At 39.0% G+C, this 144,179-nt stretch overlaps 2 protein-coding genes across 8 annotated transcripts in view; one reads left to right on the top strand and one right to left on the bottom strand.

The window, feature by feature from the left end:
• The first annotated feature begins 38,449 nt into the window (after window positions 1-38,449).
• Window positions 38,450-110,887, top strand: Glcci1 (glucocorticoid induced 1). Of its 2 annotated transcripts, none has more exons than XM_027389906.2 (8): window positions 38,450-38,815; window positions 61,416-61,567; window positions 73,180-73,266; window positions 82,479-82,595; window positions 87,517-87,669; window positions 93,916-94,126; window positions 106,592-106,712; window positions 108,042-110,887. In XM_027389906.2, exons 2-8 carry the CDS (start codon window positions 61,547-61,549, stop codon window positions 108,400-108,402), a joined length of 1,071 nt encoding a protein of 356 aa, XP_027245707.1. In that variant the 5' UTR covers window positions 38,450-38,815; window positions 61,416-61,546; the 3' UTR covers window positions 108,403-110,887. The 2 variants fall into 2 exon arrangements, with proteins under 2 accessions (XP_027245707.1, XP_027245708.1); XM_027389907.2 differs by having other exon boundaries at window positions 38,683-38,813; window positions 82,482-82,595.
• A 24,666-nt stretch (window positions 110,888-135,553) lies between these two features.
• The window catches only part of Ica1 (islet cell autoantigen 1), a 142,699-nt gene continuing 134,073 nt past the window's right edge, over window positions 135,554-144,179 (bottom strand). For all 6 annotated transcript variants that reach the window (XM_027389908.2, XM_027389912.2, XM_027389911.2 and 3 more), the window contains one exon: window positions 135,554-135,816. In XM_027389908.2, coding sequence (XP_027245709.1) covers window positions 135,695-135,816 — 122 coding nt within the window. In that variant the 3' untranslated portion in view covers window positions 135,554-135,694. The remainder of the gene's footprint in view (window positions 135,817-144,179) is intronic.

Below are 144,179 nucleotides of genomic sequence, written 5' to 3'. Positions count from 1 at the left end.
GTTCAGGAATGGGAGTCGGGTTAAAAGTGGTTGTCATCAAGGGTGGTGCAAGCCTCTCACAGACCCCAGCTGTGCCCTTGAATAACTGACAAAGCTGGCAGGAGGTCTGGTTCCCCTGAATATTGACTTAGAGCAGCTGTCCCATGTCATCCCATTCTAGGGATCTTGGAGGATTATGTTGGGAACCATGCAGTAAACACTTACTTTAGCTTCCTTTAGAATGTGGTGCATGGAGCAATCGATCATTCCTATGAATAGTGTGACTTTCAGAGAGATGTAACTTTGGAAAACTGGCTGGGCTTCTTATACAGCAGATTTAGGTTTATAAGATGCTCACAAAATTCTCAAACTGCTGGATTTGGAGGCAGATGCAATAGTACCTCAGAGAGCATATTTGGCATCATATCACCTGGTAACTAAAGAAGTATGCCTCAGATAGGCAGAGATCCCTGGGAAATATAAAAGTCAGTAACTAGGGATGTCGTTCAGTTGTAGAGTGCTTGCTTCACGTGACAAGGTGGTGGGCTCTATTCTCAGCCCTGTATAAGCCAGGAATGGTGGCATAGAACTATAATCTTTGGACTCAGAAGGTGAGGGTAGGAGGATTATAAAAATTCAAGGTCATCTTCTGTCACACAGAAAGTTCAAGGCCAGTGTGGCTTATGAGAGACTCTGTCCAAAGAAAGTCAGGAATCTAAATGATGGTCTTTTAGACACTGTGGATCCCTGGCTGACTTTTATACTTATTTATGCCACAACTGGGCTTCTAGAAATGACCTTATCCTATAATGTCAACATTTTGAACAATAATAATTCACAAAGTTTGGGTAGCAGGTAATATGATTACCCTCCTGGAGTCAGTTATAAATCTAAATATCATTAATAAAATACATGTTTTTAGAAAGGTATTTCTGATAGGAAGACTTATACATACTATATTGAGACATTAATGGTAGAAATTGAAGGGACCTAAAGGTCCAAATATCTTCTTTGAGAGACATAGATAAGACCCAGAAAGGTTACATGATGTGCCCAAGGACCAAAGAGAGTTATGAGTTAATGAAGCCTACAATCTATGTGCAGTGTCTCTCTCATTATAACACCCTCATTATACACGAATTTTCTGTTGAATTCGGCGGATACTCCATTTATAATGATCTGATTATTATAGCTGAGTAATAAATTGGCCTACTACTCAAAGATATATTACATTCCCTGAGTTTGTGCCTCACAATAGCACAGGGCACTTAGGAGATGGTTTGGATCTGATCTTCACTCTGAGCCTTCTGTGAGATCAACAGAAGGCTCACTTAAATGTCTGCTGATTGATGTTACCCTAAGGCTCAACTGGGTCTGGGTCCCAAACACACACAATATGGTGATTGGCTTCTACGAATGACCACCACAAGACAGAGAAGCAAATAGAGACATTTACAACCTGTCATGGAAGTCACCTGTGTCTTACACTCATTTGCTTATTGTAGTCATAAAGGCCCTCCCAGGTTCTAGGGAAAAGGAATAGACTCCTCTGTTTTGGTAAGTAGGGTCTCACTATCTAGCTCAAGCTTCCCTCAAATTTATAATTTGCTTCAGCTTCCTGGGTACTGGGATTCAGGGATGGAGTTCTGGAATTTGCCCCTTGATAGAAGTAGTAAGGTTTTAGAAGAATATTTGGGACAACAGTTACTATGTATCCCCGTTCTGAAATTATAGGCAGTTAAAGTTAGAATTAAAGGAAACATTTGTGAGAACTCTGAAAGTAGAAGAGAAGGAATGGAACTAGCAAGCCATCCCTGAAGGCTGCAATGTCTGCCCCATGCCATTCCTGGTCATCAACCCCACAGACTATGCTTAACTACAGATTGAACAAGAATAAAGCATTCAATGCAACATGATTGAACCCCTATTTCATTTAACTTCCTAGTTTGGTGTTAGAAATCATGTTAACATAATACATGCCAAGCACAATGGACTTCGCAATAGGAAAAAAAAAAGGGAGAAATTATTTTAAAGGAAGAAACTGAAAAAGAAATAGTTCATGTATTAGACTAGAAAGGACAGGTCAGTAAATCTTTTACAGCACAAAGAAATGGACATATTCTCTGACCACAGAATAAAGCCACTAATTAACAAACATTTAACCATAAATTTTCCATCCATTTAGAAACTTAAAAAATACTGTTGGGTATAGAAAGGGAAATATGATTACGGAAAATGAGAATAATAAAACTACTACATACCAAAAGTCATGAGATATGCCTAAAGCCACATGTAAGGTGCATATCATATCAAGAAGTGAGATATGACAGCAGTAGCCAAGGTTGACACTTATGTGTCTGGCTCTGGCCTAAGGCTTTATATATCAACACATTTAGTGCTCAACAATCTATAGGTGGATACTGTTCTGCTCATTGTCATTTAACCAAAGAAGAAACGGAAGCAGAGAAGGGATGAATGAGTGGAAGGAGGACATGGGGCTAGACCTCCAAGCGGTGCTCTAGCTTTGGCATCAGAGCAGAGATGCAGACAGAAGGTCCTCTTTGCTAGCAACTTGTTTTTGCTGCAGAGTCAGAGGAATGGAAGTACCTCATCCACCCCACACATGGCCTGCCCACACAGAGAAAGCAGAAGCTCCATGGGGCTGCCTCTGATGGTACCCCAACAGGGAGGCAGGAGAAACTTTGTTACTACCAGGTTCTATGTGAAGGTCAGACTCCTCAGGTGGTCTCCACTTACATTGAATTGGTCTTCAGTGCCGACAGGAAATCTACAGAACATTCTCTCATACCTTCTTTGCAGGCATATTTGAGTGGCTGCCTGCCTAGGAGAAGGTTCAAATCTAGTCTCTCCAACAGGATTTTGCTGGTGTGAACAGGACAGGGGTCACACTCCCCCCACACACACACTCCCCGTGGCTTTGGCTGAAGTAGAATCTTGATTGTCTAAGTGGTTTCTGTTTGGCTAGGCTGATCTTTTTCTGTTCTTTGGTAAGACAAAATAGGATTTTGATATGACCATTTGCCTTTGCCTTTTTTTTTTTTCAAGACAGGGTTTCTCTGTGGCTTTGGAGGCTGTCCTGGAACTAGCTCTTGTAGACCAGGCTGGTCTCGAACTCACAGAGATCCACCTGCCTCTGCCTCCCTAGTGCTGGGATTAAAGGCGTGTGCCACCAATACCCAGCTTGCCTTTGTCTTTTTAAAGTTTGCAATTTGCTATCTTATTTTGATCAACTTCTAGGATATATAAGCAAATGAAAAAGAACCAAAGGAATTAGCTGCTGGGTTTCCCCCAGTATTCCGGACTTCTGGTCTACCTTCTCTCCACCTCTCTATTTTCTTTTATGTGATTTTCAGGATTTCTCCATTTCTCTAGGTGAAGCAGCAAGGGAAAGCATTTCTATTTCCTTTTCTAGATAGAGAATCATCTGCTGTGTCTTAAGGAATCTGACAGCAAGTGCACTCATTCAGAGCAGAAACAGGAACATGATGGTTGAGCGTAATTTATGATGAGGAAGGTGGGAAAACAGCATGGGATCCACACCAAGTTCACAAGTCATAAAAGAGAGATCTGAGATTAGATTACAAATCTCCTGGGTCCATGGGTGTGGTGATAGTGCACGAAGGTCTTGAATATTAGGTTCTGTTTTCTTAATGAAATAGGAAGGGGATCAATCAATCAATCAATCAGGAAAGAAAAGGGTCACAGGAGGCTGTTGATGTACAGAAAAGTGTGAATGTCTTTCTTTGAAGGACACTAAAGTGATTGGGGAAACAAAAAGTAGGACTGTGGCAATACTGAAAGTCACAAGAATTTGGGTAGAAACCAGTCAGGATAGTTGAGTATTTCCTTCCAGAACTGGGTACAGATTATGGAGGTAGATTCTGGTTAAATGTATAATTGTTATCAGGTTAGCTAGCAGAAGAGGAAAGGCACAAGCGACGAGAAGGTGTGGACTACAGAATCAGCCCTACTGCATGGAACAGCTCATGAAGACATGTTTTACTTTGTGTTTTGTGTTTTACTTTGTGTTTGTGACCCTATATAGATTTTAAAAAGTAGACGGTAAGCACTTGGAGTAACTGGATCAGAGATCTCAACAGGGACAGATGATTTGCTAAATGGGAACTGTTCAATTAGAAGCACTCAGGACAGGAAATGATGGCTATGGAGTAGACATTTGGAATTGAGATTAGGAGGTAAAGCAGGTATTAGAAATGAAAACTTTTAGGCTATGGTGGGAGTATATAGCTCAAGTAGAATGGATGAAATTTCAGTGAAAACCTTGATTCTTTCATCAATCTTCACATTGAAAATAACTTTAAATTATGAATAATGCATACATGTATGTATTTATTTGAATATTTTTATAGTGTTAGTGGAAATTAGGGTCTAATATGTGCTAGGAAAAAGCTTTACCTCTGAACATTGTCACCAGCACCCATCAAAACACATTTTTAAATGCATCCATGACTTACAACAAAGTGGAGACAAAATGAATTCAGTGTTCTAGGAGATGCCCAACTCACTGATGTTCTTTTGCACTGAGGACTTTCAACAGACATAGGTGTTCTTGAGTTCTACTTTTCATAGCCTTGAGAGAGGCATAAATCAATGAGCTCAGAACCAGCCAAAGAAGGCAGTCTGAAATGACATCCTAGGGCAGGGGTCTGCTCAGATCATAAAGGACCTGAGTTCCAGAATTGGTGCTTAAGAAAATAAATCTTGGTGTGGTGACTCAGTTTGAACACAGGGGAGGTCAAGATGTGTAGGTCACTGGGGCTCCCTGGCTAGCAGTCTAGTCTATAGACCAGCTCCAGGGTAGTTAAGACACTGTCTAAAATGGTGGATGTTGTCTGAGGAGTGAGACTGAGGCTGCTGTCTTTCCTTCACAGGCATGTGCACACATGTGCTCATTTGTACACAGGTGTGCACGTGTGCACACACATACACACCTATATACATACAGAGCAAACTCTATGAAGCTCAAAAGAATATACTAAATATAAAATTGTCCCCCACAGTAGACAACAAGGAAAACTCAAAATTTGGCGCTGGGAAAAACCGAAGAAAACTTCCCTAGAAGTTTCTAAGTTCAAGCCAGATCTCATGTGTGTTTTGCTCTCAGAATCTCACTTCCTGGGTCGTCTGGAAGGGACAATGTCCAGGTGAGAATTCAGTTTAGAGTGGCCTTCCCTCAGTAGTACCCATGAGCATCTGGCAGGAAAAATGCAAATCCTCTTTAAATTAACCATCCAGCATCGGTTTCAAAGAGCTCCTGTGGTAATATGAACCCACAGTTAAATAGCAGAAGCACTGTGAGTGACACCCAACACAAATAATGAGCAGCTGATTGTCACTCCCAAATATCGGTCAGATATGGGACAACTAGACAGCACAAAATTAGACATCCTTTATAAGGATTGCAGCAACCACAGGATCATCATTTGTGGATGATGAGATATATTATAAAGACAGTGTAAGAAAATGTATACCAATTAGAATTAAGATTCCTAAAAAAGTTGGACGTCAAAGTCAATACTTTGGAATGCATTTCTCTACATAAGCACATGCTTTGCCATGGGGCTACACTCCAGCCCTTGTAAGGCTACTTTTACAATCTTTCTCCCTGCTCTTCCACAATGTTTCCTGAGCCTTAGGTATGAAACTTGTTTTGTAGATGTATCCAATGGGACTAGGTTCCACAACTCTGTATTTTGATTGGCTGTGGATTTCTATGATAGTTTCTGCCTGATGCAAAGAAGTTTCTTTGATGAAGTGTGAGAACTACACTCATCTGTGGGTATAAAGATAAAAGTTTAGAATGTAGTAAAGAAATTATGCTAGTTTAGTAAAATGGAAGTTATTTGTTCATCTCAAAGACCTTGGGTAGGTCTGTGTAGTTGGCCATTTTCCTAGTACCAGGCATGATTTCCCTCTTTGGAGCGGTCTTAAGTCCAATTAGTGAGCTATTGGTTACTTCCAAGATAACTGGGTTGCTACTACACCCTTGAGATTATCATGCCATGCTGTTGTGGTTCATAGGTGTCATAACTGGTAGCTGTCTTTTTACCTTAAGTTATATTCCAAAATAAATTCTAAATAAGTTAAAGGACTATAAAAGAAGAAAGCATTATAAATAGGAAGGAACGCACAAACCATGTTTTAGATTTAGAATGGTGTGACTTACTTGTCTACTAACGCTTTGCTTTTTTTCTGCTTTCATAACACATTGATTTCCCCCAACATTTGAATTACTCCTTTTCTAGGGCCTTTGAGTTCCTCAGGGCTCAGCCTTTCCTTAGACTGTCTGGTTATTTTCATACTTAGGCAGAGATGCAATTACTACCTCTATTCAGGTGACTCACAGATTTAACCCCAGCTCAGCAATTTCTTAAATATCAGTATTAGTAGGGCTCCATGCAGGAAAACAGTGGTATATTCAAAATGGCAATTTTAGTTAAGATCATTTACAAAACATCAAATGATGACAGTATACAGTATTTCAGGAAACAGCCATTACCTGAACCCTGGAGGAGCTTGGAGGTAGAAGTTATTGAGGGGGAGAGGACTGTGTCGATGAGGAAGAGGAGATTGGAAAAGGGACACGTGGAAAGAAAGAGTGTGAGGAAGAGGAAGTAGGGCAGGCAGACAAGAGAGGATGGGGAGGAAAGAATGCAGTCCGGTACTAACAGGGGGCCAAAATCCTGCTTCACTCTTTCCTCCTTTCTTCTCTCTCTACCTCCTACTAGCTGAACCTCAATAGAAGTCAAAGGACAAGGGAACTTATTCTGGGTCATGAGAGCAATGGTGATTTGTTCTCTACGGGGTGGTCTCTCTGGACATAGCAGCAGAGGGAAAAATGGCTCCAGGTCAGCTAGCAGAAGACACCAACCTAGCTTTTACTTACCTCCTTTCTTCCTCCTCTTGGACATACTAAACTCAACAGGCTCAAATTTGAACTCAGAGAATTCTCACTCTATAGGCTTTCCTCTTAAAACAAACAAAACACTAACAAAAATCTCAGCTTAGTAATCTCTTTTTCTTAGAAACAGAAGTTATTTTTGTTGGCTCTTCGGTTTGGTTTTTGTTGTTGTTTTTCACTCTTTGTACTCTTGGGGGCCCACCGCCCAGCTAATACACCGCCCAGATAATACACAGAGGCTTATTCTTTCTTATGAATACATGGCCTTAGCTTGGTTTGTTTCTAGCAAGCTTTTCTTAAATTATCCTGCCTGTCTTTTGCCTCTGAGCCTTTCTCTATTCCATATACCTTTCTTCACTTCTTACTGTATGCTTTGCTATGTAGCTGGGTGATTGTCCCCTGATGTCCTCTCTCCTTCTCCTCTCAATTCTTGACATCTTCCCCAGATTTCTCCTCCTATTCATTCTCTTTGCGTGGCAGCCCTGCCTATCTTTTCTTCTGCCTAGCTATTGGCCATTTAGCTCTTTACTAGACCATTTGGGTGTTTTAATCAGGCAAAGTAACACAGTTTCACAAGGTAAACAAATGCAACATATCGTTGCATCATTAAACAAATATTCTACAGCATAAATGAATGTATCACATCTTCAACTAACATCCTATAACAAATTATCTTCGTGAGTTAAAAATAGTATATGTATTTAAGTTGTACAGTGTTTCAATATACATATTAGAGGTGAGATTACTACAGTTAAGTAGCTCAGTCTGGTGTATGTGTGTGTGTGTCAAAAGTAGATAGAATCTACTCTTGTATCAAGAGTATCTCATGTGCAGTCCAATATCATTTAGGATATACCTCATTCTAGGTCATTGGATGCTATCAATGTTGGATTGCATCCTCATAATTATGTAGGAATGACTCAGAATAGCACAAGAGTAGGTGTGCATAAATCATCATAAAGACTACACAGGCAAGAGGAGATAATATTAACAAAACCAACTAGAGAGCAATGGTAAAAATGGAGGGTTGTGGATGAGTGGAACTAAAGAGAAAAAGAAAATCCCTAATACTTGGGATTGGCGGTCAGTGCCCCATGTTGAAACGTTTCCTGTAGTTGTTAGGAATGTGTGGACTTACCCATCCTGTGTGGTCAGAGTTCTTACCAGACCTTTCCAGATTCATGTCAGATCTAATCCCCTCCCCTCAGGATCTGATCTTAATTTACACTCTCTAAAGTCCTTCATGCTTCCTGTGTTTGCCACTGAGAAGGATGTTTCGCTTAGCAGCCCCACATTCTGCAGTGGTCTTTCTGAACTACTCAACTCCCTTTTATTATTCAGTCTTAACACTGCTTCCTAGGGCAGCTTCCCCTGCATCTCCTAGCTGAGTCTAATCATCCTATTAAAAATCTTATACAGCATACCTGCCTATGTATGAGCCATGCACCGGCAGTTCAGATCCATTTATGTGGCTTTGTAGCTAGTGACTGACTTACAGTCACATCTCTGTAGGGTGTCAACTCATGAAGGCAGAGAAGAGACTGCTCTTTTCAACTTACTTAGTATTCTTAGCACCTGGTCTGTAGTCATCACACACACACACACACACACACACACACACACACACACACACACACACACACAGGCACGCACGCATGCACACGAGCACAGAGAGAGAGAAGAGAGAGAGAGAGGAGGAGAGGAGGAGGGAGGGAGGGAGGGAGGGAGGGAGGGAGGGAGGGAAGGAGTGTCTGAATAATGGCAAAAGCAGGAACACACATCACAAAGAAAGAACACTGATAGATTTCATTAGAATAGAATTATTTTCTCTATACTGATATGAATAAAGAGAAAAACACAAACAACCACCTCGGAGATACAAAGGCAAACATTGTCAGAGTTCTTAGGTTGGGTGTGGTCACTTCGCCCTGTACCTATAGCCCCATTCAGCACTTGGAAGTCTGCAGCAGCAGGATTACTACATCAGCTTCAAGCTAGTCTTTGCTACATAGTTTCAGTTTGGGGCTACCCAGGCTTTAGAAAGAGGCCCTGTTACAAAACAAAGAGAAAAACAAAACACCCACCTCAATAGCAGAAATACAGAAACATTGACAATTGTTGCTAGTAACTGGCAAAAACAAAACAAGAATCCCTACAACTGAAGGAAGTTTGACGGCTTCTTATAAAATTTAGAACCAGGAGTCAGGCTGTTTTAGTAACTAGGGCAATTAATTGACTAAGGAGGGATGGAGGACATGGAGAGGGTAGAGGTATTGAACAGTGTTTTCCTCTATTGCTTTCGACAGTTTTCCTTTTCTTTCCTTTCCTTTCCTTTCCTTTCCTTTCCTTCCCTTTCCTCTTTCCTTTCCTTCCCTTTCTTTTCTTTCTTTTTTTTTTTTTTTTTTTAGATTGGGTCCCTGTCTTAGGGTTTCTATTGCTGTGATGAAGCACCATGACCAAAGAGCAGTTTGGAGAAGGGTTTATTTGGCTGACACTTCAGCATTGCTGTTAGTCACTGAAGGAAGTCAGGACAGGAACTCAAGCAGGGCTGGACCCTGGACACAGGAGCTGATACAGAGGCACTGGAAGGGTGCTGCTTCCCCTGGCTTGTTCAGCCTGATTTCTTTTTCTTTTCTTTCTTTCTTTTTTTGTTTTTGTTTTTCGAGACAGGGTTCCTCTGTATTGCTTTGGTTGGTTGTCCTGAACTCACTCTGTAGACCAGGCTGGCCTCGAACTCACAGAGATCCACCTGCCTCTGTCTCCCAAATGCTGGGATTAAAGGCATGCTCCACTAACACCCAACTTCAGCCTGATTTCTTATAGAACCCAGGACCTGCAGCCCAGGGATGGCATCACCCACTATGAGCTGGGCCCTCCTCTATTGATCACTAATTGAGAAAATGCCTTACAGCTGGTTCTCACAGAGGCATTTATTCAACTGAGGCTCCTTCCTCTGATGATTCTAACTTGTGTCAAATTGATTCACAAAACCAGCCAGTATAGTCCTTTGCCAAACCTAGAACTCATTAATTGCCTAGGGTGGCTGGCCAGCAAGACCCCAGCTTCTGACTATTTGCCTGCCACACTCTGTGTAGCCTTTGCATAAATGCTGGGGACTTGAACCTGGGATCTCATTCTTGTGTGATGACAAGCGCTTCACCCACTGGGCCATTTCCCTAGCTCTGGGAATTTATTACCTTATGCAACTGAACCATCCAGAAGGACTTTTCTCAGGATTCTAAATGGCAGCTAGTGGCCACTGGAGCCAAAATGCTTCCTTACTACACCCCTCAGAGAAGTGTTTTCCTGGCAGTGATAGGAAAGTATTTCTTCTCAGCCATGTCTAATCACTTTAATACTAACTTGGGCCAAATCTCATGCTAGAGGAGTGCCAGATTAGTAATGAGGTATCCTGTAGGAGCACGTACTGCTGAGCTGGGGTCTCCAGCAGCTAACTAGCCTAGTGTGGTCCATTCATTGATGTTTGTCTTCAGATTTGGTCTCATAATTTCCAGATTCCTGGCCCATTCCTCCAGTTCTCTTTCTGTCTTAACCATGGACCTTCTGAGTAATCTTGAATCAGCCACCTAGTAATTCCTACTGTTTCCTTTCTGGAAACAGGTGTCTGTGTAGATTCCCTTTTCTTTCAACCATATTTTGAAGTAAGCAATAGGTAATCTCCCTGGTTCTACGAATTTACAATAGCACGTGGGGTGGGGGGTGGGGCGGGGCAGTGTTGCCTCTTAAGCCTCCTTTAAATGACAGAAACAGATCTTTCAGGTAGATGAGAGAGGAATAGGCAGGCCAGCAGCAGAGTCCATTCATTCATCAATGTTCCAGGAACTCCAGCAAGCCAGCAGCTCGGCGTGGACCAAAACTGGTCCTGACCAGACTACCAAAGACAGCAAAGAGGCAGGAAATGGCTTCTGTTGATTTCATCAACAGCTTATCTCAATGTGCCAGGCAGCTGTCTCTCTCATTGGCCACAGCTGCTGGGAGCAGCAGGATGAGGGTTGACCTACATCTGTCCTCTGTAGGTCAACCCCTGAATTTGTTTGTAGAAGCTTCAGCTTTCTAGAACACCAAGTTTAGCTTAGTCCCTACCACAGCACCATGACTTTATCAGGAAGTGAGATATCCCACACCTGTGAAGAGCTGACATCTGCGGGCTTCCCCGGCCCTAGCTCCTTTTGCTTTGCTTCTCACTGCCTCTCCCTCCTCATACCCTCTTGCTATTTTTGTTCCTCACCCCTGCTTCCATCATTCTCTGGGTGAGAGGGGCTGTGGGGTCACAGTTGTGTGCCTTCTAGCAATCACAAGGACACTAGCACTTGGCTTCCCAGTCCAGATTTCATCGTACCCATTCTTTTCAGTTGCAGCCATCAGCCCAGGTGCACGAAAGCCTGTGCCCAAGTATGCCCCTCTGGGCCACCAAATGTTTTAGGATGTCAGTTACTAGTTACAGTTGCAACTGTGGACAGAACTGTAATATGCATACATTCAACACATGAGTCTCTCAGTTTCCACTTTCTACACAGTAATGGCTTCTTCATTGTTTTTAATGGCCAAGTAATTTTCAAAAAAATTGAGTGTAAGCCTTTTCTCTAGATTACAGAGCCTTATAGAAATTTTATTTTTGTAGCCACCACCCAAATGTGATAAAAGCCCTTTGCCCTTTGTCTTGGGTCTCAGTCAATAGGAACATGTTGCCTCAGGTCTCAGTTGCTAGACAAGTTTTCTTACGCTGACCTCACAATGTGAAACTAATTCTAGCCGGTTGCATCCTTGCATGAAAGCATCAGGACTCAGCTGGCTTCTATTTGTAGCACAGGCTCTGTTTCCATTACCTGTGATGACTTCTGCACCAGCTCTTTATAATAACAATGAAGAAGCTCAGATGATGGGAAAATGATTCCAGCAACTCAGGTCCCTGTGTACACCAGGGTACATCACAGTAATTTGAGATAGGAAAGACCTAGTAAGCCATCTCAATGATTCTCTGAGGGCATGTGGTGGTTTTGCCCTCCCCAGTATGCCTGACTACTTTTCAGTGCCTTTTCCAATTGCAAATAGTGCAGGAGAATGGGTTTCTGGCTCTTCGCAAGGGACAGTGCCGCACAGTCGATAATAGACCTCTCCATTAAGGCATGTGGCCTGCTCTGCCACCTTAATCATCTGTATTTTGACTTTCATTTCTATCACTCCTCCTCCTGTCCCCTTGGACCACACTAAATAACTTCTCTCCATCCATGTCGTTTACAACCTTCAAGTAGTCTTGGTTGTGGCCAATGAGCCAGTGCCTGATGGTTAGCCCCTGGTGGTCATGCTGACAGAGATTTTCCTCTTTCATCTTTCTCTGGAAGGCAGTCCCTTCAGGCTTATAAATCATGTTCGTTGCTTTTCGGATATTCAGAAACTGAATGTCCATCAGTTTCTCAATTCTGGTCTCATTTCTTTTTCACTCAAACTACTCAGGAAAATCCCTTTGCTATCTCTGCTGCCACAAAAGAAAATGATGGTGGTAGAATCTCTGCTCCCAGAAAACAGGGCAGAGCTTTTCAGGCCGGAAGAGAGTCACAGCTAAGACACTTGCCTTCCACTCCCTTCCTTGCTGCGCTCATGGGAACTCCATGTGTATTTGGATATGGGAGTGCTTGGTATGAATTTCATCAGGCAAGTCTTTGTTTTAGTGGAATATTGTTAACTCTCATAAGTTGTTTAAATCATAGTTTGCTGCCCATATAAATGTCTGGTTGAAAATCCCTCCTTGAAGATTGCCAACATCTTTTCTGTTAACAATCCTGTTTACTAAGACCAAATAAACAGTGTCTGGCACCTTTGCTAAAGGGGAGTTCCTTTGCTGTGAGGCAGAACAAGCCATTTACCTTGAAGGAACAGGAATGGTACCACCATAAGGCAAGGAAACACAAGGTGGTTTTGGAGCACCAGTGAATGGTATCCAGTCTGTTTCCTCTGCAACCTTCTCCTTCACATCTAAAGCACCAGATTTAATGAGGTCTGGCTTAATAAGCTCAGTTCATGTTTGAACAGTAACAGTAACACCAGCATGGGCTTACAAACTGGTCTGTAACTTCATCATCCCAGTTAATTCTTGAAACCATGATGGAAGGAAGGAATTATCTTTGCTTACCAGGAAGGCTTAGAGAGCTTTTTTATCAGTTTCACAAATAGCCAATAAATTCTCCCTTGAGTCCTTTTCATTCTCCCACTGAGATGTTTTCTGAACCATTTGTAAAAAACCACATATGGGTTGCTAACATCCCTGAAATGCTGGCATGTTTTTCTGGGCTCTTCATTGGGAAAAACAGAGCAGCCTAGACATAAGTGGAGATTGATATGAGCCCTGGTGTTTATCAATAGAATAATTTAGCTGTTATTTACAGAGAGAATATATTAAATTTCTAAGACATAGCTACCTCATTGTAAATAATAACATAATATTATTGACCCAGACTAAGAGTGAGCATATCTCTTTAAATACCAGTTCAGACGCTAAGGATGTCTGTCTTCTCTGTCAAGCTTGTGAGATGATCACACCTGAGATAAGAAATCGCAGAGGTATATTTCAGTAAATGCTAATAGCATTGACATGATTTGAGGAAACAAGGAACCCAAAGAATCTATTTTTATGTTTGAATAATATACAAAGCAGCAATATAATTGACTGCTTTGGTAAGGGAAGCTCAGCATCCTAAAATTATAGTGCTGGCCAAACAAAGCAGTGAGTTTTAACTATCGTGTCACTTATGTTCACAAAGTGCTTATCAATATTTTAACTTTGGAACAAATGCACTTACAGCAAAGGAGAGGGAAGCCTGTACTAAAGCAGTCTTACACTTTAAGGCATAAAAACATTTAAATAAAAAATTCTTTAGCACCAGCGATTTGAACAAAATCCAGATTTTAAAATATATGCTTTTAAGTTGATCGCTCCCTTTTGTGGCCTGGCTGGAGAAGGCAAACTGCATATGTACACAACTACTGTCAATACAGAAACTGTCAATATGGAGGAAGAATTACTCATTCTGCGCCAGCTTGTGGTCTCACAGAGGGCTAAACATAGGTAGGTTGGAATTTGTGGCCTCATTGGATGGTATCTGTGACTTCTCAGGAAGAGATTATGAAACAACCTCATCCTTGAAGGCGTATCCTTAGATGTCAGCTGCAGTTTATAATACTCATTATTTAATTGCTTAAAAAGAAAAACCCTATTACTCTTTTATAATTCTATAATACAATTATTTGATACAGTACAGGTATATTGTGGCTAAATTTAGAAAGAGAGATAGTGAAAAACAAACTCCAATAATTTTCTTGCAGAAGTCATGAGTTTGATGGGCTTTTAAGCTTTATCTATGCGGCTAAATAATTTTGTGCATATATATATGCGTGTATATATATATATATACACACATACATATTATATTTTTTCATCTTTTGGGGCTGTGGATATAACACAGTAGGAGAATACTTGCCTAGTGTGTAAGAGGTTCTGAATTCATCTCCCATTACTTCAAATAAATGGATAAAAATTAAAAATATAAAACACTGTCCTGCTGATATTCCATATGACTAAGTATCTGCCTTGCTCCCTTAAGATCTCTAAGGTACTTAATGAAGAACTTACAGTGTCTGGATGTTAACTAATTATTTATAAAAATACATCTTTATATATGTCTGAAAGGTTCTAGTTCTTTTAAAAGTATAAGACACCTTTTCCCAACCAAACTTTGGATGAATTTGGACTATTCAGAGTATCTGAAGATTATTGGGGAAAAGGAATCTCATCTGTGGGTTGCAGCATAGTGACAATCTCCAGTCCAGTGTGAAGGGACTAGGACTGACTGGACCAAGCTTTCTGAAGTTTAGTGGGTGAAGCAGAGAGACCACACTCAAGTCAGTTGGAAGATTATCTCCTGACAGAACTTGCCCCCAGTGTCCCCAGCAGGGCATCTTTATGGAAGCATTGTTTAGCATTCCAGGTAGCTCTTTAGTTAACTCTCAAGTGTTAAAATGTCTAGAAGGCCCTAGGGACTCTATACAGAGGTTTGGGTTTTAGACCTCATCGAGAAAGCTCATCAATTTACTTCCTTGTTTGAAGGAATGCTTTGTCAGATCTAAGACACTATTGCAGATTGTCCCATCATTGAAAGTACAGTGAAGAAAACAATGCTGTTAATTGAACATACTGTTCATTTTAACTTGATCCATCTTTCAGAGATATTATAACGAACGTAAGCCAGTATCCTAAAGTAAACGAACTGTGGCAATTTGCTTAACACCTACACTTTGCATAGAAAATACTCAGTCATATTCTATGAACAGATTTTCAGAACTCAGTACATATTCATCTATGTACAGAGAAGTTCAACTTAAAACAGGACTCTTTGACATTTTATTTATTTATCGTTAGATGGAAATAAAGGCAAAATGCTCATATTTTGACATTTATGTTTCTGTAAAGGTTTTTCTTTTTCATGTCTTCCCTTGCTTTCTTATAGTGGCATAAAATGCCATCATGTGATTTGGACTCTTTACTCTTCTTTCCTTGGAGACGACAATTTCTGTCAGATACCCTTTTCCCTCAAGAAGCATGGCTAGTTCTTTTCTTTGATCTTCAAGTTTCCTGTTAGTCACTTAATGTAGTTCTAAAAAATTCATCAGGCATAGGAATTGCAGACTCATTCTAATTGTGAATATTACATCTTTTGCTGGAGCAGTTTAATTACTAGATTTTACAGATGAACAAAGAAAGGCAGGCCAGGCAGACTTTGTGATGTGTCTATCATCCTTCAGGTGGGCTTTTGTGCTGCCTGGGAAAGTCTATCCACAGAAGTCGGATTCTCTTGAAGCCTTCTTTAATCTTACTGGTCCAAAAGTGTTCTTTCTGTTTCCTGAGAAATCTGTCTCTGGCAGGTCTTCTGAAATGGAAATCCATGCTCTTTTTAAGTATTCTGCCTCATGTTGGCAGTTACTGTTTGCTTTCCAAATCTAGAGTCACACAGCTTCCCTGGGGAAGAGAGAAAGGAAGGGAGGGGGAGAAAGGGAGGGAGGAAGAGCCCATTATCCACAAGAGCCCCATAGTACTTGGAATACAGACACAGAACCACCAGGCAATCATATAAATTACTTCTAATAAGTGGGAACAATCCTTCATACACTCTTATCCTTTTCCCTTTGAGTCTTATCTAGAATGTCTTGCTTTAAAATTATCTTAACATGTTAGAAACAGAAAGGAACATAAACGTGGGTATTTAAAATCTGGAGTTTTGATGTAGTTTTTGAAAATCGTACTGAGTACATAACAAGGAACACAAACCCTGTTGGCCCCAGTTTACCTGACTTGGTACTGAATGGTGCTGAGATGTTGAACCAACTCTAGTCTTCTCCTTCCTCAATATCTTGCCTCTGGGGCACAAAGATGAACCTGTTAGCTAATAAACAAGGTAGGTGAGGGTGGGCAAGGTTTGGCATACATCTCCTGGGACTTCCTCCTGGAAAAAGGAGAAGCCTGTATGATCACAGTACGGTAGATCTGACATCCAAAAACATTCATTAGCAGTGGTCTTAGGAGTAGACAGACACACAGTGTTTCTGAGGGTCAGAAGACAACATGGGAAAGGATAGGGATGCCCTTAATTGTATTCTTTCTTGAGATGGAGCCAACTCTGTTGCCCAGGCTGACCTTAACCTCATGATCCTCTAGTCTCCTGTGTGCTGGGGTTGTAGTGTGCACTGCCATGCCTGACTCCTAATTGCATTTTTGAAATGGTTCCATTGGGCAGGAGACAATCTTAGTTTTCAGACTACAAAAATATTTGCCATCATGTGATTTGGCTGTTGTTGTTTTTTTCCCCTCTCCCCTAAATAAATCTTCAGCTCACTAACAGAGGAAATCCATAAATAAGACTAAACTTAAATGTTTAAATACTCTGAGGAACTATTTTATCAACTATAATTGTATCATCATCATAAGGTAACTGGAGTTTTTATTTTTTGTTCAAAAGTTTCATTTTTTGTGAATTCCCTTCATGAATACTGTATTTATATCCATTCTCCCCACCCTTGTTCCCTTCCAACTGGTTCTCAAATTCATGACCTTTTCTTTAATTATTGTTACATGTCTTTACATATATATATATGACTTACATTTATACATATAGGAAAACTTACACGTAGGGCAGGGCTGATTGCTTGGGATTGGAGAACTCATCAGGTGACTAGGTCCTGAGGAAAACTGGTTGACCCTCTCTGAGAAACCACTGATTACCTTTATCTCTTCATCTAGGAGTGGGGCCTTGTCAAATTTCCCCTGTCCACACTGGCATGTCAACTGGTAATGTCATTATGCAGGCCTTGTTTAGGCAACCATAGAGTTGAGATTTCATGGGTGCAGCTTCCCTGCCACACCCAGAAGATACTATTTTGTAGCAGGTTATCTTTGGTCCTCTGGCTCTCAAAATCTTTCTTTTCCCTCTTCCTGGTTTCCCCAGAAACTTAGGTACAGGGGTTAAGTTGTAGACGTACCAATCGGGTTGGGTACCCCTTGATTATTTATTCTCTGCATTCTGGCCAGTTGTGGATCTCTGTAATGGTCTCCATCAGCTGCCAAAAGAAATTCCTTTCACGAGTGGTGAGAGCTATGCTTATCTGTGGGTATAAAGATTTAGGTTACAGTTAGAAATTATACTAGTTTAGGGAAGTGTCCATGAGGCCTTTATTTCTAATCTTTAAACGTGATGCCAATCATATGAGTTATTTTTCTTGTTGCAACAAAACACCTGAAAAAGAAACTAAAGGGCCAGATATGGTGGCGCACACCTTTAATGTCAGCACTCAGAGAGAGCCGCAGACACGTGACTCTCGATCAATTCAAGCCCAACCTGGTTTACATACTTACAGGCCAGCCAGGGCTACATAGTGAGACTGTGTCAAGAGAAAAGAGGAAAAAGGCAACTAAAGAAGGAAGCATTCATTTATTTTGGTTCGAATTTTGAGGATACAGGCCATCATGGCAAAGAAGAAATGGGGGCAGGAGAATGAGGCAGCTGGTCCCATTTCGTCCCCAGTCAGGAAGTACAAAGGATGAATGCTAGTTAGTGCTTCGCTTGTTGTCTCCCTTTTATTCAGCCACTGGAATGTAGACACCCACACTTAGAATGGATTCTTACCTCAATTAACCCGGTCTAGACACTCCCTCACAGACACACCAGAGGTTTGTCTCCTAGCTGATTCTAGACCCTGTCAAGTCGACAGTTGATACTAACCATACTTATCTTAATCCATATTCTTGAGTTAAACTCTTTACAAAATGTGGAGAGTAAAAGAACATTTCTTCTTTTACTAAACGTAGATGATTAAAACATATTCAACAGGTATGTGTCTTCAAATGGGCAATGGTATTTTTTAATCAAAGAATTTTAGATATGCTTTTAAAAATACTTTTAAAGGGTGTATCTAAATCCAAAACTGTTTAGAAAGTCTTAACATTTTCCTTTTATCTCAGGTTTTTCTTTTCTTTTCTTTTTTTTTTTTTTTTTTTTTGTTGCACAAACCCAAGTCAAACAATTAAGGAAAAACTGAATTATGTCATGACTTAATTTCCTGCTTTTGTTATTCATTAAGTAAGGAGAATGAAATGAGCTATATAATTATGATGTGTCAAAGATTCCTTTGGACTCCGCCTTTATTAATTGAAGGCTATTTTAAAAGAAGTCTGTGTGCTAGGTGGCTGACAGGAGTTTCTGGGATCAACAACCATGCTCTTCTGTAGAATCCTTCAACAGTAAGAGCATAATTCCCAGAACAGGTAACACTTGCTGAATGTTGACCATATTCCAGGCACTGGGCTAGGAGCTTTAGAAGTCTTGTTTGACTTTTGATTTTTAAAAACTTCATGAGCTAGATATGATTATTTCATCTTTCATACAAAGTACTGTTCATTCTGCTATGGTTTCTGTGTGCATTCTGAATAAAGGGATTTAGGCAAGAGTTGAAGGAACTCAGGCAGTTTCTACATGATCATTTTAGCATAAGAAAGTATGTGGAGAGCCAATTTTATTTGCAATGTGGGCAAAGTTCGAGTTTGCTGCCAACTATGGGCTCTATGCCACTTAATAAACTTTCCTATATAATTGTATTCATAATACATTATTATCCTATTTATAAATTTCAAGACATTTGCAGGAAACACTGTGTGTGCCTGTGCAGTGTGTAAAGCATTCTTTCTAGCAATGTAGGTAAGGACATGTTCAGTTTACAAATATGTAGCACAAAAGTCCTCAGATATTCTAGTACCCATAAGTAGCCACTGTAATGTTCTGGTCTATATCTGCCCAGTTGTTTTCATACATGCATATGTAAATAGACATTTTAATTAAATTTAAAATGTACTTAATAGTTTGGGTTTTTTTTCTGGGCTGTTATTTATTTGGCAATACATCATAAACATTTCCATAAGTTGTTAAAATTTCTACCACATAAATCTGACCATAATATAAATGCCCATTGTTTGGTTATGCTCTAATTGATTGGACTTGTTCCTTATTTTGGATATTATTGGATATAATTATATAAATCTTACTCGTGCTATAGGTCTCAAATATTTTTTTGTTTGTTTGTTTTTTGTTTTTGCTTTTTAAGACAGGAATTCTCTGTGTAGCTCTGGATGTCCTGGAACACTATTGACCAGCCTGGCCTCAAACTCACAGAGATCCATCTGTCTTTGCCTCCCAAGTGATGGGATTAAAGGTGTGCACTACCACTGACTGGCTCAAATCTTTCTTGATTAAAATAAGTAAAGTGTGTGCCCAATAAAAACATTGGACTACACCTGTGTTGGTTTGAATTTTAATCTAAAATTACAAGGCAGAAGGCAGTTAGTCTCACAGCAATTTTATGTTGCTAGACTGGCGTTAGATCACTATTTAAGGTATATGTCTCTAGAAAATGTTTTTGCATATAATAAGGAAAAAAGGCTTGCTTGATGTGGTATTGAAGTGACTAGGTGTGGTAGCACTGGCTTTGAAGGTAAACAGTCCTCATTGCCAATACCAGGTAGAGGACTTTGGCCTTGACTTTACTCTTGACTTTTCTCTTCTCTAGTCTCTCAGCTTCTGTGTTGCAAGTTTTTGTATTTTTGTTTTATTTTATTTTTTTGTAATAATGTATATCATGTCCCAGGGACAGGGTAGGTGCTAAACACTTGCTATTTCCTTTCATTACCCTGTTACTCTTAAACCTATAACGTTTCTATGCATTCATTCCATAATGAACTATCCCCAAACACCGACATCTATGGTACTACATACACCCAGAGGTCATGAATTAAGCCCTCTTTGAGCTGCTTCTCCATTTGACTCTTCCTAGAGTCTGATTTTATAATTTTATAAACATTTAGATCCTTCCAAGTTGTGGAATACCAAATTAGATGAATATATTACAATTGATATGGCTGGTGCAAGAGATGGTGGGAGATTCTACTGACCCTTATGAATAGTTGTGCGTGGCCATTGGACTCTAGCAAGTTCTTAGGTTCTTTAACAGAAGTCATGGTGCTGTTAACTCATATAAACCACCATGACAGTGATGACTTCTGTTCTGTGCTCTGCTTTATTTCTTTTTAAATGTTTTTTTTTTTCAGTGTGTATGTGTGCACCACATGGAGGTCAGAGAGCAACTTATTGGAACTGGTTCTCTCCTTCTATCATATAGTTCCATCCTGGGGATTGAACTTAGGTTGTTAAGTTTGACAATAAGGCTTTACTCTGTTGAGCTGGCTCCCTGGTACTGCATTTATTTCTTGACCCTGATTCATCTTTTGGTGAACCAGTTCTTTCATTGTTTTAAGTTGGTTTCATGAATTAAGATCACTCTTCCAAGATTTCAATTTAGGCCTAAGGGACCCATGAACTTTAGCCGATTTTTTAAGTTCCTGATTAAACTTAGAGGCAAATGTATTTATATACACTTCCTCAGATCAAGAGGAAACCATTCCACAGCCATGTAGTAGGATATACCACGGATCCAATGACATGAGGATGAAAACTGCGATGTGAGGAAATAACAGTCACCATTTCTTCAGGCTAGCAAGTTCGCATATATCTCAGAGTGGCATCTATGTGGCTCTGAATTTGCAGGCTTTGGCTCTCCAGTCTGCAATTGCCAATGCTTGACAGACATCTGTGAGGGGAGGATATGGAGAACATAAGCCAAAAGCAAGCTATGTGACTAATAGGTTTTCTGTCCTCCATAGCAAGATCAAGCTAAATTGAAAAAATATAGCATAGATCCATATCTATCACCGTGTACAAAACTCAAGTCCAAATGGATCAAGGACCTCAATATGAATGCATCCACACTGAGCCTCATAGAAGAGAAAGTGGGATATACATTTGAATGCATAGGCACAGGGGACCACTTCCTAAATAAAACACCAGTAGCACAGACACCGAGAGCAACAATTAATAAATGGGACCTCCTGAAACTGAGAAGCTTCTGTAAAGCAAAGAATATGGTCAACAAGATAAAACAATCCCCTACAGAATGGGAAAAGATCTTCTTCAACCCTACATCTGATAGAGGGCTGATCTTCAAATATACAAAGAACTCAAGAAATTAGAAATCAAACTACAAAATAATTCAATTAAAAATGGGGTACAAATCTAAACAGTGAATTCTCAACAGAAAAAAACTCAAATGGCCAAAAGGCACTTAAGAAATTGCTCAACATCCTTAGTCATCAGGGAAATGCAAATCAAAACCACTCTGAGATTCCATCTTTCACCGATCAGAATGGCTAAGATAAAAAACACCAATGAGAGCTTATGCTGAAGAGGATGTGGAGAAAGGGGAACACTCCTCCATTGCTGGTGGGAGTGAAAACTTGTACAGCCACTGTGGGAATCAGTATGGTAATTTCTCAGAATATTAAGGATCAACTTACTTCAAGATTCTGTAATACTACTGTGGGGCATAACCCAAAGGAGGCACAGTCACACCACAAGGACATTTGCTCAACTATGTTCATAGCAACATTATTTGTAATAGCCTGATCTTGGAAACAACTTAGATGCCCCTCAACTGAAGAATGGAAAAAGAAAATGTGGTATATTTACACAATAGAGTACTACTCAACAGTAAGAAACAGTGACTTCCTAAAATTCACAGGCAAATGGACAGAACTAGAAAAAACCATCCTGAGTAAGGTAACCCAAAACCAGAAAGACAAATATAGTATGTACTCACTCATAAGTGTATACCAGACATAAAGCAAATGATCCCCAGCCTACAATCTACAACCCCAGAGAACCTAGAACCCTCTTCTAGAAACAGATGGAAGCAGATGCAGAAATCCACTGCTAACCAATGGGCAAAGCTCCTGGAGTACAATCGAAGTGAGAGAGGAGAAATAATATAAACAAAGGAGTCAATTCCATGATGGAGAAACCCACAGAACAGCTGACCCGAGCTAGTGAGAGATCACTGAATCAGGTCTGACAGATGGGGAACCTGCATAAGACTGAAGTAGACTCCCTTAATATAGGTGACAATGGTGTGACTGGGACAATATATGAGGCCACTGGAAGTGGGTCCAAGATCTAACACTAAGCACAGTCTGACTTAGTGGAGCCCATTCTATATGGAGAGATACCCTGCTCTGCCTAGACACAGGGGTGTGGGGGGTAGAGAGGTGCCTTGGTCCAGCCTCAATGAGATGATGGGACAGACTTAGTAGACTTCCTAGGGGAGGCCTTACCCTCCGGAGGAGCAGATGGGAGGTGGAGGGGAATTGGGGAAGTGGGAGGGAAGGAGGGAGGGGGACTGGGATTGGAATGTAAAACATAAATTAATATAAAAGCTAAAAAGAAGAGAAATGCTGTCTCAAAAAACCAAAACAAAACAAACAAATAAATATGAAAAAGAAAAGAAAAAAGATAACAGCAGGTTTATTGAAAAAAGTGACTCCCTGGTAAATTCTCCAGTCCCAGAGATTAAGGTCAGGGAAGTCATGCACCTAGGATAGGGCAGGAAAGTTTTATAGATTGTAGTCAAGGGGAGATGATCTGTCTGCAAGAAGCTGGCTTTGTGCCCAAGTATTGCCAAAAGCTGAGTGCTTTAGGCAGAGACTTGGGGAGCTGGAAGCTTCAGGGAAGATAGAAGCTGAAGTAGCCACCAAAAATACAGAACTGGGATTTTGGTACCTTTGCTTTGTTTGGAGAATCTCTGAGCTGCCTGTTTGGGGAGAGAAAGAGACAGATAGGAGTGGGGCTTTCCTGACCTTTCAGGGGGGAGCTGCAGGCTCCAATGGAACAGTGATTATCACACTCAGCTTTCCTATTGGATTCTGGGGAGGTCTAAAACAAATTAGGACTACCTTTTATCAGGGTACATTGTCAGGTTGCTTTGAGGGTAGGTAATCAATCTTCCGGCTACTAAGTGTCCTCTTATCCATGTGTTATTAACTCAGAGGTCACCAGAGTCCAAGGGGGAAAGCCATGTGCCCCTGTATTCCATAAAGATCATTGCCTTGAGTCTTGGTACAAAGACAGTTTAAGAGAAGGAAAACCACTGAGTCAGGTCAGAGAGACCTGGTTTCTATGTCTCAGTCATTCTCTCATGTGTTGGAACCTCAGCCAAGGCTGTAGGTCTGTTTCCCCATCTGAAAAAGGAAGAGAGTATTCATGGCCTAACTGCTCCATACTGCAATCCAACTGTTTGTTACAAAAACATCACACATTTGAAAGTGCTTAAAGAATGTCATGAGGTTCCTAGAAGATCCAGAGGTCGGAGCTGGAAGTTACTTAGAGCTGTGCCATTTCTTTGAATGTTTTAATAGTTTCAGTTTCCATCTATGTCTAAGTACTGAACATACATGGGTGTGATATTTATGGAAACATTAAATGCATAGCTATACTATGAAAATCGGTAACTGAGGAGTGTTGAAAGAAGTCACGAGTTCCTTTGAAAATTAAAAAAGGGATTAATCCTTTCATAGGGATAGGCAGCCTTAGTCCTGGCTCAGTGTACCTGTACACCCAGATTTTCCTCCAAGTTCCCCCATAAGAGTTTTCTAAGAACAAGTTTAGGAAGGCTGGTCCTCGAGGAAGGGAGGTAGGTAGCTCAAACCTCTTTTCTCAATAACTTTGAGGGCCTTGTTTATTTTTGTGTTATTAAGTGACACTTGTGCAAATACTTTGTTGAGTAATGTCACTGTGGCAAAACTAAAGTTTATGTAGGACACCGCTCCACCCAAGGTGAGCAATTAGACATGGTGTGTTAAGTCAGTTACCTCTGTCCATAAGGAAGCAGTGACGGAAAGGAAAGGGGGTTGGGACATGTGTCATTGCTGGGGGTGGGGACAAAGAGGAGGGGCAGGAGATGAGAATGTTGTTGGGGAATCTATGCTGAGGAGAAATTCTTTCTGACTACTGATTTCAGTATATCTAGTTAATACAAGCTAAAGTAGCCTAAGATTTATTAAGAAAAAAAAAAGATTATTCCCCCAAATAGTATAATACCAACCATCTTATTTCAAATGCAGCCAGGAAGGGCTGGGTTTACTCATGGGATCCGGTTTTTCACTCCCCACATCTGGGAAAATAACAGCTAATATTGATTTAGCACTGATTTATCCCTGCTGCTCAAAGCAAGCTACAAAGGAATAAAACTGGGAAAAATTGGTGGTTCTGTTGTCCCAGAAAGTGACTAGGCTACAGTGGTTACACACTGAGGCAAGTCACTCCTTCTGCAGGGAGAAAAGATTTTTTCCACAGACTTGATCTACTCATCACCACAACTGCTAGAGTGCTAAACATTTGTTTAAGGCTTTTAGGAATGGTTGAGACCAAGTGATAGCCTTAGATTTTATTATAGTTAGTTTACTAATCTGGGATGTAAGAAAACTAGAAGCAGAATGCCCTTTACAATATTGGAGTCATTATCATATTACAAATAATAACCGTTAGCAAGTCCAGCCCATTTGTCTGTTTTTCAGTGAAATTCTCTGTAATGAAGATGTATCTGTCCTGCTGGGGCTGGAGCGATGACTCAGCAGTTAAGAGCACTAGCTGCTCATGCAGAGGACCCTTGTTCGATTCTCAGCACCTACATGGTGGTTAATAATTGTTTCTAACTCCAGTCCCAGGAAATCCAATACCCTCTTCTGACTTCACAGGGCACCATGCAGGCATGTGTTACAGACATACATGCAAGCAAAAATTCGAAAAGTCATACAAATAAAAAATTAAAGATATAGTTATACTGCTGATTTATATTTTGAATATCATTGTGGCTTATTTGGAACCATGTGATTAGATGCCAATTGTGGAAAATGCCAGACCCCTCAGATTATTTTGTAGTAAGCCAGGTAGAACTTTGGCAGCTTTCTATTGGCAACTTTCATGACTTGATGGCACATATCAGTGTTTATCTGCAATTGGCTGAGAAAGGGAAAATATTTGGGGCCTGCAATAATGCTTGGAAAACTTAAATTTATTTCCAAAGTATTTCCCAGGTTTGCCTGATCATAACAATCTCCAAGAGAACTTGTTAAAACTTGTGCCACTGCCTCCTTGAAATCAGGGCAGCTGTGAACACCCACATGAGAACCTTAGAAGACTAAGCCCATTGCCATTCCCTTGTGCAGAGGTGAGAAGGAGGCACCCACGGCAGTAAACACAGCAACAGCTCCTGGTGTGGCGTAGGTCAGTGGTCTTTGGTGAGTTGCTGTTTATCCGATGCCCACCCTTCTGGACATGATCTTTCACCCATGCTGCTATAAGCAACCTCAATTAAATTTATTGGTTCACCAATCTAAACTTGTGTGGAATCATTTCTCTGGTTTGTGGTCAGCACATTATCAGGGGAGAATTGCTGTTTGCTTGTATTTCCCCAGCAAAGGTTAACTCAGTACCTGTTCAACCACATACGACATTGTTAACCACCTCACTTTTTGTTAAAACCTTCATCAAACAGTGACCATTTGATGTAAAAGAAGAAACCTACTGTTTGAATCTGAGGTGTCCCCAAGGGTTCATGTGTTGAGGGCTTGGTCACCAGCTGATAGCTTTGGGGAAGTGACTGGATCCTGAGGACTCGAAGCTAACCAATGCACTAACTCCTTGAGGGAATCATAAATGGTGGCATTTTTAGGAGGCAGTAGAGAGGAGCATTTGGTGCTTAACTAAGGAGTTGGTCTCTGGGGGTTTACTCGTGCAGACAATGTACCTTGTCCCCTGACCTTTCATGTTTTTCTCTGCTTCCTGGTTGCCACTGGGCTGAGCAGCTCTGCTCTGTCATGTCTCAGCTACCACGATGAGCTGCTGGCTTCTGGCCAAAAGAATAGACAGACCCCACTGGCTTTAAACTGAAATGTCTGAAACAATGAGCTAAAATAAATGTCTCCTCCTTCGAGTGGACTTTTCACAAGTCCTTGTCATTGAGAGACACAATTTAATACACTGACCCAAAAGACTGAATCAAGGGCTAACTCTGCAGAAGACCGTAAGATTTTTCTCCCGAAGAAAGTGCAGTATGAAGACATGTTAAGAAGGGCACTATCAACAACCAGCAACATTACAGTCAGTAATTACTGGGCACCTGCTGCATTTTAGTCTCTGTGTAAGTGTTAAGTGATCAGTTAATGAATGGGAAAGGCAAGATCCCTGCACCTGGGGGACTTTACAATCTCATGGGGAAGCAGAGAAGTGCATGTTTATAACTTGTAATGAGTGCTAGGGAGGAAACAAAGTGACTTGGTGATGAATTATTTAGTGACAAAGTGAGGACTCAGAGAAGAGATTTTAAATATCTGACTTTTGAAACCTGAAAAATGTGCGGGAAGCTCTCGGGATTTGAGTAGGCCGAGGACACACCTGTGTAAGGGCTCTGCCCAGGCGTTTCAGAGGAAGTGAAAGGAAGCCACGTGGCTGGAACCCACAGCAGGGGGAGAGGCAAAGCGAGATCAGGTGGAGAGGGCCACAGAAGGCACAACAGGCCAGGCTTTTTGAACTGATGGGGAACTTGAATTTCATTGAGAATTATTGGAAGAGATCGCCCCACATACTTTCAAGGTTACTTTGACTGGTAACTAGAGAAAAATAAGGAAGTGCAGTTGGACAGCTGTTAACAATCACTTAAGTACGACATGGCAATATTTCAGGTTAATGTGTAGCCGAGAGATGAGATGGGTGGACTGGATACCTATGTACAAGGAACAAAGAAGCTTAGCTGAGGGGCCAGAGAGAGGGAGTGAGGGAGTGTGGCAAGTCAATACTATTGCCCAGGTTTGTGGTTTTAATAAGTGGAAGGATAGTAACACTATTTTTAGAAATCAGGGGGAAAGTGAAGACAGAAGTCTTTAAGGATTTTGAGAGAAAGTAGATACATAGGAGTTAAGAACTTACTCCCATTGTGAACGTATTTATTTGAGGCATTTATGAAAACTTCCCATTCATGGAGGTAATTAGATGTATGAATTTTGAACCTGGAAGAAATGTCTGGCCTGGAGAAACGGATTTAAGAGTTGCCAACATTTTACAGTATTTAAAACTGGAATCAACAGGAAGATGGGCGATGGAGAAGAAAGCAGAGAATACAGCCCAATTTCTGGAGATACACAGGGGAGAAAGAGCCTGCGGAGGCGCTGAGCAGTGGCTGTTAGAGAAGAGGATAGATGGGGCAAGTGCAGTGTCTTTGATCTCAACAACTGAGGATACTTCCAATAAGTTGAGCTTGACAAGCTGTGTGGAAAATGGCTAAAAGTTGGTGTTGGCTCAGAACTGATAGGTATCCACTGGGTACTGGAATATGGGCATTCTTGATGCTGGCTCCTGGTTGTCAATGACATGGAGAGGGTAGAAGAAGCCAGACTGGAGAAGACTGGATACAAAATATCAGAAGCAAAGAGTAGACATCTTTCTGCAGATGTGTTGATCTTATAGGATCAGAGAATTCTGAATAGTGATGAAAAGAAATAGCATGCAAACTTTTTTAATGTTGTAATGTTAGCATATATTATTGGGAATAATCCAGCAGTTGATGGTAGAGGGAGGAAGAATAACAAGAAGTGAACTTCCACAAAAGGTAGGAGAGGGCATAAGGTGTCCAAAGAAGATAAGGTACAAGTAGAGGAGATGGCTTTGGGGGGAGGGAAGAGATGTAAATGCTGATTTGATGGTAGAGCATACAGGAGTTGTGCCCACGTGGAAGAGGCAGGATGGTGACGGTTTGCGGGTTGGACATAAGCAGTCATCATGAGCTCGCTGAGAGCCTCCATTTCTCCTTCTTTTACAAACTCACATCATTATTTTCTTTTAGAATTCTGGTTGTCTTTGTTCCCCTGGGCCTGAAACAGAAACTGATCACCATATGCACAAGTCTCTGTGTTTACCCATGGTTTATTCTACCATGTCCTTAGTAGAATAACCTTTTGTTTCTTTTTTGTTGGCATATATTAATTACATAGAGCAATTTCACTGTAACACTTCAATAATATGTGTGTATAATGGACTTTATAATATTTATACTATTACTCTTTAAATTCTTCCTTAGATTTATTCATTTTACTCTTATGTGTATTAGTGCCTCATGTTGGCAGTTACTGTTTGCTTTCCAAATCTAGAGTCACACAGCTTCCCTGGGGAAGAGAGAAAGGAAGGGAGGGGGAGAAAGGGAGGGAAGAAGAGCCCATTATCCACAAGAGCCCCATAGTACTTGGAATACAGACACAGAACCACCAGGCAATCATATAAATTACTTCTAATAAGTGGGAACAATCCTTCATACACTCTTATTCTTTTCCCTTTGAGTCTTATCTAGAATGTCTTGCTTTAAAATTATCTTAACATGTTAGAAACAGAAAGGAACATAAACGTGGGTATTTAAAATCTGGAATTTTGATGAAGTTTTTGAAAATCGTACTGAGTACATAACAAGGAACATAAACCCTGTTGGCCCCAGTTTACCTGACTTTTAGGGGACTCAGATCCCCTAAAAATGGAGTTATGTTTGGCTATAACTTACCATTTGAGTGCTAGAAACTAAATCTAGATTTTCTTCAAGAACAACAGATGTTTGCTCTCCCTGCCTCTCTCTCTCTCTCTCTCTCTCTCTCTCTCTCTCTCTCTCTCTCTCTCTCTCTCTCTCTCTCTCGTGTAATCTTCTGAGACATGATCATAGGATTTTCTTTTTATCAGTTTTACAGCTGTTCTCATGCTTCCAGTGCAGTCTTTCATATATAGGACAACCCTCTTTCCTAAAAGCTGTCAACTCACTGTGGCAGGCTTTCTTTTCCACCACCAATCAGCTCTCAAATAATGACACACAGACTTCTTATTAGTTAGGAATGCTCAGCCTTATCTTTCTTCTGCTTGTCCCACTAGCTCTTATAACTTAACCTGTTTCTCTTTATCCACATTTTGCCTTGGGACTTTGTACCTTTCTTTCCTTCCGTGTATTTTTTTCTTTTTTTTTTAATCATTTTTTATTTGAATTAGAAACAAGATTTATTTACATGACAATCCCAGTTCCCTTCTCCCTCCTTCCTCCCCTACCACCCCCCAACTAAAACCCTACCTATCACATACCCTTTCTTCTATTCTTCACCTGACTCAACCTTTCTGTTCCCTCATGACCTCTGCCTTCTGTGTGTCTTACTTTTCATTGCTTCTTATGTCTGGCTACCTGATGGTTGCCCGGCTTCTGGCCCCGGGCATGTCCCTTTCTTTCTCCTTTATTCTCTTCGTTCCTTTTCTTCTGAACATGGATTTCTTCTCCTACTTACTGTCTCTGCCTGCCAGTCCCACCTATCCCTCTCTTGTCTAGCTATTGGCCATTCAGCTTTTTATTTGATGAATCAGTTGTCTTAAGCAGGCAAGATGAAACACATGCAACCCATCTTTACATTAATTAAACAAATACAACACAAACAAATGTAACACATCTTTACATCGATAACAAAGGCAGCAGAAACAAATGTAACGCAGCATCTTTTCGTAGTAAAAATAATATTCCACAACAGTCACCACTGGACTGCAGCAGCGAATAATACTGGTCTGGTTCAGTGGGGGGAGGGGGGGCGGGTAGCTAGCAACAGGTTCTCTTAGTAGCTAAGCCATCTCCCCATTACTCCTTTATCCCTCTTCCCTCCCATCCGCCCTTTCCTTCCCCCTTTCCTCTGCCACAGCCCTACTAGTCTTCCTTTTACTGTCATGTTCTTCCCCTCCCCCGTGCACAGATTCCACGTGAGAGAAAACATGCTGTCCTTGTCTTTGTGAGTCTGGCTTATTTCACTTAACATGATTATCTCCAGTGCCATTGATTTTCTGGGCGATGACATAATTTCTTTCTTCTATAGGGCTGGATAAAATCCCATTGGGTATATTCATCATATTTTCTTTATCCATTCATCTATTGATAGGCACTTAGGAGTGATTCAATAACTTGGATGTTGTGAATAATGCAGTAAAAATATGGGCATGCAGGTATCTCTGAAGTAAAGTAACTGATTGTTTTGGGTGTATTCTTTAAAGTGGTATAGCTTAATCTTTCAATTCTTAGTTCTAAATTCTCAGGAGAGAAAATATGATTGCATCAGCTTTACTCGCTCCTTGAACATAAGTCAAATCAACTGTAGTCAGAGGGGCAAGGTTATTGGGTACAAACTTAGCAGCCAGGCCCATGCTTTCTGGGTGCTGGGAGAGGATTCCTAGAGAAGGACAGTAACTTGCTAGCTATCTCACCAAGCATCTACTAAAAGCATCTTACTTTTTGAGACACCAACTCTCAGTTTTGTGAAGAATACTTCTCTCTGACTTCTCTGGGTTTCTTTCTGGTTCCCTCTTTTCTTCCCATTCATGGCTACTTTTTCAATTTTCCCTGACCCGCTTTTCCTTTATTGTTATGCTTTTCTCTTTTGCCAACTTTATTTGTCCCAAGGACTTCAAATACTGCGTGTTCAGGTATAATCCCCAAATCCATACATCTGCCATTTTCAAGTTCAATACTAAGGAGAAGAGAAAGTAGTGGTGACAGTGGTGCAGGAGGAGGAAAATGAGGAGAATGAGGAGTGGGGGGTGATAAGGAGGAATACCTCTAGCTTAATATCCTTTGGGTCTTACATGTATAGCTGGGCTCGTTCTCTTCCCCCCAAGCCCCTTCCCTGTCTTGGTTGCATGCTCCTTTTGAAGCCATTACTATGTTCCCAAGGCATCCAAACATGAAGCCTCAGAATTGTCTGATCCTCTCCTTTCAAGGTTTGCAGAGTCACTGGCCAAGAAACACTGTCTTCATCTTTGCACCTTACTCCATGCTCTCAGCCAGTCTCCCCATTTAGCCTGCTGACCCACAACAGGGCGTCCTGAAAGCCTCCTGCATCCTCTTCTAGCTGCCAGTCTCCAATTCACATTGTAAACTGTTCTCACGTTCATCTTCTTAAAGTGGAGCTCCACTCAAGTGTTTACACCTGTTCAAGAATTTCCAACAGTTCCTCACTGCATACTCGGGAAAGTGCACGTCTTCCTTGGCAGCTAGAACTTTTCCTGATGCAACATTATCTTTCATTGACAATCAGCCAAGGCACACTGCAGTCTTCTTGAAGGTCCCATGCATTCCTCACTATATGTTTTTTTTTTTTATGCCCTTAACGTTTTTCCATAAAAGGGAATTTTCCTCTCCCATGGTTTCCATGATACTTTATTTGTATCTCTTTTATCTTGGAGGCATATCCTTTTACTCCTAAATAGATCAAAACTTACCAAAGTGTGAGAATGGGAATAATCTGAAGTCTGAAGAAGAGAATTCAGACGCTTCAAGGATATTTAATGAGTAACTTCATGAAGAGTTACTATGTCTTGGTGTAGTGTTATTGCTAAGCCTTCATATGTGCTTACTAGATACATCAATATGAACCTTTTAAATGGAATGCTAAGTAGACACTGTGAAAACTGCAGGCTACCAAAGATAAAAAAATAATGAAATAATAAAGAGACTTTATTAGCCAGATACTGCTGATGAACTGAGCGCATTTTGTTTTTATTATTTCATGTATATGATGTGTTTGCCTGACTATGTCAATGTGCATGATGTGTGTGCCTGGTGCACATGGAGTTGACAAGATGGCATTGGATCCCCTGAAACTGGAGTTCTAGATGGTTGTGAGCCTGCCATGTGGGTTATCAAACCTGCATCTGTCTGAAAAGCAAGTGCTCTTACCTGAGGAGCTAATTCTCCAGTGTTAGACTGCATTTTAAGAACAATCCTTCAACACACTCACTTGGGTTATAAAAAAAAAGTCATTGATAGATGAAGAAATTAGATTAGAGGCATATGTTAATCTAAAATATAATAAAAACAGATTTCTTTCATATGACTACCATTGCTTTAATATGTTACAGATCCTGCATTTGGGAATTAAACGGAAGCAATGTCACAGTGCAGAAAGAGAATATTGACTTCCTTGTCCCACCTTGGGTTATTTTACTGTGTAGCTTTCTATAATACCATCTTTTAGTTTAATGGTAAAACTCTAGTTATGTGTTGTCTTTGGGATGTGCCATTAACTTCACACTTGGCAACCAGAGTTGCTAATGGAGTTGAAAGCTAAGAAAACCTGTGGTTCCTTGTAGGGACCATTGTATACTTGTAAATTTCGTCACATTACCAGATAGAAATAAAATGTATTTTGGTTTCTATTATTTCTTCTGAGTTTCCTTTAAAAACAAAGCAAAAATTTTCCTAACTTACAGGTGATGGTCTATGCTACAGAGTTAAATATTTTTCAGTTCCTTTATACTGGCTCTTGGGAATAGCTATTATAAAACAAGCTAGAGCCACCTACCAGTCAGTAGATGTCATGCATTAACTATCTTCCTCAGCTGTTCTCTCCTCTGTCAATTCTGTTGTCCTTTCTTTTTCCTGTAAATTTCAACTACCTTTAGAAAGGTACAATTTTTAGGTCACGAGACAAACAGTGACGAAAATTTGCCGCTTTCTCCTCACCATTGAACAAGTATTTATTGTCATCTGTCACATCGTGAGCATTGCGGAGACTCAGCAGTTATAAATCCAATAAACCTTCATGACTTTTATTCTAGACACAAGGGAACTTATTATATAATGGATTGGATGGTGATAGGTATGTTGGGAAAATATAAGAGAGCAGAGGAAGCCTAAGGGGCGCTTGCAATTCTAAAGAGGGTAACCAGGAGAGTTGTGATATTTGAGGAGAAACTGATAAAAACGAGTGTGAAGTATGAACATTTATAGGAAGGCAACGCCCATTATAAAGGTAGGCTATCACAAACAATGCAGAGTTTTACTTGAAGCATCTTGCCAGGGCTACAAACCAGACAAGGCTTTGTTGCTGTTTTTAGTGATCCACTACAAGAGAAGTTAATCAGCTTAAGGTGAACATTGGTGCAGATAAAGTTCAGTGTCCTCTCCCCGAAGGACCTCATTGTTAATCCCCACAGCCTGGACTGCCGCTCGGACTGGGCTGAGTCTTGAGTGCTATATCAGTCTGTTTTCCATTGCTATAACAAAGTCCCTGAAGCAGCTTATTTGGCAAATTGTCTCAGCTGGCTCGTTGTTCAGGTTGTGTAAGTTGGGGGGCGGTGTGTCTTCGGCTGATAGTCTCTTGTTGGCAGTGTCCTTTGGTGATGCAGAGCAATGTAGACCAAGATACAGGAAACCTGTGTGTATGTATGTCTAGTCTCTCTTCCTCTTCTCATAAGGCCAGCAGACTGAATCATGGGGGCTCCACCCTAGTGTCCTTAACACACCACAGTCACCTTCTAAAGGCCTCATCTCTAAAGCCAACAGTCTGATTAAATTTCCACACTCTTATATTCTTATTTTGGGGTGTGTGTGTGTGTGTGTGTGTGTGTGTGTGTGTGTGTGTGTGTGTGTGTGTTTTCCCAGTCATGGTGCACATGAGGAGGTCAGAAGACAATTTTTAGGAGTTGTTTCTCTCTTTTGCCATGTGTGTTTCTGGGACAGAACTCTAGCTGTGAGGCCTGATGTGCAAGCTCCCTTATCCGTGGAGTTATCCTACTGTCTCAAGTTTCCATATGCTTAAAAACAAACAAACAAAAAACAACAACAGCAAAACCCCCCACTTCTAATTTTTTAATTTTATAAGTGTTTTGCCTGCATGTATATCTGTGTAGCATGTGTGTGCCTGGTGCCCTCAGAGGCCAGAACAGGGTGATGGTTTCAGATAATTGTGAGCTAGCATGTGGGTGCTGGGAATTCATTGTGGGTCCTCTAGAAAGCCACCAAGTGCTCTTAACAGCTGGGCCATCTCCCCAGCTCTGAGTTTCCACCTTCTTAATACCTCCCAGTGGGGATAAATTTCAACATGGCTTCTAGAGAACAAATCTATTCACACTATGGAAGATACTGAGCCTGAAACACACGGGTAGAAGAAAGAACCCAGCAGGTGGTTTCGGTAGTTCCGTATGCTGCACAGTTTTGCATCTTGTTCTATCTCTCTGAATTGCAGCGTATTGTTTATCTCATGTACTCAGAGGTGTCCTGCTTTCTTCTGCATCAAGTGAGTCTATGTATGGCCCTGAGATTTGCAAACTGTCGTTCCACAGACATCCAAAGCATGAGACCCGAGAACAGAGGTGCTCATTGTTAGTTTGGACGGAGGGCTGCGTATGTGCCACAGTGTTTGGTGGTGATGGTGGTGGCGGTGGTGGTGTGTGTGTAGGTCAGAAGATAACTATGGCAAGTTGAACCTCTTCTTCTACCCTGTGGGTTCTGGGAAATCACACTCACGTGGTCAGGTTCGACACAGGTGCTTTTACCCACTGAGCCAACAGGTGTTTCTAATCTTACCAACTTGTGCTTTCTCTCCTTTAGGACAGTGTAGCATAGTAACAGATTCATAACTAACATTAAGCCTTATGTAATATTTTTCAGAGGTCATCACTCTAGCATTCAACAAATAGGGAACTGCACTGGGCCCTTTTATGCTACAGCTAGCTTTGGTGGACTTCAAACCCTGTGACCCACACTGTGGCTACAGGCTGTAAGCTTATTAAGAAGAATATTTTCCTTATGCTTCTATGTTCTCCTGGATTTCATTACCATCTTTAATAGGAATAAAGTATCAAGCATTTAACAGACATTTGAAAGCATTCATTCGAGCTCACTTGAATTCCTTAGGTATGACCTCCTTATTTCATGAAAATAAAGCTCTTAGAGGAAACCATGGTTTCTTGAATAAAGAGAAAGTGACTAGAATTCCAAATAGGTCATGATGAGTTACCAGCAACTGAAAATAGTATTGTAAGAGCAGACAGTATCTGCAGACGTGGTTCAGTGGCACAGCGCTTGCCCAGCCTGTGCAAGGCTTTGGGGTCAATTTCCAGCACTAAATGCCAACAAAACAGCGTTTAAAAAGTCATATTGTAGTTCATTTAGATTTTAGATCCAATTTAAGTTTGTTATGTTAGATGGACAGGAAACCTAAAATTGTGGCCAGCTATCTTGTTTTAGATCCAAATGAAGTACTGATCATTGCAAACTGTGGCTCAGTATGAATTTAGAATTATAGTAATCTAATGGGTTGAAGTTGTTCCATGCTCAGATTTAAGAGGGAATCAGAGATAACAGTTCTATATTGAAACTATACTGTAATCGAATTACCAACTTAGACATTTGCTAGTATTTTTAAAACTATACATTTTAATATAAACTTGGTATAATAGCTTATTCTTGATATTCTGAAAAAGAAAACACCAAAAGAAGCCATTTATTGTTTTTAACCATTAAAGATTATACCTTCTTAATTAATATGGAACCATTAACTTTTAGATGTAAAAACTATATAATAGGCCAATTATGACAAATTTCAAAAGGTCATTTTGTTCTATATATAATTAAAATATATGCTGTTCTAGAAAGCAAAAACTGGGAGTTGGTTTCATTTATAAAATCTCTTTAGAGCCGGGTGGTGGTGGGTGCACACTTTTAATCCAAGCACCCGGGAAGGAGGCAGAGGCAGAGAGGCAGAGAGGAGCAGAGGGGCAGAAGGGCAGAGAGGCAGGCAGACCTCTGAGTTTGAGGAGGCCAGCCTGGTCTACAGAGCAAGATCCAGTACAGCCATGGCTACACAGGGAAACCCTATCTTGAAAAACAAAACAAAACAAGTATCTCTTTTGAACTGATGGGAAATTATCTAACAGGTAACATTTGTGGTCTCCTGTAAATTCTCTTGATCATGTGTGTGGCCACACCATACATTTTACATTGTGAGACACTAAAGCACAGGGCTTCTTCAGACTCCTGAGTCTGTCCCTCTGGTCTCAGCTCTCAGCTTCCCACATACTAGCTGAGTAATCTCAGACAAGACATTTAGTGTCTTTGTGCCCCAGCTGGGAAAACAGTGGGATAATAATAGTACATACCTTGTGGATTGTAAGAAGAATGAATGAGTTAACACATAGTAATGTCCTTAGAACAGTGGCTGGCACGTGGTGAATGTTTAGTAAATGTTAGCTATTATTTTAATATGTCATAAAGCATGGAACTATGACTAATCTAGTGGGATATAGTACTAGATGCTATTTTTTATACTTTGATTAGTCATCATGATTTTTTTCCAAAGAAGAATTTGGTGTGCTTTTTGTAGTTGTTGTTGTTTGTTTTTTTGATCACTTGGGAAGCAGAGAAAGTAGGCTCCTGTGAGTGAAACTGACCCATTTAGTGACTGGAATTAGAGGAAGCCTGTCAATGTGGGCAGATATTAGGAGCAGACCAATCTGACCTCCCTCTTCTTTATTTTCTTTAATGTTTTTTTTTCTCGTGGGAATTAATAGTAGGTATCTGATGTAGACCCTCACGTAGTCTTGACTAGGGTTTTATACACTTCCTTACTCCCATGTAAAAAGTCTTTATACTTCTCACTGTCCTTGTAGAAGAATAAACACGCCCCCCCCAACATGGAAATCAGCACAAGGAATTGTTACATTATCCCGGGTATTTTTTTTTTTTCTTCCAAGAGACCATCTGCTCCCGGATAGTCAACTAGGTGCCCCGCATCAATGAATCTGATGATGCGACGATGTAAAATTTCTTGTTGTCATCTACCATTCAGGATTTGATGTTGTCCACCCCACTCTGTGACTACAAATGGTTGTCTGTCGTGGCAGGTGCGTTTTGTTCAGTTTAGCTTCCGACGCTACTTCCCAAGTTGTTTTGATTCACAAGGCTACCGAGGCACTAGCAGACATGGCTGAGACCAAAGGGGTTAGGGGGTCCCTCCTTTCTTCAGCGGTAGCTAAGACATCATACCGGATGCAGGTGTGTCTGCCAAGTTTAGTTTTGCCTCCCGCGTCCTCAGCCTCGGGTGGCAGACGGCGCGGGAAGCTGGAGCCCTGGCAGCCCTCTCACGGACGCGCGCGGGTGCCGGTGGGCGCCGGAGCACGCGCAGGACACTCGGGGACCCACTTGGCCGGTCCCCGGCTCACCTCCGAGGCTGTCAACTCTGACGTCTCTCCCTGGGCGCGCAGCCCCTCCTCTCCCACGCCCCGCCCCTAAGGCGGAAACGCCGTACTGTTATTGGCCCCGTCTCCTCTCACTCCGACCGCACAACCAATGCCTGCACTCCCGGGGCTAGGGTGGCGCGGCCAATCGGAGCACTCCCAGGAGCAGGAGCCTGGGGGTCCGGAACGCCCAGAGGCGGGGCCGGGGGCGGGGCCGGGGGCGGGGCCCGACCCTGGATTAGTTGCCATTCCGAGTGAGAAGCGGGTCGAGGTGGCGGCGGCGGCGGTGGCTGTGGCGGCGTTTGCGGTGGCGGCGCGGGCTACGCGCAGCGCGAGGCTCCTCGAGGCCCCCTTCTCCCCTCAGAGGCCAGAGTCGCGGCGCTACCCGCGGCCGCCGGCTCCTCTCGCGCGGGCTCCTTCCCGCGAGGGCTGAGGAGTCGCGGGGACCCGGCGAGTGCCCTGTCAGCGCGATGCCCGGGCGGCGGCGGCGGCGGCGGCGGCCGGCGGCCGCCACGGGCGCGACGCGGGCCCCGGCCGTGAGCAGTCCCCCGCCGAGCGCCCGCGGGGCGGTTGGGCCTGTTCGTTTGTGACCGTGCTGTGCGCGGCGTCCCCTCCCCTCGGCGGGCGGCGGGGTGCGCAGTCGGGAAGGGGAGCCCCCGCGTGCTCCGCCCCTCGCGCGCTCCTCCCCCGTACACATCGCACGCACTCGCCGCGCCGGCCTTCCCACATCGCTCGCCGCGCTCGCCCCGGCCCCGCCTGCTCGCCTCGCACCGCCCCGCTCGCTCGCGGTCGCCCTCCCGCCCGCCCGCCGCAAGCCAAACCATGTCACTGCGTCCTCTCAGTTCCTTCACAGACCGGCCTCACCCCCGCGCCGCAGAGGCATGCGGCGCAGCACGGCGGGCTCCCCGCGCCGCCGCCTGACCGTGGCCGCCGCCGCTGCGGAAGCCGGGCCGCCTGGGAGCTGGCCCGCTGCGGGACCGGCCGGCCTGTTGCAGCCCTCCGCGCGCACCGTTTCCCTACCAGCTCCTGCGGGGCAGCCAGCACAGCCCCACGCCCCGGCCACCGCCGCCGCCGGCCCGCCGGCACGCTCGCCATCTCCCCGGGTCCGGCGCGGCCCGCGGCCCCAGCCCGTCTAGCCCGACTCCACCGCCGGCCGCTGTCCCGGCCGAGCAGGCACCTCGCGCCAAGGGCCGCCCGCGACGGTCCCCCGAGAGCCAGCGGAGGAGCAGCTCACCTGAGACACGGAGTCCCGGCTCGCCCGTGTGCAGAGGTAGCGAGCCCAACCCTCCCGTCCTCCCGGGCTGCGTCTCCCCGACGGTGCCCTGCGTGGAAACTTCAGCCTCTCCGGGCTTCTGTTTGCTAGTGCATTACCGAAGGTGTGAGTGAAAGTGGCTTTGGGAATCTCACCTCACCCCCTCCCCGCACCCGTCCCCCTCCTCCCCGAGGTCGCTCGCTGCAGGGCTTGGAGGAGCTACCTGAGAAATCAACTTTTATCTGACCCTCACCACCACCCCTCTCAGGTTTTTTTTTTTTTTTTTTAAATCTTGCATCCCTAGCCTGCAGGGAAGGGTGTTTCGGTTTAATAGCTCCTTAGCTTTCTGTGCTCGTAGCCGGAGAAGGAGTTGCTGGGCGAAAGCCTTAAACACGCACACAAACTCTCCAGCGGCGGATAAAGTGGCAGTAGGAATCTCTGCAGCCTTTGTGCTTTCCCACAAAGTTCTTGACTTGTCTGTAGTCTTGTTTTGCTTGTTCTGTGTTTTGGAGGATTGGTGGCCTTAGTTACGATGTTAGACTATCCCTTGCATGTGTAGAGACAGTTTTGAGTGTGCATTCGAAGTGTATAGGCGTTTTCACCCTCTCTACTTAATATAGCCATGCATCAGATAGATTACTAGTACACTACAAATGGCTTATGCCCGGAGGGTGATTTTCACGATGAATTTCTTAAAGCCTGTTTGTGAAGTGTGTTTACTTTTTCCTTCCATCTTTAAGAATACTTAGCAGTTCGGCTGAGCTGTGTAGGGTTCTCAAGTTTCTCTTTTGTAAGGTGTCAAAGGTAAGGGTGAGTGTGGGTGGATGCTATGGACTCCCCTTACTGTTTTCTGTTTGGGTTTGGTTTTGTTTATGCCTAGGGACGTAGTGCATGATCTAGTTGACTCCTGGGGGAGAAGAAGAAAATTAGGCAAAACAGGGACGTAAAGGCCATAAGGGAGAGAGTCTAGTACCTAATATTCTTAGATACCAGCCTAGAGCTACAGTTGCTGCGGCTGCTTTGTGGAAGGAAGGAATCATACGGAGTAGGGAAAGAAAAACAACAACAAAAAACCTACTCAGAAGTGAATATTCCCAAGCTCCATACAATGTCTATGTGGTATGTGAATTTTTTGTTTAAGATGGATGTCCTAAGGTATTTAGAATTGGAGAAAGTGATTGCAATATGATAGATCAAAGTTTAGGTTTTTTTTTTTGCTTTAATTTAGACCTGTAATTAGCATGTTGCTAAATCACTTGCTTTCAGACCACTTGATGGTAAGTAAGCCCCTGTATAGGATGTAGTGCAGTGGAGTAAGTGTTTGAGCACCAAGAAATACATCCTGTAATCTGTATGCACCAGGAGGAATTTGCTCCCCCACTACTCCCCCAGGTCAAGCCAGCTGCTGCAGAAACTGACATCCTCCAGCAAATCCTGAATGAATGAATGAAAGCAACGTGATCGCCCTAATAATGACCACAACTGAACACACATCTTTGGCTGTATTTTACAGAAAAGTCCACCATTTTCTAGCAGATTAATGCCATATGCAACTCCCTTGCACATTTTCTGGGGCTGTGTTAAATGAAAGGTAACAGAAAGAAAAGGAGGCAGCAGTCATAGTCGTTTTTGAATGATTTAGCTTTAACAGTTCATTAATGGAGTTTGGGGATTTTCTTTCAAGGAACAATGTAAAAAAGTAAGAATTATAGATTGTGTGCAGAGGATTTTGTGGGCAGAGTTAGAGAAGTTTGGCAATTGCTGCAACAATATAATGATGGCCACCTAGTACCTCCTTTCCTTTTGTTGATAAACAGTAATATCTTACCATAGATAATAGTACAACTTGTTTTTCTACATCCCTCAAAAGCCCTGATTGCTTAAGAATTACGTGCCCCATCATGAAGTAGTTTTAATGAAATTTGTGATCAGGCTTAAATGCTACTCTTTGTTGTAGAATGGCACATCAGAGTTTAATGCAATTTTAATGCAATCATGATGAAAACACTTGTTCTGAGTCTGGTTGTGCAGTAGGCAGATTTGCAGGGTCAAAGCTTGTGCTGGGAATTGAAGGACTTTTCTGTTGTAGTTCTGCTGTTTATAACATCAGGTGTTTTTGTCAGTTTCTTGCATTGAAGTGGTTTTTGAATGCAGGCTCTTGTGCTCCTAATTCCTTGATTATATTTCCCTATGTTACTTGTCCACACTCTTGCCTTGCTCCTCCTACATATTGAACATACACCATATAACTAGTATGTTCTGTCTATTTAGTTGCTTAACAATCTATCCTGTGACTTAAAATTTTGGTTAGTTTCTTCTGAATTCACTAAGGGTCTGATTTGAGTGGGTTTAGTTTGCAGTGACCAAAGCGCCTGCTGCGGTGACTGCCGCTGCAGACACTGACATCACTCTGCTGCATGAATGAAAAACAACAACGTGCTCCATTTCTTTCTCTGCTCTCCTTCTCCTGCCTTGTTTTTGCATATTTGATGGTGTGGGGATAGACGTTACACTAGACTTTGGAACTACACATAAAAATATTTAAGTAGATGGTGACCAAAGGGATATGTATTTCATGTAGATGTATGTTGTTTACAGAAAGCTTTAAGAGCTACGGGCAGGGCATTTGGATTGTAGGTGACAACTAAGCATTCAGAATTTTACTCATATTTTGTCTGATGAACAAAACAAGGAAACTAAGTTTTCTGATTCTTTTATCAAGAAGAAATGTAAACAGAAGTTTTGAACTCATAATTTATGCCAGCATTTTTTCTCATAAACACTCTTAGCATGCATATTTATGGGGTTAAGGAGTTAAGGCTAGAGTAATAAGAGTGCTGATACTTAAGTCAGAAAGCTGAGGAAAAACTGAATTCTGTAAATAGGAACAATCAGTGTTAAAATTTATGATAGTAATATAGAAGATCCAGTAGAAAGGTAATTCCCTTTATTTCTGCACCATAGCTTTAGATAGTTTAAATGGTTACTACAATGGAGAGGATACATATAGACCTGCTAATAACATCGTGCTTTATTTAAAAACATGGAAATTTACAAATTGAAAGTTGTGTTTTGTTGGTGTTTCTCAGTCATCCTTTTTGTATTTTTTTCTTTCCTGTGTATTTCAGAACTTCAAGTTTGGTATTTATGTTCATTTCTGTTCTTCGACTGTTAGAAAATGTCATCCTTCCCCTTGTTTGGTTCTGAAGGATCTTGAAGTGGTGAATGACAAGCTACTGAATGCATCCTCTGGCTCCCTGTGATGTGTTTGTAATAGATGTAAAATCATAAAGTATTATGCAAATAGTTATTTTTGTGATGGTAATAACAAAATACCTTTGAGATAAGTAGAGCAATTCAAATGAGATTAAATCAGTATTAAGAGTTAAAATTAATGTTCTTTAGTAATGATTTAAAGAAAATATAAAGTGGCTGTTTTTTTTTTTTTCTTTCTGAAAATCCAGTAGAACAGAAACCATGGATTTAAAAGCTAAACAAATACAATGCTATAAAGACAGTAGGTAGCAAATAGAAATGTGTGTGTGTGTGTGTGTGTGTGTGTGTGTGTGTGTGTGAATATTTAGCATTAAAGAATTATAAGTCATAAAAATATAAAAATAATTGCATTAGGGTAATTGGAAAATCCTGCTTGTGTTTATTTTTTTACCAAATCTAGTAACAAAAATTCTGAAGATCCTGTAACTTAGTTCCTTTTATGAAAACAGTGTGTTAGTCTTTTATTTAACCTACCAGATTTATTTAGGCCTCATATTCCTAAGAGATTGGCAACCCTAGAGTGAAATTTTTTGAATTTTTTCCTCGGGCATCTTGAAAACCTCTTGTCTTACACATAAAGAAATTATGCCTATTATTAAAAGATAATACAAAGCCAGCAAGCATAGAATGTTTAGCTGCAGGCACTGTATTAATGTATATCTGTGTGTCTAACCAGTTCATTTGCTTTAAATTTTTTAGTTCTTCATTAATTTCCCCTTTTTGAGTCATTTTAATGCTGTCCTTAGTTGTGAAATGCAAATATCTTGGTAATTTTTTTCTCTGTTAGAAATAGTCTTCAATTTCCTTTTTTGAAAGTTTATTATCTGGCTAATATTCTTAGAGATTGAGGGTCTTTGCACCTTTACTTATCCCCATTTAAAATTTATTTTTCTTAGAATTCTAATGGGAACTTATTTCTAAACTTTTCTGAATAGAATGAAAATATATTAAGTTCTAGGTTTCCAGAATAATCTTTAAATTCTGATTGAGGGGAAAGAGTTTTAAGCTCTTAGAATTGAACCAAATAGTGTTAATTAACGGCTCTGATTTTTTTTTTTCCCCATCAGTTTACCTTATGGTGCATAAGATCTCAAAATCAGTTGTATAAGTAGTGAAAGTTATTAAATCGATCTACTTTATGTTCATAGATTATATCCTTTCCAAATTAATGTTACCCTGAGCATACAGAACATTGAATACCTAAGGTGTATAAAGTAGGTTAATGAACTTTTAGCTATACATAGTTTTATGTGTTGTTGTTGAATTGAAAATCATTTTATTAATTCGAGTAGTTTTCACAAAAAGGTAGTTAATTGACTGTGGTTTACATTTTTGGAAGAATTTTATCCAATTGAAAGGTAATGGTATTCCTTTGATTATTTTACTTGTGATAATGCTAGCTATATTTGAACTAAGAAAACAAAACTCAGGTCCATGCAACACATCAAATGTAAATAAAAGACAGCATTCAAATTAAGTGTGAAATTTAGAAAAAAATACAAGTCAATTTTACCAAAGCGTTCACTTGCAGCTAATACCTTATCAAGTGTATATTACCAGTGACTCAGGGTCTTAATTTTAGTTGTCTTTTTTCCAGAGCTTAGAATTCTCAGACACAACCCAAATAGGCTTTTTCATAGCACCTGTCCTGGATCAGTGCCTGGTGCTGTTGTAGTTTGTCTTCAGTATATATTTTTGTTCTCCTATCAAATGTCTAGGAAATCAAGTCTTTGACAGCCTTTCTTTGTGTCCTACGTATTATTTATTTAAAAAGAAGTTGAGCTGATCTAATGTATGGTCTGCTAAAATTAAGCTGAAGAAAGAGAATACTAATTTACTGATAAAAGTTACCCTTTATCTGGACCTCTAGAAATGACCAGAACCTAATCAATTCTGATAATTTAGAAAAATATTTGTGGTTGTTCTGCAGAATAAATTTTAATAGGTTAGCAGTAAGTCTGAAGTATCTAAGGATATTATTTCTGAACAAATTATAGAAAAATACCCCAAATATTTTTTTTAGAAACAGGTATGACCGAGATACCTTTATCACTGTGGTTTATTTTAATTGAATGTTGTTGAGGCAAATAACAGGAGGCAAGTCCATGAGTACTTGGTGACTTCCTTTGTATTATCCTGTCTTTCTAGGTGCTGTAGATAGAAAGAAAGAAAACATTTGAGGGTGACTATTTGCCTAGCTATGTACACTTTAAAATTCAGCAAGAAAATGGCTGTAGAAATTCTGTTCTTTTAATTCTAGATTAAGTGCTGATTCTCCAGTTGATGAACTGTTGGGATTATTGAGCTAAAAGAATGACAAAGAAATGGGTTTTCTTTTGTGTTTCCATGGTACTCTTCTGTAGTGCTGGGACATGCTCTTCTACTTTCAGGATGTCTAAAATTCTCAAGACAGTTTGGGAATGAACCAAGAATAGAATGTGGAAGGATGACCATTTTCCCTGCTTGCTTCTTACAGGGGAGGGGGCATGGGCGCTCACACATGCCCATGAAGGTAACAGAGGGAGATGGAGATTGTACATTGCTCCTGGGGCTCAGGGTTATTGTAGCTGGTCCCATTTACATGTAACAAGTATTTATACTGTCTCTTGAATCACTTTATGCTATGCAGAATGCTTTACTTTCATAAGTGTTTAGAATTGGTTATAGATGGTGGTAAACTGATTTGATTAATGACTAAGGAATTACTGAGCAGGTACTGATCTCAAGCAATTGTCTCTAGCTTAATTCAGCCTTCCTGGGAGCCAACAACTGTGCTTGCAATGTGAGTTTGAACTTCACATATATATATAATTTAACAGAGTGCCACCATGTTATACCTTAATTATGATTTGCCAAAATTAAGAATGAGTTGAAGAAGCTAGTGAAACCCATAGGAGAGTGGCGAGGTTAGTGTTCAAGATTGTCTGCCAAGTTATTGGAATTAGGTAATTCACCAGTTCTCTAGCAGTATTTCATAACAAAAAAAACTAAAAAGCACTGCTATTTGCTGCCTGGTATTGCCGAAGTTCAAAAATAACTGCTAGCAGCTAATAGTAATGAACAGCATTTCCTCATTTATCCAGTGTATGGTCATGGGGAAACGTTTTGAAGAGTTTATTAACTGAATTTTGTATTTTCCACTATTAGAAAAATCATAAGTTAATACACTTAAGAGAATTGACAGGGTCACCTTGTATAATTTAGGGTAGCCCAAGCTGGCCACCTTCCTGCCTCAAGTTCCTGAGTTATTGGATTACAGGATGCTGTACCATACCTAGTCTCTGCTCTTCTTAAGAGTGTTTGCTATTTGTCTATAGTTGCAAACTTACAAAGCAATCTTTCAAATATCTGAACAGTAAAGTGGCCCAGGGGTTACTTTAAAGTTACCACTCTGTTTATGTATTCTTTCTTTCATTTTTGAAACTGAGAATATCTTCATTCAGTGGCTTCTGTAATGTCTGGATCTACTGCATATCATTGCATATACATAATGTTCTTCTGTAGTTTGACTTAGAATGATGTCACTGGCCTTTATGGACCCCGAACACATATACACTTTGTTGTAGAAGTCTGAATTGTTGTTGAATGTATTTTTTTGTGTAGTATTGTAGAATGTATTGCAATCCTTAATGATGCCTTTTGAGACTATTGAGAGTATGACTTGGCTTTGACTAAAATACCTGCTACTGCTGAGTGAGAACAGAAGGAGTAAACCCTTTTCTATAGTGCCATTTATGTGCTGTCTTGCTTGAGTGCACAGTGACTTATTTTTATTTCTTATACTCAGAATTTATATGTTTCATTTTTATTCCCTTATAGTTTATATTTTAAAATAATATTAGCATTATGGTCCTCACCTTTACTCTTGAGTTCATCTTTAGGATGGTTGCTGTGTTTTCACTTATCATAGGCCATGCTATCAAAAGTTAACATCTTTATGTAGATAAGGATTAAATTTTGCACCTAATCTATAGAAGAACAAACAGATACTTTATAAATCATATTTCGTGTACCAGTCTTTTCTGTTGGAAAAAGAGTATTGAAGAAAAGTGTATGCTCACTGAATATAATCATGTAGTAAGTCATCTGAAATTTTAAATAGCAATTTAGGAAATAGGAAGGCATAGAAAGTGATGAAGTAAACTATTATTTTATATTCATTAAAAATACTCAATTCTTGAAGTGCCTAAGAATGTTTAAAAAGGTAAATATACAGTGTGGTTGATGAATCTTTGCATGTTTGATCCACATTATTATTCCACAAGTAATGTAGCTGTTAGCAAGTCCTTGACAGTTTAGCTGTGGTTTGGTTGTGACTTTTCGATTCTGGATCTCTGTATGCAAGGTAATTCTCGTGGATCTGTGTGGTTTACCTAATACACCTGTGACTTGTAGCATTACAGTATGTGGCATGATATCTGGTACTTAAAAGGCCTTGTAATAAATATTTGTTAAGTCCATATACAGGATTCACAGAGATTTCTGCTTGAGCTATATAAATACACATCTGTGCACACTGAGAGACAAGTATGCATACTCTGGCATGAACTCACTGAAGCATGGTCATAAGGACATATGAGATATTATAAATATGTGATAGATTAAATATATTTATGCTGCCCCTTTTATAAAATTACCTGGTGTTGGTCTTTGTTTTGGCCTTGACATTCAGTGGTTGTGGTTAAGCTTGGAAAAACACACATTTAGAGTAGTTGGGACAAAATGAATTTTATACAAATGTTTATATTTTAAAAGACATAATATAGGCTTCTACAGATTGAGGGTGATTTTTTTTTATAAAATACAAGTTTAGACACAACTATACATATTTTTTAGTCATAGATACATAGAGTGTGAAAGGTACTAAAATGACTTTAAGATAGTTTCTTACAAAGTCATTTAAAAGACTAACACAAACCATTACTTAAATGGACCTTGACTTTGAGACAATTTCCTAAGAAGCTAAAAGTATGAAATGTAAAGATAAACATTTAAAAAAATTTTTTGATGCATGTACTAATTACTTATTTTGATCCCTTGCTTTTCAGCCCTTCCCATGTCTCCACACCTCCACTCCTTCTCAAATTCATGTTTTTTTACCTTTTTATTATTTTCATACACATATCACCTGTGTATATATAAATGTATAATGATATAAATACAACCTGGCAAGTACATTTAGTGTTGCTTATACGTATATGATTTCAGGGTTGAGCACCTGCTAGCCAATTAGGGTGCTTATTTCTGGAGAAGACTAATTTTCCCTTTTTCAGCAATTATTTAGTATTCTGTCAGGTAGATTTTTATCTATTGAGATTCCATGGGATAAGTGTTTAAATGTACTATATTTTCAGTAATTTAACAACATCATGCCCCAAATCAGTGTGCTCTTTCAGTTAGAAATTGAAAAGTAGTATTTCTCAAACCCAGGTAAGGAGAATGTGAGTTATATATGAATCTGTGCTTTATTATGATGAGAGCTTAAATTGTCAAGCAGGTTTTTAGGTGCTTATTTGCTTTACTGATCCTCTAACTTATGTGCAAGCAAAATAATTTAATTTACCAAAATGTTATTTGCTCTAACTGTATAAGAAGTCAGTCAGACAAGGTTCATCTGAGGTTGTTAAAACATATTACTGAATAATGTAATTCCTTTTTGCTGAATAAATGTTCTGACATTTAGCAAAATTAACTCATACCCAAGAAGATGTACTAAATGAATATGAAGATATCATTTCCATTGCCTCCCTAGTTTAAGTTATAAAGTTCTTAGAAATTTAGTATTCAAATAACTCTTAAAAAGGAAAGAACTCTGTACTGTTTTTCTCTCTCCTTTCCTGTGAAAAGATGTGTTTATTTTGGATAAATACTCCAAGGTCTGTTCTAAAATATTGTGTCCTAAACAAACAAAAACAAAGAGGTGTTACTCCTTTTATAATTTCCTAGCACTATAGGCAGTCTTAGGAACTAGCCTTCCTTCCTTGGGAAAAGCTGTTAGAAACCCTTGTATTCCTATCACTGTCAGGAAGACAAAACAATGAGTAAACATCATTAGACCAGTCATTTCTTTGTAGGAATGCATGCTTTTATTTATAACTATATATTCCTATATTCCTAGGGGTGGTTTTTTTTTTTTTTTTTTTTTTTTTTTTTTTTTTTTTAAGCTTCCAGGGTGGGGAGGAGGGAAGAGGAGAGGAAAATGGGAATGCACACATGTGTCTGTGTGTTTTGAAGAGCACACGCCAGTCTCAGCAATCATCAGATAATGAGAAGTTCCTGGTATTCTCTCCACATAGAATAGAGATGCATGATTATCTTTTTTGTACTACTTTAATTTTTAGTATACAAGTGGTAGTGTCTTAAATTGTGCCCACTCACATAAGATAAAATCAACAGAGACCCAACTAGACACAGTTTTGAAGTTCTTCCCTGTGATTATGGGGTAATTTACTACTTATGTCATTACAATTATGTTTCTTTCCTGAAGGAATGCTTTAAATGTTGAGCTTGTGGACTAAACTGTTGCTTTAAAGTTGTTTGATAAAAAAATAGGTTTGTTGATTTGGTTTGGAGAAAAATTTAGTTTCGACATGTTACCTTTTGCGAATCGTTAAACATAATTTGAATTCATAGTTGTATCCAGTTGATTGCTTTTTAAATTTTACTCTCTTTATGTGTATAGGTGTTTTTTGCCCTGCATGTATGTATCTCTGCACCATGGTGCCTATGGAGGCCAGAAGGTGGTGTCTAATCCCCTGGGACTGGAGTTCCATACAGTTGTAAGCTGGCATGTAGGTGTTGGGAATCAAACTCAGGTGTTCTTGATCACTGAGCCATCTTTCTAGCCTGTTTATTATTCTTAACAAATGTACCATGTTTTCCTGTAATAGGCTTCATAATTAGTGACTTCAGAATTGTGTTGGATTTTACATTAAAAATTGAAAATTTGAGAAGTGTACTTATAAGCTCGGCATTGTGGTCTATGCCTGTAATATTAATTAGTATTCAGAGATGAGGCAGGAGGATAGAGATCTTAAAGCCAGTCTGAGCAAGAGCCCCTATCTGAATTTAAAACACAAAGTATAGGGGTTGGCCAGATAGATCAGAAGTTGAGTGCCTGCTACCCTTGCAGTGGAATGGAGTTCCATTTCTAGCACCCAGGGGTCTCACAACCACGTGTAACTCCAGGTTCAGGTATTCTGATCCCCTCTTTTGACCTCTGAAGGCAGCCATAAGCAGATGAGCACACCACACACAAAACTAAATATTTAGAAAGTATGTGTGGCATTTTTGTAGACTAGAGTAATCATTCTTACAAGTAGAGCTTGTTAACAGACGATTAAAACTGGCATCCATATTCTACGAACTTAAAAAACTAAATTTTTTAAAACATAACCGTCTTTGAAGGTTTGTTAGCATTTTTTTTTCTTAGACCTGTTTCCACAGGGTAGAATATGCCACATTATTTTAGTATGGAAATTAATAGTCAGTCTAGATGCTTTGAAAAAGGGGACTAGTATTTTTATGCTATTAAGAAAATAATTTAATAAAAATTTAACTATAGAGTTGCACATTTGAATCATGCTTTATTGATTCAATTGTACAGAGACAGAAGTTTAGAAGTACAGTTATCGAGATCAGAAATATTGGATGATTTAAGTTTTAAGTCAGAACTTTGTGGAAATGAAGATGGATGGTTTCTTTGTTGGCACTGTGGAACGCAGTCTTGGTAGACATTCAGATCTAGAGTATTGGATGATGGTGATTATTATTGTTATTTTACTTTGTGTCAACATAAAGCTTGACTTTCCCTCTATCTTATTTCTCCCTCTGATTACTATATATTATTCTGCCTTAGAATTCTCTGAAGTCTATCAGTTTTTTTTCCCTTACTTCTCTTGTCCCAACTATTTCCTGTTAGATCATAGACTGCTTAGTACTTATAGGAATTGATACCTCTTAGTCTTTCCCTACCATTAGGCTTTTATTTTGCTATTTTACTACCATTAAGTATAGTCTATCTTTAGAAGAAAAAATGTGATTTTTTTTAAAATAAAAAATTTATTTTGGTTTCTAAGTTAAGGTTAATAAGAAGTCCACCATGTTTAGCTTGACATAAAAGACTCACTCATCTTATATCTATTTTGTGCTTGTGTTCCTGCTAGATTGAATTCACTATTTTTAAGAAAATGTTTTGTTTTTTTTAATGATACGTTAGTATTCTTTGTAATTCTTTGCTTTGAATTCATGGTCGGTGTCAGGAATGTCCCTTCCTCTAATGTGTGTGGATTGTTTTTTTTCTTTTTTTTTGCTAAAAACTCCTGAATTCTTTGCAAGTAGTCAAGTAGTCCTTCAGATAGTCTCAACTTTTTCAGATGGAGGTAACTGTTATTCCTCTGCATTTTTTGAAGCATTGTATACACATCTTTCTGTTGTGCTGCAGCTATTTAAGGAACCATGTGGTCTTAACTTAAAAATGTCAGTTTTTTAAAAGTAGGAATTTAGTCATTTTTGGATTTCAGTCGGCCTACCAAATACACTCCTCTATTTGAATGTTTTTTAATGTTACTCTATCAGCTTGTTTGGAATTTTATTAAAGATTCTTTTGAGTTGACACTTAATTTTTTTTGAAGTGCAGGGGCTTCTGAAAAGACATTGAGACTTGTTATATTTGTATGACTTTATTCAATTACATTATTCCCCTTGTGCTACTTAGATGAGAACAAACAGTACTAAGAGAATGGATGTTCTCTTAAAATTAGGAAGGTATGATGCATGTAATACCTTTTTAAATAGAAAGTATTTGAAAACAGAACCTCTAGTCTCCAAATGGCTTCAAATCCTATAACCTAGAACAGATGATAGTACTAGATTTCCTTGCTTACCAAGAGGTTTTAGTTTATCAAAAGCTGTTTTATAGGCCAGTGAGGTGCTCAGCAGGCAAAAATGCCTGCCACTGAACCTGATCTGCGTTCTAGCCTCTGGACCCACATGGTGGAAGGGGGTAACAGACCCCGGAAAGTTGTTCTCTAACCTGTATGTTTGATGAAAATGTACACATGTGCACAATCAATTAAAAAGTAGTTAAAATGTTTTATAGTTAAATCTGCTGTTAAAGTTACTAAAAAATTTAACTTCAGTATTTTGTTTTAATGTTGCTCAGCAGAGTTTTTTTCTCCTTAGATTCGACACACACATGTATAGTCATAGTCTGTTTCAAATAACTTGCCACATTTCTCTGGTAAACCTGTAGAACTTTGAGGTAAGTTACACTTAAAGAAATCATTGAGGAATTATATATGTATCCTAACATTTAAAGAAAAAGAAATTTTTTGAAGAACATTTCATTTACAGTATTCTCAATGATAGTGAATATCTTTTAGAGGGGGAAAGAACTTTTGAAAGTAACAAAAAATTATTAGGAACCTGGTGCTGACTAGGTTAGATTATCTGCTTTCAATGACAGATTATGATGATAGCCCAGTGAGGCTGACTTTGAAATTTGATTCAGACATTTCTGTTGTGAAGATTTCTAAGTTTTTGCTAAATCCTGGTATTTCCTTCTTTGTAAGTCCACTTCTAGACTATAATTCATAGCCTTGCTCCTTAGAGCTAAGCAAGCTAATACTTTGATCCTGCTCAATTAAAAAATGTTAGTTTGACCTTCCTTATTCTTGTTCTCCTGCCTTCTGCCAGCTGGATACAGAGAGATTCCTGTAGAAGACTAAGGAGGCTTAGAGGAATGGTGCTCTGTAAGATGAAGGAAGTCTGAATCACTGAATGATGATAGGAGGGCCATCTGTCAGCCAGGAAGATACACATTAGGCTGTTACTGTGATAAGCCAGCATTAACCAGCATAACTATACTTTAGAACTTAAAAGAAAGGTGATTAACCAGCAATTGTCTTTGCAGTTACTGCAGTAGTTCTCCTTGGTAGTTCCACTCTTTTTTAATTTGTTAAATAGGTACATAAACTCATTGTGTATTGTTAGTACATCTGACACCTCATCAAGTTGATCCTGTGATTTTGTTGGAATGTATTTATTTGGAAGTAATTAGCTATCATCAGTCATAGCACCTGTAGCTACTTTCTGATTAAAATATTGAAAACTCATCTTTAAAAAATTTAGAGATGTCTTAAGTAATGGCAGCCTCAGAGAAATAAGACCAGACTATACCAGAGTTTCTGGGAAACACAAATATCTTAGTGTGTTTGCTAAATGATCTTATACTTTGTTCACTTCTTATCCTATCTGCACACTTCATTGAAATGATTAAGAAAAAAAAAACAGGTGGAAAGAGAGAGAGAACAGAGAGGGACAATTACTTTGAGTTGTCTTTTTTCGTATGATTTGGTTGGTGTGGTTTCGTCTGTCTTCCTCCCATATTGAGATGAGTCTCCAGTACATCTGGAGGTGTGGTGCTAATGTTTGTATTCCAGTTGTCCCAGCTCTGATGTTTATTTTTAATGACAAATTGTTTCCCAAACTAAAATCTTGATTGATTGACTCAAGTTGGAGGGCACTGGAATTGAATAATGTTATTCCATTATGTAAGCTAAAAAATTTAACTTAGATGTTAATAAACCCTGGAACTTCCATTACTATCTACTGGGGAGTACCATCTTGACACAAGAATTGTTCAGTTAGTTATTTTCATAGACTACTATTGACTAAGATGGAAGGACCAGTTTTATAATTAGAGGAATAAAGAATGATGCTATTCTAAAATATTTCTAGCAGTGGATCTACTTTATTTTCAATCATTGCCATTGCTTCCTGGAAATCTTTTATGCACAAGGAGTGGAATGTGTTCTGTGTATGCAAACACAGATGACTGCTTTATCTGTTTTCTTTTTTTTTTTTTTTTTAAACTCACTGGGATTGGTGAAGCTTTCATTTCATTTATTTGTTCGATTGTTTTGTTTTCATTTTATTTTTCAGGACCTTTTCTTCTGTTTTTGGTTTATTCCAGCTTTAATGGAACATTCAATGTTTGATTCATACTTACATGTTTGATCCTTTGGTGTCAATATTTATGAAATTAAATGCTAGAATAAACAATTGTATCTCCCTATGTCTGAAGCCTTCATTCTGTTGAACCTATGTACTCTAAACAAGTGTGGTTTTGCATTTCCAGTCAATGGCCTGTTCACCTTTGCTGAGTCTAAAGAAGACTGTTGTGGGAAAATGCAACTTGTAGGGTAGAGTTAATTTACTAATCTGTCTTATATTGAGAACATTGATGGATTTGCATATATTTTACTGCAGATTTCTGTTTATAATGTTGGCATCAATAAATCAACCTAAATGACAGTCATACAATCCCTAAGGTTTTAAGCATTTATTCTTTTCCTAAACCTTTTCCCCTTCATCTCATCTATAGCTTACTGTGGATTTAACTGTTCACTCTATTATTAGGCTGTTATTGGCCAATCTGTAATTGTTATTATACAAGCAAAGTACCGTAATTGAACCTTTTCATTTATAAGTTGCATGCTAAAATATACTTGGGCTTATAATTCTACAGATTTTCATTTTAATTTGTGAAAAACCTTTTTACTTGTTTAGCCAGACCGATGTTTTTAGCAATATATTAAGTCATTCTGTTGCAGGTCAAGTAGGAGAGAAAGTTTATGGTTTTCCCAGAGTGTTGTTTTGTATATTGTTTTAAAAAAATTACAGGAACTATAGGAATTCAGATAGCTACATATCTCATTTTACATTTTCATGTTCTATTCACTCATACTGTATCTTAAAGTTGACATAATTTGATTGTTCTTTTGTAGAGTTTTTCCATAATATTAATATAGTTAATTCTTTTCTTGCTTTAAAAATTTTGAGGTGCAGATGAGATGGCTCTGTGAGTACAGCTGCTTGCTATCAAGTCTGAAACCATGTGGTGGAAAGCTTACACTCTAAGCTTTCCTCTGACCTCTGTATACAAACACACACTGAATATAATGTAAACAATATTTTAAAGAGACTCTTCTTTTTTGATATGTCCATTGGATTATTTTCTTTGTCACGTCAGTGTTCCATTTACCCTCCTCAATGGCAAGGAGAAGGTCCTTCTTAAGGCTCTATGATGTCTTTTTTCTGTGAGTCCTCTGACCAACCATTTCCCTTAAAGGGATTCCTGGATTCCTATTTCCTTGTTCTTTTCATGACATTTGCTATTGGCTTCTCTAGGTTGTTCTTTGGAATTTACTCTTATCATCAGCTTTGGAAGGCAAGAATAGGTCAAAATTGTATTAATAGAGGACAGTTGGGTGCTCAGATTTCAGTTACTTTGTTCTCTAGGTTGAGCAGAAACTAATTTTTGTCTTTATAAACAAGAAAAAACTTATGAACCCATATGAACCTCTTTATAAATTATCCTGTTTTCTAATATGTTGGAACTCATTATGTAGACTAGGGTGGGCTTAAACTCATAAAATATGCCTGCCCTTGCTTCTGAAATGCTAAGTTTAAAGGTGTGCACCACTGTGCATGGCCCCAACATTTTTTTTCTTATTCTCAGTTATCCAGTTTTAATATCAAAAGATGAGGAAAGAGAAAATATAATTTGGTAATGATACTGTTTAAATAGCTAATATTCATACTTTTACAAATGGAATTTTATCTATTTTGTCTTTAGCTGTAGTGAACCAATGGCAGGCACGTCCGTTACTTTTATATATTTATGGCTATTTTTCAAATCTTGGATTAAAAAGTATATTATTTTGAATATTTTGAAATTGGAGAAAAGCCACCTAATGTCTTGCAGTCTCAGTGCATTTGCTGTCTTGAGTTCTATAATGATTAAAATAGGTTTAGCATTATAAAACACAATATTTAAAGGGTAAAGGTTGTTTTATAAGATGGATATACAGTATTGTAATTTTAGGGTCAGGATTAAATCTTTCAATAAAATTAAGGTGTTATAATTGAAGTTTCACTCTGCTTAAACATCTAAGTTCTAGTCTGCTTATATTTTAAAGCAGAGTTTAATTTTGCCTTTGCACTTTGGTTGTATGAAGACAGTAAATTTAATAGAGTTTTTGAGACTGCCTTATATTTTTCAGTAAATGACTTTTATTTCAATCAACTTTCATTGCACTCCAAATGCTTTATTTAAATGCTTGAATCTTTACCCAAACTTTTTTTCCCTTTCTTTTCCATAGTATTTTAATCACCTTCATGTCCCATTCCTTTTTGATAACTGTTCTTGTATCTACCCACATGCTCTCAACTTTGTGTCTTATCTTTTTTGTTGTTGTTTTTTAAATAAACCATGGAGTCCAGTTTGTTCTGTTGATAGTTTCATGGGTTTGAGGCCCCCGACTGGAGTATGGCTGACCAATCATGGACCATTTCTTAAAGAAAACATTATCTTTGCCAAGAAGCCATCAACTGTCAGTAGCTCTTGGTTTGGGGGCATGTCATGAGCTCCTGTGTCTCCTATGCTGGAACGTTGACCTTCTCTTCTTCATCCTTCTCCTCCTTCCTTCTTTCTTCCTCCTCCTCCTTCCTTCTTCGTCTTCTTCATCATCTTCATCTTCATCATGTTTTTTTTTTTTTTTTTTTTTTTTGAGACAGGGTTTCTCTTAGTAGCCCTGACTGTCCTGGAACTCACTCACTCTATAGATTAGGCAGTACTCAAACTCAGATCCACCTGCCTCTGCTTCTACCACCCTGGTGCTGGAATTAAAGGCGTGAGCAACCACTGCCTGGCTGACTTGGTTACTCTTGTCCAGGCAACCACGGCTAATGTGAGTTCATGAGTGCAGTTACCTTGTCATGTCTACAAGATACTTTTTTCACTCGGGTTTTCCCTAGCTTCTTGCTCTTAAAAATCTTTTTGCCTTCTCTTTTGTGATGGTCCTTGAAGCTTGGTGGGGGGTGGTGATAAAGATGTCCTATTTGTGACTGAGCATTCCATCTCCATGAACACTTACTCTCTGTAGGTTGATCAGTTGTGAGTGTCTGCATTAACCACTACATACTGTGCAAAGAAACTTTATGAGAAGGATTGATAGGTACACTAGTCTGTAGGTATAGAGTTATGAATTTACAGGATAGTTTGATATTTTGTCCTCTTAACAACACAGTAGTAATCGATTTACCCCCTGGGGCCTGTGAGCACATCACCCATGGGTTTTTAGCTGGATTAACAGGACCAGAATGATTTTCCTTTGTGGACTGGGTCTTAAATCTGATCAGAAAGCAATTGTTTACCCTTGTAACATTTCATGCTGCTATTGCACCCATGGGTATATCTTGTAACACTGGTCATTGTGGTTCACAAGGTTCTCAGTTGGGTAAAGCTGTTGCTAACTTCCTCCCAGCAGCCTACATCAGCTCTTTCTGATAGTATGAAAGTTGTCTGACAAGAAACAAGCTTCTTGGTCAGTACCCACTTGATTTCTACATGTCCTGTGATGTCTTCAACAATTGTGTCTTATCAAGTTCTCATGTTAAACCAAGAGCAGAGGTAGTAGCCTATATTGGGGTGTGGGGTGTCTTTTGGTTACTCATGACCAACAACATGATGTATCTGTCCGTTTGCATTTGGCAACATAAAGCTTCTGGGAGGGAGCACTATCCTTTGTGTAGGGTAACTCGAATTCAACTCCTGTATATGAGTAAATAAATAATATGTAGGCATATAAAATAAAACATGTTTCTATATGCTTTCCACAGCATCTTTAGTGTTATCCAAGTCTTTATTCAGCTTTTATCTTCTTAATGTTCATAAGATTTATCTGAGCTCTTCATTTAAAATAGAAAATTTGCTATATGGTTAGTGCTTAGTTTGGAAAGTGACTGTTTTGAAGGAGCAGACTGGTTATTATTATTTAGCTTCAAATTTCAAAGATCTGGCTGCCCTTTATGTAGCAGTATGTTTTCCTGAGTCAAACTTCAATGTATTGTATGTATGTATGTATGTATGTATATATATACATACATATAGAGTGTGTGTGTGTGTGTGTGTGTGTGTGTGTGTGTGTGTGTGTGTGTGTGTGTTTGAGCACCTGGATCCTAAGAGTTAGTTCCAATTTTCCAGCCATTGGCTCTTGAGCTTTTGTAGAATTTAGGTGACCTGGTATCCTGAAAAGTTCATTTGAAATATTCAGATTCCTTCTACCAAATTCTCCTAGACAGAGTTTTGAGATACCTATATATCTATATATCTATATATATCTATATATCTATCTCAGGATACTGTTGACTTCAAGATCCTGCTGCCTCAGCCTCTGAGTGTTAGTATTAATAGGCAAATCATGCTTGGTGAAAAATAAAACAGATTTTGTGTTTGGGTATGTGTGTGTGCTAAGGCATTGTCTAAGAAGGTCTTAGGACAACTTGGATGTTAGTTTGCTTTTCCATCTTGTTTGAAAAAGTCACTTATGTGTTACAAATGCTATACCAGCTGGCATGAAAGCTTCTGAATATGTTCCTTTCTCTGCTTCTCATTTCCACGTAAGGATATGTTGCTGGCATGACAGATGATGCACGGCTGCTTCTGTTGGCTAGTGTGGTTAGTTCAATATTTGTACTAAAATGCCAATATGATTTCTGTATAGAAAATAACTAGAAGAAATAATGGTAGTTCTTAGTTTTCTTAAGCATGTTGCTGAATACTTTTCTGTTAGGATTCCTTGCAATTGTAATAATGAGGTTCTTGAATTAAGGATAAAGTAGTTGATTCTTACTGGTGCTGTTGTGACAGTTGTTTCATGGAATTATTGTCTGCGATACTTCGAGGAATGATAGCTCTACTTAAAGATTTAAATAGAAATGATTTAAGTTTATGCTTTGCTTGTGTCATTGTAAATGGAAAGCTTTGGCTGATCTTGACTTGATTGAGGTCTAAACCTAGAGAACTGTCAGTTTTTATTTGCTCATACAGACTGAACTGAATATATGGTAAACAGACTGAAATAAAGAATGGGAGTGTGTAGTGTGTTGTATGCTTTCCATTATGCATATGTTCAGAAATAAGACATCTTTATTACTTGCTAAGTGTAGTTTGTAGGGTATGATGACTTATAATACCCTATAGCTAAAGTTCTTAAAATTTCTAACATTCTCAAACTTTTTTGTAGAAATTCCATTTTGGTAACTTTCCACTGGTGATTATTATCTTTTTGTTTTGTTTTGTCTTTTTGAGACAGGGTTTCTCTGTGTAGCTTCGGAGCCTATCCTGGCACCCGCTCTGTAGACCAAGCTGGACTTGAACTCACAGAGATCCGTCTGCCTCTGCCTCTGCCTCTCAAGTGCTGGGATTAAAGGTGTGCACCACCACCGCCCGGCGATTATTATCTTAAGATATCAGGTTTTCAAAATTACTAGTTTTCACTAGTAATTACCACTAAAATAATAAAATTACCACTAAATAATAAAAAAAATATGTTGGGATCAAATTAGTTGGCTGTTCTGTTGCATTAGTCTAACTGTTGGATTTATTGTGCTAAAATACGAAACTAGAATTGGTGGAAAATATATACAACTCAAAGGGCACCTAGGCTTAGGTTTTGAAGCAGTCAAAACTCAAACTCATTCGAAGTTTAGATAATTTTTTGAACAGTTGAGTTTGTTGGAATAGACTACTTATGATAAATTCTCAGATAAATCTAAGATCTTAATTGCATCTGATAAATGGGATTATTATGGCTAATCATTGCATGAAAGAATACTATTGTAGTCAGCTGAGGAAGACACTCCATACCAATCTGTGACCTTTTCATGTACGACAGCACACTTGTGCACATGTTCACACACATGCTCACATACAATAAATGTTTTTCAATCTGTATTTAATTTGCCTTAAGATTAGGATTTTTTGTTGTGATTCTTGCAGTTTTTTCTGTTTGTTTTGTTTTACATTTTTTTTTTTCCTGAGACAGGGTCTCACTGTGTAGTCCTGGAACTCATGTATAAAGCAGTCTGGTCTTGAACTCACCTGTCTCTGCCTCTGTGCATTCTAGGATCAAAGGTGTGTGCCACCATGCCTGCTAGGAGGATTGTTCTTTTTCTTTTTTAGTGTTGTTAATAGGTACTGAACCCCAGAGTCTTATACTGACCTAATGATCTACAAACTCAACTTAAAAAGAGTTTTAAAAGCATACAGACAACACACAACTTTCAAATAGCTTAGAATAGATTAAGTAGGTATTATATTTTGCACTAATAATGGCTTTTCATTTTCTGTGTCCTTTTTATTAGTGGGCAACTGCTATAAGTATTAGCTCTGTCACTCAAGAAGTAATTGTTTATATCCTTTTTCTTTTTGGTGCAAGAAGTACGAAGTAACTCTCAAAAACCTTAAGGGCATGACAAAACAAATTATAGGGTATACATTAATTTTGTTTTTCACAGCTTATAGGATTAGAAATATTGTTTTTATAAACTGGGAAAATAATAGAAAGAATTAAAAGAATTGGTAAGAAAGGGACAAGGAGAAAAATAGTAAAATGAACAAAAAGCAAGTAGGAAGGAATCATTAAAAAAACAAGAAAAAAATATAGTACAAACTATTACAAGTGGGATAAACTAACTTTTTACAATAAAATAGGATTAGACAGTTTGTACAGAACATACACATTAAATTTGACTAGATGATCTTGAGAATAAACGACAAGATAAATTATACAGAAAGCTGTTGGGAATCCCATAATGCCTAGCTTGATGGTATTTAAAACTAAAAAATAGTAAATGAGACAGATTTTAATTAGAATGCATATGAGGAATGATGATTTACAAGGCGATGTGTATCAAATTGTAAAAAACAAAAACATAAATGTGAATTTTTTCCAAAAGAAAATTTTTAGAACTCAGTAATAGATATATTACAGTACCTTTCTTAGTAACAAGTCAAGTGACTAACTCTTCACTCTAGATTTTTATTTAATTGAGTTGACAAGTTGTATTCCAGAACCAAAATGTATCTTCTTTATTACTCAGGAAAATTAATCATGCCTTTTTTTTCACAAAGAAAATTGCAGGTGATTCAAAACAATAGAAATAGACAACATTAGATTTTCTGCCTTTTGTGCAAGTAAACTTTCATTAAGTAATAAAAATAAAGAGGGAATTTGGTAATTTTTACATTTTCTCTAATAATTCTTAGGTCAAACAAAAGCTACATTTCTAAGATAGTGTGCCTAGATAATATAACATCAGTGTACATAGTATTTTTCCTTTCTCTATTTTGATAAACTAATAGTGTATTCTGGTTTCAAGAAGATACCTAAATGACAGTGACACATTAAAATATTTTTCTTGATCTTTAGTAATATGGACAGTACATTGCCTGATTTAAAACAGGACTGTAAAAAGGCTGAGTCTTGGCAATTTTACTGTTCCCAATCCTGTGGACTTTATTAATAGGTACATATTGATCGTAAGTTATTTGGGTGCATACATGGAAAAATCTTCTAATTTCTTTATATGTTAGGTGTTCCATGTGATAATGTTGCTCTTCAACAGAAACTTGCAGTACCTGAATGGGGAAGAGAATTAAATTGTTGGAGTAGATTGATTGAACTGTATAAAATGTTCAAAGATCCCTCTGTCTGTTTTTCCTCTTTTACCTTGCTTTGACTTCTTCATCTACAAATAAGGATGTTGAACTAAAATACGAAGTTCTTTGTTAATGTTATTTGTGTGGTCATGAATCAATTCATTAACTATTAAGTATCAGCTTCCTTTCAGTCTGTAGTATCTGAAATTACATTCTGGTGGGAAAGATAAACTTAGGGTAACATGAAAGCAGAAGGGATTGGGGCTTTCTTAACTAGAGAAGGAAGGAGATAAAGGATGTTGAGCAAACTTTCACAGCACTGATCAGATGACTGACACCTAACTGGTCTTAGAGATCAGTAAGTGTTTGTCAGCTGAACTTGGAAGGACAGAATTATAGGCCGAGGATATAGAGGGTTCAGAGACAGAGACATTCTACTTTTGGAAAAATATAAATTATTCAAATGACTCTAGAATAGGCATGTGGAAGAGTAGCAAGATAACAAACACTGAGATAAATGAGAACCAAATTGTGGAAATCTTTTATGTCATAAAATAGATGATAACCGTGGAATTAGTTTTAACAATGGTACCAGGGAGCCATTGTAAGATTTAGATGAAATGAATTCAGGGATGGCATTTACAAATAAAAGTGGCAGTTTGTGAGACATGATGGAATCTTGTTACAGTAGAAATGATATGTAGATTTCCTAACAGATCCCTAAATGATTGGGCTTTCGAGGATCTGTGAAAACCCTAAAGGTGTATTTCTTAATATTTTCATGGAAAAGGGTCCATAACTTCATCAGCACATACAAGAAGGCTATTAGAGTTTTTATATTAGTAGAAAAGGTGATGAAATGACATTTACAAGCTCTGAAATTATTAATTTAAAAAGATGCTCTAATACCTACCTAATCTATTTTTTTTCCCACTTTTTTAGTGGACAAGCCAAAATCTCAGCAAATTCGGACCTCTAGTACAATAAGGCGAACCTCTTCTTTGGATGCGATAACAGGACCTTACCTCACAGGACAGTGGCCCCGGGACCCTCATGTTCACTACCCTTTATGCATGAAAGATAAAGCGACTCAGGTAAGATGAGCACATAAAACCCGTTCTTTGATTTTTTGAAACTAGAATGCAATTAAATTATCCTGGACATGAAATAAAGGCAACCAATGAAGAATCCTTTGTTTTAAAATTGCTGCATTATGGTAATTTTTGCCACTTAGATATAGAAGTTTTTAAGTTATTTAATATTTAATAAGTAAATCCTGCTTATATTACATGATTTTAGAGACATGCTGCCATTTTTGCAGTTGTTTTAAATAAAATGATTACTCTCTAATAAAATGAAGATAATGACTAGGAAATGTTTTAGAAAAAAATTTATTTTTTGAAGAAAAGTTTGCACAGGCATTAAAAAATAGCTTCTAGAGTATTAATCAGCAACATGAATTATGTTGAAAGGTTATTTTCTGTTTTAAAGGCAAGGCCAGTGAAATAGGAAATTTTTCATTTTCATATTTTCCCTATTTTAAAAGAATCCCTAGCCTATTGATTTGAAGAATATTTCCTTTCATGTCAGAAAAAAAGTATCTAAACATGTTTACTTATTATGATCTGAGTTTTGGCTATATCTTCACCAAATATTTTTTGAAAGTCACAAGTATATTAAAAAATTAAGTGATTGTTAATTGGGCATAAAGAACACATTCAGGTAGGGATAAAAGGTAGTAAGTAGATGTTAGTCTAGGGATTATGTAAATGGAAGGGCATTCAGAGTAAGGCCATTTGGGGCTTTATAGTTTTAAAAATAGTTTTTTGTTTGAAGAATGAAGAAGAGAGCAAGCATTTTGGACATGATCTATGAAAACCCTAATCACTTTTGTTGTCATTATGTTAGGCAAGCTTGGAAACTGAAATGAGTTGCTTTTTTATCATCCGTCCCATCACCTCTGCTTCATAATTTTGTTTGCTGCATCCTTCGCTTTCTATTGTTTTGTCAAGGAAAAGGATAAATTTGATATGGCAAGCAGTGGGATTCTCAGAAGAAATAATTTGCACATCTTACAGATATGGGCCTAGACATTTAGAGGGAGACAGAGACAACTGGGAACCATATTCTAGAAGAGCTGGATTCACAGTTGTGAAAGAGCGTAGGTATAAAGGATAAAAGAAAACAAGTTGAATGATTCAGAACATAGTTTTGGGAAGTCACACAAAAGGAGGAAAGAACTAGTTTTATACATTTGGAAACAAGTAGAGGGAGCAAACATTTACTAACTATATGCTCTGTACTTTTTGTTTTATTACCTGTATCTTGTTTAATTTAATTTAATTATACTGTTTAATATTACAGTATAATTCAAATGGGAAGCAGGAACTCAGAGAAGCAAAATGACTTGCCTATGATCAGGGAACTAAGTCATATTAAAACTAGATTTCTTATACAGATCATCTCTGGCTGGTATGGTACTGAAAATAGTTGCTATTCTTTTTAGATTGTATCTCTACCAAGGCAAGAAAATCTCACATTTACTAAACATATACTTTGTGCTGATACTGTCTAGAAATAATCTGTTATTTATCTTTTAAAAGAACTCTGAGAAACAGGAGGCTTAAGAACAAAAAGCAGAGAGAAGAACTGGATAGTATACTCTTAGAGGCCAAAAGAGAAAACATTTCTAAGACAGATTAGTGACTGATGCTAAAGAGAGGTCAAAGAAAATATAGAGACCTAGGGATTAAGGGCACTTTGTCTTACAGACTATAGAATTAGTGTTATGGTTGGGTAAAATGCCAAGGTATTTGGAAGTGGAGAATAGTGTAGAGGTAAAGAAAAAAGTTCTGGCTACGTTTCTTACATGTCTCTTTATCTGAAGGTTGGTATATTGAAACTTAATGCATTTTTATGTGATTAAATATGATACTTAACATGTAGCAAATGCTATAAATACACTAGAGTGTTAGCATTAACTGTAGAAAAGCCACTTTTTAATATTTTGTGGGGTCTTTAACAAATATGAGCACCCATTTATAACATGTATATATATTATATAGTTACATAAAATGTGGCTCATCTTCCAACTTTGACAAATAAATATTCATAGGGATCAGAAAGTTGAGTTTGAACTGGGAGTTCTTGGATTCCTCAGAGTTACATGGCAGAATATGTTCATATGGGCCAAACCATCCAAAGTCTAAACTATTCTCTTCTTATCCTATACCATATTCTGTATTTGAAATGACTTTGTACATTTATAGGTATTTTAGATACACCCCCCCCCCCCACACACACACACTATCCTCACAATGAGATTCTATCCATATTCTTGGGAAATAAGACCCAGGAAGGTAGGTCCTTTCAGATTGTGGAGGTCAGGCATCCTGATGTTTAGTTCTAAATAGACCCATATGTATCTCCCTACAATAGGGATAGATTTGTGGTATGCATGTGCTTGTTCCTGAGGATCCTTTTACCCTGCATATGTCTAGAATAGGGTCAGAGTAATTTCCTATAAGTCTTGGGGGACAGAAGGGGAGCTTTCCATGCCTGGGTCTGGATATAGGTCATTTATTTGAAATTTGACCTTGAAAGGAAAGTAAAACATAAGCCTTAACTCTTAGGTGATGAATTTAAGGCCTAGAAGCAGTAACTAATGGATACATGGTTACATAACTGGTTAGGTATGAAGAGATTCCAGCCCAAATTGGGCTGATTCTTAGGCTTTTGTTCTTTCTTCACTTCTTCTCAAACAGTCACTAATTTATATAGCATTTAATGTAGTGTTTGCTTCACATGCCCAAGAAATGTTCTTGCTCCCCAAAGCATCTATATGTTTAATTGAAGATACAGGAGAGGAACATATACAAGTTTACTTTTATTGCTGTATCTATTATTAATGGATTTATTCTTGCACTCTTGTGGGAATAATTTTTATTTTAAATTTGATGAATGTCAATTGGGTATATCATATGTACTCATCTTGCTATAGATATTAAATATTTACCTTCCCTTTGTAAAAGGCATTTATAATAATTTCTTCCTTTTGTATTGGCTATGTTTTAAAATTAACTGATAATTAATGGCTAGAGAGAAATTCTTCAAAAATGTGTGGGCCTTTAAATATATACATTTTCATAACTTCTTTGGATACTAACAACACTTACAATGTAGTGTTTGCATTTTTCAGTTGTATCCATACATCATTTAACAAACAATGGAGAAATATTCTAAGAAATGTGTCATTGTGCAATTTTGTCGTGAATGCAAATCTAAATGATGTTAGTCAATTGCTGGCCCTTCACATCTTGGTGAAGAGGTTCTTGAGGCTCAGATTGACAGAATAGCATGCTGTTTTACAGTAGACTTTTTAATATGGAAGTGTATGACCTTATGATAAAGTGTAGTATTTGTAAGTAAGTAATCGTCTATTATCAGTTATTACATATATAACATGATTATATAGACTGTATGTTTATGCAGCTGTGGATAATGCAGTATTTGTTTTCACTTAACATCACCATAAATGTGAAATGTATTTTGTGATCATGTTAAAAGCACTATGACTAGGCAATGGGAATGTTTTCAATCCCATTAATAATTTTATGGGTTCCCTGTTGTATGGGTCCTTCTATATTTACTTAAATATGGTTTTGCAATGCATGACTATATGCAATATATTATTAATCATAGTCACTATGAAATGACTTATTTTAAGTTTTGATGCCCTTTGGACCAGCTTTGTTCCAGTCTCTGCCTCTAGCCTCTCACAACTACAATATTATTCTGCTCTATGAATTGAATATTGTACATCTGCGTAGATATTTAGGTTCAGATATGAATACATTTGTCAAAGTTTATTCTAATGTGCATGTGTGTTTTACCATATGATTGCTAACCTTGAAAATAGAGACTATAGCTGGGTGTTGGTGGCGCACGCCTTTAATCCCAGCACTCGGGAAGCAGAGGCAGAGGCAGGCAGATCTCTGAGTGTGAGGCCAGCATGGTCTCCAGAGCGAGTGCCAGGATAGGTTCCAAAGCTACACAGAGAAACCCTGTCTCAAAAACCAATATATATATAGTATATATATTATTATATTATCGAAACACACTGAACTCTGAGCTGTTTCTAGGTAAAGTATAATACTGTCTACTTTGAAATGAATTAAAAGTAAGTTTGTTGGATAGATGAATACATATGTGATAAAGCAAATATAGAGAAAACTATAGGAATCTACGAGCATTATGAGTCATTGAGCTCACCCTACTCTGTATGTGTGCGTGGGGGCGGGGTTGCTATAGTTGAGACTGAACCCTTAGTATTCTGCTTGGGAGAGAAGTATTACCCTTGAACCACACCACCAGTTTTTAACTTTTCTATTTGAAAGATTTCTTAGATTTTTCAAAAGGAAAAAAATTGTCATCCCCCTCAGCTATTTTGGGTAGTACATGTGTGTAATCCTGGGGCAAGAAGACTGCAGATTTGAGGCCAATCTGGGTTACATAGTGGGACCCTTACTAAAAGAAAACAAAAAACAACAACAAAAAAACCCCACCACAGCTCATTGAACTGTAATCCACACATTTGTATCCTTTTCTGTAAAGTTGATATCTGATTGACATGATCACCTATTACTCTGAGTATTAGAAGTAAGGCTTACTAATTTTGAAAGTCACTGGAGAAGTTTATTAGTTTAATCTGTTTAGCTTAGTAGAAAGAAGAACTAAAAAAAAATGGTAAAATTTTATGAAACTGTTTTCATTAGCCTTGGAAGCATAATGCTTTTTAAAGAAAGACTATAGCCTCTTAAAGTTTAACACTTGGGGGCTAGAAAGATGATTCAACATTTAAGAGCACTTGTTCTTGCAGAGGGCACAGGTTGGGTTCCTAGCACTCACTCAGTGGCTCACAACCATTTGTAAGTCCAGTTTCAGGGGACCTGATACCCTTTTCTAACATCTGCAGGCACTAGGAACAAACACGTGCACAGACATACATGTAGACATATACTCATACACAGAAAATAAAAATAAATCTAAATATTAACTTGGAGTTTAAGGTTACTGTATTCAAGCACTAGGAACAGTTTCTTAGCCTTTGCCCCACAGCATATATAATTTCTTACCTTATTTTAAATATGTGTTTGAAACTGTGGTGCACATATATATGTGTATATATTAGTCTGCAGCAATAACCAAAGGTGTTTCCTATGATTTTGAAAGTATAGTAATGATTATGGCCGTTTGCTTTAAATAGCTGGTAATATATTTTTCTGACACATGAAAGTACCAGTGTCCTTTTCTCTTCCATCCTTCTGGGTCACTGAGTGACAATGACAAGCATAAACTTCTTACTGACCTTATCCTTGTGGTACGGGCAGAAAAATACTTTATAGTTCTAAGCTATTTATGTGTGAAAGTTTTAATAATTACTATCTCATAATCCGTTGTACTGATATGCAGTATATAACCACTTCATACAATTTTATAGGCTTTTTGGAATATGGTCTTACTTATTTTAATCAAAAATTTGCAAAAATTTGTTTGAATGTAAAATTAGTGTCAAAGAATAAATAAACAGGATAAAGTACTAGAAGTCATACCCCTCCAGTTTTGTTAGTAACTTAAATTTACTTGTTTCCATTTAAGAAAAAAGTCTAAAGTCCTGTTCACCTTTGAGCTTTACTTTGGTCTTCTTTCTCATTCAGTAGAGGTAATTTTCTCTGTGTGAGTAATCTACCTAAATACAGGCTCGGGCCCTGTATGTTATTGTTCTATAGCTGACTTCAGCTTTATTAAATTCATCTTATACTATTTTCTGCTATAATATTTCTGTGAAACTATCAGTTTTACCATATTGGATCTTACCCAAGTAAGGATTATCTATTTATTCAGTTGTTATTGTCCTTTAGAACAAAAATCTAAAGTCTTCTTATAAAATCAACTAATGTTTTTCTTAAGCTCATATAGTTTAGTATTTTTTCTTGTGGTCTGTTACTGTAATTCAGGCCTTTGATTATCTTGTAATTTATTTGCACTGTATTTCAATTAGAATGGTTGTTGTTTCTGATAAGTTTTTAGATAACTTTTCTTTGGCTTTCCAGACATGATGATGTAAACAATGATTATGTCTTCTTTTTTTTTTTTTTAACCTATTCCTTGTTTTATATCTTTTCTTGGAACTTCATGTTCTGTTAATACTTTTAATCATTTATATTGTTGATTATGCTAGCAAATATTGTTCTTGTCTCTAAGCAAATTTATTCAGTGGGCATTATTTTGTTGTGATATATGTAGCTTTGTGTGTATACTTCCGGTGTTTATATTCTGATTTTACTAATTTTGTTTCTTGTTTATTCATGAAGGATTGCTCATATGTCAAAAGATTGCTTATGTAACAAGTGCCATTTCATTGCTATAGATTATAGCATTCTATAATATAAATATCCCTTCAAAATATTTTATTCCATGCTGGAAGTTGAACCCATTATCTTAAGCATGAGAGACAAAAAATTCCACCTATGTGATATCCCAGCTGTAGTGAGTTTCATTAATAGACTATTATTTGGTTGTTCATTACCTTTTCAGAAAAATGATTTGTTTACAGAGACTTAAATATACAATAGTGCATGAATTATTTATGATATTAAATATTCAGAAGTTCATCATTCAGGCCTAAAGTTTTGTTTAAGATTTCTTTCCTTTATGTTTTACCATGATATAAATACTATTTAAATTATTTGATACTTGAGTTTGAAAGAATTTTAGTCTATGAAATTTGCTAGCCTCATATGTTTATAGATTATAGCTCTTTAGAAAAAAAATCTTCATTTTTGTCACAAGTCTTTATCTTCGTTGGTTATGTGGAAAGTAATTTCAGTTCATGTATTCTTTGAGCCAGGCACTGGCAAGAGGAACCTTTGAGCCTGGAGTTTGAGAACAGCGTTGGCAGTATAGTAAAGCCCTATCTCAAACAACGCTCCACAGCTTGTGTCTATCAAGGATAAGAAATGAGTTGTCTGATCTGAATGATCCTGGAAGTAGTGGAACATGCCTTTAATCCTAGCACTCAGGAGGCAGAGACAGGTGGATCTCTGACTTCAAGACAGCCTGGTCTACAAAGAGAGTTCCTGGACAGCCACGGCTACATAAAGAAACCTTGTCTCAAAAAACAAAACAAAAAAACCTCATAAAGTGAAGTTTTGAATGTAATTCTTGTATATGTGTGCTCTTTTTCTTTTTTTTTCCTTTTGTTTACAGTATATCTTTATATAAAATGTTTTTCATACAATATATTTTTTCCATTCATTTATTTAGCTCATAAATAAAGTCATGCACAATTATGATACATAATACAGTATGTTCACAATGGCATGGCTGAATTAACCCAATTAACATGTTATATCACACATATTCATCATTTTTGTTTTGAGAACACTTAAAGTATACTATCTTACAACTTTTAAAATATATGCATATTGTTATCAACCATATCCTCAAGAGTCCATGCCTCTTGTCCAACTGCAGTTTTATATCTTTAAACCATTCGTTTCCCCATTGTTAAGAGACCCACATTGAAGCCTAATAGCCACAATTCTGCTCTCTGTTTCCATAAGTTCATCATTTCTAGGTTACACATAAAATTGAAATTGTGTGACTTTTGTCTTCCAGTGTGTCACTTTTTTTTTTTTTTTGGCAAACATATAACTTTACTGCTTACTAAAGATGAAATCAAATTTGCATGCACAGTTGAGCACTCACTGAAACACCTTGGATTCATCTTACATTAAGGTCTTCAATCCATTTTTAGTTGTTTTTTGATAAGATGAGAAGTAGGGTGTTAGTGTTACTCTTCTATGTGTGGCTATCTAGATTTCTGAGCACTTTTTGTTGAAGTGGCTAACCAAACAGCCCAGTTAATAAATGGCCAAATTAAGTGAACAGTTTGCAAAGATGAAGTACAAAGAGCCAACAAATGTAAAAAAAAAAAAAAAAATTCAGCATTCTTAGTCATCAGGAATAAATCAAATCAAATGAAAACATTGGGGTTCTTTTTTTAGCCCCAGTTACTATCATTAAGAAATCAGCATGCCAGTGAACATGGGGATGGTGGCAATGTGAATTAGTGTAGGCACCATGGAAATCAGTATGGAGTTTCCTTAAAATACTGAAACTACCATATGATAATTATGCAGTTCCTACTTGAGAGTTATCTAAGACAACAGGTGATATATACATGACCTGCATGTCCTTGTTTATTGGAGCACTGTCCACAATAATAGCCAGGTTATGAAATCAGCCTAGATATTCATCAACAGTAAACAGATAAAATGTGATGCACATATGTATACCCATAAAGATGGAGTTTTATTTAGCCATAAAGAACAAAATGTTGTTTGAAGGGAAGTTTATGGAACTGAAATTCATTAATTGAAATGTCGAGTCAGAAAGACAATTATTGCATGCTTTTTCACATAGAAAGATGCGAGACTTAATAGTTGTATATATATATATATATATATATATATATATAATCATTTATGTATGATATAAAAGTAGATGTTGATCTTGGAAAATTTTGGAAATGAATGTAATCTAAGTACATGATATACTTGAATAAAAATATCCTTAAGAAACCAATGGGACTGTCCTTAGTACAGCTAACTATATACCTAAAAGGAACAAAAATGTTTCTGTCTGAACCAGGACCCTGACTACTTTGGTAGTAGACAACTCCTGACATACCTAGGGTTATAGTTTAGAATTAGCTCATAATTTAGGAATAATGTGAGAAAGAATTATGCGTCCCTGGATGCTAATGCTTATTTTGTGTAAATTATTGGTTTTTAGATGAGAAGGACAATGTAAAACATCTGAAAAGGTTTCTATACTTCTGGACACTAGAGGATAACTCTTTTACCTATTGCAGTGAAGATTATGCAAAATAATTCATGTGAAGATAACATGGTTATCTAGAACATAAGATACTGACAAATACTAGCTACTGTACTTTTTCCTTTTTAATCGTGTGTGTGTGTGTGTGTGTGTGTGTGTGTGTGTGTGTGTGTGTGTGTGTGTGTGTGCGCGCGCGCGCGCTTTTGCCTGCACTTGTATGTCGGGGCACCATGGATGCATAGGGCCCACAGAGATGAGAAGACGGCATAGGATCCTCTGGAATCTGACTTAAGTTGTTCGTTTGTTTTCATGGTTGTTACCCACCATCTTGGTGCTGGGAACTGAGCCAAGGTCTTCTGTAAAAGCAATACTGAGCTGTCTGTCCAGGTGCATCATCTGCCTTAGTGGTAGAATATAATATTTCACTGCCATCAAGGTTAAATACAATGATGCTAAAGAAAATATCAGAAAATGTTTTTGTTATTATTAGGGTCAACAGTTGATTACGCCATTATACAATTAGGAACAGTAGGTCTGATCTATGAGTAAACGGTTTAAAGATGACAGATTATCTCAGAGCATGAAAGGGCTCTGAAATTCTGTAATTGCTACAGGGTCAGACAGAATTCTTTCAGTCAGCTATTGTATGTTTTCTCTGTAATTTTACAAATAAGAAATGGTACTTTAGACTTACAGATTCAAGTCTGTAGAGAGTTTCTATTATGAAAATTTCTCCTTTGGCTGTTAAGTTTGTCATTATCTGGGCATGGCTAGCTTTTATGACTTCAGTGGGAGTTTTTGGAATGGTGTAAAAGTATTTGGCAGTATATAGTGGTTATCTGTGTTACTCATTTTCAGGCACATTAAAAGTATTATTTATTAAAACCTTGCAACGTAAATGAATAAGGTTTATGTGGTCAATGTGGCAGATATTATGTGAGTACTTTTTTTTTTATCAATAGTCTTATAGATAGATTGGGTTTTTTAGACTTGTTTAGATGCATAAAAGGTTGCTTTTCTCATCCTTGATAGTGGAGGTAGTTTGGATTGAAAGAGGAACCTGCTAAAATATAGTGACCAAAGAACATGGTATTATGTACAATAATAAAAATATTGAGGACTGTGTTTTCAAAATCTGTGAGATAATGTCCTACATATTGTTAGTAAGTATACTTACTTGCAAGTGTCCAGTAATCATGTAAGTAGGGAAAGTTAAGCAGAATTTTTTTAAGTGTGTATGTATCTGAGTTTTTAGAATGCTAAATTGTATTGTATGGGAGTAGAAAATGCAGTGTGTGATTTCCTTCAATTTGTTTGGCCATGGAATCCTTTTATTAAACATTTTTACTGATATCTAGAAGCAAAAGTAGCATTTAGAAAAAATTCTAGTCCAGATAGCAGACAGAATAATGGCAGTTGGACCTGTGTCTTACTGATACTAAAGGAAAGAACCTTTCTGTGTGTGGGTGTGTGTGTGCGTGTGCGTATGTGTGTGTGTGTGGAGAGAGAGAAAGAGAGAGAGAGAGAGAGAGAGAGAGAGAGAGAGAGAGAGAGAGAGAGAGAGAGAGAGAATGAGAATGAGAGAGAGAGAGAGAGAGCGCTACTTGGAAGAAATCTAAAAGTATTAAGTCATGCAAAACCTCAAAATTTTGATTAAATGGTCACACAGGAGTAATTCTATAAAAATTATTAAAGATACTGTTATTTGGAAAACTAAATTATTTTCAGGTTGTCCTAAGATTGAGCATGGGAAATTTTAATAATTTTTGATATATAGTTAAATATATTATTTCTTACCCTTGCACTTGCCTGGTGAATAAATTTCTGTCAGTTGACTCAACAACCTCCTTAATAGTGGACCCTTTAAACAGCTTTTCTATGTCTAGTTGGTATTCATTTGGCACTAGTTTGGTTTTGGACAATTGTTACTTTAAAAGATAGTAATTATTTTAAAGTTGCTCATAGCATTTTGAACTATGTAAAATCTAATGATGGCTTCTTTATCATCTCAAGGACAGCCACAGCATAAACTTGTTTTTAGCATTCAGTACAAAGGCATTTTAATTCCACATGTATTTATTGTGGTAATCATTACTCATTGCCTGTCTCCTAGTTTTTACATTATACTAGGCTTTCTCATATGTTGAAGTGTGGTATTTTATTTTTTTTACAACTCCAAAATTTCTTAAAACTTAATGACCATATGTGAAGTTAAATGCTTAGTGTTATACTTTATTTAATATCTAATAATGCTTAAGTAAATAAAAATTATGTATTGTAAAATTATTCTGATACATAGGTTAGTTTCTAAAATAGCTGCATTAGATCCATTTATAAGTCAATATATTTCATTATATTTGCTTTTAATCCTTTTCTATTAAATGTTTTTAAATAATTTTTAAGTGAAGATGCCTAATACTTTGCCTCAAAGTACTCTTGTTAACATTCTCTTCTAGTAAAATTGACCCTCTGGCTAGACATTTGTTATGTAAGCGTGTAATATAAATGTTTTGAAAGTTGTCTTCTGTCTGTTTTTAGTAGAAATTCTATTTTGTATTTAGTTTGTTCTCTTTAAAAGCTCAGTATGTAAAATACTCAGTTTTATTTGAATTTACTATGTTATTAATGCTGATATGAAAGCATCAAATGATTTTTTAAGCTAAATAACTTAGATATCTTAGATTTATCTGGTCTGATCAACATTTAAAAAATTTTAGTGGTGCTAGGGATTGCGTTTCTGTTATTTGAAATTAGGTGGTAGCAGCATTTCTGTTCCTTACATTTTGATTTGTTGGTTTTAAAGACACCTAGTTGTTGGGCAGAGGAGGGAGCAGAAAAACGCTCACATCAGCGCTCTGCATCATGGGGAAGTGCTGATCAACTGAAGGAGGTAAGTTATTTTTATTCCATTCTATAATTTGTTTTGATGTCAATGGGTTGTTTTTACTATTTTCCGATATAGTGGGACTTCTGTTTGTTATAACCTAATTTTTTCATAGTCACAGAATTGAATCTTATATTTTGGTTAAAAAGTGAGTTTTCCTTGTTTTTATAACCTTTATATTCTCAATATTTATGTGCCCTATGAGTTGTAATTTCTAGAATCAACGATGATTTTATGTAATTATCTGTTTTAGTAATCATCTTTTAGTTATCTTTATTTCCTCCTTAGCTTGCTTTTTTAAAGTCACAACAGAGGCATAGATTATAGCTTTGTACAATGATAAGGTAGTACTTCTTGTTTTATGATAGCTTTTTTATGACATCCAACTTATTATGACCCTTTGGGACCCAGTACTACAGTGGAAGCCAAATCTCGTAGAAATGATCTATTTCTTGATTTATTATGAATAGTCCAAAATATATCTATGTATATACTGTATTATTTTCCTGATAGTTTTATCCATACAAATCATAAATTTTTACCTATTTATTCTTTCCAAGCTATAGAAACCTAGAGTTAAAATATATAGTCCATCTCTTAGGTAAGCACTTCTTACAAAGATGATCATCATCCCGCTCTGCTGCCATCTTTTCAGTGGGGACAATTCATTGCTTATAAGAGAACTAGTGTAGTGGTTTTAACTGAGGTTGGCAAGTATGTTTTTGCCTAGTTTGCTTCCTACTGCTGTGATAAACACCATGACTGGAAGCAACTTGGGGAAGAAAGGATTTATTTCATCTTACAGCTTACAGAATACAGTCTTTCTTTGGAGAACCAACGCAAGAACCTGGAAGCAAGAACTGAAGTAGAAACCATGTAGGAGTGCTGCTTATTTGCTTATTACACATGGCTTGCTTAGTTTCCTTTCTTGTATAACCCAGGACCACCTCACCAGGAGTGGCATTGTTCATAGTAAGTTGGACTCTCCCATATCAATCGTTAACCAAGAAAATGCCCTATAAACTTGCCTACAGGCCAATCTGATGGAGGCACTTTCTCAGTTGAGGTTCCTTTTTCCCAGGTAACTGTAGCTTGTGTCAAGTTGACAAAATACTAACCTGCACAGTTGTTTTATATTTTAATTCAGAATTATATCACTTAATTTTGACTCAACACTTGTGTCAGTATTGTTGCCTTAAAATTCTGAAAGGTTGGCAATAAACCAGTTTTGCTGTAGGTTAAGCATAAACATTTCTCTTAAATTTTATTTTTGTGTAGTTAAGTATGCCAGTTTGTCTGTATGTGCACCACATGCTTGTAGTGCCCAGGACAGCCAGAAAGGGGCCTTAGATGCCCTCAAACTGTAGTTACTAGGAATCGGACCTGGGTCCTCTGCAATAATAGCAAGTAGTCTTAACTGCTGAGCCATCTCTTTTAGTCTCAGCATTTCTCTTGAAAGCTTTTCTTATGCGGAGCTCCAGACCTACTTATATTGACTTTATATTCTTTAGGTTGCCAGATTACTCATATACTGTGATGTCTAAACCAAATGATCTAGTAGCATATGATTTGATTTTAATTTTAGCCACTTCTTTATGTTGTGAATGTAGAAAATCTATAATTCTGGCCTGCCTCTTCCCCCAAATAATAAGTAAAAGTAGATTTTCCTAGCAGAAACAAATACATCTAGACTGAAATAGGGATACAAACTGAAGTATAGAATATCAATAATGAAAAAAATGAACTTGTAATTTTATCTCAGTTCAGTACAGTTTCAGACATATTGATGATATTTTACATAGTTGTGTTAAAACCAAGTGTATATAGTAACATATGATATATGCTACTAAAAGGGAACCGCTGAATCAGAAGAATTGATTGTTGTTCTTAGAAAACAACCATAAAGCCGAACAGTTGTCAAAGTAACTGGTTCATTACTCTAGATGTAATCAAAATAATTGAGCAATTTTATTTGTGAAAACTTGGGGCTAAAATAGTATAAGTTGTGGTATTCTTGTTCAAAATGAAATAATACTTGCAAAAGAGATTGAAGATGCCAGTGGAAATAAAACCCAGTTAGGATTGTAAAAGACTAGAACTTAAAAAAGGCGGGCCTGAACACACACACACACACACACACACACACACACACACACACACACGCGCGCGCGCATGTGTGCACGGATTTAGTAAGTTTTACAAAGTGTTCATTGAAGAAAATAAAAGCTCATTGGTAAGTTAGCATATGGTAAATTAATTGCTTTGTCAGGGTTTTGTTCAACTTTTTGTTTTATACCTCATCTCTGACATTAAGGAAGTTACTTAGTGAAGTAGTTAAGATCCTGACTGGTTCATATTTCTAGTTAAACATTAATACAGGATTACTTGCACAGCATTCTGAAGTACTAAAAAGGCTTACAAATGAAGGTCAAAGACTAGGTTTACACTTATTTTTTAGGTTTCTCAAATGCAAAAGGTACTTTATTTTCAAGTGTTGCACCATCTGTAAAATGGATATAATTAAGAGATCAAGTGGATTTGTGGGTGTTTTTGAAAAGTTAGCCTTTGATCTAGTTACTGTGACCAAAAGCAACTTACAGGAAGTCACAGATCATTGTTGAGGGGAGTCAGGGCAGGAACACAAGAAATGAACCATAGCAGAGCACTGCTTACAAGGCTGCCTTCTTGCTTGCTCCGTGGCTCATGATAAGCTAACTTTTTATACAACCTTAGTCCATTTGCCTAGGATGTTGCTACCCACAACATGCTGGGCCTTCTCACATGAGTCACAACAGTTTGTCCCAGCCATGGCCATAGACCAGTCGGACTTGGGCAGTTCTTCAGTTGAGATTCCCTCATTCCAGGTGACTCTAGGTTATGCTAAGCTGGCAATAAAAACTAATCAGAAGTCTGCTATAGTTGTTAATACTGTATTGATAGTTATAAAAACACTTCTCTATGAAAACTTACTGGTTATGAAAGTTCTTCCAAAGCAAACTGTGTGTGAGATGTTTGTCTGTGAGCTGTCTATCTGTCTCTGGGTCATTTATGTGAGATGTACATAGGCAGGCATGTGGATGTGTAGGGATCAATTTGCTTTTGCCTAAACTGTAGAACTTTTCTGGGAAGATACTTGATCTTGTTATATATTCCCTGTTTAATTTCAAAACTAGTAACAGCCTGAGATTTGCAACCAATTTCATTTTCAGTAAAATTATGTCTAGTAATTATTTAGGGAAAGGAGTGGTGTAATTCAACTTTTGTTAAATGTTTTATTCTCATTTGTTTACTTTATAAGATTTATCTTCATTTTACTTTTTATCTTGATTCTTCAGCTAATACAGATTGGCAGTTGTGTTATTTTTCCATTACTATACCAAAATATATAAGATAATCAACTTAAAAGGAAAAAAGGTTTATTTTGGCACATAGTTTTAAATATTTCAGTCCAAGATAACTGGCCTCTTTTGCTTTGGGCCTGTGGTGGCGCAACTCATCATATTGAAACGTGTGATAGAGGAGGCTTTGTCACTTCATGGTGGGTGGGAAATAAAGAAAAAGACAGGGAGGATTTGGGTACCTATATCCTCCCAGGACACACCTAGTGAACTAACTTTTTCCATGAGGCCTACCTCTTAAAGGTTCCACACCCATTGAATATAGCACCACAAGCTGAGGACAAGCCATAGTAACACATAGGCTTATGGGAAGATATTCTAGGTCCTAACTATAGTGAATTAAAACAGTGGACTACAGAATTCCATTTCTTGCTTCACATTTGAGTTTCACAACTTAATGCAAATGTATTATGCTTTAAAAACCTTTTTACCCCATGTCCGTACCTATAAGTGGCAATAGTAATAGAACCTATCTCATTCATATTCTTTTGTTGAAAAATGGAATGCAGCAGTTACTGTCTTAACAAGTGGTACAATAGCTTCTATGGTACTTTACTACTTAGTAAGTAGTTATTTGGTTTCAATGATAAATTTTAGTAGTGGTTGACACAGTCATCAAACTGGCCTACAAGGTACTCTGAACAATGGATAGAGAGTATATGTTACCAGTCAGAGTATGCATCATTAGAACATTTCAGCAAAGCCAATTGTAGTATGTTTAAAATTTTGTCACCTACATTTGACAAAGGGTAAATTCACAATATAACAAAGTCCCTTTATACAAAGAAGGTATGTTCTATCTAGTGTGTCACTTGTTACAAATGTCATTAACAAAAATTGGATATCGTGGCTATATATTTTAGAGGTCTTTTTTTCCGGTAGGTCAATTCTGGGAACCATAGCTCCCTGTTCTCTTAATATAGTATCAATATTCCTCTTTATCTAGTACCGTTTTCCTTTAGGTTTGTTAGAACATAATGCTAACCTTGGACTGTCATTTTCTCCTTCTTTTAAACAGTATTAACACATCTTACTAGATAGGTCATTGCTTCCTACTGTTCAGCTATTAGGTTCACATCTGATGGTGAGGTTATAAGTGAGTTTTTGCAGAAAAAAAACTCAAGTCTATCATGTTAAAATAAAAGACACTCCCACCCCAATCTCAGTAGTACATGCAGAGTTACAGTTTTCTTATAACTTTGCCAGAATTTGGTGCTTACTATTCTGTTTGTTGTTAACTTCCATTTGTCTGATTGTCTGAAGAGGATAATATTAAACATCTCTTCTTTGCACATTGGCCATTTGGATATTGGCTTTGCCCATGTGCTTCATTGAGTCTTTGAGTGCTTTCGGTTTCTTTAAACTTGCAGAATATATGTTGTGTCTTCCTAGGGTATAGCTTGCCTTTTTACCTTCTTACAGTATTGCCTTTCCATTTTAATACTTTATTCCCAAGCACATGCCTGCATGTGTGCGTGTGCGTGTGCGTGTGCGTGTGTGTGTGTGCGTGTGCGTGTGCGTGTGCGTGTGCGTGTGTGTGTGTGTGTGTGTGTGTGTGTGTGTGTGTGTGTGTACACACCTGTATCTGTACATGCACATCCATGGATATCAACATGCGTGTATGTGTATACTGTCACGGGTTAGTAAAGCTCAGAGGACAACTTGCAAGAGTTAGTTCTTCCTTCAGTATGTAATAGAATGGGTAGAATTCAAGTCATCAGAGTTGGTGTCAGATACTCAGGTCCCAGTTTTACTATGGAATATCAATTCTGAACCATGCTAAAAGAATGGGTTAGCCACTGTGGGTAAATTTCTGTAGCAAATACTGTTGAGAACTTTCAGAATAGCAGTGACATGAGAACCCTGGGGTTCTCAGAGCCCTCTGATGGTTTTGCTTTCATCTTAGTGCAGTGATACCTGTGGGCAAGGACTCGCTGGCAACAATAAATTTCTTGCTGATGAAATTTATATAATTTTCCTGATTTTGGATTAGCTTCTTTTTTTTTTTTTTCTCTTCCAAAAGTGCCACTGCTACCTTTTGAATTAGGATGTTTCATTTCCCGAAGCCACTATGCATTTAAATTAATCCTGAGAAATAAGACCCTTTGTAGTCCTTGATACAAAAATGCTCACCCAGTGTTTTAAGGGTTTTTATAGTTCTCTGTTCCATTATCTAATTAGCGACCCGAGATTGTGATTCCTAATGTTTTTGAACACCAGGGTTGATATACTTAAGATGCCATTCAGATTCAGAGAAAGTTTCTCTCTCTGGTTTTTTTTAAGTCCATAAAGTAGAAAATGGATTTTTAGAGAAAAAAAAATAAACATCTAGTTTTTAAAAAAACTCATACCTTATGTAACTACTTTTCTATTTTGAATAGAAGGTTGTGTTGGGCATTTCATCACAGTAGCCCAGGTAGACGACCTGCTGAAGAGAAGACTGCCACGTGTATATGATGTAGTGGAATATGGGCATAAAAGGGCTGATTTAGGCAGAAGTTAAGCACTACAGATGAGCACTGATAGCAGATACACAACTTCTTTTGCCTTTGCTCCAAGGGACACCTTTGTTATGGGTACTGGGGTTGGAGAGAAGAGGTATCTTCAGATACCATGGAGGTTCTTTCCCATCCAAGAAAAGGAAGGGGCATTTTAAACATAGGCTCTACAAAGCTAGAGTGTTTCAGTTGCCATGTCATGTATCACTGCTTGTCTTTGTAGGGTAGATAAATGTAAGAGCCTTCTGCATTGTGAAGGAAAGGAGTACTTTATGGAACAGTAGTCTCGCTATCATTTCACCAATGTCTAAAATGGAATTTGCAATGTTTTAAGTACATATATTTGGGGGGGGGATAAGCTTTCCTTTTATTTTGATACCTACTGGTTGTAAACAAGAACATAACTGTATTATAAGAAAAATAAAGTTTTGGAAGCTATAAGTCTGTATTGCTTAAGCTTTTTTCCCCTAGGGTTTTAAAAATCCACATAGAAAAAACTATTAATTAAGATTAATCAGTTTTAAAGATTTATTTTTAAAATGAATAATTACAAATTGCTTTAATCTGCATGCATACCAGACTATTTTACTACTATTGATTTCTTTTCTCATGAAAATTAATGCTCTCCAGAAGAAAATTAAGTCATTTCAGACTAGAGTGGGGAACAGAAATATTACCATCATCTTACTTGTACTCTTTTGCAAGGATATTGTATGAGAGAGAGACCCATAAGCCACAAAAGTGAAAAAATGTAAACTTTTGATAGAAGGCACTTCAATTATCCCCTTTTTGGTGGTTGTACTGTTTCCCTATTACTTACCACAGGTAAAAATTAATTTCTCCAACAAGTCATGTCTCTTTACCTTGAGCATGTATAGGTTCTGATAGTAATTTTTATGTTTTCTGATGCCTGTTATTTATAGTACATATTTATGTAATTTCATAGTACATTGTATTTTTGCTATATATATTATTGAGAAAATTATTATATTTTATACTTTGTGCTTTCATTTTATCTAATATACAACATAAAACCGAGCTTATTCTAGATGTTCAAGGAATAATTATTGATTGATTAGTGGTGCCATCTTCTCTATGACAAAAGTAATGTTACTATTAAAGATTTCTTCCAATTTTTAATGGTTCTTTGGTTAATCTGTCCCTCATTAAAGACTGGGTAGTCCATAAAACATAAAGGGCGATTCATTATAAAGATGAGAAGGTGTAAAGTCTTAAGAGTAGACAGCTCCATCTTGTTTGGCCTTTGGTGAGTCATATCATGGAAGAGCAAATAACCAGTAAAAGGCTGTTCAGGAAAGAGAAATCACATGTGGAAACTGCAGTTTTCGTGAGAATTAGGATCCCATAAGAAGCACACTCTTTTCTAAGGGTAGGCTAACACCCCAATAAGGCAGTTATATTCCATGTCCCCAACCTTTTAAAGAAAGGTTCCATATCAGCTTCCACTAATCTCTGCTTCTTGGACACTTTCTTTTTTTGGTTTTTCAAGACAGGGTTTCTCTGTGTAGCTTTGGAGCCTATCTTGGCACTGGCTCTGGAGTCCAGACTGGCCTCGAACTCACAGAGATCAGCCTGCCTCTGCCTCCTGAGTAGGGAGGGATTAAAGGCGTGTGCCACCAACGCCCAGCTCTACTATCTCTTTAAAAAATACTTAAATTTTATGTGCATACATGTTTTGTGTATATATTATATATGTACAACATGTGTATACTTGGTTCCCCTGGAGCCAGAATAAGGCATTGGATACCCTGGAACTGATAGTAAAGATAGTTGTGAGCCATTATTTGGTTCCTGGGACCAGAACTCTGGTGCAAGTGTTCATGGTGAGCCATCTCCAGCACCTATATCTACTTAACAATCCTGCACTAATGACCAAATTTACAACACATCAGTCATTTAGGGCATTTAGGGATACATGTGACCAGTATTTTTTTTTTTTTTTTTGGACAAGGTGGTTTAATTTTGATTCACAAATCCTTTAAGGGGAGGGGGAGGACACAAACCAAAACAAAATCCAAAGGGAAAATGAACATTACTAAATTAATAATTTAGTTTCCTTCAAGCCTTGGTTTACAATTCAGTAAGTATTGACATTTCAAAAAGAGCAAATTGTAGACTAGGAAATAAGGCTCAAAATTTTGATCCCTGATTTTACATGTTTTAGGAAATGAGGCATTGTTGAAATAAGTAGAACACATGGGCCAGGCTTGTGAAGATTACATTCTACCCAGACCTAGCCTGCTTTCACTACGTGTTGGTTGGCTACTGTAATGACTGTGATTACCTGTTTACTCAGGTTCCTTAAGATATATGTGACCAGTATTCTTATCCACACATTTGAACAATATCCATATCCTTTTAAAGCTTGGGAAGTTTTAAAGTACAGTATGAATAATCTAAAATATTTTAGCAGTTTAGTAAGTTGTAGATAATACTTATAGTAAAGACTTCGTAATTAAACCTGCAGGGTGATTTATTTAGGATAATATATACAAATGTACATTTATGTTTAAGTAAATAAAAGATAACACATAAGATGAAATGCATAAAAATGTCCTTAGGAAATCCAATATTATGCACAATGAATAAATTCAAATAAAAAACACTAAATACTAATAAGGCACTAAATCTTTGATTGCCTTTAATACCTTTGCAATGTATAATTTAGAATATCTGGTAATAGATAAGCTTGATTTCTTTTGTTTATAAAAAGATAACAATATAGAAATTAATGTAGCCTCTAAGATACGGTGTTGCATGTCTTTAATCTCAGTACTCAGAAGGCAGAGGCAAGCAGGTCTCTGAGTTTGAGACTATTCGTAGTCTAAAATGAAGAACAGAACAAAAGTAGGTTTTGGGTTTTGTAAGTTAATCAGTAGATATCTGAAATATTTCTTACTTAAGTTCTTTTTTTTCCCCCGAGACGGGGTTTCTCTGTGGCTTTGGAGGTAGGCTGTCCTGGAACTAGCTCTTGTAGACCAGGCTGGTCTCAAACTCACAGAGATCTGCCTGCCTCTGCCTCCCGAGTGCTGGGATTAAAGGCGTGCGCCACCAACACCCGGCCCCTAAGTTCCTTTTTTAAAGGAAGAGATTTCCAGCATTGTAAAGGTAAAATATGAAGCAATCTGAGGAAATTTAGTGTACCTGTTTACTAGCCACACCAAATACAGTTGCAGAAATTAAACATTTGTGCTGTACATTCAGTCATCCCAATCATAACAACTTGAAGAGTAAATCATTGTAATAAAACACAGGACTTGTTTTTACTTTTGTTTTCTTCTTCTCTATTCTCTCCCCAAAGCAGATTGCCAAACTGAGGCAACAGCTACAACGTAGCAAGCAAAGTAGTCGGCACAGTAAAGAGAAAGATCGACAGTCACCTCTCCATGGCAACCACATAACAATCAGTCATACTCAGGTAGGCTAAGTTGTTCAGATTTTAGTAATTCCTCTTATTACATTACTAAGGGGGAACCTATACTTTAACAAAAGCTTTACCTTTACTGAATTACTTAGATAAATTCTGTGAAATCATTTTAAAACTATTTATTACATTGTTTTGGTAACATATAGCAGGGTATAGTGGCCTAAGAATATATTTACCTGAACTGAAATCACAGGTAATTTGCTTACTGAAAAATTGAAGAGTATCTTACTTAATCCTTCTACTAGTACCTTAAACTATCTTCTTTGTATTCCAGGTATTTTGCATCTTTTTTCATATGAAGAAATTTAAAATTAAAGTTTTTAATTTTCCTCCAAGAAATTTGTACTAACATACCTTACTGAACAGATCTGAAAAGTGCTGCTATGGAGTGATGAATTTTCATAAGTTAAATCTGATATTGTGACCACGTAGTGGGTTGATAGCTCATAAAGATAAAGATAATTCAGCTTTAGGACATGTTAATATTACTCACTACCTCAGCAAGTCAAAGCAGAGAAAAAGCATTGGATTTTTTTTGATACTGAGAAACACTTAATAAAAGATAGTATCCATTTGTGGATGTAAAAGTTCTTATTAAACTGAAAATAGCAAAACTTCCTATTGTGATTAATTGTAACTCTCCTAAGATCCCATCCTTAAACATTGGCTGTATTAATGTCAAGATAAAGATTATCACAAAGGTCTACATTTATTGACATTCTAAGGAACTAAGAAAGACATCACTAATTGTATATAATATTGTATATTCAGAAAATAAAAGTAAATTAGCTAGACTGTTAATACTATTATGAGATCATTAATAAATGGAAAATACTAACAATACCAAGTGGTAATGAGACTGTAAAACAAAAGAGCAGCTCTGTATTGCTGTTAGAACAGTAATATCACCACTTTGGCAAGCACGTACTGAACATTCTCTCCAGTATATTTTTCCCTTCAACTAGCCACTAGAAATTAAAACATCTACACGAATAGTTGGGGAAGCATTATTCATAATAATGAAATGAAAACAGATACTCTTTTGCTGGTGATAGGTCATAATATTTTACATAACTATACTGTGTGATGCCATTCAATAGTACAATGCAAAGTAGCTAATAGATATGGTAGCAGAATTGAATTTTAAAACCATTTTACTAAGTAAAGGAAGTTATAAGAAAAATCTGTATAATGTATGATCTATTGCATTAAATTCTCAAGGTCTAATTATATAAACTAAGTATTAGGTGTAGGAACTGAATGTAGAGAGGCACTAAAGAATATATTTTGAGTAATGGAAGGCTCTAGATGTGACAATACTATTAGCTGGACTTAGCGAAACTCAACTAACTGCATATTTAAAATTAGGTGATTTGTTGTAACCTGATTATACCTGATCAGTGTTATACAACAAACTGGTATGCCCTAGACATCCAAAGTGGGAGTTGTGTGTGCTTTCCGTTTTCTTCTTAATCTGGTAGAATGCAAGTTTTTTTTTTTTTTTTTTTTTTTTTTTGAGCACTGTCAGTAATATTATCACATTACCTCACTCAGTTAAGTTCTTAACAAAAAGTCTAAAATGATTAAACTTGCATTTAATTTTTTGGTATCTAGTTATGCATAGGCACTACTTTTGTTATATAAATATTGTCAATGGAATATGAAGTCTAGTTTAGAATGCTTTGAAGTACTTTTAATAGCAAAAATACTGTAAATAGAATAAATTGTAAATTGGCAGGTTTTCATAACTTTGTAAAACTTTTTTATTTAAATTAGAAACAATCTTGTTTTACATGTCAATCCCAGTTCCCTCTCCCTCCTACCCTCCCATGCCCCCCACCAACCCCCCTCTTCCCTCCCCCCAGCCCCTTTCTGCTCCCCATGGAGAGTGAGGCCTTCCATGGGGGGATCATCAAAGTCTCTCACATCATTTGGGGCAGGGCCTAGGCCCTCCCCTGTGTATCTAGGCTGAGAGAGTGTTCCTCCATGGGGGAATGGGCTCCCAAAGTCCATTCATGCTCTAGGAATAAATACTGGTTCTACCTATTGCAAGAGGCCCAACAGACTGCCCAGGCCTCCTAACTGTCACCCAAGCTCAGGGACCCTGGTTCACTCCTGTTCTGGTTCCCCAGCTGTCAGTCTGGGTCTATGAGCTCCCACTTGCTCAGGTCAGCTGTTTCTGTGGATTTCCCCAGAATGGTCTTGACCTATTTGCTTATCACTCCTCTCTCTCTACAACTGGATTCCAGAAGTTCTGACCAGTGCTTAGCTGTGAATCTCTGCTTCTGCTTCCATCAGCTACTGGATGAAGGCTCTAGGATGGCATTTAAGATCTTCATCAGTATCATTATAGGGGAAGGACATTTAAGGCAGTCCCTCCCCTATTGCTTAGATTCTTAGTTGGGGTCATCCTTGTGGATTTTTGAAGCTATAATGGCTCCCTCTATTAAAGTATCTCTTTTCTTGCTCTCCTCTATTTATCTCCCAACTCAATCTTCCTGCTCCCTCATGTTCTTCTCTCCCCCTCCTCTGTCTCCCCTCCTCTTTCTCCTACCTTTCTCCTTCCTCCACTCTGTCTCCTCTCCCCTCCCCCATGCTCCCAATTTATTCAGGAGCTCATGTCCATTTCCCCTTCTCCAGGGGACTATGTATGTCTCTCTTAGGGTTCTCCTTGTTTCTTAGTTTCTCTGGTGGCATGGATTGTAGGCTGGTAATCCTTTACTCTATGTCTAAAATCCATATATGAGTGAGTACATACCAAGTTTGTCTTTCTGTGACTGGGTTAACTCTCTCAGGATGGTTTCTTCTAGTTCTATCCATTTTCTATGAATTTCAAGATTCCATTGTTTTTTTTTTTTTTTTCCCTGCTGAGTAGTACTCCATTGTGTAAATGTACCACATTTTCTCTATCCATTCTTTGGTTGAGGTGCATCTAGGTTGCTTCCAGGTTCTGGCTATTACACATAATGCTGCTATGAACACAGTTAAACAGATGTCCTTGTTGTATGAATGTGCATCTTTTGGGTAAATGCCTAAGAGTGGAATTGCTGGATCTTGAGGTAGACTAACTCCCATTTTCCTGAGAAACCACGATACTGATTTCCAAAGTGGCTGTACAAATTGGCACTCCCACCAGCAGTGGAGGAGTGTTCCCCTTTTTCCACATGCTCTCCAGCATAAACTGTTGTTGGTGTTTTTGATTTTAGCCATTCTGACAGGTATGAGATGGTATCTCAGAGTTGTTTTGATTTGCATTTCCCTGATGGCTAAGGATGTTGAGCAATTTGAGTCTTTCAGCCATTTTAGATTCCTTTATTGAGAATTCTCTATTTAGTTCTTTATACTCATAAGCATTGATGATACTCTAATTATTCTGATGATTAGAATTTTGCATGGTAAAAATAGAAAACTGATATTTAATGAGATGATTAAAAGTATAAATATAAAAAGCTTAATAGTATTATATTTTGTTAATATAAAAATATAAAACTCCACTAATTGAAATTAAAAGAAATATGCAAGTTATACATGTTTATTGAGGTTATAAAATGAAAAAAATGAGAAAATTGATTGTGTTAACCCATTTATTTGATGAGAAGATAGTTTTGAAGTAGCAGTTTATTCTAAATTAGTGCATAAATGGTGTCTGAGTTCCAGTTGACATTTTCAAATGAATTGTTGCATTAATTAAAGATGTAAAAATATCCATTTCTTGGAAAGAAAATTTGAAAAATGATTGCTTTTATTATTTAAGGAGTTTTTTCCAAACTCATATAAACACACAAATCATTCAGAAAAAAAAATTGGAAAGACTTCTGTCAGATAACCAAAATTGATATAAAGTTACATTAAAACAAGCTTTGAATGAAGATTGCTAGCTTAAAGAAATCAAGTAGAGAATTCATGAAGAAATGTGAGGTCAATTGAATTAATATCAAGGTGCTACTAAAACTGTCTTATACTATACCCAGAAATAAATCATGATAGGTATAATATTTTATTGTTAAAACCATAAAGTAACTGAATACTTGGTAATTAGAAAATGGGAAATGTGTGATAGAGTTAAAGATTCAGCATGTTTATTCATTTGTTAATGAGATACAAGGCACATGAATAGGCAGCAGTTCAAGGATGGGAGATATTAGCATGCTGACTGCCACAAATCATATTTGTAAATAAATTCTTGTTACTATTGATGAGATCATTTTTTACTATTATTTTCGCCATCTTGGTCCTTTTTTCTTCCTATTTCCTTCCTATTGTGTAACTTGCATGAGCTGCAAAAATGTCCATTGACATTTTTTTTGGTAAGTTCTATTATAGTTGCTAGAGGTGGCTAAGTCTTGAAAACTACTGCAGAGGACACCTGAAAACAACCTTAAAGCTGCTAAATGAGAGCTGAATTTAACATAGCTTTGTTTTTATATTGCTTAATAATCCAGTGATTGTCTTAAACAGTTGACAAAATGGAAAGAAGTATAGGAATTTCACCTATACTTCCCAAAAAACAATAAAAAGGAGACATTTAAAAGTGCAGAAAATACTATCTGCTATTCTTTGACCAAGTGTATACATTATATAGTCATATCTTTGCACTTAAAAGGATTTTGAAGGATTGTTTTGATCCCGAATTGTTTTTATCTTCTTTTGGAAATTAAATTTCTGTGTATGAATTTGAATTTTTGCTATATTTGAAATGTTAGAAATAACTTAATTGAGTTTCATATTTTAAGGCATTTTTGTTTGCTTCTTGTTTTTATGGTGGAAGGCATGCAGAGGGCATGTCAAATATGCTAAACAAAGGACTGCCACTGAACTTCATCCCTAGCTCTTCAATTTTTAAGATGTATAATGCTCCAATTCTTTATTTGACAGTAAATAATTTGATTCCATTTTATCTTCTGCCTCAAAGGCTATTGGATCAAGGTCAGTCCCTATGCCTCTGTCAAACATATCCGTGCCAAAATCATCTGTTTCACGTGTGCCCTGCAATGTAGAAGGAATAAGTCCTGAACTGGAGAAGGTATTCATCAAAGAGAACAGTGGAAAGGAAGAAGTGTCCAAGGTAAAAATAATTAGGATATGCAAATATTTTTTCTTTAATGTGACAGAATTTCTCAGAGGCACTTGGGTGGGGGGCAGCTTTATGGAGATAAAATTTATATACCATAAGGTTCATTCTCTTTGGTAGTTTTCTCTCCTATCCCTAAAATATATTTGGCTGTAGGACACCACTGATCTACTTTCTGGGACTATGGATATTTCTGTTCCAGACTTTTCAAATAAATAGCATCGTATAATGTATGACCTTTGGTAATTGGCTTTTTTTCACTTAGCATAGCATGTGTAAGATTCATCTGTGTTGCAGTACATAACATTACTTTATCTTGACAGGCAGTACTTATTTGTATGCATTTTGTCCAATTAACAATTGAGTGTATTTATGGTTTCTAGTTTGGTCTGTGCTTCCATGAACATTTGCACAAATTTTCATATCAACATAGTTTTTCATTTTGTGTATTGGAATTGGAATAGGATTGGAATAGGATTGGAATGGCCAGTGTTATAACTCTGTGTTTAGATGTGAAGGAACTGCCAGGCTGTTTCCAAAGCATCTGTACCATTAGACATTCATACCAGTAATGTAGGATGGTTCTGATTTCTCCAAAACTTCCAGGAATCTTTTTTTTTTTTTCCTCATTATAACCAACCTCTAGTGGGAAGAGAGGCGTTTCATCATGATGTTGCTTTATGTTCCTAGCAGCTAATGATACTAGACATCTTTTCATAAGTTCTTGATTTCTTTTCTTTAGAGGAATTTTTATTTAAATCTCTTGTTCCATTTTCAATTAGTCTGTCTTTGGATTACTGAGCTATAAATGTTCTTTACAAAGTTCTTTATTTTCAAGTATCTCATGTGGAAACAAAGCTGTTTTTCCATTTTCTTGATTTCTTTGAACATTTTTGATGAAGTCTATTTTATTATTTTCCTTGTACATTTCCTTAATCCATGGACCCATGATTTACTCCTGAATTTTTTCTGAGAGTTTTATAGTTTTGTCTCTCTCTTACTGTCTTAGATAGGGTTTCTGTAGCTGCAGTGAACCATTACCATGACCAAAAGACCAAGTTGGGGAGGAAAGGGTTTATTTGGCTTACAGTTTTATATTGCTGTTTATCACCAAAGGAACTCAGGACAGGAACTCAAAACAGGGCTGGAACCTGGGGGCAAGAGCTGATGAAAAGGCCAAGGAGGGATTCTACTTACTGCCTTGCTCTTCATGGCTTGCTCAGTCTACTTTGTTATCGAAATCAGGACCCACCAGCCCAGGGATGGCATCAACCATAATGAGATGAACCCTCCCCCATCAATCGTTAATTAAGAAAGTGCCTTAAAGGGGCTGGAGAGATGGCTCAGCAGTTAGGAACATCTACTGCTCTTCCAGAGGACCCAGGTTCAATTTCTAGCACATAGCAGCTCACAACTGTCAGTAACTCTTCTGATTTGACACCCTCACACATGCAGGCAAAACACCAAGGTACATAAAATAAAAAAGAAAATGTCTTACAACAGGATCTTATGGAAGCATATTCTCAATTGAGGTTCCTCCTTTCAGGTAACTAGATTGGCATAAGGTAATTCAAATTGGCATAAGACTAGCCAGCATACTTACATACAAGGTTTTGATCCACTTTGAATTAATAAAAATACTTTAAAATTACATGTCTCAGCCATCTGTGCCATATTGCATATAGGCTTGTATTTGACCATATTTCCAGTGGTATATTTAACTAATTGAACCACCAGGAAACCTTTGGCTAAATTATCTCCCTATTTTACTTTTTTTCCAACTAACATTTGATCTCTATATATTCATACATACAAATATATATGCCTTCTTTGAGATAATGTGTAGCTTTAAATTGACTTAGAATTAGTTTTACAAAGTGAAAAATAAAAATTTTCTTCTCGCTCTTAGTATTTATAGATCAGCAGATATAAACAATTGTAAATGGAGTTCTTAATTGGTCTATTTAATAAAGACCTGGAGTCAGATATAGCAGAAAATGCTGAGAGGTGGAGAGAGAAGAAGCAAGCCACAGCCACACCTGTCCACCTATGCAACTCGGCAGACAAAAACACGAGTTCCTGTTTCTCCCAGCTGTCTCACTTCCTGTCTGTCTTGCAGACCTCCAGGCTGCTATGGTTAGCTAGTGGCAAGCTTCATTCTTTGACCTTCAGGCAGGCTTTATTTGTACAAGCAAGATAGCGCCACATATCCACCTTTTTGGCTAAACTTTTTAAAAAATGTTATAACGAATACAAGAATATATAATACAGTAAGTATATATAATATATACAGGCAGTAGGTACATTAACAATGTCTAGTCCATTAGCATTTGACAAATTCAGAGAAAATACTCCATATCTATTCTTGCTGAGTCCAGATTCTTGTACTTAATTTACTTTCTAATTTGCAATATCAAATTATCTTTTAATGTCTTTCAAACCTATTACACTTAACACATCTTTAGTGAGTTTCTTTACTGAGTCTGGTAAACAAGGAAAACTATAACTATCTTATTTAGTCTTCAACTCCCTCAGAGACCTGAGAAGGAAATAATATTAACTGACTAGGAAGTACAAGCGAGCGACTTCCAAAAAACGTGAGAAATGACAGAAACAGCTGGCTTCATTGTAGGTTCTTCTCTATCTGTACTAGTATATAATGAATTGCTATATGAATGTACTATAACTTAAAAATTTCCTATCCCAGAGGTTTAGATAGTTTTTCATCTTTATCATAGGCAGTACTTTATAAAACATTATGTACTCCTGCAAACAGGTTTCTGGTGTCAAAGTGTTTTCACATTTTAAGTTTAAAAACATCTTCCCAAAACATTGTGCTATTTTACTCATAATCATATATCAAGTTATTTGAATAGATAACAATGCTATAAAGGAATTCATTGGAATAGAAATTGTGACATCTCAGCTATTTTACTGTTAAAATGTCTCCTTTAGAGTAGTAATAGAAGGAAGTGAAGTTGATCCTGTATTTATTTGGAAGATGAATAAAAACAAATTTATCTATTTATTAAGACCATCAAAGCAAAACTTTACTAAAATATAAAATATTTCTTCTTGAATCATGAGCTGTATTTTAATTTGTAAGTAAAAATTTCAGAGTTATTTTAGGATTATCTTAATTTATAACTTAAAACATTAAGGGCCTGGAGAAATGACTCAGGGGTTAAAAGCACTGGCTGCTCTTCCAAAGGACCCAGGTTCAATTTCCAGCACCCACATGACAGCTCACAACTGTCTGTAACTCCAGTTCCAGGGAATCTGACACCACCACACAGACATGAATGCAAGGAAAGACACTAATGCATGTGAAATAAAGTTAAAACAAACAAAAAACTAGTATTTTTAAAGACATTTGGCATTTTTATATTTTCTGCTTTTTTAAATATTTTTAACTTTCATAGTTATATAGAGTATATCTTGGTCATATCCTTTCCAAGTTCCCTTCCTCCAGGCCTACCCCCCCTCCAATATCTCTCGTTTCCATCTAACTTCATATCATATATCTGTCTCTCTCCCACTAAGTCCACTTAGTTCTACCAGTAGGTTCATGGTCTGGGGTCATTCCCTGGGGTATGGGAAACCTACTAATGACCTCCCCCTCAATGAAAGCTGAGTGACCCTTCCTCAGGTAAGGCTGGGATATCAGTAGCCCTCCTCCATCTAGTCTAGAATTTTTAACTTTGGACTTTGTGGAGGTTTATGCAGGTAACCACAGGTAATGTGTGTAGAGGCCAGCCTTTGACAACACTACTTCCTGATCCTTTGGCTTTTACATTCTCTGTCACCTTTTCTGTGCTGTTTCCTGATCCTTCAGGGAGAGGAGGTCAGTAAAAAATGTCCCGTTGATGGCTAGACACAAATCTTTGCTTATTCTCAGCATTTTGAACAGTTTTGTGTCTCTGCATTAACCTTTATCCTCTACAATACAAAGCTGCTCTGATCAAGGTTGAAAGCAGCACTTTAAGGACATAAGCATAAATACTTAGAAGGGAGCTAGACAACATGAGTATTTAGCAAAACAACATCAATAGGGTCTCTCTTAGGGTCTGTGGCATTCCTAGACATGGGTTTTGACCATGCTTACAGTACCAGGTGTGATTAACCAAAGCTTAAGCATATAAGGATGTATGAAGATACTTACTGAAACCCTATTCTTTCATAAGCTAAAGTATACTTCTTTTTAAAGTAGTTGAACAGAGGTGTTCCAAATGAGTGAAGAATGCTGTCCACAGAAAACATGGGTTATTAAATGGGAATCTTAGTTCCAGGCACAAATTACTCCCTGTGATTATTGGTCAAGGATGCCTTAGAGGCACTCAAGACCATGTAGGCTATTGCCATTCTTTTTGATTGTTCATCATAACTAGATAGACACTAGTCTAAAGAGACTACACACTTCAGTTGAAGAACATAGAAATAAATTTTGAACTGGCCAGGAATCTCTCTCCCTGCTGGCTAGCTTACATAGTACTGGAAAGTGCTATGTAGGCTGCTGGGGGAGAAAAAGGATCAGTGTGGCCTTATCCAGTAGTGGACTCTGAGTGCTTCAGTAATGATTTAACAGGTTAAGAGTGCCTACTGGTACACAATAGTGGAAAGACTTTATAGGAGTAAAAATCTGCTCTCTTGATTAGGAATTGTTCATTTACAATTAATTTTGTAGCATAGTTTATTGAAAATAAAACAAAATGTCTGCCTGTATCTAAAGTGAAAATTGGCATGTTAAATATTATTGAAATCAATATTATAAGCCTTCCTGTTTTCCATAGTTATTTTTTGTAAATATGTAGATTTGTAAAATTTGTTTTGCTTTTGTAATGCTACCTTCAAAAAATGGTTAAATGAATATATACTATCTACTTGTAGATTAAAAATAGAAATAAAGAATTTTAATCATCAAGTAGGACATAAAACATAACTCATATTCTTAAGACATTTTGTTTCAAGGTAGTGCATCATTTTATTGTTTCCCAGCATTGCCAATTTTTCTGAACTAGTGTTTTCTTTGTCAGGGTTTGGCCTAGTGAATTCTTTCTTTTACTACATTCCTTAACTGCAAACTTCTTTTAGTAACAAAGGGGCTGGATACTTAGATAGTTGAATATTCTCTTTATAAGTAGTCATTATCAAGTTGTAAAGTTGGTGTCTGCTCCAGCAGCATTGCATACACAAAGTTTCCATTTTAATCAACACTATAAAACATAGTGATACTTTACTCTTACCTAATATTTCTTCATCTGTTTCTTCTCTAACAGTGTTTCTGAATCTTTATAATGACAAAGCTCAGAGCAAGTGCAGTAGACACACCAGTGAAAATTAATTCTAACTCATTATATTGATTCATTTTACTAGCATTGTAATCCTTTCTATACAGTAATAATAGTTTACATTATTTATGAAAAATTAGCATACAATGAGTTTTACTTGTTGACTGCAGATAAGTAAGATCAATGGGACAATAGTTAAGTAGCCTACAAAGAATCTACTCAGCAGGCTCTGGCACTGTCACCATCAACTCTAAACACTAGATTCTTTATTTATGGAAGCAAAATAATTGAACTGATGAGCTTTAGTGAGTCCCCTAGTTCAAAGCATGCGATTGTGATTATAGTTTCCTGTTTACTACTTTTGACACATTTGAGCACTACATTAGATCTAAGCAAGATTATGAATAGTCATGCTTACTTGTATGCCAAGTTAAAGAACTGTTGAAATTTGTTATTCTCCATGAATGCTAGTGCAATTTTATTTGAAATTTTAGGTGATTTCAAAGAAAATGGAAGTTCTTGAGCTCTAATTAGTAAAGAATTAATAAATCAAAAATTTAGACTCACCAATAATGAGGTTGTGTTTTGCCTTACTAGCAAGTGACAATTATTCCTTAGAAGGTTCAGTTTATCCCCAATGTGTGTGTGCCATTCATGGTGCTAAGTATTTGGAGATTTGTTGTTAACCTTATGCTGCTCTTAAAGAGTATCATGAAAACTGCCTGGGAGGATATACAAGAACCCTGTAATTTTGAACTTTTTTTTTTACTTCAATAAAGGCAACATGCCCAGAAATGAAGATACAAAATAGAGTATTTTTTTTTTCCACTGAAGAATAGATTAGGGCAGTGGCATGGGTAGAATGTGGTGGCATCTGCAGACAGGCCCCATGCTCTCTGTCGAGTAGATGGGCTTGTTGTCACCTGTACATTTACTCGTGCTCCTCTTGCAGCCTTTGGATGTCCCAGATGGTCGAAGAGCCCCGCTGCCTGCTCACTGCCGGAGCAGCAGCACTCGAAGCATAGACACCCAGACTCCTTCTGTCCAAGAGCGCAGCAGTAGCTGCAGCAGCCACTCCCCCTGTGTGTCCCCATTCTGTCCTCCGGAGTCCCAGGACGGAAGCCCCTGTTCAACAGAAGATTTGCTGTATGATCGTGATAAAGGTGAGAATGAAGTCATCCATTTATGTGGAAGACTTGCTTTTGCTCATTGCAGTCTGTGTCTTAGACCATTACACCATTTTCCCCCTTTGTTGAATGGTGAGATTGTAAAAGATGAGTTATTACAGGTTTGTTTGTTCATTGGTTTCTCTTTCCTCCTTTGTAACTCTTAAACATCTTCCATAAATGTGTCAGATAAGCACAGTGCTGAGTTGTAATAGCTAGCAAAAGCTATAAAGTGGAATATATACAACTACATGCCAGTATTTTCCTTCATTTTGTTCAAAGCTGATGATAATTATGGTGCAGTTTATATTCCTTATGTATAAAGCTAGTTTTTATAACCAGTGGTTTTGGAGGAATATATTCTAACAGTGTCTTGAGAGAGTGAGTGTGTGAGTGTAGTTGGTATGAAGGTGCACACATGCATGATACCTATGTGAAGACTAAAGTAAGACATGAGATGCCTTCTCCTGTTGTTCTCTACTTTTCTTTGCCTGAAGACAAGGTCTCTTACTGAACTAAAGGCATGCCTTTTAGATGACAATGACTGGCCAGTGAGTTCTCAGGATCTTCCCGCCTCTGCCCACCAACACTGGAACTTAAGAAACATGCGATCTGCTCAGTTAAAATGTGGGTGCTGGAGATTTGGGCTTGGATTCCCAGGCTTGAATAGCAGGTTCTCCTAACCATTGAGTCATCTCCCTAGGCTATCTATATATGTGAAACAGGATTTCTCATAGAACCTGGAATTCACTATTTTGGTTAGATTAGCTGGCCAGGGAACCCCTAGGATCTGCTTGTCACTGCTTTCCAGACCCTCACAGATGCATACCACCGTGTCTAGCATTACCTGTGTCCCCATGCTTGTGCAGCAAGCACTTTACCCATTGAGTCGTCTTCCCAACCATTCCACCTTATTTTTTTAGATTACTCACAAATTAAATTAGGCTGAGTGGTCATCAAGCTCCAAAAATTTACCTGTCTTTGCCTTTACAGTACTGGAGTTACAGATATGCACCACCATGCCAGTTTTTTTAAATTAATTAATTAATTTTGGTGCATGAGGATCTGATCTCAGGTCCAGGTCCTCATGCTTGTGTGGCAAGCACTTTAGTGACTGAGCCATCTCCCTGGCCCCATGACTATATTTTTAAGCAAGTGGAGAAGGTTCAGAGAGTATCTACAGAACATCACCATAAGGTCTATAGATGAGTTGTTGTTACCTGTTGGAAAACTGATATTTCTCACTGCCTATCAGGTTCAAATAGTTTTTCTGTGCACCTGTTGTCTTTGGGTCAAGTGCTTCTATGCCACAATTTACATGACTCTTCACATTCTGGTCCCTAAGACCTAGCTGCAGAAGGCAGGATGTATGCATTGCCCTTCCATGTTCTTTGGCTACTTTCAGAGAAACTGAACTTATTTTTTTTAGATAGGAGTCAATAATAACAAAAATTTTAAGACCTCCTTTGTTTTGTGGTCCTTTTACGTCTTTATGATGTATTCTTTGGCATTGTTATATGTAAAATGTGTCGGTCCTAAGTGTGCATCCTGGCTAGTTTTTATATATGTAGGTATTTGTGAAGGGAGGCTCAAGGTACAGATACAGAACAAGTTTGTTGTCTCGTAAAGTGCTCTCAGTCTTCCCAGGTAGCATGCTTCTTCTGTACTTGGAAGTGACCACTATTCTGTCTTCCTCCACCACAATTTGATTTTACCTATTAAAGGAATTTCACAGAAATAAAGTGAAGGTTGGTGTATTCTATATGTGCCTGTGTCTGGTTTACTCTACGTATTACATTTCTTAAGAGAAATTAAATGAAAGCTATTTTGGATTTTTGTTCCCTTATTTTTTATCTTAAATAGCTTTCCCTTTTGATCCCTTTATTTACTGCAGGCTTTGTGGACACAATGCACTAAGAGCATGTTGAAGATAGTCAAACTTAAAGTGTCAGACTGAAAAAAAAAACAAAAACATTATTTCACTAAGAAATTGCTAGAGAACTAGACGTGTAAAATGCACACGCCTTTCATTCATCCCAACACTTGTGAGGTAGAGACAGGCAGAGCTCCATGAAATTGAGGCTAGTCCTGTTGACATAGCAAGTTCTGGGCCAGTCGGCACTACAAGGTAAAATACTGTCTCAAAAGAAAAAAAAAAAAAAAAAAGAAGAAGAAAATGTACTAGCAATTAAGCGGGGAACACGTGAAGTTGGATGAGTGGGGAGGTTCTAGGAGAAATTGGGGGAGGGGAAAGAATACAATCAAAACATATTGCTTAAAAAAAAACTTAAAATTTTTTTACTGTAAAATCTGTTTCAAATTGTGGAGTTAGAGCTCTTGCTCATGACTATAATCCTGGTACTGTGGAAGAGGGGTAGAGGATTTCTGTGTGTGAGGCTAGCAAGAACTACATAGTAAATTCTAGGCTATGCCAGCTTTGGTTATAGCATGAGATTCTGAGAGAAGTGTATGAGTCAGGAAAGATTTGAGAAACATTTAATTTTTTTTCTGCTTTCTATGAGGCAATCTTATTAATTTCTTAACATATCTATTATATTTAGTTTAGAGATACTGTTTTGTGATTACAATAAAGTAGACAATATTTTTCCATGTAAAACTATATGCCTACATGTAAAACTTCCAGTTCTCAAGCAAATCACTTATCATTATGTAGAGAACATTAAAATGGTGGTACACACACACACACACACACACACACACACACACACACACACACGCACGCACGCACGCACATATAATTTAGGATTGGGTATAAAGACCTGTGCTTTTTAACTGAGTTTTTTTTTTTTTTTTATGGTCTACTTATACTACTTATACTTACTGAGCATTTATTGCATATCAGGTTCTGTACTAGAAAGTGAAGAAATAGACATAAATAATAAAATGTACTTTTTCTTTAAGGAAGTTGGAATATTAGGGAGTAATAGTTATGAATGTAAAAAGATTATTTTCTTTTAAAACTATTTAGTATTTTAAACAATGTTTAGAATACTAAAAGGAAAAAAATATCGTTTATCAGTTGTGGAGCTTGTACACTAAATCATTCCCACTGTAGAATAGTCTTTGACTTGTGGCTTCTTTGTCAAAAGTTTGGAGTGGAGTTTGGAGTGGTTTGTATTTTTAATATTAATTTTGCCTGATAATTAATGTTTTTATTCTAAACTATGTATGGGTGTTTTTATTTCCAGTAAAGAAAAAAGTAGAAGCTATATAATTCTTGTTGGTTTTCATCAACTATGAAAATGGGGAAAAAGTACTATACTATAGTTTTCTAATCACCTAGGATCTGTCTGGTGTACCTGCATAGTCTATAGATGCTCTAAGAAATTTCTTGGGTAAAATAGCCTAAACTGTTCTTAGGAGATGAAGTGAAATGATGCAGGAAGAAAAAGAATCAGCTGCAGTGAATCTGTATGTTCTGCTGAAAGGTGTGCTGGTGAGCTGGTTAGTTTTAGTATTCATCTGTTATGTATTTATCCTTTCTGTGACTATCCTCATGTTATCTTTCGCCCTATTTATATTTGTTCTCCATGAATCATGTATAATTTTCAACTAAAGAATTTTAGTTAGATAGCATATTTTTTCTTTGGCTATATCAGTTGTAACACCAGAACAAAAACACTCTGTTGAGAAAGGGAAAATTTTTTGAGAACTTATTTCAGGTGGAGATTGGCATTTTAAGTTTGTTTGTTTGGGTTGGGTTCTATTATTTCATTAGGGTTTTTCCAGTAACCTAAAGACTAAAAGCAGCCTGATCACATGTGTAGAATTGTCCAACTAGCTAATGTAATAGAAAAATAATCTCTTAAGTCTCATTGGAAAACTCAGATTCAGAATACAAACTCTCATCTTGACATCTCCTATATTTAACATTATCAAAAATATACCCAAAGAACTGGCCCAAGTCCTCCTACATCATGTCCAAGTTGCAAGGGAAAAAACTATATAGTACAGATGGCAGCATCAAAATATTAGCTCTTTTAGCAGCTCTGCCAGTGTTCCTTAATGGCAGCCAAACTAGTGCTGGGTAAATCATAAAACCTACACTTCAGTTTGCTTCTTGTCATGGATCTTTGGCATAAGTTACTTAGGCAGTTGTTGGAAAAATCTGCAATTTTGCAAGATATTGTAGAAACATTGATTGTTATAATTATGAAGTAAATGGAACCATTTTGTTGAAGCCAACTACTAAGAGTTATATTCCAAGAGTCCATAAGTTGATTGCTTGTGGTTGAAGCTATATTTTCTTGAAGGAAATACGCTATGTGGATTGAGTTTCCTAAGCTAGGGCATATAAGCCCATTTAACTCACTCTGTAGTTTGACTCAGATATTGATATTACTAAACTCTGGGTTTTAAGCATAAGCAATCCTTCATCCCCAGAAAACAAATGAAAAGAATTAGCTTGTCTTTTTAGGGACTAGAGCTGATACTAGTCAGGCTGTTAAAATAGCCTGTTTAGACATTTTCTTATTCCTATTTTTTATTTAACCATATTTGTGTTTCCTCTAGGGTTCTACTATTTCAGACAAATGCCTTAGCTCCCTTCCATTTTATGTAGCCTGATTAGCTAACTCTCTGGCTTTCTGTGGGTTATTGTATGAAAGCAAATGCTGATTATGAATTTTAACCACCTCACCTTGAAAGTCATTGATTTTGAACAAAATTTTGTCTTATCAAAAGATTTCTTTTATGGTTTTGGAGGAACTTCTTAATCATAAAAACACTTCCTACAAAGTTAAAACTGCCCTGTTGTTGTTAGAAGAACTTAATGGTAAATCTATGAATTGAAAGTCCTATTCTAACAAAGAATTTTATATGACATGTTTTAGTAAAACCTCCTTACTGGAACCAGGTGGTGGTGGCGCACGCCTTTAATCCCCACAGAGTCGGATCTCTGTGAGTTCGAGGCCAGCCTGGTCTACAGAGTGAGTTCCAGGACAACTTCCAAAGCAATACAGAGAAACCCTGTCTTGAAAAACCAAACCAAAACAAAACAAAAAAACCAAAAAACAAAGGAAGGAAGGAAAAAGAAAAACCCTCTGTACTGTAGAATTATGTGTCTAAGGTCATTGCTGCATTTGTCCTTGTCAAGACTACATGAAACACTGTACATATTACAAGTGTCTGGAAACATATAGTAAGAACCTAAAAACTGCCATATTCTTACCTTTATACAAATTTATAGTCATACCAATAGCAGATAATGTGACAGCTATATATAAATGTTATTCATAATTGAAAACTACTTAGAAGTATAACTCAGTTGTATCTCTTATAGTTCAGTCTAGAATATAAGCAAATGAAAGTTTTGAACATTCCTACATACGTATTTTACTTCATCTGCTGATAACTGTTTACTGACTTGTAAGTTTCTGCATGGATAGGCAATCTAGTTTTGTTCATTGTGTTGTCCTTACCAAATTTAGTCATTCCTGGACTTTAGGAGCCCATCCCACATGGAGGGATACTCCCTGAGCCTAGATACAAGGGGTTGGCCTAGGCCCTATCCCAAAGAATATGACAGAATTTGAAGACCCCCCCCCCATGGAAGGCCTCACCCTTCCTGGGGAGCAGAAAGAGTATGGGATGGGTAGGGTGTTAGTTGGGGGAGCAGGGGAGGAGGGGAGGGAGAGCGACCTGGGATTGATGTGTAAAATAATTTTCTAATAAAAAAAAGGAAAAAAATTAGTCATTCCTGACAGGTATGGTGCTAAGAGGGATTTTCTAAAGTATTCTTATAAGAACTTTCTTTTTAATATGTCCATATTAAAAAGGTAGTATCTTTATTACTATATTGAAAATACTGGTGTCATTTTCTTTGAGTTATTAAATTATGTGTTTTACTTTTTTAATGTTCATGAAGAGTGTGAATACTCTTAAGGAGAAAAAAAAATAGCCAAACTTAAGCCATCAACACTTTTGGTGAAGGAGTTGGAGAGCCATAAAGTTCACATTTCTTAGTGAAATCAAAGGAAAGGAAGTAGCTTTTCTAAGACATGTGCCATCTTTCCCTTTTTATATTAACTACTGCTGTTTATAATTGGCAAATTTCGATCATGACTGAAGAGAAAACTATAGGTTATCAATAGGGATAGAGAGAAAAGTGACTCTTGTTGGTTTTTTCCCACATAATCATTTGTCGTCCTTTTGAGTCAGATTGGCTCATATAGGCTGCTGTTTATTCCATCTTCTTAACAGAAGGCAGACCCAACAGCAGTTGCCTCAGCTGTAATCCTTTAATTAGAAACAGAGTGTTAGGAAGGAACTTGATCATTTAGTCACCTCCTCATATGTCTAATGAAAACACAAGAATTTGAGTAGATCAAAATTTAGTGAAGCAGAAAGCTTAAGTAATGAATTCTGATTCTGGGGTAGCCAATTGAATCCTTCCCTTGCCATAATTAATTATGGGCCCATGAACAAATTATTCAACCTCTAGGTATCTCAGTTTCCTTATAAAATTGTTACGATTACATATGGTCAAGTGATTTTGCTTTTGTTACTTAGTATATGCCATATAAATCCCTATGGGTGCATGATGTTATCTAATTTAAGGCTTATAGAAATTGGTAACTTTCCTAACTTGTTTATAGTCTAGATGCCAGTAATGATCTTCTAGAGAGATTTCATACCATGTCTTACAGCCCTTGCAGAAAGGGCCAGGTGTGAAGAAAACAGTAACAAATTGTGTGGTAGGTGAATGGTGGAGAGGAGAAAGTAACAATGGAGAGATAGAAAAACCCGTATTTCACAAGGACATTGCTAAGAGGATTAAAGGGCCAGGAAGAATCTTAGAGGACGTGATCAGCTTAATTTTGGAGAAGTATAACTCAGATGGGGGTACCACCGTGGAGAGACTCCAGGACAAGAAAGTTTGCTGCTTTGTCTAACCTTAGGCTTTTCAAACTTGATCACATACCCTTTTTAGCTATTTTGAATCTGTATCCTTAATATGTTATTATTCATACCAAAGATTACATAAGTTAACAAAGTTTATTTGCTTTAATGATAGGAAGTAACTGAGAACACTTTGCAATACATTCTTCTTGTATGTTAGCAGAGTTGTGGTGGCTGATTATATATTTTAGACAAGGGAAGATAAGGAGATGAGAAAGATAACCAAGTTCAAGTGTGGGAAATGTGGAGAATGATTGCCAACGTTAGAAAAGTGGTATATGATGGAGAGCAAAGGGTTTATGGTGAACCTAAAGCGATGGTGAAAGCCCCATGTGGGTTTCTGCCTAAGCATGTTTGTATCAGTTTCATTTAGTAAGAAGTTTGTAAGAAGAGAATTGGAGTTTATTGTCTTAAACTTTCATCAAGATGCTGATAGCATTCAGCTTTGTCTTCTGTTTCACACAAAGTAAATGCTGAAGTGAACATTTAAAATTGTAGTGACATTTTGAGTATGAGTTTGAGCATCCTTCATACACACACATACTGGCTTTTTTGCAAAACTGTTATTCCTGGTATTTTTTTTTTTATCACTTTAAAACCTGAGGATGTAAAAACCAAGGCTATATTGCAAAGATTTCCCAAAATTCTTAAATCAATTTAAATATATAAAATACTTTGTTTAATCTATGATTTCTGTTTAGTTTCACAATTATGACATAAAGTAATACAAGTATTATTTTAGTCCATGGATTTATTTTGAACACTATACTGAATCGTAGGACTTGTGTTCATCTTCAACTACCATTTCAGAGTAGCATGTCAGGAAGTAAATCTTGTTTGTTAGGATTATGTTGTATTAAAAGCAGTTTACTTACTGTGAGTACACAAAACAGAAGCCATCTATAGTTTAATCTGTAAATGGGTACCCTTTTAGTTATTACCCAAAGAATAAATGATTAGCATTTCAAGTAGTGTACTTGCATAGGACAAACATTTAACTAATGAAACAAATATTTGCAATCATTGTTAGATTGCTTATTCATAAAATAAATGTAAGTACCAAAAAGGTAGTGAAGTCATATTTTTTTCTCCTATGTAAAATACTCTTCTATATAAAAAAAAAAAGTCCCAACTAAAGTTTATGCTCTGTTGAAATTTGATGGTTTTGTAAGCTCTTCTTCCCAGGGTAGTTTGAGTTTGAAGGTGCAGGTTCTTTGATACAATTGATATTACCTGTTTCTTAAGGTTAATTGCCAAAAATGCTTTAACATAATTATATGGTTTCCCTAATTTCCTTTGGCCATCAGCCATGCTCTAGTTGCTAACTTAATTTCCTGAGAAAAGAAGTAATTTTAACACCAAATTAGCAATTCTATATAGATCCATTTATTTCAGTCAGTCATGTTTCTAGCCTAACTCACTAGGCTAACTTTTACGCTTTTTATTGTAGTCTCAATAAGTCACTGAATAATTGAATATAGTGTCCAATACACTATCTTCATTTTCTCAGTGGACTACCTACTTGGGAAAGAATAAGAATTACATTCATATGTTTAGTTACTGCTTAGATACAGCCTCAAAATAATTTCTTTTTCAAAGTAGTCTGAAGAATCTTAATGGTTTAACCATTGTTTTTAATTTCAAAATATTAGATTTCCCCAATCTAGTCCTTTCTGTCAGTCACTAGAAAAGTTGGTGCAAGAAAGTTGCATTTCTGGAGAATCTGGTATTTTAAAGATTATGGATACTGTGGAGATGACTCAGCCTATAAAGTGCTTGCCATGCCAACATGAAGAACTGAGTTTGATTCCAGAACCCATAAACAGCAAACAAAGCAAAACAAAAACCTTTAGCACAGTTGTGTGTGCTTCCAATCCTAGCACTGGGGAGGTAGATACAGGTCAGTAGGTCCTTGAGCATCACTGGCCAGCTAGCCTATTCTGGCTCCACACACAACCTCAGGTTTTCCTCTGGCTTCCTTGGACACATGTACTCAGGTACATTTGGAACCATACAGTTGTACATGTACATGCACATGCATGTGTGTGTGCTCACACATCCAAACCAAAAATAACCTTGCTTTCTTGCAAGAAATAGGCTGTTATTTTTATGTAACTAAATAGCATTAGTGTGGTTCAATCTATTTAAAACATTTACTTTAAACTTTTCTGCCTGAGAGAGAATGGAAGAGTGGAATAGTCAGTTTTGAATGGTTTACTTGTCTAAAATTTGCAGGTTACACATTTGCTATTGTCATTATTCTTGAGAGCTTTCTGTGTTTTAGGCACTTCTTAGTCCTTTTACATTATATTTTAAAACAGCTGTGTCTCAATAGTTAATTCCTGTTTTATGGATCAAAAGTCCGGGATGAACCAATGGCCATGGGTCATGTAAATAGGCACAGGTAGAAGTCTGTAATTCTGATTGCAAAACCAGAGTTCTGATTTCTCAAATCTGCCATTATTTCAGGTGTACTTGGAAGCTTTTTCAAAAGGGAGAATAAAAATTCTAGGCTCCTTTGAGAAATGAGATGTGAACTTTGGAATGTAAAATGCTTCTACAGAGTCTATCGTGAACTAGGGTTAAGAATTGCTACTTGGGCTAGGAATATTCTTGGTGATAGAATGGTTCCACATTCAAGTCCCAGCACCTCACAAAACAAAACACTGTAATTTATTATAATTTGCTTGAAAATTAAATTTATTTGATTATCTAATAGGGATAAGATATATGTAAAGACTTAGGGCTACAGTAGAACCATAACAAAGAATTTACATGCCTGTTTACATATATGACTTAACAGTAATATTAATTACTTTTATACTGAGATTGTCGGTCATAAAATGTATACAAGATGTTTAAAGTCATTGCTGACAGATAATAATAATACATTAGCTATAGACACATGATTTAATGAATACATTTTCTATATAGAAATCAAATTTTAATAATTTAAAATTTTCCCAAGCTTTAATTTATTTGAAAATATTTGGGAAGTTTGTGTTTGATGTTAGCATAGTATAAGTGTAATCTGTCATAATAGAATAAGCGATCAAATTTTATGCTAACTTGATAGAAATAGTTCAGATTTACCAAATATCTGTTTGTAGTTCTTTACGGATCACCAAATATTAAATGCAAATACTCATTTACAGCTAAATAGTTTTTATTGACAAAGCAAAAAGATTTAAAGCATTGAACATTTTGTGTTTGTTTTTAACATTAATCTCCCCCCAAAAAGAAAGAACAAGAATGTTTAAGTGGATACATTAAAACAAAAACATACTTACAATCTCTGAAATTAGGGGGGAAAAAACTTTAAGACAAAAAAATAATTTATTTTAAATTGCTGGCAGAAAAAAATGTGTCTGTTTTAAGGTTATTTAGCTTATGACTAGTTTCAACTTTGGGAGAGTCCTTTGAAATTATAAGTGTGAAGAGAAATTGTGTTACTACACAATTGATTATATAAAATTGTGGCCAACAAGATAATAGGGTAGATCCTTGATTACTATGTAGTCACATCCCAATTAATGGCATGAAAGATTTGTTTTGTTTTTTGTTTTTTGATGCAAACTGCACGAGGCTTTATTGTTTTTTTTTTAGTGAGCTAACCCCATGTTAGCTCAGGTCTTTTACCCACCCGCCATGGCGGATGGCTCGAAAAAGACAACTCCTAGGGCCTCCCAAGAGATCTTGTAGGGCAGTGTAAGGGGAGTGTCTAGGGGTATACACAGGCTCACTATTGGTGTGCCTCCAGCCTTGGAGGGCTTGCCCTGTGTTGATTGGTCAACTGGTTGTTATGGCCCATAGGCCCTCCCAGGGTGATTGCTATGCTCTGCGTCATTGCTGTGTGCTTGTCCGTAAAGTACACCCAGGGTCGTAAAGCATAGCACCACCAGCTAACTTAAAGGTACCAAAGTCATGGCTTTAATTTATCCCACTTACTGGTGGGCCATGCTCTGCCCATCAGCAACCTTCATGAGGTGTCTCATCCCATCCATTTTCACCCACTTGCATTCTTGACCTCATGCATTTTGTCCCTGTAGCATGTGTCTTTTGAATAGTAAAGTGGGGTTGAAGTTGGGAGGGTAATCCAAGGCCTCTCTCACACCTTAGTACTTGACAAGTATTCATAGTTTAACTTTACTCAGACAGCACTAAACTAAGACTCAGGCTCCTGAGTGCATTGCATCAACCTGAGCAAGAGATTGTTTTTCTCCTTTTCTTCTGTGTCTAAGTAAGAAATAGGTAAATGTTTAGTCTAAGAAATTATTAAATCTGAATAGTTTATTAAAAAAACTAAACCTCATTCTATGATGTAATTCCTTCCAAGTCATTCTGTGCATATTCTGTAAGGATATGGTTAGTAGTGATAACTGTGTGCTTTGTAATTTTTCTAGTAGTGTATGGTCTTGCTATTTCTAAGTGATTTCCCAACCAGGGAAATATATAAGCATAGGTTTGCATTCCTAAGACTAACATTTGAAATATTCACAAAATAAAGTCTTAGTGTGCATATTTCCAAGCATGTATTGTGTACCTTTTTGGTGATAAGTGTCCATGTTACTCTGTTTCTCAATGCTGGACTGTTTTCTGTATCCTAAACTAAAGCAAGTCATGTAATTTGTTGTTAATACAATTTTTCAAAATAGGTGAAAATAATATATCCAAATTTATCATGTACTTAATATTTTAGCAGTGAGCATTGGTTTGCATTAAGTCAGAACTTAGGTAAATAGAACTATTATATTATACAGGTCTGCTACCGAATTACAACTTGGCATCTTACAAAGATAATGACACATCTTAGTGGACTTGGATTTCCAAGCACTTTTGCCAGATATGAAAAAGAAGTTGTACATAGGTTTTATAGCCTTTCATGAATAGACCATTTTGTTTTGGGCTAAAAATAGGAGGAAAACATGTTTGGTAGAGACATTTTTGGATTTTTCATGACATTAGTGGCTAAAATGCAAGCTGTGCTGAAACAGAACTTTTATAGACTTTAAAGGCAAAATTATGAACAAATCATCTTTTTAAAAATTATTATGGGAAGATGGAAGACAGGTTGCAAACTTGTTTTTCCCTGCATGCTTATTATTCCTGGGCTTGTAAAACTATCATTTCTGTTACGAACTTTTGTAATAAAAATTGCTCACATACAAAAATATTCAATTAAGTTAGTTAGACAATAAGAAATCATAAGGAAACACCTCCATTATAAATCTTGTAATTCTTCTATATGATTATTTCATATAACTGCATTCATTTACAATCTTTTCAGATTACAGTTATGATGGTCTCAATGAAGTTTTTGGAGCTAAAATATCCTTTTATATTCTTTGTTATGGCAGATTACTGTTGTATGTAAGTTTCTATTTTTTTTTTAAATGTAATATACAAGGCTGTTAGAAATTACCTTGCAGTGACAAAAGGCTGGCTTTTTTTTATAGTGAATAAAATCGAGCTGTTCAGAAATCAAGTTTAATTTAAAAGCGCTTTCAACTCCTAGTTAATTTAACTGCTTTAAATTTACAGACAGTGGGAGTAGCTCACCGTTACCCAAGTATGCTTCATCTCCCAAACCAAACAACAGCTACATGTTCAAACGGGAGCCCCCAGAGGGATGTGAGCGGGTGAAGGTCTTTGAGGAAATGGCGTAAGTAATGTCTTTTCTATCAGCTGGGATCTGAAGCTTTTCACTGAGATGTTGATTACAGATGAATCAACTACTCTATCCAGCTGATGTTTGTCTCAAAAGCAAATTAAGAAAAAAGAATTGAATAGACAGAAGACCCTGTGGTGAGGATTGCTAGACATCTATAAGCCAGAACAGGAAAACATAGAAACTTGCCCTTGCTGCTGAAAATGTCTTCACTTTTTCTCCGCTTCTGTACTGCTCCATTCCTTCCCCCCCTTCCTTCCTTCCTTCCTTCCTTCCTTCCTTCCTTCCTTCCTTCCTTCCTTCCTTCCTCTCTTCTCTCTCTCCTCCCTCCTTCCTTCTTCTCCTTGCTTTCCCTTTCCATTCTCGCTTACTTTTTCCTCTCTTTTCATTTTATTTTTTGAGAAGAAAATTTTAATCTTTAAAATTTTAAGAAATTTTCTTTAAAAACTGTTGGTTTAGCTGGCTGACAGAAGTACATTTAGGAGCAAAGTTAGTGTCCATGCACAAGTAGGTTACAGATGGTTTTCAATTCTTCAAATCAAAGGGAAAATGGTCTATTCCTCTATAGATATATCTAGCATGTGTACTCATGAATTCATGTTTTCTGTCCTTTTATTGTAAATATTCAATATGGACACATTCGAAATTAAATTAGAAGAAAGAGGTTCTATAAATCTGTCCCGCAGATTTACCTGCTGTAAATCTTGGGCTTCTAGCATCACTCAGAAGATGAGTGTGCGGCTCTTGGTGTAATTCATTCCTCTGTTCCAGTGGGTACCAAATGCAGACTTCTCTTCTTGCAGCCTAGAAGGAAACAGAGACTGTGCAGGAGTTGTTGGCTTAGTTTGGAGAATGGGGCTGGGGGTATGGACTCTATTCTTTTTGGTTGAGAGGCCCAGAAAACTTTTCTTCCTATGTACTGATAGAAATATCTAAAGATCCAGAAAATGTTGAATAAATTTGTTATTATCAAATAAATGATAGATAGCATCCCTCTTTATACTTCTTAAAATGAAGTTTATCTTATTTGTGTATAATATTCAAGAACAGTGTAGCATTTCTTTCATATTCCTCAATGATTGGAAGCAAACTAAAGATCTCTAAAAATTTTTGTAAATTGTTTTTTTTCTTTAAATGTTATTTCAATGCCCAGTATATGGCTAGTATATGGCTAGTTTCCAGCTGACCTGCGCTATGGAAGATGTTTCCCCTCTGTGTGCGCATAGCCCATCCCTGTCATTCATATTCTATGGAACACCAGTTTGTCCACAAAGTAATTAACTTCATAGTGCTCCCCAAACTGATTTTGTTTTATGATTTTAGGTCTCGTCAGCCTATCTCGGCCCCTCTCTTTTCATGTCCTGACAAAAACAAGGTTAATTTCATCCCAACTGGATCAGCTTTCTGTCCTGTAAAACTTCTAGGCCCTCTCCTACCTGCCTCTGACCTGATGCTCAAGAACTCTCCTAACTCTGGCCAGAGCTCAACTCTGGCAACACTAACCGTAGAGCAGCTCTCTTCCCGGGTTTCCTTCACGTCTCTTTCTGATGACACCAGCACAGCAGGCTCCCTGGAGACCTCTGTCCAGCAGCCATCTCAGCAGCAGCAGCAGCAGCAGCAGCAGCTCCTACAGGATCTGCAGGCAGAGGAACACATCTCCACTCAGAACTATGTGATGATCTAAAGCAGAGGGGGAGCTGGCCTCCACCCGTGTTCCATGGATTTCCAATGAGATCTCAGACATCTATCTGCATGGAGTGACAAACTTTCTTCTGAACACCACCACCAACAAAATACTTAGCATCATAAAATAGCTCTTAACACTGATCTTGGCAGGGACCGACTCCTCCTATTCAGCAGTTTTTGTGGAAAGCAGTAATGCTTGCAAAATGTGTGTGTCATTCAGCATTTAAGTGGAGACTATGCATTTCATAGTATGTCTGACAGATTAGTACTGTGTCCTGTGTTTTGTTCCAAAATTTTCAGTATGAATAAGCTCTATTTCAAAAAGTTGCCTGTCTAAATAGAAAATGTCTTGCTGTGTTTTGTCCTATGGAAAATACTGTACTTCAGGATTATGTTTACAATTGATCCAGGTGTTTGTTTCTAACTTCTATAATACATACAATGCAAAAAAAAAAAAAATGGCCACAACAGTTGCACAGTGCCCACCCTATGGCCTAGCTTCAGGTACTTCAGTTGAAGTCTAAACTCAGGTAACTTGGAATGTATGTCATATTGGGATATTAAATATTTCACAGCTACAAAGCTAAAGAGGGAACATCACTCTTTTGCCTTTCTTATTTCATGCATTTCCCTTTCTTCATTCCATTCCACATTAGAAAAAGAAGTGCATTCAGCCCTAGGTGATGGTAATCCTAGACATGGGGAACGTGAGGAGAACCAGCAAATCTGTGGTGTGTGACATGGTTTTTTTTTGTCATGTGGTTACCAATAGAACAACTGTTGCATTCACTGTTTCAACATGTTTAAATGTGGCTTTTTTAAAAAAAAGTTAGGTGTTGCTCAGTTAATGACTGTTACAATGTTGCAAATAAAGCTTCAGTAGTAGACTGTACATAAACATTCCATATTGTGTGATGAAATTTAAATGAACGAATGGCTAGGTTTGATTTTAAAGCAAGTGAAGTTTTGCAGGAATAAATAATTACGGATTTTTGTTTATCATGGCCATCAAGGTCATAATTGCTACTATTTTTATCTAAAGACATATTTATGTTTAGCTTCACTTTAGGAAATTCTAATTTGCTGGTTTAAAAGTGAGACATTTGGTTACTGTTTTCCTCAAGCATTTGGTAAATGAGTTGCATTCGTGGAGAGAGGGTGTGTATGTTCAGAACCAATGCAGCAAAAAACAAGCAGATTTCTTGTTAATTTACAAGAGCAATAGCTTCAGGCTGTCTCATTTAAGCCTCAGATAACACTATCATGAATAATTTTGTTAAGACTTAGAATGTGTGGAGTGGAGCATAACCCTAAGTAAATAGCCTTGAACTTGCAGACTTGACAGACATTCTCGACCAAGTGTGAAGAGAGCCCTAGAGATAGATCCCTGACTCTGTTCACTTTTAGAGCCTGACTTTCTGACATTGTTGTCTGCAGCACATGGCTTATGCAAAAGTGAAGGGAAGCTTTTGTATCTGTATTCCTTTGCTTTCAGTTCAGTTAGAGCCTAGAGTTCTCTCATCTCCACCTAATATGTATGGCACATTTTGTTATTTTGTTTTGCCTACAGTTAAAGGAATGTTCGGTCTCCTTAGATCATCCCTGAGTCTTTGTTTGACTCTTCTAAGGAGTTTGGAGAAGGATGAGCTGATAGAGACACCAGATTAATTTTTACGAAATGCTGTGCGTATGTGTATGTGTGTATCCTGTGTGGTTTTTTGTCACCCCAATTCTCTCCTTTCCACCAAAGTTTGCAGTAATATCCTCTCCTAAAGGTGCATTCTGGCTCCTTTAGTCAGTGTTATATTATAGGAGACTGTCATGGAGAAAAGGACTCAGTTTACTTTTGCCATTTTCACAGGGGAACCTTTTAAAACAATCTTCAGCAGCAGACACCTTTAACCCTAATAATCTCAGGCCTTGATGAAAATACTATATTTTGTAGATTATGGTTAAAGGGAGAAAATTAGTTCAGTAAGATAAATATGAGCTCCATTTAACTTCTGATATCTGGTTTAGCATTACATGATGTGTTGATCATATGCTCTGCTTTTGTCTAAAGATGCAATAGTATCATTATCAATTTCAGAAAGATGGACTGAATATGCTTTTTGGTGATGAAATCTATGTACGATATTTATAGTGATGTGCTTTTATTTTCTCATGAGAAACTAAATATTGTGTTGTACATTTGTGTTTTAGCATATATTAAAGTTTTGAACCAAATGTGTTGAAGCTTATGCTTTGCCATGTAAATTTCCCAGAAGTTGTTGAGCTCAAATGTATCCTACATCCAGCTGTAGAAACTTGTGAGAAACTGTTTAAATTTTGTATATAGTTGTTTAATTTTAGCCACTGCGCTGAACAGTATTCAAGTTATATAATATGGCTTTACACAAGAAATGTGTGGCTTCTGTTTTGTATTTTTTTCAGTATAGAAGTTCCTGTGTCTTATTTAAATAAAGTTATTAGTAAAACTGGAATAGTTTGCATGTATTTTTAAAAAGACTCATTGTTGTCACATTACCCTGTGGAGGTGAATTCTGCCCTGGGTAATGGCAACATTGGTGCTCAGTGCATCCCTGACCCTGTAGATCAAGAGCTGTGAGACGTCTAACTGGATCAGATTTCTCCAGTTTGGTTTCTTCTTGACATTTAATTTGCACACTTTCCATCCAAGGTAATAAGTTGGATGTCTTAGAGTCCAAAGCTTTGTGTTACTTCCAGCTGTGAGCATTTCAGATAGAGAAAACATTGTTCTGTTTCACTCCTATGCCTGGCAATTTATAGAGAGTGGTTTAAATTCAATGAAATCACCTCAAAGGAAGTTGCATATTCCCTACAAAACCATAATAGTAGTTTCTTTTGCTCTTACTGGGTTCAGAATAAAAAGGAGAAAAGCTTTGCAGAACAAAAAAGGATAAATGTGTATTAAGGAATATGCAATTATGCAATAGCAAAGCACTTTGGGAGTGCTTTGTGAAGAATAATTTTCCAAGAGGATTGTTTATTTCTGAAACATAATTAGATAAAATGTGGCATTTAAATTAAACATGATTATCGACATTTTGCTTAAGAAAAACAAAAGTTTTCAAGGATGAGATTTATCCATTAGCCATCTACTAAGGGTATATATAATCCATGCACGAAATTGTTCTGAGAGATTTTGAAATTTAATTGCAACTGAACATGGAGAAAAGTGACATTTTCACTTTCAGGCTTAACTTAATCATATAATAAACTTAATACAAGTAGTTGTAAGAAATAAACCAAACTTTAGAAGCAAGGGAGAGAAATTGAGCCTAGGAATGTAGGTATCCCAACCCTATCTACCCCAAACAGCTGTGTTTATGAGTACTGTAAAGTAGTTAGCCCTCCTGTCACCTCCCATCGCACAGTAAAGGTGCCACCTAGTTTGAAGTTCATTTTCTCTGTGTACTCCCACTGCTCTGTGGATGGCTTCTACACCTACCTCTCTATCTCCTAATACTCAGAGCTCTTGTATCCACCCATACACTCCACTCTTGGTTCATTGGGCATGTGAACCTGCAGGCTCATTTGGAAAAAGAACTCCTTAATTTATACCTTCATTCAGCCTTGTGCATGTTGTCAGACTTCTAGCTTATCTCAATTTCAGTGATTAAATATAATAAAAGTACCATCTTGCCCTTATGTCAAGTCAGCTGTTCTCCCTTATACTCCCTATTTTCCCTGCTTCTCAAGGCAAGGGGAAATTTCCACTCCTGTGTATCCTGATGTTTTGTCCATGTACATCTCAGATTTGATTTCTTTTTCTCAATACTAAATTCCAAGGTGATGATGTAATGGCAGTAGGCAGACAACCATGCCATCTAGGTGGGTCTCTTTGAAATAAGATTCTGCTAATGAGACAGAGCACTAAGGATGCCAGACCTTCCAGTGAATCAATAGATCCAGGCCAGGCATCAACAAAGTACTTCTGCCTGTGGGCCAGAGCCAGCCTGCAGCCTATTTTTGTAAATAAAAATTTACTCATGCAGTTATACTCATTTGTATGTTGCCTATGGTTATCCTGTGGTACAAGATAAGGTTAAGTAGTTGCAGCACAAAGAATAAGCCCTAAGAGGGACTCATATTTATTTGGTAATTTACAAAATCAAAATTGCTAGCCTGTAAATGAACAAGCAGCCTGGAAAGCCAATAGAAGTCACTTATGTCATACGTGGAGTTGTTTTCAATGCTAAAGAATGTAGGTGGTCTATTCAAAACCATGCCAATTCCCCAACCCCAGGGAACAAAGAGAAGAGTTAGGAAGGGGGAGTGGTCTTTTACAACTAGAATGTCTGGATTCAGTTGACACTTGGAGAGAGGGCTCGGACAGTTCTGGCTGACTGTGAGCTACTTGGTATGTGGATGACAGTTGCTAGGTAAACAGACAACATGCTATTTGGAAGGATGCCACTCGGTTAAAAGACTAGTAACTAATTAGCCTGGTGGACTGAATTATATACTAAGGAGTAAGAGGAGATAAAGGCATATATATTGGGGTTTTTACTGATTGAGCAGCACTGGTCAATGACCTGGCCATGTGGCCAGATAGAAACACGGTGGAAGCCTAGATGATTGAAGAGATGCCCCTGGGGCACAGCCCTATAACCCAAGGAGTGTCTTTAAGTAGGGTATCATGATCATCAAAAACTCCATCCTTTAGAAAGTGCTTAAAATTGACAAGCACATGATCCCCATGAACTCTCTTAAAGAGGTCACCTGGGTTCATTAGCTAAGTGGACATGGAGAAAGGCTGTAGCAGTATGGAGATGGATTGTTATCTAAGTGCTTGCATGTGTGTCTCCTTCCTTGACATGCTTTTCTTATACTTTTTTTGAGATACAAAATACCTTCAAAAACCATTCTGTCTACCAACAAGAGAGAGATGCTGATGACTGGCCAGCTCTACTATGGGCCAACTCTAGCCTGCAGCCTATTTTTGTAAATGAAAGTGGACAGGAGCAATTTACCTGATTATGGCTGGCAAGTATGAGTAAAGCTGATAACCTGGGGCTAGTGGTGGTGACACAAAGGAAGAGAGAACCAATTCTGGAGCTGACTTCTTAGCCAGCAAAATTTTGCAAATACTTACATGAACAGAAGGTGCTGTCAAGGTTTAGGCAGCCAACTATCATTTCTCAGAACAAAGAACACTCCATTCAGCTCCTAATATCCAACATTGGGCAAAGAGAGATCTTTTTTAGAGGAACAGTTTCATAAAGAAGTGGAAGACAAGGTATTTAAAATAGGTAAAGGGCTGAAAGAATGGCTCCAATTCCTTCTGAATCATGCTCACATTTGACATTGGTGGATCAATGGAGGATCTTCTCTAGATTTTCCTGCTTTCTTGTGGGTCTGTGGAAAAATTGGAAAAGGATGATGGTATGATTCTAATACTTTTTAAATGTCCCCAAATTGTCTGAAAATCCATTTCTTCCCTACCAATTACAGAGGCAATAGGATCAAGAACTTCATAAGCAAGATCTTTAAGTAGGAATGGATTTTCAGCAAAAGCTGTGTGTTTTTAAGCCTTATATCTGTCTGTGGGCTGGAGAGATGGCTCTGTGGTTAAGAGCATTGGATGCTTGCTCTTCTAGAGGACCTGGATTTGGTTTCCCAGCAAATGGCACAACACAGCCATCTAGTTCCAGGGGATCCGATGCCCTCTCCTGGCCTCAGTGAGCACCAGGCATGCACATGATGCACAAACATATATGCAGACAAAAACCCATGCACATAAAGATAATTTAATTCTAAAAACTTGTATGTCTATCTGAATGAATAGAATAGAATGACAAGAAGTCATTTGTTAGACTGGTCAAGATTAGCACTGTGGTGGTACCTGATGTGTTTTCCAAGTGTAAAAACATTTGCATATTAATGGCAGAAAGAAGAAAGATCCCATGGGGATGAAAAATAAGTAAATAAGTGGGTTGTGAGTTAAGTGTAAGTCAGTGTTAGAACGAGCAGCTCAGAGCAAGGAATGGTGTTCTGTTAGCTCTGTTCTAGCAGATGCTCAAGACTGGGGAATGCTACTTGCTTGCTGAGATCATTCAAGCTTTTGGAGCCCGACAGCATCTAACAGGAAAGGTCTGTGGCCCTGAGTGACTTCTCCCTGGAACATTTTTCAAGGTGTTGACAGACTAGACTACTTCTATCAAATGAGATTCAATGCTAGCAATGTGTGAAAAACTTCCGAGTTGTATTCATCCTGGAGTGAGGGGTCTGTTCAAAACCCAGGGAGTAGCCTGTGAGCTGTGTGGTTGGGGTCTTGTTCCTGGCTTATACCTCCCTCGCTAGGCACGCCATAGAAACTAGAGTTTCTACTCGAAGTGGGTCATACAAAGTGGAGGTACTGACCACAGGCATTCTCCTCATTACATTTTCCCTATAGCAAGTCATAAAACCTTCCACATTACAGAAGAGTCCACTCGCATGACCTGGAAGAAAGCATGAGAGACAAAAAAAAAGAACCTAAAACTTAGATCCTCAATAGGCCTAACTCCGTTTCCCTCTCAGACCAAAGTTGTGTCTATAGGATGAAGTCTCAAAGGATGGGATTTGAAGGTGCCAAATGGCTGAGCAGCTGAAGTTTGTGGAGAGGCACATGGGTTCTTCCTCCACATCTCACCTTGTACATCTCCCCATCTGTATCCTTTGTAATATCATTTATGAAGAAAACTTTAAAATGTTCTTTGGAACTCTTCTCCTTAAAGGATAGCATTTAATATTCCCTTTCAGCGTGGGCCGGACTAAGACTTGGCTGCTTCTGAGCGGAATGTGGCAGATGTGGTAAGATGTTAATTCTGAAGTTCAGTTATAAAAAGATTAGTGTCCTAGGTGTGCAGCTTTCTTGGATCCTTTGAAATGAGGAGGGGGTGATGATCCCGTGAGGACGCCTGTGAACTCCATGAGAGACCTAGTGGCGATCAATGGAGGTCTCAGCCCCCAGTATACAGAAACATCTACTCTGCCAGATAAGGCTAGAGATGATTGCATTCTCATCCAAGACCTTGGGGCAGAACTCTGAGCTAAACTGTTCTTGGGTGCCTGGCCTTCAGACTGTGTGTAAAGTTGTACGTGCTTATTGTTTTAAGATGCTAGGCTTCCTGGTAATAGGTTATGTAGACTTAAGAAACAGTTGCTGCCCCTGTACATACCTGTACCCAGCATTGCCCTATCTTGCTGCATATAGTAATATCCGGATCCAGAGAACAAGGCTTACTTTTTTAGAATGGACACTTGAAAGTGCCCTGCATTCTTTACTTTCCCTCTCTCTCTGGCCAAAAGGACAGCTTAATAGGTGCTGCCTATGATGAAGTTGGGCTCACAGTTCAGAGGAATGCAGCTCATCAAGGTGGGCAAGTCATGGCCACACAAGTGTGTGGCTGGGACTCCTCACAGCTCAGCCAGGAGGCAGAGAAGAGAGAATGTCAGCTCTCTGCTGCCTTTCTCTTTTTTTGTCCATTTTGAATCAGCCTGGGACCCCAGTTCATAAGATGGTTTTTCTTTTGTTTTGTTTTTTTGAGACAGGGTTTCTCTGTGTAGCTTTGGAGGCTGTCCTGGGACTCGCTCTATAGACCAGGCTGGCCTCCAACTCACAGAGATCTGCCTGCCTCTGCCTCCCTAGTTCTGGAATTAAAGGTGTGTGCCACCAATGCCTGCCTTTTGTTCATAGTGTGTGTCTTCCCTTCCCAGTTAACCTCTGGAAACATCCTCACAGACAGGTCTAGAGGCATACCTTACAGTTAATTCTCAATCTAGTCAAGTTGACAGGGTTAACTATCACAAGTCATCCACCCCTTGTCAACTGGACACCGTAAGTATCACTTTGTCACATAGTAGTCCATCCCTGGCCCCTCAGAAGGCTTTGATGGTTGCCTCATAGTACAGTAAGAATTTATCTCCGAATGTTCTAACATTTCCAACATTGAAAGCCTAAAGTCAAATTTGACATGAAATCTCTTTAAACCCAGATCCCCCCTGTACAATCAAAGCATGTAAAAAAAAAAAAAAAAAAAAAAAAGGGCACAGAGAAGACTATGTTGACTCCTCATGGGAGCCCTTACTGGTGAGGAGGAGTGGACTGGGGGTGAGGAGGGAGGGAGTAGGAAGAGGGGGGGGGAGGGGAGATTGGGTGGTGGGGGTTGGGAGGAGGTGTGGGAGAAAGAACTGTGGTTGGAATGTAAAATTAAATTTAATAAAAATAAAAAATAAATATAAGAAAATAAATGACACAGAGTAAACATTCCTCTTCTAAAATGGCAGACTGCAGGCACAGCCAGCAAAGGTATGACCAAACCAAGACTGAAGTCCAGCAAGGCAAACACCATATTCCACAGCTGCATGTCCAGCATCTGGGTTTCTGAAGGCATTCTGAGCTCCAGTGGATTTGGGTAGCCTTCCCTCTCCAGTTCTACTCTCTGTGGCCCACTTCAATCCGTGGCTTTAGCTTTCCTTGGTGGACATCCCGGAATCTCCAACATACCGGGGTTTCCATTACAGGTTAAGCTTTATCTTCAAAACTTCATGTAATGGATTCTCAGAGCATCCTTTCAGGGAATCTAACCTGCACCGCATTGCCTGACTCCGGTGACTTTCTGGGACCTCTGCTCAAGCCTCTGGAAATTTTGTATTTTGTATGACTTGAGAACAAGCCCCAGGTAGACAACACTGCCAACTTCTGTTCCCCACTTGTGTCAGAGTCTTTATCTCTTTTACCACAGCCTTATTAGCCTCTGTGTTCCTTACTGTGTGTAGCTGGGTTATGACTGGTTATTCTTCTGACAGTGGAGGCCTGCAATGGTATTCTCAAGTCAAACTCTTTTCAAATAAATCCAAGGCACACAGTAGCTGGTGTCTTTCCCGCCAGGTACTTTTGCTCCTGCTGCCACTGTGCAGAGTAGGATGCTTCTCTTTAATGACACTAACTTCTCTACAAATATAGCTGATTTCACCCCTCCCACTGTGTCTTTGTCTTTAAGCCTGTTATCCTTTCCTCGAGTGTGTGTATGTGTGTCTGTGAGTGTGTGTGTGTGTGTGTGTGTGTGTGTGTGTGTGTGTGTGTTGGAATTACTTGAGCTCAAATGTGTGATGGTGAAGAAGGTGTCCATGGCAATGGAAACACATGAGGTGGAACTCGCTCACAGCTTCTTTTTTCAGTCTGAGCCCCCAACTGGATGGTGCTGCCCAGCTCCTCTGGAAACACCCTTACAGCCATGCCCAGGGATGTATGTATCTCCTAGAGAATTTTAAATCCAGTCAAGTTAACAAGGAAGATTGACCATCACAAAGCATTCTCATAGAAAGCTTTATTACTTGAAAATCACGTGATTTTAAGCCTCTACTGTGTGTGTCTAAAGTTAACCTAACAGTAGACCAGGTAAGAAACACAATGAAGTACAAGGACCTCAACTCAAAGCAGGGGTCTCCTTGGGAAATGATGCTAGAAGAGATGAGTAGTTGATCAGGTTTAAAAAGTGGTGAGAAGGAAGGAGAGAAGAAGATAAAAGTCAGAAAAAGATTTTTCTAACCTTGAACTCTTCATTGTTGTTGTTGTTGTCTATTTGTTTTTGAGACAGAATCGTGCTATGTAGTCCAGGTTGGCCCAGAACTCATGATTCTACAGCCTCAACCTGAAGTGCTGGAGCTACATTATGCACTACTATACCCAGCTTGAACATCTTGTGGTGTCTTGTCTTTTGTTTCCTTGGTTGCCAAGAGACTGGCCACCCATTGACTCTGAAGTGGGCTATCCCATTCCACAGGCATTTGCATCTCTCAAAGACAAAAGAGAAATATATGCTTTTTTTCAAAGGTTCCAGATCAGTTTGGTGAGGATTTCTCTCATTCACAATAGCCAGTTTCTTAGCACTAAGACTTTAAACAATTAGACCATTTTTCCTCTAAAAGATTTTGTGATAACAAGACTAGGTTCCCTTTCACGCTATAAGCTCTACTCAAGTCTTGGCATCTGATTGAAGCATGACTTCGATGGCATTCCTTTAGCGAGGTTTGGTTATGGCCCTGCCGGTGATGGATGTTATTTCAAACCACTGTCTGGAAGCAAGATGGGTAAAAGGTGGATGCAGGGTTCCAGAAAGACCTGCCAACAGGGAGAAGGGATCATGCTGGAAAGCCAAGCCTCCTCTTAGGTTTTCTATTCCACTCTGTAAAGGAAAAGAATTGCACTCAAGGGACAGGCGTTAACAAAGGACACCACTCAGTTGCTGCAATGAGTAGCCTGTCATTTTTCATATGGACTGGAGTCAAGGCAGGCGGGTAATCTTAGCTGACTTCCCTTCACCTGCTCCTCTGATTACAGACAAACAACTGGTGTGGTCTCTCCTGCTTCCTTCCCAGCCACCACCCTGGAGCAAGACCGGGAAGCTTTGTAGGAAGAAGCTATTCCTGTTCAGATCCCTAACCTTATCTCCTAATTGCTCCCTGGAACCCATAGCCGGTCCTATGGGAGGATAAAAGGGAGGCAGGCAGAGACATTCATTAATGATTACTGTGGGTGACTCACACTGGCAGGTGGCAGAGTGTTAGGTGTACTTCCAATGTTCATATGCTTTGGAAGTATTTGATTTTTTTTTCTTACGACAAGCACGTATTCCTTTTGAAACAATTAGTGAAAGACAGAAGCAATCGACCTTTTGCAGGATGACTGACAGTCATCCTACCTCTGCCTACCCCACTGCTTATCACCCATCTGTCTGGGTTTGGGCAGAGGGTAGATAGATACACATAAGGGCAAGGTGAAAAATGAAGAAAATGACTAGTGTGAAAGTAAATGCTACCCACACCAGTAATCAAAGTGATGTAAATTAAAGCAACCTGTTGCCTTTTGGTTGGCAAAGAACGAAAGGTTGGCAAAGTTCAGTGTGGTGTATATTTTCAATGCGTGTTGAAGGATCCATCTCTGGCCTGTGGCGACACTGGGAAACAGTAGAACCATTAGGATACTCTAATAGGAGAGAGTAAACCATTGCGACCCTGTTCTTAAAGGGGACATCAAATTCCCTACCCATCTCTGTTTCTGTTTTTGCTTCCAGGCTACCACAAAATGGACAGGTTTTCTGTGTCCAACCAGCAAGAAGTATTATGTCGACACAGGTCCAAAGTGACAGGTCAAGCAAGAGGCCTTGTTCCCAAACTTGTGAAAATGCAATCCCAAGTAAACCTTTCTTCCTTGTAAGATGCTTATCTCAGGCATTTTGTCATCGTGTCAGGTGACTAATGGAGACACCCTTATTTTCTGTAGAAAAATAGGTGGGCACACTCATTTTGAACAGCAGTATATGACTTGATTCAGTAAGGGCGCAAACCCATGTGACCACTTTTTCTTATGAAAATACACCTGTGGACAAAAAGACATGAAGACATTGAGAAAGAGACAATGATGGATATGTGTAAGTGGATACTTCTTTAACGTTTGCTCTTCTGTTGTTGAAAGTTTTGACTATTATTACCTATTATTCCTGTTATTTAGAGAACAAAACTTGGAAATTTCTAAATATGAAAGGAGGGAGAGGAAGAAACAGACAGTAGCAGCGATGGATTACTTTTAATGAAAATGAGCAGCAGGTGTCCAGATCAAAGTGTCTTGAGAGTGGGCACATGCCTACGTGTCCAGTGCTTTTTGAGGCTAAAGTAGTAGGATCACCGTGAATTTGAGGCCAGCTTGGGATACAACCTGAGCATAGGGCTAAAGTAGAGCATTTCCCGGTGTGTGGCTTGTGCTAACATGTCTTCTCCTCTGGTGAGATGGGCTTATTAAGTGGGTAGTCAGGGAGTGCCCTCTCATTTTGCTTCTTCAACTGCCTCATCTAGAAACCATTCCCCCAAGCCTGAAGATGGATTGACTGCTTTGAAATAAGATCCTGTTTGTAGTACACTTTATGGCAGCTGCTTGATTGTGTTCAACAGATGCCCAGTGGGTACCTGTGAGATGGGCAGGAATACTCTGCTCAGTTCTAAGTAAAAGCGTTGGCCTGCCTGCAGTGGGGTAGGCAACAGGGACTGTTATCATTTGACTCATCAATTTTGCAAATACACTGAAGAAAAAAATGCACACCTGCATAAAAGCTTGTAGAAAAATGCATTACACGTAATACTTCCTAAGTCAAAACAGTCCAAATGGCCACATAAATTACATGTGTAACCTGCATTCAGCTGGGCATTACTCAGCCAGAGGAAAGAATGAGATGTTGATAAAATTGATGAGGTGATTTGGATGAGCCTTTGCACGTTATGCTGAGTGAAGCAGGCCAGCTACAAGACTGTCTCAACTCTTGTAACAGAAAGCATTTAATTGGGGCTGGCTTACAGTTTCAGAGATTGTGTCCATTATCATCGTGGCAGGAAGCATGGTGGCGTGCTAGAATACATGGTGCTGAGAGTTCTCCATCCGGATCTACAGGCATCAGGGAGAGAGAGACTCTGGGCTTGACTTGAGCCCTTGAAACTCCAAAGCCCACCCCCAGTGACACACATCTTCCAACAAGATTATACGTAGGCTAACAAGGCCACACCTCCTAATCCAACAGTTCTCAAATGACCCTTTCACAGGGGTCACATATCAGATATCCTGCATATTAGATATTTACATTATGATTAATAACAGTAGCAAATTACAGTTATGAAGTGGCAAGGAAGTAATTTTATGGTTGAGGGTCACCGTGTCATGAGGAACTGTACTGAAGAGTTGCAGTATTGTGAAGGTTGAGAACCACTAACCTAATCCTTTCAAATAGTGTCACTCCATGGTAACCAAGCATTCAAAGCTATGAGGTTATGGGGACCATTATTATTCAAATGACCACAGTTTGCATACAAAAAATCCTATACTAAAGATTATATGAAATGGGCATAATGTCTGGCCATGTGGACAATAGTTTCTTTTTTTTCCACCACCAGCTGTGTAATATCAGAAGGAGTTAATGGAGTAAACACACACACGCTCACGCGCGCTCACACACACACACACACACACAGAGCACACTATGGATATTAACTCAGCAGATGTGCAGTGAACTTCCTCCTCTGAGGACATCTACTCTATATCCTTTGCACCTTTGCTTGGTTTCACAGGGTGGGGCAGTCAAATGCCCCACTGCCCAAGCTGCCATGACTACTCAGAAGCCTTTCACTATCATCTTACCTGTGATCCTGGGTGTGTGGCTCCCTAGATATGGGAAGCAATGCCAGAAACCTCGGATGATTGAGGCTTCAACCCAGGTTCACCCCTTGTCTTTTGAGGTACCTTTTCTTTAACAATAGACCAGGTTTATAGGTCAGAAAAACAAGCTTGTTCAGCCCTAGGCTTCTCATAGCAGGCTCACAATTGGAGAATCTAGGGCTGCTTGCTTACAAGGGCAGATAACAGATGGGTGGCAAACCGCAGGTAGCCAGAGCTTAGGCTAGTGTGTGGTGAGGATTTGCTCTCCTTTTAAACAGGAGCCAAAGTCACAATTCAGATAGGATGGCAGCTCCTATTGGCAGGATAAAAATACACCTCAGTTTGACTATGGAGGAAGTTTGGCTATCTCAGCCTTTAAGGGCAGAAGGCTAAGGCTTCCCTGCTGATAAGGGGGCTACTGGGGTGTCTCCACCCCATTTGCACACAGATGCTAAGGACTATCAGTGTTCAGGGGGTTCCAAGTACCCTGGTATCTTCTGCACTCATCTGTGGCTGACTTTCACTGTTCATCAACTCCTTTGAGAATTTATAAAGATGTTAGTCCATTTTCTCTACTAAAAATACACATACGTACACTTTTGCAAATCCTTACATATGATTCAGAATGCAACAACTGATGAAGCTAGGAGGTCCATACATCTCCAGACCAGAACAGACTTTATAACTCAGCCGGCAGAAGGCAAGACAAATTGCAGAGGCAAATGGGAGCAAGGGTGTTGATTGCTTAAGTGCTGATATCTGGAGAACTTTTGTTTGTACTGGGGATGGGAGATTGGCAAGGATGCTACGAATATAGAACTCATTTTTGGAGCACCACAGTTCAGGGGCAGATATACCAATAAGGAGACACTTAAATACAAAAATGAATAAAACAGCTCCCTTTACAGTAGCTGGAGAAGGGCGTGCCAGAGTGTTCATACACAATCCAACTTCTCTGGAAGAGGAATTTCTAAAATGATTGGTGTCTTCACCAGCTGGTGGAGGGTGAGCCAGCGAAGGCCCCTCTGGCTTCAGAGTTCTGGGTGAGGGCCCCTGCAAATGCCACAGCTGGCAGAGTAACAATCCACATGAGGAAAGAAGGAAATCCAGATCAACATGACTTAGTTAGCAGATGTTGGTTCAAATTTATAGAGTCTGACACAGGGAAGTTTATCTTAGGCATATTTAAGTACAGTGAGTTTCCTGGTGACAACTATCACAATAACACATAAAAACCATGGCTACACTGAAAACTCTTGCAAAGTATATGTGACCTCTTCCATAGAATGAGTTCGACAGATTAAGGGCCAAGGGGAGGATCTGGTGTGGTCTAGGTCATTGTAGAGGTCACCAAGCTACAATGGACATGTAACTTCTCCCCTCATGATGGGTTCTGTTGACTGTGAAAGGATGCTCAAGACAAAAGTCCAGAGAGGAAGGGTCTGGGATGAACATAATAGTCTGTGGGACTCGGGTGTGGCCTGGCTCTACAGATAGCACAGATCGCCAGGCTGTTAACTACATTCTCTCCCAGCTGTCTGTGTAGAAAACAGGTGTTCATCCCCCCCACTGAGGAGATAACCCTGAGTGTTTAACATTCCTGTTTTCCCTAGTGCTTATCTGTGAGCCCTCCACACACCTGAGCGCTTCTCGTCAGCTTTCAAACAACCTGGGTATATTGGTTTACTGGCCTAATTGCTGCAACCAAATACCCCATCAAAGCCCGTCAATGAAGGGAGGGTTTATTTTTGGCTGATGGTTCCAGGAGGATACGGTCCACTGTGGAAGGGAAGGCATAGTGGCAAGAGCAGGAGGCTGGCTGCTCACATTGCATGTACAGTCAGGAAGCACAGAAGAAACAGGAAGTAGAGCTAGATGCCCTCTCCTAATGACCCACTTCCTCTAGTGAGATTCCCACCTCAAAATGTTCCACGACCTCCTCTGTGGCGCTATCTTGCTTGTACAAATAAAGCCTGTCTGGCACAAGAACTCAATTTACACTCCCCCCAAATAGGGCTGCCATTTGAGGACCAAGTACTCAAACATATGTGCCTGTGTGGATATTTCACATGTAACCAAAGAGCAAGTCATGAGGAAGTTGTTCACCCTGTTACTACAGGGAAAAGGTATTCTGATGGGCTTGGATATTCTACTCCAAGAGTGTCAGGCACAGGTAGGCCAGTTTAATTCAGAGCATGGGGGACTCCAAAATTTGATTGATGTGAACCATTCACTCCAGAAGACTGAACAATGTGTTCAGTAACTATGGCTAAATGTCTAAGAACTCTAGAACAAGCATTAGGGTATGTTGAACACAGCAGGGCCATCGGGTCAGTGATGTCCTATCAGCGGGTGGTTAGAGGACAAAACCTAGGTGTTTATTTTGAATTAAGGGCAAAGATCCTATTTTCCGAGTTGAGTGCAAAGAGGTGCAATTGATCAAAGAGGCTTGGATGAGCATACGGGGTTCAATGACACTCAGTCCCTAAGGTGACTCGGCAACCCGCTTTTTACGTTTTATTTTTATTAATTGTATTTGTTCTTTGACAGTTGCACACATGTAGATAATGCATTCTGGTGACTCTCACCACCTCCATCCTCTCACCTGCATTACCCTCCCCTTCCTTGCAAATCTCTGTCTCACATTCATGTCTTTTTGTTTGTTTTGTGACCCACTTAACTGGGGCCATCTGTGTGAGCCTGGGTTTGAAATTATCTGTTGAGGCCTCATGGACTCAGCAACAGGTTAACTACTAATGACAATGACTCCCACAATCTGTTTGTAGCCAGTGGCTAAGCAGGGAGGGGTAGGGCCCCCTACATACCTTTTATACCCACGACCGAATGTTGATTTCTAGAGCTAATGCAGACATCCACAGCTGCTGCTGGCAATGGCTATAGCATGCCCAGAAGACAGCATTTCTGGCTTTTACACTCTTTCTGCCACCTCTTCTCTGATGCCTCCCGAGCCTCGAGGAGATGGTAGAAATGTCTTATTTAGGACTGTCAACTTATTCTGGGCAAACTGGCAGCCATGAATCTTTATATCTACCGCCATTCGCTGCAAAGGGAAGTTTATCTGAGTAAGGTACAGAGTAGCATTTATCGATGGGTATACATTTAGATGTTTAGAAGGTAGTTTGATACTATATCAATTTAGTTAGATAACAATAGTTAAGTTCCTTTCTGGGGTTTGTGGACATTTCTAGGCCAGGTTTTTGACTAGGTTTGCATACCATAAGTTGTGGATTTCCTCCTGGGGAGATGGCCTTGAGTCCAACTGTAGATTGTGGCTGGCTGTCCCCATGACTCTGGTGCCATTTATAGCACAGGTTGGTGGGTACATCTTGCTTAGCACGTTGCTAAGGCCGCTGATGTCTTTTCACTCTCAACAGGTGGAATAACATCTTCTAGCACTATGAAAGCTCAATTCTAGCCTATTTTGTATACGTCTTGTCATCCAGGTGTGTGGTGTCTTCAGCTATGGGTCGTATTATCTAGTTCAGGTGTCCTACCTTCCCATAGCTGCACTCTGCCAGCTTATGCCCTGCGCTTGCATGAGGCTCCTGTCGTTTTATAGTGGCTCTGTATTGTTTCTGATCATCTAGGCTATTGCTTTAATAATGGGTGGATTTGTGTGATCCCCAGCCCAGAATGACAGGAGGAAGAATTTGAAAAGGTCTAAATCTTCAGGTGTTCAAACAGCTGTTCCACCAGGCTTCTTGAGCTCATCTGATGAGACCAGGTAGCCCTGGGGCTTAGAGCATAAGTCACTGACCAAAGGTCTGTGTCTTTCCAGATAGGCAGGAGCCAGGAGTACTTAAAAGGTGGGATTTGAGGATGGAAGGTATCTTAAATATTTGGTCTATAATGGTACATTTAAAAAAAATTGCCAGTCTTCTGTAAGAAGACAGACCTGTCCATCACTCAATGTTGTTGTTGATTTGTATTCTAAAACAGCACAAAAAATCCTCTTAGTAATACTTGCATGCTTCCTTCTTGCCATAGAACTGATGTGCTTTACTATTGCAATGTTTTCAAAACCAGCTTTGAAGACCATGACCCTTTTCAAGATGAGTGTAGCATTCACACAGTATCCATCTGCCAGAGGCTGCTTCCCAGCCCCTTGAAGTTGGGCTGGGCCTCGTGGTCATTTCTAGGGAATGAGGGTGGGGAGTGGCAGGGAGTGTGTGATAGTCCATGGTGAAGCATACACTGTGACTCCCAGCTTGCCCCCCCCTGGCAGCAGTGCCTGAAAAGCTCAAGTTTTGTGTGTGATCATGCTTGCTGAAGTTCAGCTTGTCCTGTCCTCGCTGACACACAGAGGGTGTGACTGACTATGAGCAGCAGGGAGCACATCTGCCACTGTCCCCTGCATTGCAGGCTGAACCTTCTGTCCAGATTTCCCAGGGCCTCTCCTGCTTCATAAGGACTGGTGTATCGAGAGTCCAGAATGCAATCTCTTCCCTTTTATCACACTTATTAAGGCATAATTTACACTCGGTACAGTTCACCCTTTTCAGTATATACCTTAATGGATTTTTGACAAATTCATATAACCATCCAACGGAACCCCAGCAGAGTTCCATCCCTCTAAATTTTCTGTGCCTTTTGCAGCCCACCACCCTTTCTCTCAGTTTTTGGTAAACATGGATCTGATGTCTGTCCCTATAGGTCTGACTTTTCCAGATACTAGGCCTTTGGGAACTCAACATTTACTGTGGAATAATTTTAGATTTACAAAAAGTTGTAGCATAATGCAAAGTTTCCATATTCCCATGGCTGGCTTCCCTCTTATTTACATCCCACATAACTGTATGACAGTTGTTAAAATTTTTAATAACCTACACTAGCATGGTACTATTAGCTAAAATTGTCAGCTTTGCTTGGGAATCACTGGTTCTCCCATTTTTCTGTCATTTTTCTGCTCCACTTCTACCCAAGGTGGCCTTCTTCATGATGTGGATGCTTTTGAAGGATACTGATCTGGGATTTGCTTTGGTGCCTCAGTCTGGCTTTGTTGGTGTTGTTCTTATGTCTAAACTGGGTTGTAAACTTTTGGGGAGGAACACAGAGATGGAAAGCTTTCTTTGCACAGCATCATCTCAGGGGTACATGCTTTCAGTTGAGTTAGTCTCGTGTTGTGTATATCAGCAGCTTGTTGTTCGCATTGATTGAAAAAATAATACCTCCTTATGCTTATGTCACAGACTCTTCGTTTTACTCTTCCAGCAGCTGAAAGACATCTGGGCTGTTTCCAGTTTGGGAAGATTATGAATAAAGTTGCTATACATTTACATAGAGGCTTCTGTGTGGATACATACACACACATACATACATACATACATACATACATACATACATACATACACACACACACACATATACATACACACACACACAAACACACACACACACACACACACACACACACACACACACACACACACACACACTTCTCTCCCTCTCTCCAGGGTAAATTCCTAGTTGTGGGATTGGCAGATTGTACAGCATACATGTGCTTAACTTTCAGTGAAATTGCCAAACTGTTTCCCCAAATAGCTGTTCCATTTTGCCTTCCCATCAACAATGTTAGAGGGGTCCAACTGCTCTGCATCCTAATTATTTTAATTGGTATTCTAGTTAGTGAGTGATTCATTGTTAAAAAGCAAAAACAAAATTTTAAAAAGAACCTTTCAAAATTGGCAACTATTGTATCCCTTTGGGTCCAGCAGAGAACCCCCTTTGTTTCTCCTATCCTCGACAGAGAATCCTGAGAATGGGGGAGTCAGCAAACAATTGATTATTAGACTTTCTTTAAAAACCATATATATATATATAATATATACATATATTATATATATATATGTATACACACACACACACACACAGATGGAGAGGGGGAAGAAAAAGTCTCCTGTAACCAGCTGGCTTTGAGCTTGCTATGTAGCTGAGGATGAGCTTGAACTTGATCCTCTGTCTCTGTCTACCCCGATTTGGGATTGTAGGCATGTTCCACCAAGCCCACTCAATGTGGTACTCCCAGTCAAACTCCAGGCTTTGCACATGCTACACTAGCTGCTACCAATGCAGCCACATCTTGAGATTTTCATTAGACTTTCCAGGCATATCTGACCTCCATTCCTTTGATATTTAGAAATGAGTTGATATGCAGTGTAGAAAGAAAATGGAGCTTGGTGAGACTACTAGAAAGTCATTGTGTAAGAACAGTCTCTTTCAAGAACTGAGCGAGCCTCAGGGAGGCCTGTTTTTACAGTCCTGCACCGTATGGGCTGAGGCCACCACAGAAGGGTTCTAGAACTGAGGTCCTTATTCTTTGTAGTAACTCCAGTGGATGGCGACTGTTATTTTCCTCAGAGAGGGCTAGTACCTAGTGCTGGCTTCAGAGATCAACTCTTGTTTATTTTCCTAAACTACTTTCCTAATCCTTCCTAATAACTGGCTTCTGAAGAGAAAAAATAAGAAATATGTGTAATGGGGGTAAGTATTGTCTCTTACAGGAACTTTGCCTGTCTTTGCATTCTTTCCTATAGCTTGCCATCTCCAGGAAACACTTGGATGTAAAAGCAGCCCTGCCTTGGGATCCACCTATATAGGTTCCAGTTCCGGGATGCCACTGACTTTGAGTATTTTATTGATGGCTCCTTGATCCCTAGTTTCCTCATCTGGATAGAAGTGTGTCAAATGCAGAGGGCTTCTGATCCTTCCACAATACCTTATAGGCACTGAAGGAAAGGAGCCTCAACAAGTCATTGGGGCTGCTGGCGTCTCTAACTGCCCTGTTGCCATTCACTCTCCTCTGGGAAGACCAGTGTCTCCTTGAAGTCATTTCAGTAAAGAAACCAGAGAAAAATCTCTAATGCATTCCTCTGCTCAGTCTCCATTAGGTCTTCTTCTAGCAGTAGCATCCCAATTTATCTGGGGGGAGTGTTGATGTAAATAATCAGGCTTCATACAATGAATACATCTTGTCCCTATGCTACACAGCAGCCTTGAATGTTTGGGAAGGGATTCAATAACCAGGAAAAAGAATTGAGTATAACTGTATAACTAAAGTTATACAGGGCTCAAAAGAACTCTTCAGTGACATATTGCAAAGATTGACTAAAGCTGTACATATAGGGGTATCAGATCAAGAAGCTAGACAATTACTCATTGAATCTCTGGCTTTTGAAAATGCTAATTTAGAATGCAAAAAGAAAATTGGGCTTTTAAAGGTCAGATCAGCACCCATAGATAAATGGGTCTTACACACACAGCCAATGTTGAGTCTCTTAAGTATAGTGATGAGGCCTGGATAAGAGAGGCAATTTCCAAAGGCCTAAAGAGACATCAAATGTTAAATGTTTTAATTGTGGTAGCATAGGCCATACGAAAAGGAATTGTAGACAAGACATTCCTAGAAATAATGTTCCTTCTAGGAATGACAGAGATAGAAAACCCCAACCTTTTGGATTATGCAGAAGATGCAGGAAAGGCTGACATTAGACCAATGAATGCAGATCAACAAGATCCAAACAAGGCAATAATTTACCATCAGAAAATGCCTTGGGGGAGCCTCTTTCAGACCCCCAAGTTGAACATGGTCCAGTCATTCCCAGTCACTGTGGAGGAAACTCTTCCCCAGAACAATTAGAGGATCCAGTGCCTATTGTTAAAAAGCAAAAAGCAAAACACAAAAAATACACTGCCCCGGTGATATAATAGCTTTAGAGATGAATAAAAAAAATTCCAGGAGAAACCATAAAATGTATATTTTGCCAGACTTCTATAAATGACAAAGGACTTAAAGAGTACAAATAAATAACATTGTAATTGAGGGATTAATAGACACAGGTTCACATGCAACTATTAGTACTCCTGATTCATGGCATACAAACTGGCCTCCTAGGGATTGGAACCCTATCTCAGGTAAAACAAAGCATGAGGTTGGTTGAATGCATAGGGCCAGAAGGACAGAGATGGAGGCTGAGGCTCTATATGGCTAAGGTAGTTGTAAATCTATGGGGTCATGATCTGTTGCAACAATGAAATACCCAGATTAGTATTCCTCCAATCTCAGAAATGGACCATAAACCAACTCATGTTTCTTGGAAGAATATTATAAGTCATATAAAAAACAGTCACTGACCATTCAGGCTGCACAAAAACAGGACACAATAGCTGTTGAACTCTCTGAAGTACTAATGGTCCTACCCTTAAAATGGTTAACTGACAAACCTGTCTGTGTTTAGAAGTGGCCTTTGACATCAAAGAAACTACAGGCTTTAGAAAATCTTGTTCAGGAGCAGCTAAATGCTGGACATATTGAAGAATCTACCAGCCCTGGAATTCTCCTGTATTTGCTACTAAAAAGAAATCTGGAAAATGGAGAATTCTGAGAGCCATTAAGTAATTCAGCCAATGGGTTCTCTACAGCCTGAAATGCCTTTGCCTTCTCTGTTACCTAAAGAATGGTCTATTATAGTTATTGACTTGAAAGACTGTTTCTTCATTATACTTTTACAAGAAAAAGATAGGGAAAAATTTGACTTCACAGTGCCTACTTATAACAACTCTCAGCTGGTTAAGAGATAGCAATGGAAGGTCATCATGCTGGGAATGTTAAATAGCCCCACCCTGTGCTAATATTTTGCTTAAAAATGTTGGAAATAATTTGTGTACAGTTTCTACAATCTATAATTTATCATTATATGATAGACACTTTTGTATGCCAGTTAGTATTCCTCCAGTCTCAGAAATGGACCATAAACTAACTCATGTTTCTTGGAAGAATATTATAAGTCATATAAAAAACAGTCACTGACCATCCAGGCTGCACAAAAACAGGACACAATAGCTGTTGAACTCTCTGAGGTACTATAAATTGCTCCTGAGAAAAATACAGAGAGGAGATTCTATTAATTATTTAAGATATAAAGTAGTTCTGCAAAAAATTAGACCACAAATGAGGGTAGGGGGGAAGGAGCTGCTACAATAAGAACAAGAGAAGAGTAGAGGGGAGGACATGGAGGGGCAGAAATATTGAGTTGGGGGAAGAATAGAGGAGAGAGAGTAGGATGAGAGATACCATTATCAGAGGGAGCCACTATAGTCTGAGAAGAGATCTGGAACCAGGGAGATCTCCAGAGACCTACAAGGATGACAGGATCTGACAATCCAGGCAATGGTGGAGAGGATAACCTAAAAGCCCTTCCCCTAAAATGAGATTGATGACTTCTCTTTATGCCATCCTAGAGCCCTCATCCCAGTGGCTGATGGAAGCAGAGACAGACATCCACAGATATACACTGAGCTGAAATCGGAATTTAGTTGAAGAGAGGGAGGAATGAAGAACGAAGGGGTCTGTACCAGGTTGGAGAAACCCACAGGAACAGCTGGCCTGAACAAGGGAGAGCACATCGACCTCAGATGCTGTCAGGGAGCCAGTACAAGATTGATCCAGACCCCTGAACATGGATGTCAATAAGGAGGCCTCTGCACTCCAGGGAGCCTCTGATGGTAGATTAGTATTTTTCCCTGGTGCAAGAAGGGACTTTGAGAGCCCATCCCACGTGAAGGGATACACTCTGGCCCTGGACACATGGGGAAGGGCCCAGGACCAGCACAGGAAGATTTGGTGGACTTTGCAGAGCCCCTGTTGAGGGCCCTACCCTGCCTGGGGAGTGGTGGGTGGATGGGGTGGAGGGTAGGTGGGGGTGGGGGAGGAGGGATGGGGGTGAAGGGGAGGGAGAGGGAGAAGGGACTTACATGTGAAACAAGCTTGTTCCCTAACTAGAACTAATAAATAAATTTTAAAAAAAATTAGACCACAAAAGGTACATATCAGGAGATATCGATTATACCAGGTGAAGTGAGAACCCACAAAAGTATAATAGCCAATTTATTAATGGGTGCAATGAAAAGACAAACACTCACAGATACAGAGCAAAGCATACACCACCATTGATCCCACTGCCTTTGTCTAGTCATTCTGCCCAGGGGTCAAGAGCACCAATCGTGCTGCCTCTCAGCTGCTTGGTCTCTCACCATGTCAAGCTCTAGCAAGAGCAAGAGAATGAAAGAGCCTTCCCCTCCAGTTATCAGTTGCCACATAGCAGACAAGACCATGCCCGAGGGATGGTGCCCCAAGGCTATAGGCAGAATGAGTTCCCACAACAGGGAAGCTTATCAAACAGCCCATTTTCTACCCTTTGATCCCAGTGAATCAAGAGTAGACACCGCACAGGTTACATTCTGAAACTTTGACTAGAGATACTGGTGGCCATCTTATCTCCTGCTAAGAAATGCCTGATGGATTGAAACAATGGAGGAATCAGAGGGGTGGGGGGAAGGGAAGGAGGAAGAGGGGGAGGGAGAGAGAGGTTGCAAATATGAACTCTTAGATCCAATTATGATTGAAGTTTATAGACTTGATAGTCACCTAAGCAATATGCCTACTGTGGTATATTTAAAATGTTAATTTATTTTTGAGACAGGACCTCATTTAGTCTAGGCTTGTCTCAAACTGACCTTGAATTCATGGTCCTCCTGTTTCCACCTCCTGAATGTGGTTTTACAGGTTTGATGTTTAAGTCAGCTTGAGTTGGGATGGGTTTTCGTAATGACTGGGCTCTGAACTTTGTTGTTCTAATCCCTGAAGGTTCCAAAATACTAGTTCCTTTTGATAAGAAGAAAGTTAACTTTAAAAACTCCATGAAAGGCAAGGTATGAGGCTGTGTTGGTTGTCCCACGCCCACCGTAAACATTGTTCATTTACTAGAAGCCTTCCCAATGCAGAATCCTTGGCAGCCATGGTTAATCATTTGAATTTGCCTCCAAGCTGGAATGTATGTTCCAACAAAGCTGAAGAGACCTACCTACATCCCTGCACTGAGAGTGAGGGCCAGGAAGTTGCCTCCAATGAAAGCAGGAAGCAGGGTTTTAACTATGTCCTTGTGTGGGACACTAGTTGATCACAAAGCCAGGTGCAGCTCTGATATTGGCAAAATCAAACAATGTTAGCATTTAACCATGAGACGGGCTTTGAACTGGGGTATTGGTGCAGCATCTCCTAAAAGGGGAACTCAAACTGACTGGTGGGGTTGTAGGAGGGGGCAAGAGGGAGCTGGCAGGTGTCATCTGGTAGGTGGGCAGCCTCACAAAGTACCTTCAGGGTACTTAGCCCTGGTGCCACACCAGCTATAAAAAAGCACAATGGGTTTGCCTTTCCTTCATACACAGGGGTGCTGGCTTCAAGCAGAACACATCTTCTCAGGCAAAAACTTCCAGAAAAAAAAAAAATGCTGGTTCTTTCTAAATCAGTGGTTTCTAATTCTGAGGCTGACGGGTGCTTTTCTCACATACCCAGAACTCAACATCAAGTTGATATTTCTAAAATTACATTTTGAGGGGAATGATTCTCTAAAGCAAATCCAGTGCCGGTGTCAGTTGGGAAAAGAAGGCTGGCACGAATGGAATCATTCCTGGCCCCTCCTTCCAGTGTGTGTATTCTTTATCGGTTCATGGGGGGGGGCGGGGGAGAGGGTCATGCTGAAACCATCAGCAACAGGAGGAAATCCAAAGAAAGCTGGAGGAAGAGGTTCCCCACCTTATGTACCAATCTCACTGTGGCTCCGGCTGGCTGCCTGAGGTGAGATGGAGATGGAGAAGTGAGACAGGGTAAAGACTCTTTGTCTTCTTCATGTCAGAGACAGGGTTAGTGTCACAATTAGGGAGGCCCTGAGGTGGGTCCCAGAGGAAGCCCCTTGGCCAGGCAGTGCCCAGGCCACTGACAAGGCAACCAAGCAGCAGCTGCTTCTGCTTGAACAGGAGAGGTGGTTGAGGGCCTTTGTGTGAGCAGGATCAAAACATGCCTCTCAAAGGGGATCAAGAGGCTGTCCAAGTGGATTGCAGATGGGAAAGGAGTCTGAGTCTGTTTCTTTTCTTTCCTTTTCACAAAGAAAATTCAGGGAGAAAATGCCTCCATGGGCAACCCTTTCCTTTTCCTCATAGCAAAGCTTATCCAGCTACTATTATCCCCTGTCCTCTCTACTCACTGATGGGTTTTAAGATGCAGCCTCCGACTGTTTAAAGTAACCTATTCAAAACAGAAGAACTCCACCTCCCTTGGCCTCTCACTGCCTGGATGGAGCCACACAGGCCCTCCAGATTCAGCTCCCGACTGGGACCTCAGGGGTTTTCTAAGGCTGCAAACCAATGTGACCCAGGATGAAAGTAGGACCCTTAGTCCTCATTCCACGTAGGGCAACTCCAATCTGGCAATCATTAATCTATTGCTCCCAATGTGACTTTAGGGTGCAGGTCGCTCGGAGGCAGATTTTGAAAATAGGGTCTTGACCTCTAGGGTGGCAGCATGGAATGGCAGCAGCATGCGCCTAAAGACCTGACTGGGCTAGGTAGGGCACCATCCTGGCATGGCTCGATGAGAGAGGTAGGGAAGGAGCCAGACATTCAGGGAGACAGTAAGGCTCAGTCCTTGGTTTATTGATGGTGTACCTAGAGGCATTCTTGTGGTGGAGGCAGACTCTGAGGAAGCTCTTGGGGAATGAGTAGGGTGGCCATGGTGTCCCACACAGCAAACAGGCCCTGAGATGGTGGACTGTGGAGATGGCAAGCATGCCTATGTTTAGAGGATTGTGAGGCAGGGGTTTTGATTTTGCAACTTGACAACTTCAAAGTGTATTGACGTGGAGCTGAGAAATCTGCTAGAGAAGATTCTAGTAACGACACCCTCTGACTGCTTACACGGGGCAGCAAGGTCAGGAAAGATACCCGAGCTAAGGCCCGCCAGGCTCCCAGACCATGACCATTCTTACCCAAGAAGGCACCTCTAACAGTCTGTGTCTCCAGCCCTCAGAGTAGTTTTTAGAGCTGTGGACAAGCCCTTTCCATGAGGTGCTCCTGTGTTTCTGAAGGTGGCCCAGAAAGCTTTCTCTGAGATGGTCAATGGAGGCCAGAAGAGGCTACTGGCCTGGCCTAGTACAGAGAGACTTTCCCCTGGACCATCCATCACTCGTTCCACTCCCCACACAGGACCTTACGTGCATTGCCATGGTATGGGACCCTGACCTGGCACGTAGCCATGACATAGGTGGGGAAGTGCTAACTGTAGGGTCTGTGATACTGATAAGAGTATCCGAGTTGTTCCCGTGCCCACATGTAAATCTGTTGCTACTGTTGTTCCCTGGCCCTACAAAGGTCCCGTGCAGCCTCTGTATCCCGACTGCCTTACCTGGGCATGTACGGGGTCTAGTCAATAGCTTCAGAACTGCCTGTGGGCCCCACGTGCCTCCTCTATCCCACCATTCACAGGGCCTCTCTTCGCACAGCTGGGTCTCCACATGGAATCCATGACTGGGGTTTGTGTGTAGAATGATGTTTTCTGTTTACATTTTCCTATTAAAAGAATGCTATAAGAGGCTACTGGAATACATGCTTTTGAATACAGCTATGAAGATGAAAGGAGACATTAGGGTGTGCGAATATGTGGCCTGGAAAGGTCCACACCAGAGAAAAAAAACCCAACTCCTCTGCCAGTGTGGCATGTGGCCACAGTCAAGTGTGGTGGCAGCCTTCGTGTGTCTTTGGTTGTCTGGATGGAGCTTCACCCAGAGCTCAATGGAAGGTGGTATGGCAGGACGAAGGGCTTTTCCTGAAGCCCCTTCTGAGGGTGATGGGACACAAGCAAGCACAAAACTTGGTTAGTTTCTGGTGCCCCTGAGGACATATTGTGTAAGCCCACATTTAGGTGTGTAAGTTAGACTTGGATTTCACCATGGTGTACTGACACAGCAATACTTCTGATGGGATGTCTGCAAGAGCCAGCAGTGGCCTGCTAACTGCTCCTGTGTAGTCCTCTACTGTTCAATGCACGCAGGAAACATACAAACCAAGTAAGAGTAAAGAACTATACCGATAGAAACAGGGCCTTGACCCTCTCATTTTATTAAAATGGCACGGAAATATTAAAACAGCATACTGAGCAAGTTAGACTTCTGCAAGCCCTGGATCAGGTGCTGCGGAGTGGCCTGAGGGCTCCCTGTTGAAGGTTGCAGACTCATGCATTGAGCAATTCATGTTCTTTATCGGTTTTCCCAACAGCATCAGGATTTGATAAGGGGTCGAGGTCAGCAAAGAGGCTGAACCAGGCAGTCAGGTCCGAGGCAGCCTTGGCAGGCTCTGGGGAAAGAAGAAGAAACATGAACAAAACCACCTTCACAAGGACCACCTCTGCCATGCTGGGCTCAGGCATCCCATGACCCTTGGTCTCTAACAGTTAGGGAATTCCATGTCTTCTGACACTCCTAAACTGTCACCTGAATGTCCATGAAGAAGGGGCTATGTTCTGAGGTAACTAAGCACCGCCGGTAGCTACACCTCCAGCTACAGTTCACAAAGCTGCTCAAAACCCCACACCCTGTCTTTTTGCCTTAACCTGGAAACAGAATGGCGATTTCAGAAATCACACTGAATGGCAAGAGGCTTTCCGGTGTCTGCTGGAGGGATCGCTTCAAGTCCCCTGGTCAGGAACAATCATGGGTTTCTCTTTTCATCCTTCAAAGGCCAGGCCCAGAGGAGGTCATAGCCATGCCCAGCCTCTCTGCCATTGAGGTCATTGCCCTTTTCACCTTTTCCTGTCAAAGGCAAAAGGTCCTTGAAATGCCTTCCCTTCCCTTTGCAGGCTTGGAATTCCTTCGCCAGGCCTCACTGGAGCCCTTCACTCTGCCGCTGTCTCACCAAAGCACCAGCCCTATATCTCTGCTAATACCGTGGTTAGGCAGCCAAAGTGTCTTCCAGATGAGGAGAGAATTTTCAAAAGAGGGTTTCTTGCAAGTGATTTATAAACAAGCAGGGACTCCTCCATATAAATCATTCCATTTGACAACCGAGTTCACTGGCTCAATAATCCATGTCCCGCCCCCATCTCCAACAGGTGGAGGTGTCAGAGCCATGAAAGAATGTCTCTCTGGTAGGATACCCTTCTAGCAGGCAGCAGCTAGGAATGTGTTTGCCATCTGGCTGGAAAGAATCTCAAAAGTAGCTTGAGTGAAAGGATAGAATGGGATTAGAGTCACATAAACCATCTTTGCGTCTTCATAATGCCACTGAACTGTTAAAGATAGTTCATGAAGCACTTCATACTCGAGGTTCATCTCCCTGTTTCTACTCATAACACCCAATAGGTACATTATTTTTAATGACAGAATCAATTATGTCATAAGAGTTGTGATATGACTAGTCCACACAGGAACAGCTAGGAATGGCAAGACTCATAGTCAGAATACTTCTCTGAATAGGTTGTTACTACAGGCAGCCTTAATTGACTGTAGTTAGCCCATACAACCTCTGGACTAGAAAGAATCCCAAATCATCTTGTTGCAGGTCATATGAGAATACTCTATGGGGCAAGACTGATGGAGATGGATTAGTTTATCTCAATTCTTGATAGAGGACATAAAGCTATCTCCACTGAAAATAAATATGCTATGCACATAGCACTTCCTCCTGACCGCTTGCAAAGGTCTGAGAAGGTCCCCAGAGAGTGAACACAGCCTTGCAGTCAGAAGCTAAGGCGGGTGATTGCACTTTAAGGCAATCCTCACATCCCCCAGGCCTCTACTACGAGTACAGCCAGGTGCAAATTATTTGCACAGCACTTAAAAGAACACCATAGGAACCATTTCTGATGATAATGGGACAGGCATTTCCTCTAATGTCCTGTGGTCAAAGGGAGAGGGGGTGATGGCCAAAGGAACCGAGATAGAGCTGTGAATACACATGAGATCTTCTGTCTAGCAGATGCTCACTTCAGGGGCCTGTCCTGTGAGAGAACAGATCTCACAAGCTTGAAAGGACCTCTTTTGACAGCTAAGAGGCCCCGCCCTTTCTGAGGCCCTCTCACTCTATTCCTTATGTGGTGAACAACGGTATTTTTAAAGTCAGCAAACCACATTGGGCTTTCCTACTTTGCTATTTTCAGCTTATCATCTCAAGGATCACACACAGAGCTATGCATACTGGATGCACGCTCCTTAGAGGAGTCTAATGAGGGGACCGATGAATGAGGACAGTGAGCCAGGAAATAAAAAAACCTCAGAATGTAATTTCTAGCATCATGCACAACTCCTCACCCCACAGCCCTGCACTTGAGCTCTAGATACACAAATGCAAACTAGTAAAGAAATATAGGAAGAGTGACAGAGCTGCTCGGAGGCTAGACAGCTGCCATGGCAGAGGGGTAAGACTGATACCTTTCAGTGCAGAGCTGTTGGTATTTGCATTGCTCGCCTTTGGGGCTGGCCTTCGGGTATGAGGACTGACATTGCTCTCTGACCAGCCTTATATTCAAAACCAAAGACATTAGATCTAGCAGGAAGAGTCATAACACCCCACTGGCTGCTGGGCACATATATGGTTCTAACCCATGGTGGCCTCCAGCAAAAAGGCAGAGGATGGTGTGACAAGATCTTTCTCTCATCTTACTCAGACTGGGAAACATTTGAGGGAGCAGGAGAAGCATCGGATCATATTCCATTGGGATACCTGGGAAGTTAAGGAAGACTGTGGACTCAGAACAGCAACCAAGAAGCTCTAGTAGCAGAGCACTGTTTTTGCCTTTTTTGTTTCGTACCCATTTTCTTGCCGAGTATCTTGATTTCATAACCACACCAAAAAGCATTAGTAAATCATGAGCTATGGTTTCCTGTCACAAATGGGGAAAGCTTAAAATTAAATGAGCATAACAATAGAACTTGTAACCACACATCTCACAAGAGGGCCGTATGCATCTATTTCCTGTATGTTTGGGAAGTTGAATTAATTCAGTTAAATAAATAGCAGTCCATCCCAATGATGTGGGGAGAACCTACCTGAGCATTAACTTTAAGCCATATCTTATAACGCCATCTGACTTGTCCCCTTGTGCCCTGCCTGCAGAGCGTGGTGGAGGCCTTCAGCACCATTCCCCATAACATTTACTGCTTGTCCTGGATATTCTGGCATGACTCATCCTTAATTTAGAAATTTACTATAGACATCTTTGAACCTGTGTTTTAGCTCTCTGTGTTGGAAGTCTTATCTCTTGAAAGAGACGTGGAAGTTTTTTCCATCTGACACTCCAAAATACTTAACACAGAACATGTACCTGTTTGCTGATTAAGCCCACATTAAAATGTTGAGTATCATACAGGACATCAGTATGAGGACATTATATCTAAAACGCTGTCCTTTAACTGAGATGGGCTTGCTTACAGTGTTTTGTATTTCTTTGTAAAGAATAATTTAGTCTCCAGCAAAGTCCTCAAGAGAGACTGTTTGGATTGCAGAGTTCAGATGGGTCAGGGAATACAGTTTTCAGTACAAGAATGTCATTCCTTTATAGGCTATCATTTAAAGACCATTTGTTTATCCTGCTATTCTAACATCCACACTTTCCAGTGGGCTCAGTTATAGAATTATTAGTTTGTATTTTGGCCACATTCAGGAGTCATGGGCTGTTGAAGCCACGGGTTATGTATTATTCATTTTTGTATCATTTAGGACACTGCCTGACACACAGTGGGGGTTCAGATATATGACTCTTGAATTAAGACAGTGTTTAAATCCCCTTTTAACTGGCAAGAAGCACACTCTTGGTGTGTTATCCGAAGAGATGGCAACATTGTAGTTGGCAGGCCATACGGTCCCTAATACTAGCTAGATGTACTTCATCTTAGACAGGCAATACACATACTTAATAATGAAGACCCACAAGTAATGAAACAGATGGCCTGCAACCTATTTCCTTGGTGTAAAACAATGGAAAACAGAAAGGATTTTAAACAGCATTGCTATTCATTGAAACGGTACTTAAACATACAGTCAGCATGATTCATACACAATCAGGAGCTTCAGGTGTCACTAGCGCCTTCTGGGATGCTGGGCTTCCAACCTCACCATATGAATTTACAAAAAACCCTTGACCTGTTGTCTTACAGCTAGTGAATTTTATGGCATGTAAATTACACTCCAATAAAACAATTTTAAATGACTAGCATTTGGTGTGATCCAGGAATAACAAAACCTCCCCAGTTCCTAGAAAACTGGCTCTTAACCATTTTCCTTCTAGACCCAAGTAACATAAAAGCAGTAAAAAATGTGGAAAGTGAAAGTTGTGGGGCAAATGTGTATCCAGGGCACCAGTTCCAGGAAAGGCTGAAAGGAGTCAAGGCTAACTTGGTAACTGGTCCCCTTCTTCCCTGTAGTCGTTCCTGGTCATCACACTGGCCCACCAGCAACCTGAGCCTCCTTCCTTCCAACCCTGCAGCCTGGCTTCTGGTTGCATATAACCTGGAAGGTAGTTACAGATGCTTACCCCACATACCCGTGAGCCAGTTAGAGCTGCCCCCATGTCACCCGTGAGCGGGTTAGAGGCACTGACTGACTGAAATGGAATCCTGGAGGCCAGTGTGAGTTTAGAGAACAGTGCCCTGGATGGCTGTTGGCTGGCTGGGTCAGCATGTTTGTTATGAGGTCAGCGGGGCCAGAGCAAAGAGATGAACCCTTTTAGGAAGCAGAGGGACATACTTCAGGGCCTCATCTTCCTAGACAACCACAGGAAAGTCTGCAGCATTAGGCTATTTGATATCACTGCATTCTCTGACTGGGTTCATGGAGGGGAACCTGAATCAACTCAGGGGAGAACTGTGTGGGGAGTGCAGGCATAGATGCCACCCTCATGCCCATGTGCTATTTGATAATGGAAACCCAACAAGAAAATGCTTCCTACTCCAAAACCATGCATGCCACTCATTGCCACGCATGGCTATCAAGAACACTGGAGTAAAGAGGGGTATTTGGCTAACTGTGTCTTTCAGAGTACAGAACTGGGTATGTTTCCCAAGGCAGCAGGAAGCACTCTGACGTGGAGTCTGCCTCCCTTTATGGAACATGGGACTTGAAGACTCACAAATGAATCTGTGTATTGTTCTATTTGAAGAGTACCAAAAATATAAGCTGCATCTTCTCTTTACTTAAAGGTTTGTTTTAATTATGTGCACGACTGTGTTTCTGTATGTGGGCATGTGTGAGTGTAGATGTTGTGGAGGCCAGAGGCATCAGATCCCTCTGACACCGGAGCTGCAGTGGTTTCCAGGTAATTAGCATGGGTGCTGGGAATCAAGTTTATGTCCTTGCAAGGGCAATGCTACTCTCAATGGCTAACCCATCTCATTGGCACCCTAAACTGTATTTTCAAGCATACCACATAAAGGGATAGTGATGATGATGATGATGATGATGATGATGATGATGATGATGATGGTGATGATGATGATGCAAGATTTCTTTCTAAAGAAAAAATGTATTTTCTTTTGGGAGGTACTGGGATCACACTCAGGGAATTGTATATGCTAGGCAAATGCTTTATCATTGAACTCTACCCTCGGCCTACAAAGATCATCCAGCTGAATTCTCCTGTGACTAGGTTCTATTGGGTACTGTTCAGCTATGCAAGCAACCAACGCTGAGGCTCCCATTACAGCAGAGGACATACATGTGGGAGGAAGAACCTGAAGCCATCTCTTTGGGAGCTGAGATGGTGTGATAGTGTTCCTGAGCAACTTTAAAGACATATAGACGTCATGACTCCTCCTTCCCGTGATATGCACAGTTAACAGCCAGTACATAGAGTCACATTCACGCCCTAATATCCATCTAGCAGCTTGAATATGGGTGGGGAGAATAAAATGGCACTGATGTGATGTCAGCTATTGGACAAATACCTAAGGCAGTTTCAGCCTCCTTCATATAGCTCTGGGAATTATTTAGGGGCAGGATGATTGTGGATGGAACAACAATCAGATTCCAAATGTCTTGGCTTCTGTCAGAAAAACTGCTATTGAGAGAGAACTTAGTGTTGCTAATATTCTAGTAATTGCCATCAACTGTTCCCTAGTCAGTGAGACTTGGCAGAGGCATTTTTTACATATAGGTGTGGCTACAAAGATGTCTCTACCTAAGTCAAGAGAAAAATTTTTAAGAGAGGGGTAGTGATGGGTGGAGACAGAAAGGAGCTCCAAGCTCATGAACAAACTCTTCCAGCTCTGGGTTCCTTTGATATGTCAATGTGCTACCCATTTGCAGAAACACACATAAAAACTTGCTCGAACAGCCCTGCTCCCTTTGCATACACATTGGGAAACACCAATGAGCCAGAACTAACATTGCCCAGCAAAAGGAGCAAACACAGCCAAAGCACATGGACCAGAGAACACTTTGCTGTGAATGTGCCACACCACTTAAAGCAAAAGGCCCAGGCAGGGTTGCTGTCTCAGCCTGGGGGCCTTGGATGGTGTGGGGACTGGCTATGAAGGACAAAGTAGGAACACCACAGCAATGGCAGCCATAACCCCCTCAGGTACATTACACACCTGCAAACAGTTTGTAAGATTCCTGTCTCACTGGGCTTCAGTACAAGTGAACTGGGATCTTGTGGGTAAAACCAAGTAACAGCAAAGCTAGAGAGCAGACTCTCAGTAAGCTGTGCTGCATTCAGATTTTTGTCTACCTCAGCACATACTAGGAGTAATCACTAAAGTGTTATCTGAAGGAGTTCGCATCTTAGGCTTGTCACCTTTTAACCGAGCATCATGGCATTTGCCAGTTGTTCTCACTCTCTTATTGCTTGCCATCCATCCATCCATCCATCCATCCTTCCTTCCCTCTACTCACTCACCCCCACACACATCCATCCTTCCAACAAGTATCTTTCAAACACCCACTGAATTCTAGGCATTGAGCTATGATCTGAAAATACGGTGAATAACACAACTGTGGATCCTGTTTCTATGACAACCTGAGGAAGAGACACATGAAATCAGTTTTCCCATAAGGTGAGGTAAGAGGGTGATTTAAGTACAGGGTGTAATGGGAGTGTGGAGCAGAAACAGCTAGTGCGGATTGCTGGGGTGTGGATGAGCTTATGCTGAGACTGAGGCTTTTGGGGAAGTCAGCCAAGTATAGCACTATGCATGTGTAGGTGTGGATGGCATGCTCCAAGGAGAACATGTGCCAAGGCCCTGCTGGCGGAAAGATCTGGATGCACTAAAGCTCAGTGTGACTGGATCCAGCAGACATATAGAAAATATAATTCACAGTATGGTGGTGCGTGTTTGTAATCCCAGCACTTGAGAGGCCGAGGCAGGAGGATTACAGAAAGTTTGAGGTTAGCCTTGGCTACCCAGTGAGTTCCAGGACAGTTTGGTCTATATCTTAACACCACCATCTAAGAGAGAATACTGGTTCTTTGGCACAGTTGTGTCACTAAGCAAAGGTGGGGGAGTTGTGGGCAGCCATGAAAGTGGGGCAAGATACTAAAGGACCTTGTAAACCAAGCTGAGAATTTAACCCTCACTACAAGTGGTGGAAAGTGCAAGAACTTGGCAAGGCACATGACCTTTTGGGGCTCCTGGATTTCCTCATCTACAGAGTGGGTGGAGGAGTCAGTCTTGAAGCTTCCTTCTACATAGCACCAAAGGCACTGAATCCAGCAACTCTAAAAGTTCTGCTGCCCTGATGGAGTTAACAATCCCACTGGTCTAAGCAGAGTGCCCACTCTGTGTTCACACCATACATATACCCTGCTCTCTTTCCCTTGACATTTTTCCATCGAGTGCTGCAAGTGTTAATTTCACCTGGTGCCAGGCTATCCCAGGAGCAGAAAGAGATGAGCTCGGCCTGAGGTTTATTTTCGATAACCCAAACCTAGAGCCCACCCTGATGGCAGCAGCATCTGAGAACTGGGCAAAATGAAGACTACCCGGCAGACACACACAGGCTTGGGGATTCTGTGACTATAACGAGAGTTCTAGCCCTGGTTTGCAGAATCCAAAGCTGAGCAGCTGGTAATCTTTCCAGCTAAAAGCAGTCGGAGCCTACTTTTAAATTAAATTTTTAACATTGCAAAGGCTTCCAAACCTTCCTTAGTATCTGCTTGGTCAGCACTCTCTGGCTGGCTTGCCTACTCATATTTAGAAACCCCAGGAAGGCATAATTTTCTCATCTTTTCATGGGTACAGGAAGTCCTAGCCACATATGCTGTTTAGTCAACTTAATATCCACTAGAGTTGCCTAAGAAGAGGGGCCCTTAGCTGAGGAATTGCCACCTTGTGAGTGACTAGTGGGCATACTTATGGGAATATTTTCTTGAGGAATGATTGAAGTGGGAGGGACCAGCCCACTGTGGATGGTGCTACTCGGGGGCAGATGGTCCTGGGTGTTATGAGAAAGCAGGCTGAGCTGGTCTCCTCATGGGACTCTTAACAGTGAGAGCAGGGGCTGTCCCTAATGCTTTGGGAACCTATTGAGTCCTCACACTGGATTGCCTTGCCTAGCCTTAATACAAGGGGAGGAACTTAGCCTTACTGAAATTTGATATGCCATGCTTTGTTGATACCCACTGGAGGCCTGCACCTTTCTAAACAGAAACAGAGGAGGAGGGGACCTAGGGGGAGATGCAATGGGAGGAGAGGGGGAAGGGGAAATAGGGAATGAGGCCAGGATGT

The sequence above is a fragment of the Cricetulus griseus genome, assembly GCF_003668045.3.
Source record: "Cricetulus griseus strain 17A/GY chromosome 1 unlocalized genomic scaffold, alternate assembly CriGri-PICRH-1.0 chr1_0, whole genome shotgun sequence".
NCBI lineage: Eukaryota > Metazoa > Chordata > Mammalia > Rodentia > Cricetidae > Cricetulus > Cricetulus griseus.
The sequence above is the reverse complement of the archived record's forward strand: the minus strand, read 5'-3'. Positions and strand labels throughout refer to the sequence as shown.

Excerpts from the sequence above, each read along its gene's own strand:
- Glcci1 (XM_027389906.2), top strand. The coding sequence starts at position 61,547 with ATGAAAGATAAAGCGACTCAG. Across the intron at positions 73,267-82,478 it reads GTGCTGATCAACTGAAGGAG|CAGATTGCCAAACTGAGGCA; the intron begins GTAAGTTATTTT and ends CTCTCCCCAAAG. Across the intron at positions 106,713-108,041 it reads AAGGTCTTTGAGGAAATGGC|GTCTCGTCAGCCTATCTCGG; the intron begins GTAAGTAATGTC and ends TTATGATTTTAG.